The 144,179-nt window shown below is 33.1% G+C and overlaps 4 protein-coding genes across 9 annotated transcripts in view; 3 read left to right on the forward strand and 1 right to left on the reverse strand.

Moving 5' to 3' along the window:
- LOC145304533 (ras association domain-containing protein 1-like) overlaps window positions 1-11,572 on the reverse strand; it is a 16,408-nt gene extending 4,836 nt beyond the window's left edge. Inside the window, exons 1-13 of the mRNA XM_080146438.1 lie at window positions 11,452-11,572; window positions 10,808-10,888; window positions 10,012-10,099; window positions 9,729-9,781; window positions 8,662-8,725; window positions 6,683-6,796; window positions 6,325-6,371; window positions 2,881-3,002; window positions 2,254-2,320; window positions 1,886-1,967; window positions 1,244-1,312; window positions 638-717; window positions 144-200 (exon numbers count right to left, since the gene is read on the reverse strand). Of these exons, the coding sequence (XP_080002564.1) occupies window positions 144-200; window positions 638-717; window positions 1,244-1,312; window positions 1,886-1,967; window positions 2,254-2,320; window positions 2,881-3,002; window positions 6,325-6,371; window positions 6,683-6,796; window positions 8,662-8,725; window positions 9,729-9,781; window positions 10,012-10,099; window positions 10,808-10,857 (893 nt within the window). The 5' untranslated portion in view covers window positions 10,858-10,888; window positions 11,452-11,572. The remainder of the gene's footprint in view (window positions 1-143; window positions 201-637; window positions 718-1,243; window positions 1,313-1,885; window positions 1,968-2,253; window positions 2,321-2,880; window positions 3,003-6,324; window positions 6,372-6,682; window positions 6,797-8,661; window positions 8,726-9,728; window positions 9,782-10,011; window positions 10,100-10,807; window positions 10,889-11,451) is intronic.
- Window positions 11,573-30,481: 18,909 nt separating this feature from the next.
- On the forward strand, window positions 30,482-44,755 carry LOC145304531 (isocitrate dehydrogenase [NADP]-like). Of its 5 annotated transcripts, none has more exons than XM_080146430.1 (22): window positions 30,482-30,593; window positions 31,314-31,440; window positions 32,368-32,423; window positions 32,628-32,685; window positions 33,436-33,513; window positions 33,875-33,958; window positions 34,247-34,344; window positions 34,571-34,673; window positions 34,912-35,074; window positions 35,423-35,511; window positions 35,853-35,939; window positions 36,638-36,724; window positions 38,112-38,264; window positions 38,396-38,530; window positions 38,840-38,944; window positions 39,705-39,840; window positions 40,407-40,561; window positions 40,925-41,008; window positions 41,790-41,858; window positions 43,006-43,132; window positions 43,509-43,585; window positions 43,958-44,755. In XM_080146430.1, the coding sequence occupies exons 1-22, from the start codon at window positions 30,529-30,531 to the stop codon at window positions 44,111-44,113; spliced, it is 2,292 nt and encodes a 763-aa protein (XP_080002556.1). In that variant the 5' UTR covers window positions 30,482-30,528; the 3' UTR covers window positions 44,114-44,755. The 5 variants fall into 5 exon arrangements, with proteins under 5 accessions (XP_080002556.1, XP_080002559.1, XP_080002557.1 ...); XM_080146433.1 differs by lacking the exon at window positions 30,482-30,593 and adding an exon at window positions 30,794-30,816; XM_080146431.1 differs by lacking the exon at window positions 30,482-30,593 and adding an exon at window positions 30,852-30,951.
- Window positions 44,751-121,417, forward strand: LOC145304530 (NAD(P) transhydrogenase, mitochondrial-like). 2 transcript variants are annotated; one of them, XM_080146429.1, is made up of 33 exons: window positions 44,751-44,849; window positions 47,739-47,831; window positions 49,619-49,664; window positions 51,391-51,513; window positions 57,080-57,181; window positions 57,649-57,701; window positions 62,820-62,943; window positions 63,917-64,022; window positions 64,243-64,336; window positions 65,447-65,510; window positions 66,336-66,369; window positions 67,528-67,595; window positions 68,092-68,247; window positions 71,457-71,573; window positions 73,350-73,418; window positions 76,348-76,430; window positions 77,196-77,294; window positions 77,615-77,742; window positions 88,291-88,356; window positions 88,997-89,063; window positions 98,276-98,381; window positions 98,806-98,976; window positions 99,540-99,653; window positions 104,331-104,466; window positions 104,834-104,980; window positions 105,211-105,297; window positions 106,294-106,441; window positions 107,092-107,203; window positions 112,916-113,013; window positions 113,423-113,526; window positions 113,968-114,100; window positions 120,107-120,213; window positions 120,738-121,417. In XM_080146429.1, exons 2-33 carry the CDS (start codon window positions 47,773-47,775, stop codon window positions 120,797-120,799), a joined length of 3,183 nt encoding a protein of 1,060 aa, XP_080002555.1. In that variant the 5' UTR covers window positions 44,751-44,849; window positions 47,739-47,772; the 3' UTR covers window positions 120,800-121,417. The 2 variants fall into 2 exon arrangements, with proteins under 2 accessions (XP_080002555.1, XP_080002553.1); XM_080146427.1 differs by lacking the exon at window positions 66,336-66,369 and having other exon boundaries at window positions 67,494-67,595.
- Window positions 121,418-125,904: 4,487 nt separating this feature from the next.
- Window positions 125,905-142,948, forward strand: LOC145304422 (uncharacterized). Its single transcript, XM_080146302.1, has 3 exons — window positions 125,905-127,405; window positions 141,444-141,585; window positions 142,555-142,948. The coding sequence occupies exons 1-3, from the start codon at window positions 126,574-126,576 to the stop codon at window positions 142,946-142,948; spliced, it is 1,368 nt and encodes a 455-aa protein (XP_080002428.1). The 5' UTR covers window positions 125,905-126,573.
- The last annotated feature ends 1,231 nt before the right edge of the window (window positions 142,949-144,179 follow it).

Here is a 144,179-nt window from a genome sequence, read left to right on the forward strand (position 1 = left end):
TTATGCCAAGGCATTTCCCCTACTCTAACTATTAATGTCTAGTTATGTCGCGATGTTAAGCCGAGATTCGAACCTACCACCTCCCAGACAAGCGGATGCGCTACGTGTTGAGCCACGGTCGCGAGTTAACAAATTGCTTATACCTTGTACCAGAAATAACATTTATTGGCCGTTGTAGGTTCATCTCAACACGAATAAATCCTGGTTGTTAGAACAAATATAAGCTTTTTGACAAAAAAAAATATGACTAACACAAAAAATATTTTTTCAGATCATGGGAAGAAAACGAAGTAGCGGGTTTCGTTATTTTTCTCACATTAGATTTTCTCCTATTTCTAGACCCTGCGGGGCAGTCTTCAACATTTGCCTAACCTAACCCAAAATAACTTATTTAAAGCTACTGTGAAAATTACGACGAAACCCGCTACTTCGTTTTCTTTCCATGATGTTTTTTATCTGTTAATATGAAAGGAAGTAAAAAATTCGAGGTTATATTATATCATAAATGTTTTTTTTTAACGTTAACTATACGTAGATTAGATACAATTTTTTACTTTGTCCAAGATAATTTTCACAAAGATAGCAAGAATTTAAGAAATGTCTAAATCTAATAGAAAAAATTAAGCTTGTAATCGTCCCTTTGAATATATTTTCATCCTTGTCAAGGACGGTTTCTTGATTGGCAGGGAAGAATGAATTATATCTGTTCAATAAAGACTGAACAAACAAAAAACCATGCATTACTTTAGAGTTGTAAAACATTTAGGTAGGTAAAATCCGCGACTTATTTATTGAAAAATCTACGAGTAATTTTTCGAAAAATCCGCGAGCAGTTTAACATACCTATTATACATTTGTACATGAAACAATTTGTAATGCAAAATAAACTTAATATTTAAAATAGTCGTAAGTTGGTAATAAAATATTTTGGATCATTGAAAGAAAACGAAGAAGCGGATTTCGTGGTATTTTTACAGTAGCTTTTGATAGAAATGTTAATGATTGCTCCGCAAGGTTAGAGCCACCCGCAGGTCTAGAAATATGAGAAAAGTTACGGTGAAAATTCAACGAAAACCACTAGGTACTTTGTTTTCTTTCCATGAATGATACAATATTTATGTTCATATTCATCATCCTAAAAATTATTGACATTATTATTGCCATTGGAATCGTAGCAAATCTAAGATTAATCAATTATGTAGGTGTAGGTACAAACAAAATGTGATGAGTAATGCATGTTTGCCTGTATTTTATCCATAGGTAGAGAGAACAGGGGAAGCATAGGGGCCTCATCTTGTAAATCATCAATATCCTAGAAAAAAATAGGGAGAATATCTCGAAGTCTAAGAAAGCTAGATGTCTTAAATTTATTTTGAAGATTCCCATAACAATTGAGCATACAATTCAACCACATTTCTACATGGAGGAGTTACTTACTTAGCTGCTATTTCAGATTGACAGCTGAATTTTTTACATTCGACTTTATGAAAATTGAAAATGTTACTTTTTGTGTAATTTTTAAAATAGATAAAGAGTGAGAGAGAGGGGGGATATAGAGAGAGAAAGAGAGAGGGAGAGAGAGAGGGGGAGAGAGAGAGGGGGGGAGAGAGAGAGTGAGAGAGAAAGAGAGAGAGGACAATGGACTGTTAATTACACTAGTCCCCAAAGTTTTATAATAACGTTTTCTTATTCGTTAGCTTAGCATCTTTGGTGACTACTAATAAAATTTGAATGGTTGGTTGATTAAGTCGAGTGTTCAAATGTTTCAACAACAAATTGTAATCTACAGAAGGGGTAATTTTGTGTATCACCATAGGGAATTTACATTAATTAGTCGGCCATTGTCTTATCCCTTTAGATCCCTGATAACTAGGTGAGAGCTTACCTTCAAAGTGTGATATTCGTCCGTGTCCTCAATAACAGAATGAAACTCAGTTACCCCGTTCAACGTCAAGAATTTGTTATCTCTGCAGTTTTAATATTAAAATTCATAATCCATTGTTTCGGTATTGGTTAGGTAATCGAAGGTATAGTCCCCCTCGCAGGCGCTAGGTATAAAGAAAAATATGTTAGGTCTTTATTTCCATTATTACTTACTTATTTAGGTACTTGTCAAAGCAATATTGTTTCCTGTTAGGCTTTGTTCCTAATCGTTACGGGACTTTACCCCTCATGCATTTAGTAGAACCCAAGGCTAATGAAATAACAACGCAAGAGAAGCTGCGCTTCTAATAGTTTATGAATATTAATTTCCTTGTTGTTAGTGTTTCCGTTGATTCTTCAACAATACCCTCAGCCGCAGTTGTATACGTTGATATATCTTTAAATATATAATATTTATACCTAATTATTGTAGAATCACTCAAAACAAAGTTACTTTTGGGGGGAAGTTTCAGTTTACGTCTCTCATGTATTAAAGATAAATGTAAATAGATACAAGTCTTTAAAGGGTAATTTAAGATAGACAACAATTTATTTATATAAGTCTATCCAAACACAGCTCAATCATAATCAAAATACCAGAGAGAGGGGACAATGGGATGTTTATTACACTAGTCCCCAAGGTTTTATAACAACGTTTTCATATTTGTTGGCTTAACAACTTTGGAGGTTTGAGTTAATTTGAATTTGTTGATTTATTAAGTTGGTTGTTCAAACGTTTCAACCACTAATTTTAATCTACAGAAGGGGTAATTTTGTGTATCATCATTGGGGGCAGGGGCGTCCAAGCTTTTTTTATTTGGGGGGGGGGGGTTAATTTTTTTAAGTGTAATTTGCTTTTTTTTTTTGGGGGGGGGGGTAATTTAATAATGGGGTAATCACCCCTTACCCTCCCCCCCTTGGACGTCCTTGATTGGGGGTGTATAAATATTATTTTGCCTGCTAGAGTGTCGTCATCATCATCATCACTGTCACTTTCAATGATAATTGACTCATTAGTTGACAAAATAGACCCGTCAGCAAAATCTTGGGTTGAGGAACAGTCGAGTTTTACCATATCCCTAAAAAAAAAATAGTCAATACCTTGGTGGGATGGGTTTTGACAATATCTTAGTTAAAAAATAATATTTATGCATTTTTTTACCATGATTTGCGCCTTATTATTTGACAAAGCATACCACTACTCTTTCTATTCATGTTCAACATATGACATATAGGTAGCAGTTATGACATTGTAGCAGTAAATAAGATTCATTTTTAGTAGCGAAGCTACTCTATAATTCGAAATGTCCGTCTGAGACAGAAAGGGGGAAACGTGATTTTCTCGACTCCTATAAAAGATAGAGAGCTGAAATTATCAGGGATTAATTATGTTAACAGTCTTTAAATTTTCACCAAGTTTCATTAAGATTCGTCAATTGGTTGGGGTGCTAGATCGATTCCTACATTTATAAGTTTTCATGATTATCTCAACTCCTATTCAACATAGACAGCTTAAATTTTCAGGGATTTAATACTTTCACATTCTGCATACTTTTAGTAAGTTTTATCGAGATTTGCTTATTGGTTGGGGTGCTAGTTCGATTCCTAGATTTTTAGGTTTTCATGATTTTCTTTACTCCTATCTGAGATAGACGGCTGATATTTTCAAGGATTAAAAAAGTTAACAATTTATTTATCCCCACAAAGTTTCATTAAGATTTGCTAATTTGCTGAGGTGCTAGATCGGTTCCTAGATTTTCACGTTATAAATCGTACAAGGTTTCGTGATTTTTATGAAACTGCAATAAACTTTATTTTTTTCTGGATATCCATCCATAATTTTTGAGCTTCGCTACTTATGGATGTTGTCATCCTTGTTAAAATATCATTTCCATTTATTTTAACATACATTTTCAAGGAGTCTAGACCAATGCTTAGGGTTAATCTAGTTAAGTTCAACCAACTATTGATGATTTACGTAGTTGCAATTTCAAGTTCATTGCATTTCCAGGGCGACCACTCCAAAACAAAAAAAATATAGTATTTTTATAGTATATATTTTTTTCCCATATAGTATATATAGTATATTTTTTTTTACTTATATAGTATGATATAGTATTGGACTTTGAATTATTTAGTAATACATAGTATATATAATATATTATTAATAATAGCTCAAAGCCAAGTTGTATCAAATAAAATCAGTGGCGTGGATTATATATACCTATTTTAAAAAGGGCGTTTTAAGGGGGTGGGATTACTTGATTATGGGACTCTAATCCCTATCCCTTCATCCCCATCCCTTTCCCCCATCTATATCCCCCATCCATTTTCCAAACCCTGGAATGACTTGAAGCTAAAAGGCATCTTGAAAAAAAAATATGTAACCCCCCCCCCCCATGGAACTCAAATTTTTTTTATACAAAATATCAGCATGAAGGATGATTAACCCACCTTAGAAAATTAGGTGTGGGCGAGATAAAAATTCATTTTGGAAATAATTTAGAAAATCATATTTCCCCCATAGCATTAGAGACTAATAGACATAGTGAATTATAAAATTATAGCTAAAAAGTTATATCACCATCTCCCACCCTCTTCAAATGGAACTTTAAAAGTGGTGTTCGCAAGGATTTGCTAGGGAGGTGCACAAAGCACCCCTAAAAAATTTCACACCCCCTTTAAACTAAAATTAATTAAAGACATCAAGAAAAGAAATATTTTTTCAAGTCAGGAATATAGAGTGTTGTGTGCTTTAATAAGGGTTTTTAATGTTAATTGTCAGAAAAAAAATGTCTTTTAGTTAAGGGAATATGCACCAAAAAAATGATAAACTTATCCTTAACATCATATGATATACTAAAATGTCAAAGCAGTTTGAAAGAAGTTGTAAATTGGCGCGCGCAGCGCGCAAATTTTTTCACATAAAGTAACTTTATGTTTAAATATTTGATGCTTACAAATGTTTTTTTAGAAATATCAACAAAATATACCATGTGATAAAAAGCAGAAATAATTTGAATTTTTTTTCAAATATGCAGGGAGCGAGTGGACAATCTGCTATTATTTATACTAGTCCCCATAAAAACATTTTCTTATTCGTTTACTCAACAAATTTGGGGACTTTAATGGCATTTTGATTGGTTAATCAAATTGAGTTTCCATACTTTCCATCCACTAATTTTATTCTATATAAGGATTAATTTTGTGTATCATCATTGGGGATGTATATCAATTAAACAACTAATGTCTTATTCCTAGAGATCCCTGCAAATATGTGTTCTATTTGGTAAAGTTTTATTTTAAACAAGGTTGACAACATCCATAAGTAGCAAAGCACGAAAAAATCATGGATGATTATTTCATTTTAGATTTATTTGAGAAAAAAGCCCCAAACCCTATTTTATTTTGTATAATGAAATGACTGTTAGGCGAACAGTCAAAGTAAATTACATACTGGATACTCAGAACAAAGGAAAAAAATTATCTTGATACTGTTATCCAAAATAATTGGACCAAAAACACCAAAGATAAGAGGAAATGTGTGAAATATAAAAATAGCTAATAAACCTGCTATAAGACAGTCAGACCGCCATAAATGTATTTCAAAAGATGAAAATTTTAATTTTATATCCTTAACTTCAAAAATTTTGAAAATCGGACTTAAAAATACCAAACATATGGGGAAATATGTAAAAAAATATATAAAATAGCAAAAAACCTGCTAAAAAGCTGTCTGATTGCCATAGATGTTTTATAGTTGATTATGCTCCTTTAAGATAGGAATGTTGTCAAAAAGTTCCCTTCAATATTTTATAGGAGCCAATAAAATCACGTTTCCCCCCATCCCATGTCTAACGGAGAGACAGACATTTGGAATTATAGAGTAGCTTCGCCCAAAAAATTTGAAATACTTCCTATTGCCTGGTTTGTTATGTTAAGGTGCGTTTAATCATATCACAGTAGCTTTTGATAGGTTATAAAGGTTAATGATTGCCCTGCAGGGGCTAGAAATAAGAGAAAACCTGTGAAAATAAGACAAAACGCCTCTTGAGATGCATTGTCACAAAACTGACAATATCCGTTTTTTGTTATATAAATGTAATATTATATAGTATATATAGTAAATTTTGGTCAAATAAAGGTAAAATTATATAGTATATATAGTAAATTTTAGTCATATAGTATGATATAGTATCTAAATTCATCCTATATAGTATTTATAGTATATATAGTATGCAGTGGTCGCCCTGTGATACCTAGAAAACGTCAATTTTGGATAAAAAGTTAACAAAATTGTACAAAATGTTACTAGTTTTACAAACGTAGTTTTTAGAGCTATTCGAATACTGATGTTAAGAGGACATCAGTATAAAGTAGCTGCGCTACTAATAATATTACCTGCACTTAAGATGGACTGTGTAGGTACAATGACAACAAACCCAGGCTCCTGTTTATTTATAAATACAATCAACGTATTCATTTTTGTATAATAAGAATGGCCTGAATGATTATTATCCATTACAATAGAGATAGGGACGTACCGTACCGAAAATCTGGAATTAAGTTTTCAAATTAAACAATTTATATTCGCGGAAAGCCGTTTATAATACGATGCGAGAAATAACTATTATCACTTTTGTTTTTAGGAATGCATTTTCATTTCTTCACAAGGAAGTGAGAGATTTAATAAAAATAAAAAGTCCACAAAAATAGCAGTGATTAATTTAAGGACTGCATTATCTGTTTTATTGTATTTTCCTGTATCATAAAGGCCCCATATTAGCTCTCCACACAAATCACACCATGTTGGATTTGTACATCCTTCCTCCTGCCAGGAGTGTCCTTCTCCTTTACCAGTACCCTCCACTATCTAAATAGAATAAAGATGACACCATGTTGGATTTGTACATCCTTCCTCCTGCCAGGAGTGTCCTTCTCCTTTACCAGTACCCTCTGTTGTAGTCGAATTGACACTGAAAGTATCAATCCCCTTTTTTACCCTTTTTTTGTAGTTAAACATCTGACTGCATTATTTGCTCTTATTTGGCATATATGTGTTATTATATTATATGTTTTGTATGAACACTGTCATATTAATTCACCTTTTTCAAATAAGCTCAAACTAGATTTTGTGTTTAGATTCTGGTTTTTACAACCCTTTCTTTTTCAAAGTTTAAAAAGTACAAATTTTCTTGTTTCTTCAAACTTGTTTTGTTCCAACTCATCTGTACTTGACTACCCCCCCCCCCCTCTCTCTCTATTACATTGTAAAATTACTTTTCAATATTATTTCATTCAATTGTTCAGTTGTCTCTTAACAATTAATGTATCAACTTCAAATAATTCAGTGATTTTAGTTTAATTCTCTTTATTTAAGTTAATATTAATTTATTTATAAATAATTCAAAGTTTACTTTACTTTCATTTTGTTTCTTCTTTTAAAGTAAAAGCAAATATTTTCTTTTTATTTAAGAGTCAACTATGTGTTTCAGATCTTTGTTAGTTATGTTCTAGTTATGCTTTACTTGTGATCCTAAAGGACAAAGCTATGGTGACGTCCCCGGAGTATCAACCCTTTTTGATGGTCTTTCCTTTGGCTAATCTGGCCTCTTTCTGGTCTAATGCCATAACCTTCATGAGGAATTCGATACTTAAGATCCTATGCTTTGTGCCTTTCAACCCATGATGTCTGAAGTAAGAAACTTTTTATAAGAAACTTCTATAAGAGTTTTAGTAATCTAGTCAATTTAATTTTTAATTGTAAAATTTAAATGATTTTAGTTTTTTAAATTTAGTTCTTAAATTTTCATTTTTATATATAATTTACCTTTTACTAATTGTAATGTTTTTTAGGTAAATTATATTACCGTTCAAATAACGAGTAATGATTTTGCAGAAAAAGATGTCTTCCATTTTCTTCCCACAGATAGCTGTTTCAAGTCCCCCCCCCCCTTTATAGTTCAAAATACTGGCCCTATTGAATCTGGCCTAGTACACCCTCCACTATCTAAATAGAATAAAGATGACACCATGTTGGATTTGTACATCCTTCCTCTTACCAGGAATGTCCCTCTCCTTTACCTGTGCCCTCCACTATCTAAAAATATAAAAGATGACACAATGTTGGATTTGTACATCCTTCCTCCTGCCAGGAGTGTCCTTCTCCTTTACCTGTATCCACCACTATCTAAATACAGTTTCATTTTTCCCACATACTTATTTTTAACCCTTTCCCCTCTTTAACAGGGTATCACATGCAGAATATACAACCCTGGGTACAACCTAACTACTGAACTACCAATATGTAGATTTAGAACATCCTTCTATCTACAGTGTGTTTATTTAACAGGACAAAAGAATTGCCTAATTTAACCCACTTACCATTGATATTAATTAATAATCAATATCTCATTTTCTTCATTGACGTGGGGAATCTGTGTCAGAAAACATGCACGGTTTTCAAAAAATGATGCCTTAAGAGACTTTTCTGAAGTTCCTCATTTTATTATTTCTGACAATGGTAGGTGGGTGAGATTAAGCAATACTTTTGAACTATAAAAACCGCTGTATATAAAAGGATGTTCTATATACTGGCAGTTTAGTGTGTCAAGTTGTACCCAGGGGTGTATATTCTGCCTTTGGCATCTTGGGGCTAACAAACCTGGTTTAATCTTATAATTGTACATTTTTATTTCCGCGGAACACTGTTTATGATACGTTACAAAATAACTTTACCTGCACTGGCATAAGCTCAATATTTTCAATGGAACTGTTGGAAGAACTGGAATGGTTGGGTGATCTGAAAACAAAACAAGCCAAACTTAGAGAAGCTCAAATATATAATGAGTAAACACCGGTTACGAATGCAAACCTGGGGTAGCTGGAATATATCAATTATCTAATGTTATGACGTGCCGCTTAAACAAACAAAGTTATCACTAAGGAGTGTAATTATGCATTTTGGGAGGGGAAAAAAAGTAAAAAAACATTTTTTCCCCTCATTGGGGGAAAAAACTAGAAGAATATGTGGGAGGGGTAAAAACTAAATAAAACTTTTACATCCCCCCCCCCCCCCCCTCCTACTTGGGGAAAAACTAGGGGGGGAAATTAAGTATTTATCAGCTGGGGAAAAAATAAAAAAATGCAGAATATACACCTCCGGTGATCAAAAGGTACTATCTTATCCCTCATAGGTACATGAGAACACTAATAGACAATATTAATACAACAACAAAATTGTGCATTAAACTAACTTACCATTACAATTTTGTATTATTTTATCAAAAGAATAGAAACAGATGTTTAAAACATTCAAAATATTTGATGACATAACAATATGACTAATACCTAGACATTATACAATTGTAATAACTTTCTGTTTCATTTGCCTTATCAAATTAATCAGTTTCCTAACGCAAAATTTAAGAATTAAGACTTTTCCAGTATGGCTTCGGAACTGATTAATATCGGCTGGATTAGATCCGGTTCTGCCCTACTGAACAATGTAAAGCATCGAAATACAGACAATTTTCACGAATTTAAAAATAAGAATCATTAAATTGATACCAGTTTTGTCAGCCCGGCATTCGGCCCCTCAGGGCTAACAAAACGGGTTTGAATCTTATAATTTTTTATTTCAATATCCGCGGAAAGCTGTGTATAATACGCTGCGACAAACAACAATTAGAATTAAACAAATTAAAAGTTTCTTGATCTTTTCAACAAAGAATTTTAATTTCCAGAAGGGGTAATTTTGTTCATACTCATTGGACATTTAAGACCCCTGATTTGAAGGCACTAACCTGACAGATGGACTATGAGGAGCTTTCTTTCTCAGATTATCCAGAAAATTGACTCCTAAATCCCCACAAACATATCATAACAAATAAACAAGTATATTCCCCATATTAATAATTCAGCTAACAGATAAAAAAATACAGGCATAATAGAGAAATTCAACGAGAAAAATACGAAGAAACTGTATTATCCAGATTATAATACATCACAATCTTACATTAAAAAAATATCTGTGTAACGAAGCATAAAAAAAAAGTTTTAACAAATCTTTCAAATTTTATGATAATTTCCTGATGAGATAAAGTTGTGGAAGCTGAGTTGAAGCCCAAAGAGGGGTGAATGGGAGTGTTCAGGTCCCCCCTTCTTTTCTGCTGATCTAAAAATATTAGTGATGGCAATCCGTCGAATTTTTGGGCCGGATTCGGATTCCGGATTCTTAAAAGAATCCGTCAAAAAAAGTGGCGGATTCCTTGCGGATTCCGGATTCTAACAGTATTTTTAAAGGCTTTTTAAAAAATTAAAAAAATTAATTGCTACATATGTCCTAAAAATTATTGTTCTTGGTGTTCTCTATAATTCACTTCCGAGAATCGAACCAGATTTTGAAAAAAATTATATGTGATGGTGATAATCTTTGCCTTCAAAAAGCGATAGTCGAAAGAATAAACTCAAGACGCTAATTTTAGCATACCAATTAAGAATCCGGAATCCGCTAATAAAAAACGGATTCCGGATCCGGATTCAGATTTCAAAATTGGCCCAAAAATTGGGCGGATTCCGGATTGCCAACCCTAAAAAATATATAAAGAAGAATGAATTACTATTAGAATACCATTGGTCTGAGAGATCCTGGTAGGGTTTTGTACGGTTTGTATAACTTACCTTGGTCTGAGAGATCCTGGTAGGGTTTTGTACTTTTTGCCTGACTTACCTTGGTCTGAGATATCCTGGTAGGGTTTTGTACTGTTTGTCTGACTTACCTTTATCTGAGAGATCCTGGTAGCCGTAGGGTTTTGTACTGTATGTCTTACTTACCTTTGGCTGAGAGATCCTAGTAGGGTTTTGTACTACTTGCCTGACTTACCTTGGTCTGAGAGATCCTGGTAGGGTTTTGTACTGTTTGCCTGACGCCATTATTCAGGATTAGATGTATTCTCATGTTAACCTAAACATAAAAATAAAAATAATTGGACAGGAATGGGACAATGGAGGATAAATCTACTTATCAGTCTAAAAGAAACTATGGAAAAAAAACTGTAAGAAATGAATACCACTAAATTATCTTAAAACAAGGATGACAACATCCATAAAAGCGAAGCTGTGAATTAAACTGTAGTACAAACGAACATGACACTTAAATTAACTTACATTTAAAGGACTTAATTATAGTCTTATAGAAATGCTTTGCTTAAAACATGGTACTTTGTTGTCCTATGAATCAGTACTTCAAAAATCAGATGATTAGGAGAATTGAATCATTCAAAAAGTTGATGTCCAAAAAGTTAACAATCAGCATATTTTAAATGGACGTATAGAATTTCTGGTAATGAATATGGCGTTACCACAATTTTCTAAATCGTTACATAACTGTTATAAGAATCATCATGCAATGCAAAGTTTGAAACGATTGAACAATTCTAACATGCCTTCGTTAACGAAAAAGAGCTAACCGTGTTACTACCGGCCCTACTTATAGAAAACCTTAGCTTTTAATAAAAGTATAATTACCTGCAGCACTCAATACCATACACTCTACTGTAGACTAGAGTGTAAATATAGCGCCAAAAGCACTGTATAAAAAGATTAAAAAGAAAGACTAGAATTTAGTTTAAATAATACATTTTATTCTGAAAAAAAAATAGTAATTTGACACATCTTTTTGGGGCTTTTTACGCCAGGCTTGTCATATTAAGCTTTTATTTAAGGAAATACTACAGGTCCTGCAATAGTCTTAATAAAAAATATATTTTAAAATATAAAAAAAGGGGTAAAGTAAGATTTAATTTATACATTAAATATGCTAATTTTGTTCGAAATGGATGCAATTATCTTATAGTATGACCACAGTGAACTGAATTATCTTTTTTAAAAGAAAACTAAAATTGAACCTTTAGCAATTACAATATATACTCTATCTTAGAATAAACAAAATCGGTATTACAGACAGAAAACAAATAGGTATTTAGTTCTCGTGGAATATTTGTAACTTTTTTTAGTAAATATATTCTTTATTTGTATACATTTCAATAATATTTCCTTTTCATTTAAAATCAATAAAACAGAGAAAATCACGTACACAAAATTCTAGACAATATCCAACGATATACATAATAAATTCTAAATTTCCATCCCTAAAGCATTTCGTGTCGATGAAACCACATGTCTGTCGAAAAAGTCGACACATTGTGCAATAATCAAAGCTTTCAAAATAAACCGAAAAAGTGACACTTATACATTTTAAGGAAATACATAATTCATTAATAAATGTTGATTTTAATAACTAAATACTTAAATTTCATTCCAATATTTTACCGAAACATCACAAAAATAATGCAAAAAATCAAAACAATTGACAATTGAAGCTTTTTTGTGCTTCGACGTCTGAAAAGTTTTAAACTAAAAGTGTCCAAGGATATAAAACTATTTATAAAAAAGAATATTTATTTCATATAACCTTTTTATATTGTACCTTGATATATTTTAATATGAGTGACTAACGGACATTTGTATCAATTTATTTGAATTATAGAGAAGCTACGCTGATATATATTTTAAAAATATTTTTTCAAATTATTTTCTTGGCCACATGCTTTGCTTAAAGGGATTATGGGGGTGAGGGTAGTGTGAGGTGAGAAAAGAGAAGGGTAAACACAAATCAGCTGATTATTCCCACAGACATATAATCCGCAATTTTATTTTTCATAGATAAAATATTTCCCAGATTTTTTTGATTTCTTTGTTCTCGTTGATTTTTTTCTATAGAAAAAAATTTTCACGAAAAAGAAAATGTTATAACTGTTATCCAAATAGCTTAAATTATTGTTTTAATATTCGACAAATAGCCTTAAACAAGCTCTTGTTGTTAATAAAGATTAACAGAATAAAAATATTACAGACAGACACACAGAATCTAGCTACTTTCTTATTAATAATTTAGAATTTATTTATCAGTAGGGAAAATTTGTCAGGTGAATTTTGTTTACTACCTTAATTTTGTCTGCAAAACTGCGAAAACAATAACAAACATTTTGCATGCTAAATTGCAAATATTTTGCTTTCTTATGTGACAAATAAACATATGAAGATAAAAGACTTTTAGTGAGAAAAAAGAAAATTTAGCCATAAGGGAAAAAATTTCAAATAAGGTTATGTCCCATAGGTTACTAGCAGACGACTTTTCAAGTTGTGGCGCATTTTTTGTGACAATTGTGACAAATGGTTTGGAGCGAAGCTGCAGTATAGTTTAGTTTTGACAGTTCAGTAGTTATCGTATTTTTCGTGATTTTGCCGGTTTAAAAGATAATTTGTTTTATGTTTTCTTTTTTAAGTTGAATTGTACGTATCATTTTAGCCTGTTTTAATTATATATACAATATTTAATATTTATATTACCATTTATATATGCTTTTTCTTCTCTATCTTATATAAATGAAACTTATCAGTGAAATGTTACTTTAAATTCTAATTGTTAAAGTAAATTTTACTCAAGTGATGTTATACAAATATATCCTAAATACTGAAAACTATTAAATGCTTTACTAATATCTAATTAACAGAAAGTTTAATTATTTTGATTGGTTTAAGGCAGTTAAGCTGCTCTTTAAACCCAATGTTCGTGTCCGTAGGCTGATTTTTAAAAGCGACGCCTTTCTATAATTAGGGTCGGTACGTCCGTCCTTCTGAGACGGATAGCTTTTTTCGGTGATTTAGGCATGTTAGAACTGTTATATTGATTTCAAACATTGCATATATGGTGATTCCTGAAGTAGTGAGGTACGATTTAGCAAGCGTAGCAACTCTATAATCATTACAAGAATGTCCGTATGTCAATTTTAAACATGTTGATTTTTTACTTTTTAACAACACATTTGTGAACTAATTATCTGATTGTTCTGATTTTGCAGGTATACAGATTCCTGGGACAACAAAGTACAATATTATAAGTAAAGCAACTCTATAATCAAGTCCTAAAAATGTAAGTATGTCCATAAACTTTATCCTGTATCAAAAAGTTTTTCAACAAATTTACTCACAATTTTGCTTTGACTCTTATTCCTTTATATTGTGATTATTCATTTCCTACACTATACAAGTGTTAATGTTCGTTTGTCCTACCGTTTCATAGCTTCGCTTTTATGAATGTTGTCATCCTTGTTTGTCGAAGATTCTGCTGGCCAACTATACTATTCTACAAGCCAATTTACACGTCCGTTTGTCTATATATCTTTAAGTTCCTGAAGTACATATCTTCAAAATTACAGTTTATTTACTTTACAATTTGTCATATTAGTCTGTCTGTCTTGCTTAGCTTTTTCCTTCCATCTGATTGGCTATTTACTTTTGTGTTTTTAATTAGCTTCGCTTACTTGAAAATATAGCTTTTACCTCTACAAATTTTGTATGTTAAGGATTCTAGCTTTTAATATTAAATTTTTACTTAAAGAAAAGGCGTTGATATAAGATCTTATTCTAATTTCCAACACCACGACTTAAAAACTTTTCTCGTATTCATTCGAATCCGGTGGATAGGAACCGGTTCTCATCCATACGAAAAAACTATGTCTAGCATCGTATCATATCCAGTTTTCTACGAATATAGAAATGTACAATCATAAGATTAAAACTAGTTTTTTTTAGCCGGTGCCTTCGGCACCACGGGGCTAAAAAAACTAGTTTTAATCTTATAATTGTACATTCTATATCCGCGGAAAGCTGTTTATAATACGATACGAGAAATAACTATTCTTTAGTGTATGAGATTGCTAGCTGTAAAGTTCAAAATTAAGATCTTTAGATACATTATCGGGACTTGTATTCTAAAAAATAGTTTAAAAAATTCTACCAGTATTATATAAGGACGTACAGCGAGTGAAATGACCACTGAAGGTAGTTTTATCTACAATCCTTAAAAATAAAATATAGCAGACCAAAGATAGATCCTATTGTATAAAGTAATACCTAAGGTTTTATTTATCATTAGCTTCACATAGGCTCTTATTCTGCTCCCTATAATACCCCTTTAAAAACAGAGTCTCTTAATGCTAGGGGTGCAACTGCTAGTTAATATACAATTAAAAATGTCTTAAAGGCTAGAAATCAACCTTATTAGACAATTACTCAAAGCCCAAAAATAATGGACTTAAAAGTGTATTAAACTGTATATAAGACATTTGCGGATATATTGATTCCATTAATTTGCCTATTAGATAAAAAAAAGTATGTTTTTTTAATATTTTTCTCTTGCTACAAATCAAATTTCAAATTTGAGTCACCAAAAATGCTTAACTAATTTTTGCTCTAGAAGAATCATTTTTTGGAGTTAGAAAGTGCTTAATACCTCATTTTAATCGCCTGGCATTGCTTTATAATATACAGGTAATGACTAGGTTGTTTATAGAACAGCTGACTAAAAAACCGAGGTTTTGTGATAATCCCACTTTTGTTGTTGCTCCATAAATGATATTTTTTTTCTTAATTTTTTTGGCTGTAAAGAAGCTTTATATATTCATATAACATCCACCTAAATTTGACTTTTGATATATTATTTATAACATCACCAGAAGGAATTGAATTTTTGAAAAAAATATCAATTTATATTTTACACTGTTATGCATTGTTCTTGTTCTTGTTTCTAAAAAATATTTATATTATTAAAAAGATAATTATTTAACGCTTCTATAGGTATGTTTATCATTTTTCTAGGCTAAATATAACTATAATTACACCATTTTAAAGTTAAACATCATAACATATAAACTCACTTATTGAATCGGTCTGTATTATTAAGCTGCCAATCCTTAAAACAGCTGCATTTCATTATTCTATTATATAAAGTAGTAAGCTTTTTTGTCTGTAGCTTAAGATTTTGATAACTAATGTACCTATTGACTTCTCTGTTTTATGGAAGCTTCTTATAGGTCCCGGATAGTTTTAGAATATTGAAAAAAAATATCAATTTATATTTTACACTGCTATGCATTGTTCTTGTTCTTGTTTCTAAGAGATATTTTTATAATTAAAAAGAAAATTATTTAACGCTTCTATAGGTATGTTTATCATTTTTCTAGTCTAAATATAACTATAATTTTAGCATTTTTTAAACATCATCATATTCAAGTTATTGTAATTTTTTTTTAAATATCAATATCAAGAACTATTGGAACAATTTTTACCATGCAAAACAAGGTGTTAGAAAGTGTAGGATCCCTCACAATATCTATATGTCTGTCTATAATGCATTACACATGTAATGCTAATAGAGATCATAGACATACAAGCTTTTTTTTTTTGGGGGGGGGGGTAAAATTTTTCCCCCCCCCAAAATTTTTACCCTGGGGGTAAAATTTGTTTTTTGGGGGTAATTCCCCCTCCAGAAATCTGTTGGCAGGAGAAATTTACCCTTGGGGTAAAATTTTTGAGGGGGAGAAATTTAAATTTAATTAAATAATTAGTAAATGCGCAAAGCGCGCAAAATTTTTTTTATTTTGGGGAGGTATTTACCCCCCCAAAATTGTTTGGGGGGTTAAATATTAAATGAGGGGGGGGGGGGGTAAATGAAAAATTCGTTTGGGGTAAATCGCCACTTTACCCTCCCCCCTTGGACGTCTATGATAGAGTGGATGCTATATAATGTGAACTTCTTATAACTGAATGGGCTTCCAGAGACCATAAAGTGGCCTAGCCGGTTCGTCACTAATGGGTTAAATGTTGGATGATGATTTTTGTAGCAGTTAGGTACTTAGCAACTTTACAATCATTACTTCATGTAAAGGGACGTCCAGGTGGGAAGGGGGGGGGGGGGTTTAGGTGGTTAAGGGTTACTAATTAATTTGGGACAACACCATAATTTTTAAATTTATAATTTTAACCTCCGCCCCCCCCAAAAAAAAATATAAAAAGCTTAAACATCCTTGCCTCTATGATATAAAGATTACCCCACAAAATGAACATGGGGGTGCCCAAATTTATTATTTCCCCCAAATCAAAAAGCTTGTATGTCCTTGATTATGTAAGCTCATTTAAAACATACAGAAATCAATTTGTGTACAACGATTATCCTTTTCATCTGTTTTTTAGTAGCAAAGATGCTCTATAATTCAAAATATCCCTCCGTCCGTTGTCTGTCCATTCATCTGTATGTCTGTCCATTGGTATGTCTGTCTGTTCATCTGTTCGTCTGTTAGAAAGGGGGATAACGTGATTTTCTCATCATCTATAAAAGATAGAAGGCTGAAATTTTCATGGATTGAATATTCTCTCTCTCTCTATTGATACTCCATATTTTCATCAAGTTTCATTAGGATTTTTCAATAAACTGGGGTGGGCTATATCAATTCCTACATTTCAAGTTTTCATGATTTTCTCTACTCCTATCACGATAGATGGTTGAAATTTTCAGGGATTGAAAACTTTGATATTCTGCATAATTTTATCAAGTTTTATTGAGATTTACTTATTGGAGTCCTACCCCAAACGTAGGAGTCCCAAATGTTGGAGTGGACAAATGCAGGAGTCCCAAACATCGGAGTAAAACGTAGGAATGGGACAAACATCAGAGTGGACAAACGTCGAGGTGGACAAATGTTGGAGTGGACAAATGTTAGAGTGGACATTGCTTAAATAAAACCTAGGAGTGTCTGCTATTTTAATAATATGACAATTTTGAATCTTTTTATTCCCCTGTCTATAAAATAATGACTATGGCCACAGCGCTCGGCCACCTGGCCTAACCTAACCTAACTAAGAAAAGTAACTGGACGAAGGGGGGGGGGGGCTGGGTTTATATAAAAAAAAATCAAAATTGAAATGAGAATTCAAAATTTGAAAAATAGTTTGGGACTCCTGTGTTTGTCCACTCCAACATTTGTCCCAAAAATCCTGCGTTTGTCCACTCCAACGTTTGTCCCACTCCTACATTTGTTCCACTCTGAAGTTGGGGACTCATGCGTTTGTCCACTCCAATGTTTTTTCACTCCTACATTTGGGACTCCTACATTTGGCATTGAACCGATTATTGGTTGGGGTGCTAGTTTGATTCCTAGATTGTTAAGTTTTCCTGATTTTCTTTACTCCTATTCAAAAAATTTAAAGAGGCTGGGTTTATACCACCCATAATATATTAATGGGGGTGATTACCCCTATCCCCCCAAAAAATTACACTTTTACAGGAACCCCCCCCCCTGGATATCTCTGCACTCTCCCTTGTAGTGACTAGGCCAACTTCATGGTCTCTGGAAGCCCATTCAGTTATAAGAAGTTCACATTATAAAAGCACTCTTATAGCATCCACTCTATCATAGACGTCCAAGGGGGGAGGGTAAAGTTGCGATTACCCCCAAACGAATTTTTCATTTACCCCCCCCCTCATTTAATATTTACCCGTACCCCCAACCATTTAAGAGGGGGTATTTACCCCCCCCCCCCAAACAATTTTGGGGGGGTAAATACCTCCCCCAAAATAAAAATTTTTTTGCGCGCTTCGCGCATTTACTAATTATTTAATTAAATTTAAATTTCTCCCCCTCAAATATTTTACCCCAAGGGTAAATTTTGGGTGGGGTAAACAAAATTTCTCCTGCCAACAGATTTCTGGAGGGGGAATTACCCCCCAAAAGCAAATTTTACCCCCAGGGAAAAAAAAAAATTTTCGGGGGGGAAATTTGCAACATGCTTTGCGCGCCATTTTACCCCCCCCCCAAAACCGAATTACCCCCCCCTTGCAAAAATTTTACCCCCCCCCCCCAAAAAAAAAGCTTGTATGTCTATGATCTCTATTAGCATTACATGTGTAATGCATTATAGACAGACATATAGATATTGTGAGGGATCCTACACTTTCTAACACCTTGTTTTGCATGGTAAAAATTGTTCCAATAGTTCTTGATATTGATATTTTTAAAAAAACTACAATAACTTGAATATGATGATGATTAAAAAATGCTGAAATTATAGTTATATTTAGACTAGAAAAATGATAAACATACCTATAGAAGCGTTAAATAATTTTCTTTTTAATTATAAAAATATCTTTTAGAAACAAGAACAAGAACAATGCATAGCAGTGTAAAATATAAATTGATATTTTTTTTCAATATTCTAAAACTATCCGGGACCTATAAGAAGCTTCCATAAAACAGAGAAGTCAATAGGTACATTAGTTATCAAAATCTTAAGCTACAGACAAAAAAGCTTACTACTTTATATAATAGAATAATGAAATGCAGCTGTTTTAAGGATTGGCAGCTTAATAATACAGACCGATTCAATAAGTGAGTTTATATGTTATGATGTTTAACTTTAAAATGGTGTAATTATAGTTATATTTAGCCTAGAAAAATGATAAACATACCTATAGAAGCGTTAAATAATTATCTTTTTAATAATATAAATATTTTTTAGAAACAAGAACAAGAACAATGCATAACAGTGTAAAATATAAATTGATATTTTTTTCAAAAATTCAATTCCTTCTGGTGATGTTATAAATAATATATCAAAAGTCAAATTTAGGTGGATGTTATATGAATATATAAAGCTTCTTTACAGCCAAAAAAATTAAGAAAAAAAATATCATTTATGGAGCAACAACAAAAGTGGGATTATCACAAAACCTCGTTTTTTTAGTCAGCTGTTCTATAAACAACCAAGTCATTACCTGTATATTATAAAGCAATGCCAGGCGATTAAAATGAGGTATTAAGCACTTTCTAAGTCCAAAAAATGATTCTTCTAGAGCAAAAATTAGTTAAGCATTTTTGGTGGCTCAAATTTGAAATTTGATTTGTAGCAAGAGAAAAATATTAAAAAAACATACTTTTTTTTATCTAATAGGCAAATTAATGGTATCAATATATCCGCAAATGTCTTATATACAGTTTAATACACTTTTAAGTCCATTATTTTTGGGCTTTGAGTATTTGTCTAATAAGGTTGATTTCTAGCCTAAAATGTAATTTTTCTCAACTGCTATTTTTTAGATAGACAGACAGCTGCAATTTTTTTTCAAGATACCTATTATTTATGCGGATTTACTCAATACATTTTTTGTTCATCTTTCTGTCGGTCAAAATAAAAAGACAAAAACATAAATCCTTTCAGTTTAAAAAGGCATCAGTTTTCGTAAACTATTCTGTTCATGCCTTTTTTTCATTGTGAATTGTCTCTGTTTCTGCCTGCATTGACGCAAATGAATATGGGCCAGCAATAGTTTTTTTTTTACAAGTTAGCTGTAACTAGTAACATCAGAAATAAGAGAACAAGTATATGAACTTAGAAAGAAGTGAAGAAAGTTAGTATGGAAAATTATCTTAATTATTTACTTTTACATAAATGGCAAAAGTTTTAGTATATATTGAAAGTGCCCTAAAACCATATGGGTTATTTGGGAATTGTTTTTATGGCCCCATAAAACTTAACTATAAGATCTCACTTTAATTAGCCTCCTCGCCCCTCCCTTTAACCTACAAAGATTCAAAAGCCCTTAAAATTCTTGAAATCTTAAAGTTTTAATCCATTTACATATTCTTATATCCTATCCAGTCTAATATTTTTGAATAAATGCCAACAAAATTGTTGATGGGGGTAAGTTAAGTAAATATACTACATAAGTGTCATGTCATAGGTTAATAGCGCAGCTACTATTTATTTAAAGAATTACAGTGTAATAGGCGTAAGCTGCGGATATGATGGACGGACATTACTCGGTTTCAATTATGGTTGGGCCGGATACTTTTTTTTGGCCGGATAGCCAATACCAGATATCCAGCAAGATTTCTAATGCTGGATATCCGGCTGATTTCTAATGCGGGATATCCGGTATCTGGTAGGATATATGGCTGGTTCGATATCCGGCAAATTACCGGATATCCGGCATTAGGAATCAGCCAGATATCCGGCCTAATCCTAGTTTCAACTGTAGAGAAACTTTGCTTTTAAGCCCAATTACACGGAGATACTAATCACCAGTTTATTGGTAGAAATTTTTGACAAAACTAATATAAATATCTATAGAATTAGGTTGGGTTAAACGCGATAATAATAGATCCCTTTCCTTTATATATTTTGGGGGAGGAATCAATAATACAATAGGTATTACAAGTTAAAATTATGGTTTCCTAAAGTATACACATTTACTATACATTTATTATTAGAGGGAGCGCAGCTACTCTTACTATAGGCCTGTCAACTACAGTACGACCCTACCAAAGGTATTACCATAACTATTTAATAGTGTTATTTAAAATCCTCCCAAGATTTATTTTAAAATTACAAACCCCAAATTGTCTAAAATTAAATCTTTTAAAGAAAAATATTGTAGGCTTATTATTGTTATTAGTTAAAACTAAAAGCCATTTAGAATTAATTGGAAATTAAACTATTGAACTTATGAAAGATATTGTTTTTTGTTGACATAAGTAACCACAATTTATCATATTCAAGTTTAATTAGCAAGGCAAAATTATAATAATAAAAAAGCAAAACAAAACAGCTATTAAGTAATACTGCTTTAGATTAATGGTACTTCATCTTTTTTAATTTAATATTTTTTGGTAGATAAGTAAAAAATATTAAGTTCAGACCTATATAATTCATACCAGCTGAGATAAATAGACAGAAATCGGATGTTCTCTGAGTATCAAAGATGAACTGATGGACACAGATAGTTTTAAAGAATAAATTGTAATTTCATTGGCAGACATTAAAATATGAAAGAGTAGCTTCGCTTTTTAAAACTGTCTGTTCTGTGCCAGCTAGATAGAGAGAGGGGACAATGGGCTGTTTATTTCTCTAGTCCACTGAGTTTTACAGTAACGTTTCTTTATTCGTTGACTTATTAACTTTAGGAACTTTTACTGAATTTTGATTCGTTGGTTTATTAAGTTGTTTAAACATTCCAACCACTTTTTCTAAGATACAGTAGGGGTAATTTTGTGTGTTATCATTGGGGATGTACATCATTTGACTGCGATTGTCTTATCCCTCTAACTCTCTGGTTCTGTGCAGTGTGTCAGTGAACGTGAATTTTTGGAACGTTAATTCAATTCAACTAGTAACTATAAATACGCTTTAACCTCCTTCCACTTTTATATTTTACTCCCCGTAAAAATATTGTAGTAGGAAATTAGGAATACAATTTCAGATGTCCCACAAAACTAGGTACAAATTTTGAAAAATTCAGGTGTCTAGCCTCCAATTTCAATTTAAGTTTTTAAAAGAAAAATAATTTTTTTTTGAGGGGGAGTCAATTTTTATTGGGGGGGGGGGGGTGAAGATACTCTTCCCCAAAATAGATAAAAACCTTCCAAAGACCTATAAGAAGCTTAACTGTAAATGAAAAACATATCGGTTCAGCGGTTAACGAGATCCTTCACAACAGACAATATAGCTTAGGTACTACTTTATGATTATCAACCACCCTTCCATAGAAGCTTAAGATCAATAGCTATTGAACCAATTGAGTTTCCTGAATAGGTAAGCTTCACCACATAGATTATATAATGGTTTTAGGCTAATTTATTTTCAGATTTAAGTCTTGGGATGGTTTTAAGCTATTTTTATAGCTCATAGATATGTTATTTTATTTTCACCTCTTCAAATAAGAGCCCCTAGAGGCTAGAGGTTTTTGCTAGTACGATTATGTCCTGAACTGTAAATAACGAAAATAAGTTTTTCTTCAGATGAACTATCACATCCCCTGTCCCTGACATAAGTAAGTGCGTCTCCCCAGCCGTGCCCCCAATCATTGCCCGATGCACACACACGCAAAATTTAGCTGCTCGGTGGCCGTACAAACTAGTAAAACTGTTCAAAGAAAGAAAAAAATTAAAAAATTTAATTATGCCTCTCAAATTCTTCACGTTTTATAATATGACTAGTGATTGCATTTAGGGGCTATATATTCGAAGGGATATGGAATATCAGAAAATAGCCTTAAACCATCTTAGGACCTAAAAGGAGCTTCACTGTAAAGGAGAACCTGATCGGTTCAGCGAGATCCTTCTCTACAGACAGAAAAAGCTTACTACTTTATGTAATAGGATAAAGTGTACTGATTATACAATGATAAAATAGCTTAAAACCTGCTCAAATCCCCATACTAACCGATTTTTGAAATTTTATTGAATACATTCACCTAGATTTTAAGAATAAATGCATTTATATTAAAATTTCTCCATCATGTTTCAGATAAAAAAAAATCTTAGTGGATTCCTAAATTGTAGATTAACCTAAAACCCACCTAGACGCAATTATGAAGCTTCCCTGAAAATCTGAGATTTATTGGTCTGTCGCATATATAGATATCTTTCCAAACACGTAGATCTACTGTTATATAATCTCCTTTGGCATCTCGGAACTAAAAAAACTGGTATTAATCTTAAAATTGTACACTTTTTATATCCGTGGAAAGCTGTTCATATAAATTCCAAATATTCCAACATTTTTGAGCAAAACTGAACGCATCCCAAAATGTAAAATCTGCATGCGTGGAAGGAAAGAAAGCCGGTCTACATATTAGCCATTGATTATAGAAAAGTTTCCCACCCAAACATCCCAATTCAGTTTCAATATAATTTGCGCCATTTTTGCTGTTATTACAGTTTTAAAAATCCTCGAAAACGACTATTATATAGCAGCTTAAAAGCCGGGGTATGTGTCAATGAAGTTTTGGGGGAAGGATATTTCTTGTTTCGGTGCGCCTGTAACACAGCAGAATTTTACATAAGGTAATCAGCTAAAGATTTTCTTTAAACAGCATTTTTTAATGGTGGGAGGTGGATTTTTAACTAGATTTTAAAGCCGCTTTTCTTGCCCTTGTAAAACTTAGTATGCAATTTGATCATTCTAAGGCGCTGAAGAATAAACCCCTTTCCCTTGATGAATTAAGATCCCCCCTCCCTCCATTTAATTTGTAACAATCCTAAATTTTAATTATGATTATCTATGAAAATTTAAAATATTTTTGAGTGGTGGCTACTTTTTAAAATTATTATTTTGGTGGGAAAGATTGAAAAACTCTTGTTTCTAAGCCAGACGACGCATTTTTCTCTCTCTCTCTCCTCCTTTCCCCTACTATACAATAAAAGTGTTCCTTCTCTCCTTACAATATATACATACACATCAACTGAACTTATAGTAGAAGGAAGATTTAATACAGAGCCTTATTTTATATTTGTTGAACAAAATCAGGTTTTATTTCAACTATCTATCCATCACATTTGCTGAGTACACAATGAAGAAGAAAGTAAGTCAGTCAGTTAGTTTTAAGCCTTGTAATATAAATTTATCATATGTTTTGTTATCTTATTATAGTTAATTTAGTTTAATGCACGTTTAAGTGTATTATTGATAGTTGAAGAACTGTGATACTGTGACTTTAAAGCTACTCTTGATTAAAATATTTTAGTCTTTTTTTACTTTTTCAGGGATAGGACAATTAACAGAAAATTAAGGGTGGCGGGACATTTCAAATGAGATTCATGTTAAAACCACAAAAGTCACAAGTACGTGTTTAGTGACACTTAATATTGAGATTGAAACTAATTCATTGGCATGTAGGACGTAGGTTATCCATTAATTTACTGTATTTTTTTCAAATATAGGGGGATTAAAGTGATGTAGAAAACTTTTCTGACACTGTTATATTAACAAGAACGAACCATTCCCATCTCCTATTGAATCATTAAATTGATATATGATAGAAAAACCAAAATTTCAAAGTCTTATTAATTAAATATCACATTTAATGATGTTGACATCCTTGTTTATTGTCCAATTTTAAGATATTTTTAAGAAGCCATAAATAGCAAACTGTTGCATGAAACATGCAAGTTACATACATAATATATTTCATATATTTTGGTTGAGATGGTTTGGTACGCAATTTATCGATTTATTTTCCCTCTCTCTTTCAGGGATAAATGAATAACTTTGAAGATTTTTAAATTGTTTCCCCCTAAATTCTTAGGTTCAACATTCTGCCTTTAGAAGCTTAAAAGAAGAAAGTGTTGTAGATTTTTTAATAGCCATTGTCATCTCCCTCCCTGTGTGCTTCCCCCCTTTTCCTGTATGGTTTAGATTCAGTTCTGTTTTGATATTCTGTTGGAATTTTAACATTCTATAAAGCTGTACAAAAGTTAATATTTTCACAATTTAAAACAAGATTTAAGTAAGTTTTCAAGAATAGTTATTCATCGCAGCTTATTTATCGTATTCTAGGCAGCTTTCCGTGAATAGTAAAATGAAAAACTGTAAGATGAAAACCGAAGGCAATGCTAACAAAACTGGTGTAGGTTTTATGATGTTTATTTTGATATTCGTGGAAAATTGTCTGTAATACGATGTTATACATTTTTCGGTATGGCTGAGAACCGGTTGTAATCCACCGTATATGAATCGAAGCCATACTGTAAAAAAATCTTATTAACTTTTTCCACAATTTTAATTTGCTTTTATTTGATTAACTCATTTATGTGAACTATTACAGTTAATTATTTTGGATACAACTTTTTAGCTAGTCAAAAATAATCACATTCGGGTTACTTTGAAAATTTATTTTGCTTCAAAATCTAAATTATTGCACTATTTTTGACTGGCCTAAAAGGTAAAGGTATTTGTACATTTTGAATATACAATTTTAGTCAATTCATATCACTACAAAATGATATTAAACTGATGAAAAAATCTATGAGCATAAAAAGGATTTTGTGTTTCATCTTGAATTATCCAGTTTTGCACACAGTTTAACTAAAAGAAAAACTTGTGAGATTTTTTTGGTTTAAAAATTCATGATCTTTTTATTGCATTCGTTTATGTAGATTAAATAGTACAATTAGTAGCGAAGCAATTCTATGACGTTAACCCTCTGTCTGTCCGTCCTTCCGTCTTTAAGGCTAAAGGGAAAGGTGATTTTCTCAGCTTTTATTAAAGATATCGAGCTTTTGTGAAGATTTCTATGACCTCTGCTAACCCATTTTTATTTTGTTTTGTCCGTCAGTCTGTCCTACAGTAGTTTAATTTTATGTTTACAATTTTATGATAATATTTTATTCCTCTTAAATTTAGTTTTTGATAAGTTGAATTTATTGGCTAAGATTTATTTTATCTACTTTACTACATTTAGTATTTTTGTTATGTCATGCTGTTTAAGGAAAATCAATATTTATTATTATTTAATATTTTAACAGGTGAATTAAATAGTTATAATTTCTAATGGGAATTTTTATGTAATATTTGTATGGAAGACAATCCATAGCAAATTGCATTAAATTCATGGTTATTAAATAAGATGGATTTGCGTTGGCAATAAAACAGATGTTTAGCTCATGATATCGTACTAAATCATTTGAATTAGAACTTGGGTGTCAATTTAACTCAAATAAAATCAGACTTTACAGTAATTGTTATAGAGTTGCTACACTTTCAAATTATTCACCAATGTTGCATAAATCTTCATTAGATCAATAGGCCGATTTTAACATACCTTTTAAAATGAACCTTTATCATTCTTACTATAAAGGGGGTGTTTCTCCCCCGCCCCAGTATTTGAAAAAAATGGAACAAAAAAAATTGCAGGGAAAATTTTTTGGGGGGTCAATTTTTTAGAATTCGGGTGACTTTCGACCAGAAGGTGTATTACCTGAAAATAACTAATAAATAGGTTCATTGGTTGTCGAGATCTTAAGCTTCAGACTGACAGACTTATTTATATTATACCAATGTACATACATTATTATTGTTTATTATCAGTTTTGTTTATATGAACTTTTGACCCCCCTTTGAAGAGTTAATGTGTTCACTTTGTTATCCGATGAAAAGCCCAAGTTTTAAATATATTTTATCAAATGACATGTTGTAAGCAAAAAACAGTTATCTTTAACAATATTTCAAATGTATGTATGTCCTTCAAGATCTCGTAAACAATCGTTCAAGAATACTAAAAATATTTTTGGGACTTTTTGACATTATATTTTTTATAATATTTAATTATCCTATGAACTTCATTTTAACTACAGATACCTGATACGATAAGGGATAGCAATATCATCCTGCATTTGCGTAGTTTTCACAGCAAAATAACATAAACCATACTTGTAAATAAATTAAGCTTTTCTATGATAAGGGTCGGTCCGTTCGTCCGTCCGTAACGGATAACTTTTTTCGGTAATTTAGACATGTTGGAATTGTCCTATCGATTTCAAACTTTGCATTATGATTCCTATAAAAGTTCGTTACTATTTGGATAGCGTTGCAACTATTTAATAGTTCCAAAGCTTCACTTATGGATATTGTCTTTTTTTCCTTAATATTTTGATAGCTACATCATTGTTTTATATTATACCTATATCTTGTTACATATAGCTTCTCGGATACTGACGTTATTATCCTTGTTTGCTTTAGTTTTAAGGATAGCGAATTTGCTGCCCAAAAGTTGCAAAAAAAAATGGCAAAAATATTAATATTCAAAAGTACAGACTAAGAAAGGCACCGTACAAATCAGGGAGGGGGAAGACAATGGTTGAAAAATTACCTGCATCCAACATATTTTAGTAATCCTCTTTAAAACTACACTAGTGAGTACGCCCCTAGAAGCTTCTAGGGGCACTTGCATTTTAGCTAAAAATATTAAAGAAAAAATAAGTTGGAGGGGGTACTTTTTCTAGGGGTACCCTCCCCCAAAATAGTTATAAACCTACCCAGGATCTATGAGAAGCTACCCTGTAAAGGAGAACCTGATCGGTTTAGCGGTTAGCAAGATCCTTCGGTACAAACATTCAAACAAACAGACAGATACACATCCTATTACTTTATTATAAGGATATTGCAAGAATATGGGGGAGTAAAGTGTATCTCACATTGTCAAATCCCTTCATCCCTGAATCAGACATAGGACTGGTGTATGTTTTCTAAACGTGACTCTTGTTAAAATTTTGTCGTCAACATCAAGTTTTTAGATTATTTTAGGGGCCAGTAAGTACAAAAAGGTAATGCCCTAACAGATACCTTTTAGGACATGTTTATCTTTATATAAAAGTAAGAGGATTTCTGTCTGTCTGTAACGAAGGATCTCGCTAAAAGCTGAACTGATACGGTTCACATTTACAATCTAGCTTCTTATAGGTTCTGGGAAGGTTTATAGCTATTTTGGGAAAGGATACCACCCCCCCCCCCACTTCAGGTACCCCCAGAGGCATTAACAGTTTAACTTAACCTTTTAATGGATATAACTCTTTATTGAATTCAACCCCTTGCTGTCCCCAAAGTTTTATAATAATGTTTTCTTATTTGTTGTCCTAACAACTTTGGGAACTTTTATTTAATTTTAATTGGCTGGTTCATTGAGTTGAGTTTACGAACATTTCAACCACTAATTGTAATCCATAGAAGGGGTAATTTTGTGTTTCATCATTGGGGATGTACATCAATATATCGGCCATCGTCTTATCCCTTTAGATCCCTGGCTATAAACCTATAGGTGAATCAAGAACGTGAGCATAACATGTTAGCATAGTACTTAAAACTTTCAAACACCCCCTTCATGTCAATCTAACAGAATAATCATGTGTCCTAATGGTGTTATTACAATCAAACCAAATTTGATGGAAGCTAAATATTTTAAAATTTATGTTTATTTTTAAATAATAGTTCTATGAAGTGTTTTTTTATCCAAGTATTTTATTTAAAATATTTTTAGTAGATAGCAAAGCTACTCTATGTCTAATTCGAAATGTCCTTTTTTTTATATATGTCTACATCATTTTAGGGAAAACGCTATTTTCTCGGCTCCTATTTAAAATATATTAATGAAATGTTTGTGAATGAATATTATTTTAGCAATGAGTATAAAGTATACAATTTACTGTTGATCGTGCTTTATAAAACATTTTATGACCACTAAACATCTGCTCTATCACATACTTTTTCCTGTTTGTCCTTTTGTGATTTTTTTGTGCTTTGCTACTTATGGATGATGTCATCCTTGTACACAAAGATGTTCTTTCTAATCTATATATTTTATATTTATGTTTTATTCAATTTTCTTGAAAATAAAATCTGTTTTGAAGTCTAACATATGTTATAAAGCTTATCATATTTAGATTAAATCAATCGTTTTGTGTGGACGTTATGAATATTTGGTTGCGTCACACAAATCCATAATCACAAGCAGAGCTTGTCTCAAGCGGTCAACTCGGTCAGCCAGGCCAACCCTCCAGATCTTTCTTGATAACCCTTTTTTTCTCCTCCCCTTTATTCACCCCCTAAATCTCCTTCATGTGTCTCTTAATTCTCCCCCTTCCCCTCCCTCTCTCTTTCTCTTCATCAATCTGCGGTCGATGACAAATTAAATCCACGCTGTATCACGGGTTGGGGGCGTGATTGAAATGTGAAATTTACTCCTTTGATTAAACTCAATTTACGGGTTTTTATATAATTGCAACGTAGTTATAAGACTTTTGGTAGCAATAAATTGAGACGTTGGGTATCCCTCTAACTGAACCGATTTTTGATTAGTCAACGGTCTAAATTTGACTCGGCCAGGATATGATTAAAAGCCTAAATCGGCCAAGGAATAGCCGATTACAATATTTTTAAACTTAAAAATTAAAAATAAAGAGCTAAATGATTTATTGCGTCTTTCTCTTTTTATCGACAGACGCACTTGGATATATTATTTTCATAATTAATTATATGTATTTCCCATGTTAACGTCACCTTATGTGTAAATTTGGTGAGCTACGTTATTGAGTAGCGTTGTTAAGTTAGGATGGAAGAATTTTGTAATGAAAGCAAAAGTGGGGTAGAGGATAAGGGATGGGGTAAAACGGGTTATCATAATGTTTTATTTTCTTGACTTTAAGTTAAACTCTATCCAATCTGCGACTCTTTTGAAAGCTTTGACCAAAATCATGACATACTACTCCTCCCCCTTAATTTCACCCCTTAAATAATCCCCCTAATATAACTCCGTCTTACCCCTTTCACACAACCCCCCCCCTCTCCCCTAAAATGTGTGAAAATGTCTGATTTACGTTGACATTGACGTCCATATTTTTGAGGAATTTTGTGTGTTCGTATGAGTTGGCGTGAGTTAATGGTAATGTTAACATCAGTGTAATTTGGATTTTATTGTTAGTATTTAAATTTGTAAATCTTCCAAATGCGAATAAGAAAATCCGTCAAATAAAAATAAAAATCCACAAGAGTATACTTTGGTATATTTCTTATTTTATAGAATTCATTTAGCTTGTATCCATCAATTTTATATACAAATACATTATACAATGAATATCCTTTCTTAGAATAATTTAAACATATGTTTTTGTATATTTTGTAAAGTGTTTACTTTTAATCTTAAACTTGATATAAGGCCTGATAGGTCTAGTTTGCTTAACATTTTATAGTTATACATAACATTATATATACTAGCAGCTACACCCCTAGAACATTTTGCTAAAACATTAAACTTTACTACAGACTGTCAGACAGACATATATTATCCTGTTCCTTTTTTTGTAAGGATATATTTACTTTTTAGTGCAAATAATAACTTTTTGTTGTATCTTAACTTTTATTTTCAGAGGGATAAAAATGTTGGGATTACGTTTAGGGTTGGGAACACTCCAGGGATGTAGGGTTTCTTCAAATATGGCCAGGTTAGTAACTCTCCAGGGATGTAGGGTATCTTCAAATATGGCCAGGTTAGTATCTCTCCAGGGATGTAGGGTATCTTCAAATATGGCCAGGTTAGTTACTCTCCAGGGATGTAGGGTATCTTCAAATATGGCTAGGTTATTAACGTTCCAGGCATGAAGGGTATCTTCAAATATTACTAGGTTTGTAACTCCAGGGATGTAGGGTATCTTCAAATATGGCCAGGTTAGTAACTCTCCGGAGATGTAGGGTATCTTCAAATATGGCCAGGTTAGTAACTCTCCAGTGATGGAGGGTATCTTCAAATATGGCCAGGTTAGAAACTCTCCAGGGATGTAGGGTATCTTCAAATATGGCCAGGTTAGTATCTCCAGGAATGTAGGGTATCTTCAAATATGGCCAGGTTATTAACTCTCCAGGCATGTAGGGTATCTTCAAATATGGCCATGTTAGTAACTCTCCAGGGATGTAGGGTATCTTCAAATATAGCCAGGTTAGTAACTCTCCAGGGATGTAGGGTATCTTGAAATATGGCCAGGTTAGAAACTCTCCAGGGATGTAGGGTATCTTCAAATATGGCCTGGTTAGTAACTCTCCAGGGATGCAGGGTATTTTTCTTGTTTTCTAGTAGAGCAGCTACTTGATAATTGTGGTTATTAACATATACCTATAAGATATATTATTAAGATAGTCGATCTGTCTGTAATGAATCTTATTTGTAGATGGCTGAGCACCTCCAAAGTTGACTGGAGCAAAATTATCTACACAGAAACAGACGAAGCTCCTATGCTGGCCACCTACTCTCTTCTACCTGTCATTCAGAGATTTGCCAAGCCTTCTGGCATCGAGGTAGATATTAGATAGGATAGATAGTTGGATAGATAACACAGATAGAAGGATCGAAAGATACTAAATTCTGACAACCTACTCCCTTCTACCTGTCATCCAGAGATTTGCCAAGCCTTCTGGCATCGAGGTAGATATCTAGATAGATAGTTGGATAGATAACACAGATAGAAGGATAGATAACACAGATAGAAGGGTAGAAAGATACTAAATTCTGACAACCTACTCCCTTCTACCTGTCATCCAGAGATATGCCAAGCCTTCTGGTATCGAGATAGATATTTAGATAGATAATTGGATAGATAAGATAGATAGAAGGATGGAAAGATGCAACTATTTTTCTACTACCCGTATAACCTCTCGGGATAGACATGGATAGATAGAAAATTAGCTAGCTGTAAGCTTTTCTGTTGGTCAAATATAACTAGAACAACTAAATATTTCTGCATTTCACCTAGTAGTAGTAGGTATTCATATGCCAGGGATTGGATACTGGACGACAAATTAATTTAATGGACAAAAACCAGTTTGAAGAATTATTGGTTCAAAAGTTTGGACACTTTGTGCAAACCAATCAACTTTGAGCTCGAATGTAGAACATACTAAAACTTACAAATTACAGCCTTTAAATCCCTGGCATATTTAGTGACGCTTTGAAATTCTTTCATATTTGTATGTATATACCTAGAAATAGCTGTAAGATAAATCTGACTTTTTTTTGAAAGTTTCCCAAACTTCTTTTTAATGTACACGTGACCGTCAAGCAAGCGTTCACCCAGCTGTCAAATAGAAAGTTTACTCTAGTGATTAATTTTAATTTCTACACTTATTCCTTCATTTTAACTTGTATGGGGATAATATTTTAAAAACGCAGGTAGGATACAGAAATACCTATTTCATTTTTTTTTCTATAATTGTAATTGTTCGTAGGTTGAGAAACGTGACATTTCCGTTGCTGGCAGACTTATTGCACACTTCCCTGAAAGGTAAAAAAGTACCTTTTTAGTAGATTTTTAAATTAAGCAACATTATCTAACATATTTTTACAAGTCTTGACTATTTGTACAGTCATGTAAAAGGTTCAAAACCATGCAATAAATCTTTATTCTCGCCTTGTTTTGTATGTAAAAAATCCATATGTACAATAATGTGATAGTTTCGAAATCTAGCAAATTATATTTTTTGTGTAGACTAACACCAGAACAGAGAATTCCCGACGAACTCAGCGCCCTTGGAGAACTTGCTAAGGTGATATTTTTTTTGTTTTCACAAAAAATGGGGGTTATAAGTTTAATGCTTAGTGATCTCACAGTTTTGAAGATTAATTATTAGAGTTCTAAATGCATAGAGTTCAACGTTCGGACACAGACCAAACAAAAAATCTGAAAAATCCATTGTTTTGTAAGTTCAGCCACCCCCCCCCCCCCCCCCCATCTTATTCATTTGCTTATAGATTTTGTGCTTTAAGATAATTAATTGTGATTGTTCTTAAGGGTTAAAGCCCTGTGTAGGTTTTATAAAAAATATGGAGGTTTGATATTGGTCCAGGAATAAAAATCAGGATCATTCAAAAATGTTTCTTTTATACTCTCAAATCTCAATATCTGAAATATTTTAGTTTGCAATTCTTAGCTTTCTTTTTAGGAATTCTGAACTAAGAATATTTATGTAATTAGATTGAATAAATGTTTTCCATAGAGAGAGGGGACAATGAGCTGTTTATTACTCTAGTCTCCAAAGTTTTACATTAACATTTTCTTATTCGTTGACTTAACAACTTTGAGGACTTGAATGAATTTTGATTGGTTGATTCATTAAGTTGAGTGTTAAAAATTTAAATTACAGAAGTGGTAATTTTGTGTATCATCATTGGGGATGTACATCAATTTATCAGCCATTGTCTTATCCCTTTAGATCCCTGATTGTTCTCTGTGATAGAAGGATACATCTTTAAAAGATTAATTAATCTTCCCCCCAAAAAATAAAATTGTATTTCAGACCCCAGATGGCAATATCATCAAGCTGCCCAACATCTCCGCCTCCATCCCCCAGCTCTTGGAATGCATTGCTGAACTACAGGAAAATATTTTTAAATCATGGACAAACTACTCGCATTACTACTTAGGTCTAAACACAAATATTGTCTACACACAAACAAACTTTTTAAAAAGTTGTAACAAAATTATTTTAATAAGCCTTTGAATTTTGGTAGAACATAAAAAAGGTAACTGCAAGCAAAAACAATTCCTTAAGAATTGAAGGCATTTTTTTGCTGGTATGGTATATGAAGGAAATCTGAATGAAAAAATGTATATTTTTTTCTTCAAATTTACAGCATACAAACATTATTAGTAAAATAAGTTACTTATTGAAATTTTACTGTAATCAAAGCAAAAGATTTTTAAAACTTTGTCCATTTCTAAATGAATTATCTGAGCAGGCCAAGGGCTACAATGTGCCCGACTACCCCGCCAACCCCAAGAATGATGAAGAGGCCAAGATCAAGGAGACTTATGCCAAGGTGAGCATTTCATTTTATTATTTTTAGTAGCGAAGCTACTTTATAATTCACTTTGTCCGTCCGTCCGTTTTGTGATTTATTCTAGTTTAACTAATGTTTATTTTTCTTGACACTGTCGTACAGTTAACTTGTTTCAAGATGTCCATCCATAACTTTTAAGCTTCGCTATTAATAAAGGTTGTCAGTCATCCTTGTTTTTTTTTCCTTCCGAGTAAAGTTAGAAATTTTGTATTCCAAAGTTTTGTGCCTAACACTAAAGAATCTACCTAAACGTTTCTATTTTGCCAGGTTCTCGGATCTGCTGTGAACCCTGTTCTGCGTGAGGGTAACTCTGACCGTCGTGCTGCTCCCCCCGTCAAGGAAAACGCCAAGAAGATTGAGAAGAGGTAATCTTTGTTGCTGCGTTACTTACACAATTATTATTTTAGATATTTAATTCAGGAAGGGCTGTTTATTATACTAGTCCCCAAAGTATTATATTCTGTTGGTTGGTTCATGACGTTTCAACCACTAATTTTATTCTACAGACGGGGTAGTTTTGTGTATCATCACTAGGGACGAACATAAATTTATCACCCATTATAAATAAAAAGTAACGTCTTGTCTATTAAGATCCCCTGGCATGAAGCCCTGGAAGAACACCTCAAGGACCTGCGTTGCCTCCATGGCTGACGGAGACTTCTTCTCCTCTGAACAGAGCCACATCATGCCCAAGGTAATGAGAACATTTCATCAAATTTTTCTAATCCTTATGATAAAGTAACAGGATGCTTTTTTTGTGTGTGTAATGTGTATTGAAGGATCTCGCCAACTGCTGAACCTATATGGGTTTACTTTACAGGGTAGCTTCTGGGAAGGTTTTTAATTATTTTAGGGGAGGGAACCCCCAAAATTTCTTAAACAACAATTGAAATGGGGAGGCTGAGTTCTATTTATACCTCTATTTATTTCAGGCTGGCAACGTGAAGATCACCCTACACCAGGCTGACGGTACCACCAAGGTGTTGAAGGAGACTCTGGCGCTGCAGCAGGGCGAGGTCATTGACGCCACCAAGCTCAGCATCAAGGCCCTCAATGAGTTCTTCGAGAAGGAGATCCAAGACTGCTTCGATAAAGGTATTACTAAAATTTGCAGTTGCTAATCTGACGTTGATTTATTTATGACTTGCGGCTACGCCCCCAAGAGGCCTCTATTTTTCCTTTAGATTTAAAAAGCAAAGGTTTGAGAAGGTGGTGGAACCCTCCCCAAAAATAGTTAAAAACCTTCCAATGACCTTTAAGAAGCTACCCTTTAAAGGAGAACCATATAGGTTCAGCGGTTAGCGAAATATTAAGGTACAAACAGACAGACATCATGTTACTCTATTATAAGGATATTATGATGTAAGCTAAATCTATTCTTTTGTTCTTAAAATTACATTTATCCCTATACAGTATACATCAACAGAAATTTGTAAATTCTAGGCTTAATGATGTCCCTGCACATGAAGGCCACCATGATGAAGGTTTCTGACCCAATCATCTTCGGACACTGTGTCAAGGTCTACTTCAAGGTGAGCAACCACTTCCTTTTGAAAGTTGTGACTTGTTCTAATTTATATTGTATGACTGTACAGTGTACATAGGGATCTTAAGGGATAAGACAATGGTCGAAAAATGGATACACACCCCCAATAATGATAAACAAAATTACTTCTTCTGAAGATTGTAATAATAGGATATTTAATCTAATGAACCAAACAATCGAAATTTAACAAAAGTCCCCAAAGTAATTAAAAACTTTGGGGACTAGTGTAACATAAAGCCCATTGTCCCCTCCCTCCATAGACTGTACAATAATATACATTGATTTATCAATTTAAGATATAATTAGATTTAATTTTCAACTGTTCAGGATGTTTTTGCCAAGCACGGAGCTCTGTTTGCTGAACTTGGTGTCAACCCTAACAATGGTCTTGGTGATGTTTATGACAAAATTAAGGTAGCTTTAACTTTGATTTGTAAATAAATAAGAATGAACAATATTTTTAAACATTGCAATTAAGATTTTGAAGAATTTTTTAGTGATATTCTTGTTATCCTTATACTAAAGTAACAGGATGTCTGTGTGTCTGTGTGTCTGTCTGTGTGTACCGAAGGATCTCGCTAACCGCTGAACCGATCGGGTTCTCCTTAACAGGGTAGCTTCTCATAAGTCCCGGGAAGGTTTATAACTATTTTGGGGGAGGGTACCACCACCCTCCCAAGAGAAATGACAAAAAAATCGAAATTTTAAAAAAATTAGGGGAGACTTCAACGTCAAATAAAGAGGTATCGTCATAAAAATTAACTTTAACAAACAAAAACATTTAAAGTGCCACTAGAGGCCTCTAGGGGCGTAGCCGCTAGTTCTATGATATAAAGTAGTAAGGTTTTTTTTTGTCTGAAGCATAAGATCTCAACTACTGAACCGATTGGGTTCCCGATTGAAGGTTAGCTTCCCATAGGTCCTGTGATGGTTTTTGGCTATTTTATTTCAGGACATTTAATTTTCTTTCCCCTTTGTATACAAAGCCACTAGATGCTAGGGGCATAGCCGTTAGTTAATTATCTATTAAGTTATGAACAGACTTATTTGTGACTTTACATTCAAAATGGCGCTTAAAATATTTCATATTCTTACGATTAAAATTATTTTAGGGCCACCCGAAGCAGGCTGAGATTGAGGCTGATCTGATGGACACATACACCAAGAGACCTGGACTCGCAATGGTCGACTCCAACAATGTAAGTATCTACTGCTGCTTTGTCAGGCGTCTATGCATCAACGGGCCTATTTCATGCAAACAAATTTGATTCATTATCATAAGTAATGCGCTTTAAAGATATAAAAATTACTCCTCTTAGCAACAAAATTTTGATGTAATCAAAAAAATGTACATAAAAACGCAGAAATCAAATGCCCGTTTTTTTAAATTCCATTCTTTGCACCTTAATGGAAAAATGTCCTTCATATTGTATTTGACCGCATATCGTATACATTTTTTTGCTTTTCAATATTCTTACTTTTGCTTAGATTTAAAATGATTTTTAATTTTAAAATAATTTTGAAAGAAATAATTATCCTGTATGATCATGGTTGCAGGGAGAGGACAAAGAAAGACAAATCTTATGTATGAAAATAAAATAAGTTAAATCAATATACAATTTTTTAGCTTTGTTAGGTAGGTAATTGCCTACATCAGTTATTATTTTTGTAGGAACACCTTGTGCTTAGTTGCTAAGTGTGTCAGCAGCCTCTAAGCGTATATAGATTTAAAATAGCCTTAAAATTCTTGGGGAAGTAGGGGACTGTCCCCCTTCAAATGACGCAAATAGCCAAGTTTTATGCTTCAGCTTTCGTCTGTACAAATAATGTAGATTTTTTTGTGGCGTCTGCCAAGTTTAGGCTGCTAGGCTATCCCCAGGGATTAGGGTAAGTCAGAAATATTCATCTAGGGCTAGTAATTTAAGATTTTAAACTAAAAATGCCTTATTTTTATTAAAATATTACTACACTATTTGAAATTTAAGATTGATTTATTCCTATGCTTTTCCGCGTGTGTAGATAAACGTGACTTGTGTGTTTGTGCAGCTAGCCACAGCCAGGTCAACTTAACTCCTGCGCTTCCACACACCCAGACACACACACGCACTTGTGTGCGCCTCGACGATCAGCTGTTCCTGTAACCAGGAAAAAAATCCGCGTAATCTAAAAATCAGCTGATTGGCTCTTGCTGCACTTGGCAGACTTTTTTGAGGGAGAACGGGGGGTAGCCATTGCAAAATGAAAGCAAAGAAATAATTTAAGAACATTTTTATGCAAAGAATTTGTTTCAATTCTAATAATTCTAAAGAATATATATTTTAACAAACAAATATATTAAATACCTCTAGCTGTAAATGACGCAAGAATGAGGCAAGCGTAATACTTTTTTCGTAGGGCTAGACTATGGAATGTTGTAATGACCTACTCTTTTTATGCCCGATAAAACTAAAATAAAATTAAACTTAAAAATTAGATGAATTGCGTTTGCGTCATAATTTTAAAAATGCCCATCTTAGATTTTTTTTTCATCAAGATTTTTAAAAATAATTTTCTGTGCCACAAAAATAGAACTTTTTTATTATTAAGGGTATTACCAACTTGCACGTGCCCAGCGATGTTATCATCGACGCCAGTATGCCCAATGTTGTGAGAGACGGTGGCGCTATGTGGAACAAGGACGACAAGTTGGAGGAGGTCAAGTGTATCATCCCCGACAGAAGCTACTCCACCATCTACAAGGTAATTAGACACTTCAAATTGTCGTAGATTTATAAAGATTTTTTTACATGCTTGGCATTTCTGTTATTGTAGAGCAACTTTGCCACATTTTGACCAATTGTAGGTATCTTATTATCTTGTTTTATTTGTAGGCTATCATTGAGGACTGCATTGCCAACGGTCAGTTTGACTGGAAGAGCACTGGTCACGTGTCCAATGTTGGTCTTATGGCCCAGAAGGCTGAGGAGTACGGCAGCCACGACAAGACCTTCGAGATCCCCGCTAAGGTAATTGATAAAATATAGTATGGTAGTAATTTTAGATAAAATAAATTACTGTTTGGCTAGAAGATTTAATACTGATTGCATATAACTTTTCTTCTGGTTAACTTTTATAACTTAACTTGGATTAACAATTAGCGGCTGCTCCGCTATCATGTGGGGACCACGTATTCTAAGAGGTAGGGTAGATAGAAAAATAGCCTAAACCTTTTATTGACAAATTCTAATAAGCCACTTTCTACAGTTGTATCTTTCCCTTTACTACATGAAAACAGTACAGTCAACACAAAAATAATAATGGACTATTTATTGCAGGGCACCGTTGTTGTCACCGATGAATCCGGAGCCACCATCTTCCAGCACTCTGTCGAGGCTGGAGACATCTGGAGGATGTGCCAGACCAAGGATGCTCCCATCAAGGTAGATAGATATAGATAGATAGATAGTAGAGGCTGGAAACATCTGGAGAATGTGCCAGACCAAGGATGCTCCCATCAAGGTAGATAACAGTTGGATAGATAGTAGAGGATGGAGACATCTGGAGATTGATTGATAGATAATTGATATCCAGTAGGGATGGGAATCCGTCGAATTTTTGGGCCGGATTCGGATTCCGGATTCTGAAGGAATCCGTCAAAAAAAGTGACGGATTCTTGCGGATTCCGGATTCTTATTTTTGGTGGATTCCCGATTCGGATTCCGGATTCTAGCAGTATTTTAAAAGGCCGTCCGTCACAGAGGGATAGCTTTTTTCGTTAATTTATCACTATGTTACTTGGTTGAAGCCTTGATTTGTTTAAAGTGTTGACTTCCAGCATAACTAAAACATTTACATCACATTAGTAATTATTAAAATTTGTTATGTAGAAATTTTTTTTTGATCTTTGCCTTCAAACAGAGGAAGTTGTAAGAAAAAAGACGGTAATTTTAGCCTACCAATTTAGAATCCGGAATCCGCTATAAAAAACGGATTCCGGATCCGGATTCGGATTCCAAAATTTGCCGAAAATTGGGCGGATTCCGGATTCGGATTCCGGATCCGGATTCCCATCACTAATATCCAGAAAGAAGGTTTTTTTAAGGATTCTAGACATTTACATTACGAGATTGCTAAAAGTCCACCTCCTAATTTTGAATATTTTATTTAAAACAAATATCTCAAATTCATTGTTAACTTTAGGACTGGGTGAAGCTTGCCGTAAACAGAGCTAGAGCCTCCGGAGCCAAGGCCGTGTTCTGGCTGGATCCTGCCAGAGCTCACGATGCCAACCTCATCTCCCTGGCCAAGAAGTACCTGGCTGAACATGATACCACAGGTATAGATAGGATAGCCAGGATAGAGTAAAATTGAATAAAAGTTACTTTATATTCTAGCCCCTAGCATTTAGGTGCTGCTCTGTATTCAACAGTGCAAAAATGGGATAGAAAAAACTATCCTATTCCCAAGACTTAAAACTGAAAATAAAATAGCCTATTACCATCACAAGACCCGTGTAAAGCTTACCTAAAATGGAGAACCCAAATGGTCCAGTATTTATTGAGATCTTAAGCTTCAGGCAAAAAAAACCTTTACTAGGTACTTACTTTATATAAAGGATGATAATTTTAATGAGTATTGGGTTAAAACAGTTTCTCACTAATAACAATATTTCATGATTCATATTTTAATATTTCATTTTTGATTTATTCATTATACGTGGAAAAGTTGGATTTGAGAGTTTGAGTCTCATAATATTTCAATATCACTAGGATTAAAAAGTAAATTATGTATCGTATCGCATTATTCTTGATCCGTGCCTTAGCTACGAAAACTGGTTTTAATCTTATAATTGTACATTTTTATATCCCTCGAAAAGCTGTTTATTACCTATAAAATTTTAAGGTCTTGATATTGAGTTTGCCAAGCCTGAAGAAGCCATGAAGATTGCCTGTACTCGCGCGCGCGCCGGTCAGGACACAATCACCTGCACTGGCAACGTGCTCAGAGATTACCTCACTGACCTGTTCCCCATTCTTGAGCTCGGCACATCCGCTAAGGCAATCAATCAATTAATAACATTTAGCGCGTTTTTTTTTCAATAAAATATTTGTCGCATTTTTTTTTATAAAATAATAGGATTTTTATTGATCTGGTATAAAAAGTGCACTTAGTGATTTTATTTAATTTTCCTTTCAGTTTAATCAAGAAAATTGCATTTCCTCGTCAAGTAAAGATATTCCAGTCATGTGTTTTCTGTAATTTTTTTACATCTGCATCCTTAATGATTTTACCTTCTATTTTGATGCAATTTATTTTTTTCCTTTTGTAAAATGAAAAATGTTCGGTATAGAAATCACGAAACCTTTCGTTAACCTGAAATATTTATAATCGAATAATTGATTGATTGGTTGTTAAACTAGATGTTGTCTATTGTCCCTCTGCTGGCTGGAGGTGTCCTCCTGGAAACTGGAGCTGGTGGCAGCGCCCCCAAGCACGTTGAACAGGTATTTATTACAGGGAGGGAGAAGACATAGGCCTGTAAATTACACTGATACCCAAAGTTTTAATCTCTTTTTATTTGGTTCCAGGGGTGTATATTCTGCATGGGATCCCCGGCTCAGGGGGGGGGGGGGGGAAATAAAAAATAAGTGGTTAGAGGGAAAAAAAATGTAAAAATTAAGAAAACTGAAAACATTTTTTCCATTTCCCCCCCTCCTTAGTGAATAGAAAATAAAAAAATGTGTGTTAGGAGGGATAAAATAAATAAAATATAGAGTCCTTTAAATATTTTTCCATTTTTCCCCCTACTTGGTGAGAAAAAACTAGGGGGGGAAAAAAATAACAAATTTTGTAGCCGGGGAAAAAAAATAAATCTTGTGCAGAATATACACCCCTGTTTGGTTCCTAACTAGTTGTGTTTAATCTTTTCAACGAATAATTCTAATCTACAGTAGTAGCAATTTTGTTTATCATAATTGTGGATGTAGATCAATTTATCGTGCAGTGTCTTATCCCTCACGATCCATGAGTTTTGCTGACTTCTTTGTGTTTTTTTACTTGCTTTATAATCAGGGTGGGGAAAAACCTAGGGTTTTTTTAAAAAGCCAAACCCAACCCAAAAACCCTTAAAAACCCAGGGTTTTAATGGTTTTTATGGGGGTTTTATTGGTTTTTTTTTTTTTTAAACCCTGGGTGGGTTTTTTTGGGTGTTTTTTTTTGTATGCCCACCATGTTTATAATACTATTTCTGAATACGCCAGATAATCCTTATTAATTTTATTTTAGTTCTTGAAGGAGGGTCACTTGAGATGGGATTCACTGGGTGAATACCTCGCCACTGCTATTGGTTTCCAGGTAATTGACTATTAGTTTAACTGGTCTCCAAAGTTTGTAGGCTTAAAAAGTTTAGGTACTTCTATTAGATTTGTAATAGTTTTTTTTTCTTAAGTTGAGGTTCAAAACATTTCAACTAATAAATTTTATCTACAAAAGGGGTAATTTTGTATTTCATCATTAGGGATATATATCAATTTATCGCCCAGTCCTTATCCCTTTAGATCCCTGAAAATTTTTACATTTTGTTTTGATCTTTTATATGATTCAATATTGTTTTTAAATTAAAAGAACAATCTTCATTCTTTAAGAGGTGCATCTTTGTTAATGTCAATTTGTGTTTCTTCGACTTTACTGTAGCATTTGATAGCAAGCAATTAGGATGAATTCTTGTAATTGACGAAATCTTAACCTTTTTTTTGACATTTATAGTTGAAAATCTGAATTATTACATATTAAAGTGTACTTAAATAAAATGATGTCAATCTATTTACAAAAAATTCAAACTACAAAAAATTAAGTTCATTTAAGAAATCCTTTATTTATATGATAAGAAAAGATATTTTTTGATTTAAAATCTTTTAAACTAGGTAGGTAGGCAGAAAAAATGTAAAAAAAATGGTTGTTTTTTTGAAACATTCTAGACTAATACTAGGATATATTGAATTACAAGACAAATAGCAACAATTTGTTAGGTCTTTAATATATATTAAAGTTCACCTCATACAACCTTTTTATATTTAATTGTACCTATCTAGTTTTTTTTATATGAAAAATATACTTTTTCTAATGCGTTTTTATGGCTTTTAAGGATTTTAAGTTTAACAAAAATAATAATCTTGATCAATAAATGTATAAAGTGCTAATTTGAATAGCATTTTATGAAATTCCCAGAGAGAGAGATAGAGAGAAAATGGGCTGTTTGTTATACTAGTCCCCAAAGTTTATAATAGCGTTTCCTTATTCGTTGGCTTAACAACTTTGTTGACTTTTCCTAATGAATTTTGAAAAAGCAAAAGTTGAGTGTCCAAACGTTCCAACACTAAATGTAATCTATAGAAAGGGTAATTTTGTGCATCATAATTGGGAATGTACGTACAATATACATCAATTTATCGGCCTTTGTCTTATCCCTTAGATCCCTGACCAACCCTTTTCAATGTTTTAGGAGCTTGGTGAGCGTACCAAGAACCCCACCTCCACCCTGTTGGGCGACACCCTCATGAATGCTGTGGGCAAGTGGTTGGACAACAACAAGTCTCCCGGCAGGAAGGTCAAGCAGCTTGACAACAGAGGTAATTAAATAGCATAAAACTATCCCCAATATATAATATTATGTATATATATAGGTTTTCCAAAGGTATCTCAACATATCAAATGCTTTAATACATTTTTTATACTGCGCTTCTAGAATATAGAGGGCACTGTATCAAAAGGGGTAGATACGGGACAAAAAGTAGCCTAAAACCATCCCATGATGTATTTGAAGCTTCCCCAATCACATTAGTAGTTATTGAAATTTTAAGCTTTACACACAAAAAACTTAGTACCTACTTCATATAATAGGATAACCTCTAAAACCCTGTCAAGTGATTTAGGTTTCCTGAAATAAATAAACTTGATTATGTAGGTATTAAAAAGCTTAGAATTTCTAACTGATAATTATTTCAGGTTCCAACTTCTATGTTGCTCTGTATTGGGCCGAGGAATTGGCTGCTAAGGACGCCAAGTGGGCTCCTTTGGCTAAGGTAAGCTTGTTGGATAGCCAAATAGCAGGGGTATATATCCTGTACAAGGTTTATTGGTTTTTTTTCCCAAGGAGACAGAAAAAATACATATCTGTTTTTAGTAGGTACTCTTTATTTTATTCTTTTTTTACCCCTCCAACAAATTTTTTATTGTTTTTTCCCTCAAGGAGGGGAAGAAATTGAAAAAAAAAATTATAATTATAAGCTGTATATACAAAAGAAAGTTTACCTATATGTATAATAGTATATATATATTTACTAGAGTTGCCATTTTTGCCCTTGTAATTCGAGATTAAAGCGTAGTTTTAGAAATTAATAAAGAAAGGTTTCTTTCAGATTTTTAAGCCTAAATAACCAACTTAATTATTTTAGGCCCTGAAGGACAACGAAGAGACCATTGTGAAAGAACTGATTGAATGCCAGGGACCTCCTTGTGATGTTGGTGGCTACTACAAGGTTGACGAGGCCAAGGCCAACGCTGCCATGAGGCCATCCAAGATCTTCAACGAGCTTATGGACAAGTACTAAGTACAAAATCATCATCACCCCCCAACCCTGTATCATCTAATAGAGAAAACGCGCGGAAAATAAAAACAAAATGGCCGCCAAATTATTATTAAAACCAGCAAAAAATTGTAAAGATATGTCATGAATAAAAACTTTTATGTAGATCAATTCTGAACAAAAGCAAGCTTTCTGATGAAAACCTGTTTGATCATGACTCCAAACTGGTATTAACTAGTTTATGCACAGTAAACTAGTTTTAAACTGGCTCCAGTTAGCTTGCTTACTATCGTTTTCCAAATCAAAAATGACTAAATAAATGACATATCTTTCTGTATTACTCAATGACTGTTTATTATGTTGATTTTTCAACACCTTTCATTTTGACAAGCAAAAAAACGTAATCCCAAAAATTTTGTTCCAAAATGAAGTTCTAGATTAATTTTTTGTCATTTACTAAAAATGTTTTTTTTTTTTGTTAATTTTGTGTAAAATTGTTAAACTCTGTAAATAGTAATAACATTTAAACCAAATGTTGATATAATTTAAATATGGATGTTATTTGAATATTATATAAAATGTATTATTAAAATTTTCATCAAAATTGTTAAGCACTGAAAATGCATTTTTTAAAGAAAAAAATTGTCCGCATGTTTATTTTTCAGACCAATTGTTTGGTCCCTTGTTGTGGTGTCAGTGAAAAATCAGCTGTTCATTTCCTGCTGTACATCAAAAACCGGTTTTTAACACTTTCTATAAGGTAGGAAAGTGTGGTGTGCTAATATTAGAACTAATAATCTATGAAGTTACTAACATTTTGTTTATTTAAAAAATAAATATATATTTTCACTTGTATTAATTTTAAAAGATTTTGAATAGCTTAGGTGTTTAAAACTCCTGTTACATAATATGTAAACCTTCTCGTGCAGTTTTTTTCCTTCATTAATTTTACATTTCCCGGCGAATTAAACTTTTACGATGGGATTTTTTAAAGACTTTTTTTAGTTTAACTAGGAAGTATGTTAAAGGATTGATTTATTTCGCAATTAATAACTTGTCTGAAAGGGATACATTAAATCTGAAAAATAGGTCTTACATCCAAAGTTAAAGCATTGCTTAATATTTTATTTAAGCTCTTATAGAATTTCATACTAAAGTGCTATATATATTTAAAAGGGGGGGGGGGGGGGCGAAAGTGACACTTTTTGAAACCAAAACTAAAAGTCAAAGGAACTCAACTAAAAAAAAGTTACAGGTCTGACATTTTGCATGGCAGTTGCTTTATAGGGGTACAATATGGAACTGTGACGAAACGGCGTCGCAACCGCCGAAAACCGCCGAGAAAAGGCAAAAAAAAATCGGCGGGAAACGGCGGTTTTCGGCGGTTGCGCCGCCGTTTCTTCACAGTTCCATATTTTACCCCTATAAAGCAACTGCCATGCAAAATCTCAGACCTGTAACTCTTTTTTTAGTTGAGTTCCTTTGTTGACTTTTAGTTTTGGTTACAAAAAGTGTCACTTTCGCCCCCCCCCCCCCCCTTTTATTATCTAACATGGGAGCTAATTCAATTACAGAAATAACGAAATACATACAACATACATACATTGTACAATACCAAAATATTAGTATTATCATGCATTTTAGTAAAATAACTGCTACAGTGTTATTTTAGATGGCTCCCCTTTGTTGATACATTTCGGGTTTACATCGACTCACTCGTAAAAATATTTTAAATTAACAGAGATCATCCATAATTATTAAATACTAGCGGCTTCGCCCCTAGCCTCTAGGGGCTTTGACCCAAGAGGTTTAATCAAACCAATTTTTTGTATTTTAGATTTGAAAGAAAAATTAAAAAAAACATTTGGGGGGGGAATTTATTTTTTTGGGGGGGGGGGTAGTCGACCCCACTATTTTAATTTTAGTTTTAAAAAGAAAGAAAAATTTTTTGGGGGGGAGGGAGGAAAATAGCTTAAAACCATCACAGGACCAGTAGGTATAATCCCTGAAAAGTAGAGCCCAATTGGTTGAGCGGTTACTGAGATCTTAAGCTTCAGACGGACAGACATCGTTCTACTTTGTATTATAGATTATTAAATATTATAAATAAACAAGACTTTTTGCTGTTCTTTAAAACTGCTTGGGTCGTCTTAATTTGGAACTATAGAAAAAATATTTTGCAAGGCCAATACTTAAACCTAGCATTCTATTTTTTTTGTTGCTTAGGATTACAAAATGTTTAACTAGGTACTTGTAAAAGATTATCTAAAAAAACAACACATGCACAGGATCTTAGTTAGTTTTCAAAATTATGAATTAAAATTAGTTTTAACTAGGAGGAAGATTTAGATATCTTTATAAAAAAAACCTTCTAATATAGATTTAATATAGTTTAAATAACCTGAAAAACATGTGAACAAAGGAGTTGGGGTGTATTTTAGTGTACATACCAAATTTATCTCAATACCATCGAAGCTTTTAACTACTTTTTAATTCGCATTAATTACAATTATAACTCCCCCCCCCCCCCCCCCCATCCCCATCCATATATTTGAATAGGGAGGGGTTAGTTTTGTTAGAATATATTAAAGACTTTATCAACTCCTTACTTTTCCTTCTCCCAAAAATCCGCTTTTTTTTAGGAGATTATAAAAAATTCAAAGGGATAGTTCTATGAAGTGTATTTAAAGAGTTAAGGTACTTAGAGTAGTGAACTTTTATATGTCTTAGTAGAATATATTAAGCATTGGATAGATATGATTATATGTTAAAGAATTTTTAACATTGACTAGACCAAACTTTTTTTATTTGACAATATCGAAAAAAGTTAAAGTGATTTGCCACATAAATTACATGAGAATGGTCTATTGTTTTCCAAATATGTATAGCCAAAACAAACTATCAGAGAATCTTTTTCCGCATATTTTACAAGAGTTATAAAAAAATTGAACAGGGGTTCCCCTTGGGACAATTTACTTAAAAAACATAAAAAATAACGTCCGGTTCATTATAGGACAGGTTTTCTATAGATTCTTTTTTTTAAAATAAAGAAAACCATCCAGTTTACTTACAATATACACATTATCTCACGCGGAAATACCAACTAACCATACAACAAATGTTGCAAATCACTAACTTTTTTAGATATTGTCAAATAAAAAAAGTTTGGTCAGGTCAATGTTAAAATTCTTTATCACAATCATATCTATCCAATGCCTAATATATTCTACTAAGACATATAAAAAGATCACTACTCTAAGTACCATACTAAATATTTTATTGGTCATTCTTTGTTGTTATGTGTATTTTGTTGTATAAAAAGTTTGAAGTTCTATTAACTAGTAAATGCTATCTAAAGTTGTATTTATGACAAAAAAGTTTTTGCCATATATAACATGCAACGAAGTTGAACATAAAAATGAAAAACTCATTTTTTAACAAAAATCTCTGGTCAAATCTTTTAATTTTAATCAATAACTTTATATTATGTACCACTACGTTATTTAAAATAGAAAAAACTTACAGTTCACTATTTTTTTTTAAATGCACTTCGTGAAACTATCCCTTTTCTCTCTTAAAATGGTGGTTAGGTAATCCATATGTGAAAGAAAATTCTGATTGCACAAGCTTTAATGAAAACTGAATTTAGGAACTGCAGTAGCTGATTGGTCTGACTGATCGCAATGACCGTGCTAACTCGCATCCCACTTTGTAACCTCCAGCCATCCAAATACACCGCCAGGTATAACTAAGTATATCAATGCCTCCAGATAGAAATACATAAACCTGCAGGCATTACTAAATATAAGCCTCTAGGTATAAATATAGTATTCTAATGACCCTACTTACTAGAATAACAATTTGTAACCTCCAACCATCCAAATACACAGCTAGGTATAACTACAAAGGCCTCTAGGCATTTCTATATAAGCCTTCAGTTTAAGCTACATAAACCCAGGGAGTAAGGGAGGGGACAATGGGCAAGTAATTCAATATAAGAGTTATCAAAGAAAGGGCATGAAATCCAGTTTAATCCAATAAATTTGTAGGAAATTATAAAGGGATTGTTAACTGAATAATAGATTTCCATAGCGTCATGTAAAGTGAAATCACAACTTGTTTTTGATAAAACATATTGAGGTTTTTTGGTGTGATTTTTTTATTAAAAGATTATTGGACCCGGCCAGCTGCTAGCAAGAATATGACTGCCCCTTTTTATTCTGTTTATTTCCCTTGCCCCCACCTCCCTTCTCCTTTCTCCCCGTCTGCTACATTCCAAACTAACACAACGAGTGTTTATTTCCCTTCCCCCCACTTCCCTTATCCCTTCTCCCCGTCTGCAATATTCAAAACATACATAACGAGTAGCGGCATTCTATGCGCAAGTCCCCAAACTCAGTCAGAAACTGCTAAATTCTTGCACATTCCCTTTAAGCCAGTCCCCAAAGTCTGAGACTCCTAAAAATTGAATATTCGATCCATTGTCCCCTCCCTTACTCCCTGACATAAACCTCACCTATGAAAAAGGTATAGCCATCAAGCGAATTAAATCTAAAATAATATTTTGGGGGCAGATAAAAAGGTAATATGTGTTGGCCCCCAACGACAGCTGAAAATCAAGGGGGGGGGAAGTTTGTACAGTTATAGGAAATGAAAATTCAGTATCAAATTTTGGCCTGGCCGTTTGGGCTTGTTTTTATAGTTATCAACCTAATTCTTTTTGTAAGCTCTCTTATATGATTGGATCTACCTGTAAAACTTTGAAAATTGAATTTTGGGACTCTCCTTCTAGGGGTTAGTGGGGCAAAAGACCCCCCAAAACACTAAAATTTTAAGTTATGAGCTTATTATTAAAGATATCGAGCTGATTTTTTAAATGGAAGCTTTTATTGCATAAATGAGTTGATAAGCCATCCCATATTAAATTTTTGCACTTTACCTCTAGGGGCCTTTAAGCTCAAAACTTAAAAATTTTGTATTTGGGGGTGTGGTTTTACCCCAAAAGCCCCTAGAAGTAAAGTGCAAAAATGAAATATGGGGTGGCTAATCAACTCATCTATGTAATAAAAGGTTCCATTAAAAAAAGCAGCCTGATATCTTTAAAAATAAGCTCATAACTTAAAATTTTATTGTTTGGGGGGTCTTTTGCCCCACTAGCCCCTAGAGGGAAAGTCCCAAATTTCAATTTTCAACATTTTACAGGCAGATCCAATCATATAAGAGAGCATACAAAAAGAATTAGGTTGATAACTATAAAAACAGGCCCAAACGGCCAGGGCAAAATTTGGTACTGAATTTTCATTTCCTATAACTGTACAAACTTCCCCCCCCCCCCCCCTATAGGATTCGTGATTTTTTTTCGAATTAATTTTGTTGTTGGTATAAGCTGGATGCACCTAGAGGATAGGGGCGAATCCATTAGTTTCTATATAAGCCACCAGGTTTAAAACGACTAATGACCCTGTTGAATCGCATTGCCCACCTAGAATCTACATATTTTACATTTATTTATCCCTGCCAATATTTTAGAGGCTTGAGGACCTCTGTGAGAAGACTTAAAGATGCTACCCCCCAGGTCAGAAATATTCTGTTATTATATACATTAGGTACTTGCTTTTGCGGCCCTAGCATCTGCTTTGTTTTCAAAGGGTGAGGAACATTAAGATGAAGAATAATGACCTGAAACCTTACCATGGCTTAAATCCATCCAGTAGTTAATGAAATCTTGAACTTCAGACAAAAAACTACTGTATATAAACGGATAATCAAAGCTTCTTTAAAAGTCAACCTTTTTTTGTGGTTAATTTGTGAAACTTTTGATTATCTCTCTCTATTCAATGTTTCGTCATGCTTTTTACATCTTTTAGTTCTTAAGTAAAACTAAAATACAGTGTTTTTTTTATGAGAACTTTTTTGAAAGCAATTTTACCCCACTTATAGTTATCAGAATTTAATGATTAATGGCTTATTTTCTTCGTATTTTAATGCAATTAATAGAACAACAAAAAAATATTTCAGTTTTTATTTAAAAAGTAAAGTAAAATATAAAATTCAAAATTGAGGTGTCAACATCTAAAAATGGTTTTAGCGCATTTTTCTTATGCTCAAATATTCAACCCTTTGCAAGAATAACTGCTAAACACTTCAAAGTTGAGATATAGAGCTAAAAATGTATACAGATATTATTAGGGACATGTATTAATTTAGAACATATCAAAGTTTGAAGGTCATATCTCAACCAGGGAGGGAGTACTGGCCCCTCAAAGACGACTACAGAAAATCCAATTTTTTTTCTTGTAAAGGGTAGAAGATTTAGGTTAAGAAAAATGCGCTAAAACCATTTTTAGATGTTGACACCTAAGTTTTGAATTTTAGATTTTACTGTAAGGGGGGAGGCGGATGTGCCACTTTTTGCAACCAAAACTAAAAGTCAAAGGAACTCAACTAAAAAAAGAGTTACAGGTCTGAGATTTTGCATGGCAGTTGCTTTTTAGGGTTACAATATGGAACAGTGAAGAAACGGCGGCGTAACCGCCGAAAACTACCGAGAAATTGCAAAAAAATTTCGGCGGGAAACGGCGGTTTTCGGCGGTTGCGCCGCCGTTTCTTCACAGTTCCATATTGTACCCCTATAAAGCAACTGCCATGCAAAATCTCTGACCTGTAACTCTTTTTTTTTAGTTGAGTTCCTTTGTTGACTTTTAGTTTTGGTTTCAAAAAGTGGCACATCCGCCTCCCCCCTTTTTAAATAAAAACTGAAATATTTTTTTGGTGTTCTATTAATTGTATTAAAAAACGAAGAAAATAAGCCATTAATCATTAAATTCTGATAACTATAAGTGGGGTAAAATTGCTTTCAAAAAAGTTCTCATAAAAAAAACACACTGTACATTCTTAACTCTTTTTTTAAAATTTAGTACTTCCCTGGGACTATAGTTGTATAACCTCTTTTAATTTAATCAGGGTTGGCATATCGGGCACTTTTTTCGATAATGGGCCGCCCGATTGCCCAAAAGGGGTTTTTAGCACCCTTTTGGGCAAATGTCGAGAAAAGCATATAAAAAGGATATAAAATAGCCTAAAACCATACCGAGACTTATTAGAAATAAAATAGCCTAAAACCATCTCAAACAGGGGGTGACAAATCTGCCCAAAAGAACCGATAAAGGGCGGCCCAAAACCGCCCGCCTGATATGCCAACCCTGAATTTAATTTCTATGTTTATTGAAAGTTAGGCATACAACAGTTGAAGGAGTTGTGTTAAAGAGAACAGCATCTTATTGTTAAAATGATATATTTAGGAGATTAAGGGAACTCCCTATAACAAGTTGACCATCGGTATCCCCAAAGAATCATGGACAAACGAGAAAAGAGTCGCCCTAACACCCGCTGCCACTGCTATGCTCACCAAGAAGGGATTCAATGTAAGTTGTTGTACTTAGATTGACGGACAAATTAGGTTTTGAGCTTGGTATAGAGACATTTAACAAGAAGATTCAACCCTACACTTTAATTTTTTAGGGTGGCTTATCTTGGGAGGGTGGTGGATTAGTTATAATTTTTCTCTTGTCCTATTATCGTTTCAGCGGTTAGTGAAATCTTAATCCACACATACATAGATTATTAGATATCCTCTTACTTCAAAATAATGATTCATTTTTTTCTTCTCTTAATTCTAGGGGGGGGGGATTATATTCTTCCCTCCCCTCACACTAAATTTTTGTAATTATTAAGAGTAAAATTATAATCTTGGGACAATATCTTCCCCACAGTAAAAGAGAAAGAAATAATGACTATCATATCTATTTAATATAAATTAAAATCAAAGGGGTGGTTGCAAGAAATGCATTTAAACTTGAATTTAGTGAACTGCATATTTTTTCCTGTATAATGGATTAAACTACATCTAAAGGGCATACTGAAAGTATTCTAATTTTCAACCATGTAGTTTTAAAAATAAAAAAGTCTTGAAAATCGTATTATCATTATTTAGACACACTTATAGTTGTTTTTTTTTCACAATAACAGCATGACTACTATTTTAGTGATGTCTGATTGTTTGTTACTTATTTTAATATGTTGACTTAAAATACTCAGTTGACTTAAAATACTTGAACTGAGCGGACGTGTCGTAAATGTCTCGCTTTTAATACATAGTTCAAGCCAGAAGGGACTAAATTTGTTTTAAAAAATGTCGGACAAAAACCGTTTTGCAAATCTTCCTATTGAGTTGACAAGTGAGGATATCTCCAAAGATATCATGGAGGCTATTACTAAGCTTACGGAAAAACAATCCTCCGACCACAAGCAAGTGATGGATAAGCTCAACAGCCTGGATGATTTAATACAAAGGGTCCATGTCCTTGAGGAAAATTACAAGAAGGTTCTACCCCTTATTCAAAAATTTCCACAAATTGAAAAGGATATTAGCGCCATAAAGGTTGTTAACACAAATTTGAAGACAGAGATGGAGAGCTACAAATCTGAAATCAAATTGCTAAAAATCAAGCTGGATGAACGAGAACAACACAGCAGAAACGAGTGTGTAAGAATCAATGGTGTACAAGTTGATAAAGATCTGGAAAAGTCCCTTGGCCACAATCAAGCAGCCATGAAAGCAGTTGAAGAGGTCCTCAAACCTCTGCTAGAGGCGAACAAAAACCGTCTCAAAATGCCCACTGAACCAGGTCAATTCATCAAAAATGCCCATATTCTGCCTATACCGAAAGACAAGAATGGATCATACAAAGTTCCACCTATAATTGTAAGGTTCCATAGTCGCCCATTGAAAGATTTTATCCTCTCAAACAAAAAAAATCTGCCTATAAGAGAAATTGACGTCAAAAATGGTGTAGAGAGATACTCGATAAGCGCTGACCTCACCAAAATGAGGTATGATGTAATGCAAAAACTGATCAGAAGTAAACAATTCTCTAAATGCTGGCACCTGGATGGTAGAGTGATCAAATATATTAAGAACGAAGGAGACAGGATACAATCTGTGAAGTTTTTTGATAAATCATGCAATGAACTAATGAACAATTAAATAGTGCTCAAAGTTAGTATATATAATAGTAATTATGACCTAATCTTAACCTTCTAAATTAAACTAGTAATTGAATTTTATTCAAAATAGTATTTCTCGCTATTTTTTTCCCCTCAATTTTTAAATATGTCCTTTCATACACCCTAAATATCTTATTTCAACAGGAAGTTAAAATATTCTCACCCCCTCTCTCCTTCCCTTCCTTAATAAAATTTCTTAAGTTTTCCCACGCAAAAATTTTACAACATTTTTTATGTGCTATTTTTTCTTTAAATTTTGACATTTATTAATTATCTAAATGAATGTTTTGCTGATAAATTAAATAGTGCAAATCAAAACGATATTGAAAGCCCGTACCTCAGTATAGATTTAAAATGTTCCTATTTTGACAACACACAACTCATTAATAAATTTAAGAATTGCAGGAAGATAAAATTCTTAAGCTGGAATCTTGGTTCCTTACCCTCGAAATTTGATGAATTTAAAGAATATATCAATTTTCTTCTACAAAACAACATTTATTTTGACATAATTTGTATTCAAGAAATATTTTCAATTATTGATCAAGATCTATATAAACTTGAAAATTATAATTTTGTATTCTCATCTAGAAAAAAGGGGAAGGGAGGGGGAGTTGGAATCTATATTCATAAAAAACATAGATTTACTGTAATTGATGATTTATCATATTTTGAAGAAAATCTTTTTGAATCTTTAACATTGAAAGTTATTACTGAACAGAAAAAAAGCAATATAATTAGTTGTGTCTATCGTCCAAATTCTCCAGTACAAGGCATGAGTTCTAATGATCAGATGGAATATTTCATTGATAAAATATCAAATTTACAAGCAGCAATGTCATCTTATAAAGGTGACTCTTACATCATGTCTGACTTGAATTTAGATCTCCTTAAATTTGAATCTCATTTAAAAACAAATGATTTTATAGAGAACACTTTATCTAACGGGTTTTTGCCTTTAATTACTAAACCAACTAGAGTTACACATGCTTCATGTACATTGATTGATAATATTTTATCTAATTCTTGCAATAATACATTGGAATCTGGCGTTATTCTGAACTCAATTTCTGATCATTTCCCTATTTTTCATGTTAGTTCTCAAACACAAAAAACAGAAAAGCCTAAAACATTTATCAGCAGGGATATAACAAGTGAAAAAATTATTCAATTTAATGCAATGTTAAACACGAACAACTGGGGTAATGTTCTTAATGAATTAAACCCACAAATTAGTTTTGAAAACTTTCATGAAGTATTTGATTGTGCTTTTAATTTACATTTTCCCATCAAAGAAGTTAAATTTAATAAAAATATTCATAAAATAGAGGGATTTATGACGGGAGGGCTTATGATTTCTAGACGAAAAAAACTTGAGCTAGGGACAATTTATTCAAAAAATAAAACACCAGAAAATAACATTGCATATACAACATATAGGGACATTTACAATAAGGCAATAAAAGATGCAAAGAAAATTTTTTACAGGGAACAACTTAATCAAAATAAAGAAAATCTAAGAAAAACCTGGCAAACTTTAAGACAAGTAATCTCAAAATCAAATGACAAGACATCGTGTATAGATGAAATAATTGTCAATGATACATCTTACAGTAATAATCATGATATTTCTAACAAATTTAATACTTATTTTACTTCAATTGCTGATGAAATTGCCAGCCAAATTAACCCTTCCCCACTTAATCCGTGCGACTTTATTCCTGATACAGACAGTGTATTTAAGCTAAGAGAAATAAATATTCATGTTCTTTTTAATTTAGTGAAAAAAATGGAAAATAAAAAGAGCTCTGACATGTTTGGATTATCAAATTGTTTATTAAAACAAATTATAAATAGTATTGCCGTACCTCTTGTTCACATTATTAACCAATCTATTAAAACAGGTCAAATTCCTTCACAATTAAAAATTGCTAAAGTTTTGCCAATTTTTAAATATAGTAACAGCTCTAAAATGGATAAATGTAACCCTGGCAATTATCGTCCAATAAGTTTGCTACCTATTTTTTCAAAATTGTTAGAAAAAATTGTATCTGAACAACTCACAAGATATCTTGAATTTAATCAAATTATCTATGAACATCAATATGGATTTCAAGCAAAAAAATCTACACTACATCCTATGATCCACCTTTTGAATTATCTAGGACAAGCAAAAAATGAAAATTTAATTACTATAGGGGTATTCTGTGATCTTGCTAAATGTTTTGATACAATTTCGCATACAATTTTATTAAAAAAACTTAAAAAAATTGGTATACATGGATTAGAATTAGAATGGTTTAAAAACTATTTAAGTAATAGAAATCAGTTTGTTTATACAAATGGCGAAAAAAGTGATTTATTAGGAATCAGCAAGGGTGTCCCACAGGGAAGTATTTTGGGTCCAATTTTGTTTCTAGTTTATATCAATGATATTAAAAATTGTACTAGCTTAATGACACTACTCTTTGCAGATGACAGTAATTTTTTGATATCAGGAAAAGATTTGAATGAGATAATTGAAATACTCAACATTGAACTTAAAAATATCTGTGATTGGTTTCGTTGCAATGAAATGTCTCTTAATCCAACTAAAACTAAATTTATGATCTTTAATAAAAGGGAGGATTCCATAACTTGGGAACAAATTAAAATTAAATTAGATTTTAATAATGAAAATGAGAATGATACAGATAAAATTAGATATTTGGGTTATATCAACCAACAGAGTGAAATTCCTGCAATTAAATTTTTGGGTGTGTTTATTGATTCTCAACTTAACTTTAAATACCATATTGAATATTTAAGGAAAAAAATATCTAGAAGTTTGTTTTTAATCAATAGAGTTAAGCATATATTATGTGAAAAATCCTTAGTAACACTATTCCACTCTTTTATAAATAGCCATTTATTGTATTGCTTGCCAGCATGGAGCTGTGGCTTAGAATCATCTATTAAGCCTTTAGTAGTTCTACAAAAAAAAGCTATTAGAATTATACACAAATCCGCTTATAACAGCCATACGCCACCTTTGTTTAGGAAAATTAATGTTTTGCCTATTAAGGAGCTATCTATTTATACAAAACTACTATTTTTTTATGATTTTATTCGCTGGAGGCTACCAAATTCTTTTGATGGTGTATGGATTAGAAATAATCTAAGAAATCAGAGACAACTAAGAAATTCTAGTGAGTTTTATATTCCAATAGCCAAATTTAAAAAAATTGAAAGGTTTCCATTATTTTCATTTCAAAGACTATGGAATAATTTTTGTCATGAAAAAGATCTTTTAAATGAGAATATTCCTAAAAAAACATTTGCATTAAATCTTAAAGATGAACTTTTTAAATCTATATGTAATATTGAAGAATGTAATGAATGTACTTAAAATATATTGATTTGCCTGGATTTATTAAAAACCTTACATTATTAATTACAGAAATGGTTTTAAAATTTAAGAAAAACTAGCCTTAAAATTTGTTGTAACCCTTCTTTCCTTCTCTTTTTCCCCTGTCCATTTAATTTTACCTACATTTATTTTGACATTATTATTTCTTATTTTTCTGATTATTTTAATGCCAACCTAAAAAAGGCAATGCAAACATCTCGGATACGCATATTCCTACTTTTAGGGAAGCCTAATCAGTGCCACACATAACATCTAGTGTTAGTCATGCAATTTAAATTTATAAATATTATGAAAAATTGTAAAGTACACCTGGTACTAAGCAGTAGCTTGGTGTACTATTGTATGTACTGCTTCGTAAGACGGGGCGTAATCTGTCACTGAATAAATGTTTTTTATGTTTTATGTTTTTATATGTTAGATGGTTTACTTGTAACTTATGCTTGAAATCATTTTCTGAAATGCACTTTATGCAACAATCCCTTTTCCATCTATCTATCTATTATGTTGTTTTTAAGGTTGAAATTGAAGAGAACGCTGGTGTCCTTTCTCAATTCCGCAATGATGATTACGCTGCCAGTGGAGCCAAGATTGTCAGCAAGAAGGATGCTTTCTCTAGGGTACGATTTTAGACTTTAATAAAGCGTTTGACTAAACATCTCTTCATTATTATTCATAATCTTTAAAAAAAAGCCGATGGGGCGGTATTACTCCTTATTTTGAAATAGAAAATAAGGACAACCCGGGTCCCGTATATTTCGTAAAATTGTGAGCAAGCTTTCAGTGAAATGCCCTTATTAAGTTCTTAATGTTAACCAAACGCATAGAGCCGGTAGCTGTTAGTACTAGAAATTTTAAAAATGGTTATTGCTATCATTTAACATGAATTAAACCATAAACATGTTTTAAAAAGTTGATTCCTACGTAATTAATGATGAATTTGCCCTGATAATAGGCAAAAACGGCTAAACGGCTGAGCCGCAAGCCGTTACTTTTAATTCGAATTTTAAGTGCCATTTACTCATTGATTACGAGATGGTTGAATTAACCCTTATTGTACGTACATTCTCAATTATTATCTTTTCAGGATATTGTGTTGAAACTGCGTCAGCCTTCTCTTCAAGAGACAGCGCTTTTCAGGTAAGCTTCTAGCATTCTTTAATTGGGGGAGGGTTAGAAAGTGGGTATTCAAAGGTATCAGTAAGCATAAAGCCAGGTAGGAATGGGGCATTAGGCTTTTTTACACTAATCTCAAAAGTTTTATAATAACGCTTTTTTATTTGTTTGCTCAACAACTTTAAGGACTTATATTAAATTGTGATTGTTTAGTTCATTAAGTTGAGTGTCCAATCTTTTCAACCACTAATTGTAACCTAAAGGGATAATTTAGTGCATCAATGGGGATATACATCGGCCATTGACTTATCTCTTTAGATCCCTTGCATAAAGCCAAAGTTACAGTTGTAAGGGAATCTTTAATTCTGCTTGTACTTATTATTAAAACCGCAAATATTAAACAGGTATCCAGGGCTCGGCAGCTGCGCTTCAGCCGCGTGTAAGCCTTATCTAGTGAATAGTCATAGATATTGTAACTTTAAAATTCACCTGGATGTCTAAACCTGTTCCCTAACAGACAATCCATATTTTCAAGAACATTGTTACACCAGTGGGTTTAAATTTGAGGCTTATGCGCGGCTGCCGAGCCCTGACAGTAGAATATAAGCAACACACGTGGGTGCCAAAAGATGAACTTTAAGCAAAGAGGATTAGACTGTAATACTATATTTTTATTGTTATTATTTGATGACTTGATAACATAACATATATATATTCAACTTTAGAATGGTTAAATACATAAAATAAAAATTATAATTATCAATTGTAAGAAATCACAAAGTCAACTAGGACAGTACAAATACGTAATCCCTATAAGCTAAAAATGGGGGAAAATAAAGACTCTCCACATATTCTATGATTAAATATCAAAATTTTTCCAATCCTTAATAGTTATTTCTTGCATCATATTATAAACAGCTTTCCGCGGATGTAAAATGTACGCCTAGGTGCCGAAGTCACGGGCTAAAAAAAACTGGTTTTAATCTTATGATTGTACATTTTTATATTTGTAAAAAAAACTGGATATAATACGATGCTAGACATAGTTTTTCCGTGTGGATGAGAACAGGTTCTAATCCACCTGATATTAATCGGTGTCAATTGAATACGAGAAAGTTAATTTGATTTTTAAAAATAGGTTTCAAATGCTGAAGGATTATGTTTGCCCTATGCAAAGACAGTAAAGCTTTTTAAATTAAATACAAGCTTAAATACAAATTCTTAATCAAATCTATGAATAAAAAAAATACTTTAATTTTAACTGTTTAATCATACCTAACATATTTGTTCTAAATTAAATATGTTATCATAAAAAATCAAGATTAGAAAAAGCATCAAGTATTTGACATCAAAATTCAATTGTATTCCCTTTTGAATTAAATATTTTGCTTTTCTTTAACATAACATCATAATATGAACAGTAACGCGATGGAGTTATATTTTGATGTTCATCTGAGTTGATTCCCAAAACTGTTAATATCTCAGGCTTGTAAAGAAGTTTCCTGAATATTCCAAGATTTCTCAATTCTTTCTCGCAACTCAGGACCTCATCTCTTGTTTGGAAATTTTCCGTATAAATTTGAATGCTGTATTGTTTTGAATCTTCCCAAAAGGCAGAAACTTTTGCCCTCAATACATTTGCACCTAATTGCTTATTCCATATAGCCATTGCTATTTTCATCCATGAACTATTTACACAACTATAATGATTGGAAGGAATAAGAAGAATCCACTTCCCTTCTAAGATATCAGTTCCTTTGGCAATTTCAGTAATTGTCTGGAATGTTTTCTCTGTTGCTTGTTCCCAAAGATGTCTTGCCTGTTCAACATTGTCAGATTTATCTTTAAGTTCACACACATTCCAATCCATTGAAATCCATCCAACATCCTGGTAACATGGCTTTGTAGGTTGGTGGTTCTCCAGCCATTCGCGTAGTTCAGATTCGGTTGTAGTTTGAGTGCATGTAAAAGATATCCACTTCTTCATATCCATATCATGGGTTGATACTGTGAATTTATTATTGGTGGACAACTTACTTTCAAGTGTTTCATCAACAGATATTACACAGGTTTTTAACTGCATAGTTATTGATGTTACAGGATTTTGCTCCAGTATCCCGGTGTCATTATCTTGTATTTCTTTGACAACTGGTTGTGGTATTTTAACTTTATAATCATTTTCATTTGAATCATGGCCATCTATTGATTCTCCATTAGTATCCTGAGCAGAATTCTTCTTTATATAATTAGTGTCTGTGTTGTTAAGTTAAGCAGGATTACTGACAGCAAACTCAATGTAACATTAACTCAAGATAACAACTAAAGAAAGTATATTAAAGAGGTTGATTTAAGTTAACTGCCAAAAGATTGAAAATATATTATCAATTATTGTGGTTAATTATGGAAATCATTAGATCAAACACAAAAGATAGATTTAATGTTCTGTGGCAAAAGAGTTGAACTTTATTTGCTTGTTCATTTTTTAAAAAACTGTTTTAAAGATAGGAATAATGATGTTAAAAGATGATGTAAAGAGATAGATGCCAGTTTAAATTTTGCATTAATATCTAAAATTGATAAATATTTATAGTTTTTAAATTCCTCATATGACTTAAAAGCAGGTGGGAGCTTCTCACACAGGATGGAAATTACTTTTGGAAATCAATAAATGTAAACCACATAAATATGCATAAAAACTAAAGTGATTATGTCTTACTAATTTGTTATGTGGTTTTTACAAAGCTTCGTCTCTCTTACTCTGCAACAATATAATTGTGTAAGATAGATATTTCTCTGTTGAACATTAAACTTGTTCAATTTTCTCCATCTACTGTTATTGTAAGGATTTAATAACCTATTAAAGGAGAAGTTTTCCTAAGATTAAATAGGTTGTTTTTAAATTATTCTAAATTAATGTATTGATGACAAGCAACCACAAATAATGCAGGCAATATCTCATAGCTGTGATTGCTTCTTTAACCTCATTATACCCACAATTTTTAAAATCATGTCAAAGACTAGCTTATTACCTTGCCTGCCTAGCTGCAGCACTCGGCCCCCTAGCCTGCCAAGTCACAGTGCTAAGCCCACTAGCCTGCCTAGCTGCAGCGCTCGGTCCCCTAGCCTGCCTAGCCATGGGTGCTCGGCCCCCTAGCCTATAACTTAACCTAACATAATTTTAAAATAATTTGCGTTCTCTGCTAAAGATTTTGTTCCTTTATGTTTAGATTAAGTATCAAAAAGTCGCACGTTCTACCTTGTTGTAGCTACTACAAATAGTTTGATTTCTTTTCATTTTATCTTTGCATGTTTTGATGTTGGCGTATTTGTTGTTCTATATACAAGTATAGAAGCAAGTGTGGTTGGCATGTGATCAATGTTTATAATTTATACCTTTTGTGGGTTTAATGAGACATGGATAAGAGAGTTTTATGCTTCAGATATATGATTATGGCCTCTTGTACAGCACATATGCTGGTATATACCAGGGATCTAAAGGATTTTACAATGGCTGATAATTTGATGTACATGCCCAATGATGCTATACAAAATTACCTCTTCTGTAGATTAAAATTAGTGGTTGAAACGTCTGAACTCTCAACTTGTTGAAGCAACCAATCAAAATTCTAAAAAAGTCCCCTAGGTTCATAAGCCATAAGTTCATAAGAAAATGTTAATATAAGGCTTTTTGGACTAGTGTAATAAACAGCTCATTGTCCCATCCTTCCCTGGGTATATGTATACAGTCTGTAAGATTAAATGTATTGTTATTTTTCTACTATTTGAAGTACAATGGATTGATCTTAATATGATATTTGATAACAATCATTCAAGTTTTTGTAACTTTCACACTTTGAAAACCTTAACCCAATTTTATGGTATTTTAGTATTATATTCTTACTCTTAATATTGTGGGCTTCTTAAAGGTCAAAGTAAGGTATTTCCTAGCCGTCTTATATAAAATATAATGTTTTATGTCTAAAGCATGACCTTTAATTGTCTTTCAAACTTAAGGACTAATTGATTTTATATTCTTTACTTTTGTGATTTAAACAATAAGATCAGATCTCTTCATTTTAAACATATTTACCCATATTTTTTTGGAATAAATTACTTTAAGGGGGGGGGGGGGTGTTAGTTTTTTTGTTTGTTCATTTCTTTATTTATTTTGGTGTTGTTGGGCTAGGGCTACCCCCAGGAGTAAGGATGCAAAAAAGAACAAATATTAGTAAATAACCAGTATTCCTCCATAATATAAAAAATAAAAAAATATTTTTTGTATATTTGGGTATCACTCTAGTATTACTCTATAATGTTAAGAATGAAATGAACCATAATAAATATGTTTTGTGTATTCAACAGAATGCTTTACTCTGGAATATATGGTTCTTAAAATTGGCCTTGTCCAGAGAGATTTTTTTAATGTTATGTCAAATAACACTTATAGGAAATGAAATTCAGTATCAAATTTTGCGTAGTAGTTTGGGCTTGTTGATATAGGTATCAACCTAAATCTTTTTGTAAAATCTCTTTTATTATTACAGTTTGACCTAATAGGAGCCTTTGACTTAACACTAACACACAACTTTACAGGAATTACTCGAAAAAAATGACCCTATGCAGAATAAGGAGAGTGAAAGGGGGGAAAGGTATAGAAATAACCCAAAACAAAATTAAATCTGGTTATGTTTTCATGTAAACTTAAGTTTCCTCTAATCCCTGTCTGGATTAATCTTATTTAATCATTTTCTCACAATATACACAAATAAATAATAAACTAGAATGGTTTTATTCAGTGTTCATACAATATTGAATATTCACTAATAACAAACAAGAACATTTTCTGGTGATTACTTTTCTTATTAGAAATTCAACCCCACAACCCCCCCCCCCTCACATGAAAAAGGGCGACTATTGTGTTACAATAATGGTGTTATTATTTATCATACAACGAAGTTCTTAGGGGTGAATTTTTATTCTTTCGTAATTTCCTTTACAAAAGATTTGTACTCTTTTTTTTTTTTTTTTTTTTTTTTTTTTTTTTTTTTTTTTTTTTTTAGGGATGAGTCCAACTTGTACTCTTCCTGTACCCCGGTCAGAACCCAGACCTCATCAAGGCTTTTATTTTGTACTCTATTTTAGGGATGAGGGTACCCTGTACTCTTTCCTGTACCCCGGCCAGAATCCAGACCTCATCAAGGCTTTAGCCGCCAAGAAGCTGACTGCTTTTGGTATGGACTGCGTTCCAAGAATCTCAAGAGCTCAGGTAAAATCCAGGGAGGGAGTTCTGGTACCCAGGTTTTATGATTATTACCAATGTAAGGGGGGGGGGGGAGTTTTAATGCAACCATCTCGTAATCAATGTATAAATGGCACTTAGAATTCGAATTTCGATCTGAAATTTTGCATGAGTAATCCTTGGTACTCATGGTACTGCCAGCCGTTACTTTTCCAACTTTTTGTTCGATTTAGGGAAAATAGACCTACCAAGGATTACTCATGCAAAATTTCAGATCGAAATTCGAATTCTAAGTGCAATTTATACATTGATTACGAGATGGTTGCATTAACCGCCCCCCCCCCCTTTTGTTACTTTATAACTAATAATTTTTATATATGAGGGGTTATTTTGTTTATTTTGATTTAAGATGGTTTTCAATTTATAGTCTATTGTCCTATTCTTTAAGATCCTATTCTTTAAGGGTGAAAACAGTTTCAACTTAAAGATAAAGATTTTAGTAAAAAAGTAAATCATAATTTATATTTAAAATTCTCCTATTACCTAATACATGAATTTAAATCTTTTAAAAACTTTTTATGCTATCCCTTTAGAGATTCTGTTCTATGCAACAATTTTACTCAAATATTAGGTATATATCTTAAATCAAATTATGGTTATCAAATGCGTTGCCAAGGTCATAACAGTGTATGGAGTTCTTATTAATGATATTATTTCTGTAAATAGACATTACAACAATCATGATTATAATTGTTAGGTAGCTTTGTATGGATTAGTATTTCGAGAAGGATACTTTCCCTGAAGAATAACCTATTCTGTTGATTAAAATTAGTGGTTGAAACGTTTGAACACTCAACTTAATAAACCAACCAATTAGAATTCAGGAAAAAGTCCCTTTATTTGTTAGGTCAACTACTAAGAAAACGTTTTTACAAAACTTTAAGAAATAAACAGTCCATTGTCCACTCTCTCAAGCAACTAGTAATGTATGTTTTATCAGGTATTTGATGCTCTGTCCTCTATGGCTAACATCAGTGGTTATCGTGCTGTGGTTGAGGCCTCCAATCATTTTGGAAGATTTTTCACTGGTCAAATCACAGCTGCTGGTAAGTTATTCAGTGATAAAATAGGGACAAGGGACCAAACTTAATTATTGTCTGTAAACCTTTACGTTTCATTTGTATTAGGCCAGATCTTTTACACTAGCATTAATAAAAGGTCTGTATCCCAATGCAGCTTTTTATTAATATTTGTGTAAATACGACGAAACCCCCTGCTTCGTTTTGTTTCCATGATCCAAATTATTATAAAACCTAAATTTTCTAGGTAAGGTGCCCCCAGCAAAGGTTCTAGTCATTGGTGGCGGTGTTGCTGGTCTGGCGGCTGTCGGTCAAGCCAAGAACATGGGTGCTATTGTCAGGTAATAGATAGATAGATTGATAGTTAGGCAAGCAAAATTATAAAAAAAAAACTTTTTGCGTCTTTGATATGTTTAAAAGAGGGAAGTCATTTTCTAGTAAATCCCGTAAAGGTGTGTGTTATAAGGCCTAAAATTAGTAGTAGAACGATAAGGTGCTCTATATATTTGTATTCCCTATTGAATAGAACAATAGGGAAATTTTTTTTTTTTTTGATAACCGTACCTGGAATATCTTTAAAAAATACGAAATTTCTATCAAACGCTTTGTTTGGCTCAAACTGACAAAAATTAAAAAGAAATATAATTATAATAATAATGTTTTCTATAGGTACAAGGTAAAGGTTAAGAACAATCTATACCATTAAACAAAGGAAGAAGCCATTCTTTACAGGTTGTACGAGCAGTGAACATTAAAATGAAACTTTAACAAATCATTAATACAATGACTTAGTGAAACAAACCAACACAACAAGTTACATACAGACAATTTTGAAAACATTCAGATATACAATCTATATAAGAAGGTAGTTGTTCGCTGTAGTGAAATTGAAATAAAACAATGCACATTGAAACCTTCTACTTCAAAGCAAACAAACATGAAATTCCACAAACATAAAACTAATTTTTGTCACCTTGAATAAATCAACCTGTAAAGAATGGCTTCTTCCTTTGTTTAATGGTATAGATTGTTCTTAACCTTTACCTTGTACCTATAGAAAACATTATTAATATAATTATATTTTTTTTTAATTTTTGTCAGTTTGAGCCAAACAAAGCGTTTGATAGAAATTTCGTATTTTTTAAAGATATTCCAGGTACGGTTATCAAAAAAAAAAAATTTCCCTATTGTTCTATTCAATAGGGAATACAAATATATAGAGCACCTTATCGTTCTACTACTATTTTTTGGCCTTATAACACACACCTTTACGGGATTTACTAGAAAATGACTTACCTCTTGTTTAAATGAAAAGAGAATATGTCTAGTATTGAATTGGTGCTTTAAACCAACCGACTTAATTTTAGAATTATCTTAAAAACTTAAGAGCTATAGATACTTAACTAAAAGAAGGCAAATTTTGAGGCAGAAATACCTACTTACTTATTTAGAGCTTTTGATGTGAGACCTGCCGTCAAGGAACAAGTTGAATCTATGGGAGCTGAATTTTTGGAGGTTAGTCATTATTAAAGAATTTTAGATAAAATATATCGTTGTATACCTATTACCTATTCGTTAATTTAATGACAGTTGATTTTATAATGTTATAAAGTTTAGTATGTTTTTTTCTTTGATTTTTTTTCTTATTGGGTATTTTTTTCTAAGCCTTTTTTCTTTGAGCTAAATTAAGTTAAAATTTCCCTTTAAAACTAATAATTAATCTTTACTTGGCTTGTCAGCCATCAACTAGATTTGATTTCGATTGCCTGTTTGGTATGGCCTAAGAACCTACAAGGGTTTTTGCACTTTTTCTTTGTTTTGTATGTCAAATTGTAAGTTTTAAAAATAACTTCTACGAGATTTCTATGTCTGTAAGTGTACAATTAAGCACATTTTAAACATTCATCGGTTTTTATGAAAACTAGCCTTGCTTATTTGTTATCTAATAATAATAGGAACTGGAAATTAAAGGGATAGTTGCATAAAGTGCATTTGAAAAGTTTGATATCGAGCATAAGTCACAAGAATACCATCTAACATATATAATTTTGTATTACAATAAATAGTAATCAATTAGGCACCGCCAAAATAGTCATCATGCTGTTTTTTTGTGAAAACAGGACAACCATTTATGTTGCATATTTCCAAAAAGAAAATTATATTTTTAAAACTATTTGGTAGAAAATTTATATTCCTTCAAAAATATGTCCTAAAGATGTAGTTTAAACTATTGAACAGAAAAAAATAAGCAGTTCACTAAGTTCAAGTTTAAATGCACTTCGTGCAACTACCCCTTTAAAAACATATTGATTAAGATTTTTGTCTATCTTATCTGTATAGGTTGACATTGTGGAGGATGGCTCCACCGAAGGAGGTTATGCCAAGGAGATGTCCAAGTTGTTTATCTATCTATCTGTATAGGTTGACATTGTGGAGGATGGCTCCACCGAGGGAGGTTATGCCAAGGAGATGTCCAAGGAATTCATCTATCTATCTATCTGTATAGGTTGACATTGTGGAGGATGGCTCCACCGAGGGAGGTTATGCCAAGGAGATGTCCAAGGTGTTTATCTATCTATCTATCTGTATAGGTTGACATTATGGAGGATGGCTCCACCGAGGGAGGTTATGCCAAGGAGATGTCCAAGGAGTTTATCATCTAACTGTATAGGTTGACATTATGGAGGATGGCTCCACCGAGGGAGGTTATGCCAAGGAGATGTCCAAGGAGTTTATCTATCTATCTATCTGTATAGGTTGACATTATGGAGGATGGCTCCACCGAGGGAAGTTATGCCAAGGAGATGTCCAAGGAGTTTATCATCTAACTGTATAGGTTGACATTATGGAGGATGGCTCCACCGAGGGAGGTTATGCCAAGGAGATGTCCAAGGAGTTTATCTATCTATCTATCTGTATAGGTTGACATTGTGGACTCGGAGGATGGCTCCACCGAGGGAGGTTATGCCAAGGAGTTGTCCAAGGAGTTTATCTATCTATCTGTATAGGTTGATATTGTGGAGGATGGCTCCACAGAGGGAGGTTATGCCAAGGAGATGTCCAAGTAGTTTATCTATCTATCTATCTGTATAGGTTGACATTATGGAGGATGGCTCCACCGAGGGAGGCTATGCCAAGGAGATGTCCAAGGAGTTTATCTATCTATCTATCTGTATAGGTTGATATTATGGAGGATGGCTCCACCAAAGGAGGTTATGCCAAGGAGATGTCCAAGGAATTCATCTATCTGTATAGGTTGATATTATTGAGGATGGCTCCGCAGAGGGAGGTTATGCCAAGGAGATGTCCAAGTAGTTTATCTATCTATCTATATATAGGTTGATATTATGGAGGATGGCTCCACCGAGGGAGGTTATGCCAAGGAGATGTCCAAGGAGTTTATCTATATATAGGTTGACATCATGGAGGATGGCTCCACCGAGGGAGGTTATGCCAAGGAGATGTCCAAGGAGTTTATCTATCTATCTATCTGTATAGGTTGACATTATGGAGGATGGCTCCACCGAGGGAGGTTATGCCAAGGAGATGTCCAAGGAGTTTATCGAGGCTGAAATGAAACTGTTCCACGACCAATGCAAGGTAAATTAGAACGCTTATAACCATGAGTCTTTCTAACCTTCATTACAGGACAAACAGACAAAGTGAATTATAGAGAAGATATCTTTAATGTCTTTTTATGCATGACCGACAGACTGATGGACAAAGTAAATTATACAATTCATGCTCTTTGATTTACAGAGAATCTTAACTAAAAATTTCAGCTGCTTATCTTCAATAGAAGTTGAGAAAATCGCATTTCCCCTATAGCGTTACGGACGGACTGACGGATAGGGTAAGTGAATTTTAGAGTAGCTTCTCTAATAATAAAATCTAGCAGTGTTTTTATTTTATAGTAAATCCTGTATTAAAATTCCAAATATAAAAAAAGATTATTGGTCAACTTTTTTGGAGATCTGAATTGTACATAGTAACAATCCAAGACGGTTCTCATTGGAGACTTAAATCATATTCTTTATTTTCTTTTGTTAATGTGTTCTACCATTTTAAGTTTTTTTTTATTAAAACCCATTTTTAGGATGTTGACATTGTCATCACAACCGCCCTGATCCCCGGCAGAAAGGCCCCCATCCTGATCAAGAAGTACATGGTTGACGACATGAAGCCCGGCAGCGTTGTTGTCGACTTGGCGGCTGAGGCTGGCGGCAACATTGAGACCATCACTCCCGGAGAGGTAGGCTTTTATTATTATTTTTTGTCCTCTACTTCCAACAATTTAAAAATTCTATACTTTGACTTTCTCGTCATTTCTATGGCCTTGGAGACATAGGGATGTTACAGTCTCTTTGCAATGTCTTTCATGAGGTCAATCATCTTTTTTTTAATTTATAAAAGGCACCAGTTTTCATGAAATCTAATCTTATCTGATGACCTTTAACTGCACAAACAGCAAACCAAGGTCTTGTTTTTGTGTAAAACTAAATCATGCCTTGGTAAAAAAAAAGTATGATTATGTTACTTAACTTACTACAGACAACCAACTTTTTGATTTTACGACTTAATTAAAGTCCAATTAACTGTGCATGGAAATAAATTGCGCCTTTTTGGAGCCAAGGAATCCCTCTTATTTTTTTGTCATCAGAAAAACTGATATAGCAGCAGTAGGAGGAATTTTTTTCAAATATCGCTTCGAAACCGATCAAATCGTTTCTCAGCCATACTTGAAAATTATGTATAGCATTGTATCATATCCAGTTTTCTATGAATATAAAAATGTACAACCATAAGAATAAAAGGATATAATTCAAAATTTTTATATCCGCGGAAAGCTGTTTATAATACGATGCAACAAATAGCTAGCTTAGGCCGCTTAAATTTGAACCCACCTATCCGACAACAAGTAAGTGGATGTACTAGGTGGAATAATAACTAAGCCTAATCTTTACAGCTGACATCAACCTAAATGATAAATTGCTTAAACTTTTCTAATAAAACAGTTACAAAGTCTTTCCCCCATGGGTAAAGATTTCTGGTAGAAGAAACAATTACAGCAGCAATAATGAATAGATATGTATAGATGAACATATAACCCAGACAATCTGTTTTCAGTGGTGGGGACTTTTTTTGTCTGCTAGCAAATTGCTTTGTAGTGACTTGGCTGTAAAATATTTCTCACGCTATTGGGTGATACTCAACGACCTAATTGAAAATAGTCAGTGTCATACAGTTATTTAACCTCTGCCCCCTCTATTCTTTTACTTTATTGTAGCCATGTTAAGATTTATTAATCTTAAGGTTGGGCAATCATCTCCGCATTTTACCATAAGATTTCATGATCTAAAAGAGACCCAAAAGAAAATAAATAAGTAGAAATTTGATAATACAAATATTATATATTTATAAAATGTTTATATTATATATATTGACTGATTTAATCAGATATATTTGTTAACTTTATTTGATCAGTATAATAAAACTCCAGCCCAAGCAAATTTTCACATTTTACATTCACTAATCCCTAATTTATTAAAAATGTTAACTATTAAATAGACAAATTAAATGGTTTTATGTATCAGTGCAATTTTTGAATGAAAAGTCCAAAATGCTCACCAAAGAATGAAAATTCTAGCTCTCAAATGTTTTTTTATAACATATACAAAATGGATGTAATACAGAAGGACTTTGATCAAACTATTGTGCCTAATTGCTCCAGGAATTATAAGTTTTGAAAAAAATCTTTATAATAAAAAAATAGGAAAGGTTTAAAAGGTGTCTTAACTTGTTAAAATTAACGATCAGAGCTATAATTTACAGACGGATAGAAAAAAATCATTGGACAGTTTGGCTTTTACATGCAAATATTACACCTAGATCTCGGCCAATTTACTTTTCTGTATTTTGTAACTAAAGGTGGTATCTCATTTGTATGCATTATATGCTCCATACTCCTTAGTATAAGAATATTATTCTTAGACAAACGTTTCTTCAAAACAGTTGAGAATGATCGATTGAATTTTTGTCTTCCTGTAAAGAGATTAAATACATCATTTTTATGCATTTAATTCAGATAAGATTATTATTATTTCTACATATAAAATTATAAATGTATAAGAATAGGTGTATATTATACACTGCATAATCCAGATAACTACCTGAGCGAAGTAGCAGACTCTTTTCGTCTGCTAGCAATGTGCTTTTTGTTCTTTTGTATAGGAAACTGCTGTGTTACTGACGCTACAGTATACGTTAAGAAAAATGACCGGTCTTTAAAATAGTTTAGCCCCTCCCGTAATGAAGTTGTAACCCTATTTTTTGGAATGTGTGATCTTTATATACATGTATCAAAGAACATTTTCCGACATTCAGCAGGCTATAAAAGAAGAAATTCAAAATGAAAAAATTCAGACCCTTATTTTTTAAAGTAAATTTTACTTAGGCCGAAAAATCACATAGTAAAATTTAATTAAGCATAGGGGTTGTGTCAAGTTTTATCTTCAGCATAAAATTCTGCTTCCATAGACACTTTACCCGACTTCCTAGCTCTCATAAAAGTCATTTGAGCCCAAAAAGTATGTATCAAGACCTCAAAATCTATGATTTTTCGGCTTAACCAAAATTCACTTAAAATACATTAGGGTCTGAATTTTTTCATTTTGAATATTTTCTTTCAAAGCCTGCTGAATGTCGGAAAATGTTCCTTGATCTAATTTACCGCAACAAACACCATTATACATGTATATAAAGATCACACATACAAAAAAATAGGGTTACAACTTCGTTACAGGGGGGGCTAGACCATTTTAAAAACCGGTCATTTTTCGTAACGTATATTGTAATACCTGATTTCAATGGCTCCATACAAAATTGGGACATGGTCCTTCTTGTCCTGTGGGGAGGGCTACATATAACTCCTGTCCCCTGTTTTCTTTCACTTAAATTATGAAATAACAATTAATCTAAAACCGGTTTTTTCATGAAACTTTTTAGGTCAAAGGACATTAAGAATACATAAGGGCAAATCTCTCCCTCTTAAAAAAATTATATTATATGAGAGTAAAGTTTTTTTTTTATTTTCATAAGCTTTTCTGTATGAATATATCTAAGACAAGAAAATAAGATATTTTTAGACAGGTCAAAGGGAATGGTCATGTTTTTGCCTTATTTGATACAAGCAGTTTCTTTTATTCATTTTGGGCAGGCAAAATAAGAATTTGGATTAAGCCCCCCCCCCCCCTTTATCCTTACACACACCCCTAAAACATTCAAAGGGGTGTCAATTCAAAAATACTCGCACGCCCCCCTTTAATTTATGGGTAGTGTCTTAAATCATAAGGGGATAAAAATTTATTGGTGAACCTCCTAGTAAAACTAATTTTAAAAAGTCTGAAGTATTTCTGAATAAAAAGCAATCAGATCAACCATTTCAGTTATTTAATGTTTTAGGTTTCTGTGTATAACAATGTGACCCACATTGGTTTGACTGACCTGCCCTCTCGCCTGCCCACACAAGCCTCTACTCTGTATGCCAACAACATCTCCAAGCTGATGCTGTCTATGCAGGTTTGTTTACATAATTATAGTATAGAGAGAACCAAATTGAGAGCAGCATTACAAACAGAAAGGATAGATAGATATACTACTCCGTAAGGCAACAACATCTCCAAGCTTTTGCTGTCTATGCAGGTTTGTTTAAATATTTATATTATAGAGACAACCAATTAGAGAGCAGCGTTACAAACAGAAAGGATAGATAGATTAACTACTCTGTATGCCAACAATATCTCAAAGCTGCTCCTGTCTATGCAGGTTTGTTTACATAATTATAGTATAGAGAGAACCAAATAGAGCAGCATTTCAGATAGAGAGGTTAGATAAATAAACTACTGTGAAAGACTGACTTTTTTAACCGCTGGACCGATCACGGATTTTTACGTTAGATCCGTCAGGATTTTGTTATTGGGGAGGTCGTTTAACCCCTTTACTAGTAAAGCCCTGTGAAATTCACTCTACAAAGAAAGAAAAAATATAATATTCCTAAAAGTGAGCCGTTATTCTGAAATCCATGTAGACAATACTATAGACATTTTTTTAGATGATTTTTGTTGTAAATGAATATTCAATGTTTGTTAAAACTTAAAAAAAAACTTCAGACTATAAAAATATGTATACCCAAAATGTGTAAAACGATGTAAATAAAAAAAGTTATCATAATGTTTTTATCTTATACACACGAGCGATTTAAACTTAATATTAACATTAGATGTCTCTATGAAGCAGCAAATTATTCTAATTTCTTTGACTATGAATATTTTCTTGATATGTTTACCCTCTAATCAGTTTTAGATTAAAAACATCTAAATTACCCGAAATGTTCTTTTTTTAATTCTTCAAATTTTAGAAAACCCAATGTTTTGCCTATGAAATTATCATTTGTTATTGGTATAACTATATATATATACAGAAAACTACATCCCCCCTTTTTCAAAGACCTTTTTGGTCTGCTAGCAAATTGTTTTCTGCTGCTTGGCTGTTGGTTGATTTTTTCAATTGAGAGTCGGCACAAGGTCCTTGGGATGGGGACATACAGTTATTTAACCCCTTTCATCTCTAGTGTTCTACTCTAATGGTATAACATAATTTCATCTTGTGACCTTAACCCATACTGTTAATCTCCCCAAATATATTATTTGTATTGTATGCACCTCTGAACATTATTATGATTGTATAAAGTTTGAACATTAGGCTAAATAGGTATCATTTAGAGTGACACTTATCTTAATCTACAAACTTTTACCTTCATTATAATAAATTAGCAGCGGCGTAGCAACTAGTCTCCAGGAACGTTAATAATCGTGATTATAAGAGGAAAAATGGTTAAAATTCACCTTATATTTGTTTTTTAACCTCAACAAAATTTTTCCTTTAGTTTTGTATTTTGAGTCTCAAAAAGCGTCTTTTGTTTTTGGATGGTGGGTGGGGTAGAACTCCCTTCCTTCCAAATAAACAAAATTACCACTATATTCAAGAAGGTTTCCTGTTACGAGGATACAAATCGGTTGACTAGGTCTACCTTCTACACAACCTTCTCACTTCATTTAATTATTTTAAGCGCTTTAAAGGGCACTTTAAAAAAAGTAAAGGGGGCTGGGGGTAGCGTTAATTTTAGTTTTATTATGTAATAAGGAAAATTTAATAGTTTTGAGAATTTTTTTCTGGGGACAATTTTTTGATGTTTTTACGGTATGACAGTAGCGAATTGGCATTTTATCCAATTATCTAGTTTTATCCATACAAAAGGTATGTCTAACAATTCTAAAGGAAAAAAAATATTTTCAGGGAACCAAGGACCATTACTTCCTGGACATGGGAGATGACGTTGTACGTGGCTCAATTGTTCTCAACAAGGTAAATTAGTTTTGAGTAAATGTTTTTTTTTTGTATTTTGACTAAACAGTAGCGTTTGATAGTATTCCAACTAAAGGTACAAACTGTACACTAAAGAAGTTTGATAAATCAGGCTTAAAATATAAAGATATCTAATTAAAAAAAATCTTAAGCAAGAATGGTAATTTGTCAGAATTTCTCACTTGACACAAAAGGATTAAAGCTGAGTGAAAGGAAGATAATATTATCGTCCATTGTCATTTCCCTGATAACGTGACTAAAACCTAGTCTATTTTATTTTATCAAGTAACTCCAAAGTTGATTCTTAAAAAATATAAGAAATGAAAAAACAGCTACGATCTTCAATAGTAACTTATATTCTTAAAAATCGGATAATACTTTCTATAATAGCCATTCTATGAACTTTTAGAACACTACTTGAATGTGAAAAATGAGTCGTACAAAAATTTATTTTTGAGCTGCCAATTCTTCTATTTTATAGGGCCCATCTCAGGATTACGCGTGGATTTAAAACCAAACAAATAGGATTTTCTTACTTTACATTTAGGCAGCAAGGTTAATATATATATTTAGAGTTTGTCCTTACGTGTTCGGTAGTTGCAAGGAAGAGAGCGGACGTTGGACTGTAAATTACACTGGTACCTAAAGATTTATATCCACGATATCTTGTTCGTTGGCTTAATACTTTGGGTACCTACTTTGGCTAAATTTTGGTTGGTTCTAAACTAGTAGCGTCCAAACTTTTTAACCAATAATTCAATTCTACAGTAGGGGTAATTTTGTTTATCGTCTTTCTTTGGGAATGTACTTCCATATTTTTGTTCCTTAAGATCCCTTCGTTATTGATGGATTTACAAATTTAAAGTATTAAAGGTTTAAAGAGTATTTAAAATTTAGAGAAGAAGAGTTTTTATTTATTAAAAAGATAGAATACAAAAAAATAGTACTTTTTGTAAACTTATTGTTCTCTCTTTTCTTATAAAGAAATGCATTAGTATTGTTAAAAACTTTATTAGGGATGGATCTTTTATAGTATGTATAGACTTTTTTTTTATCTTTGATATAATAAAAATATCTGTTTAGCTACCTATTAATTGGATATGGCTTTTATTAACTAAATACAATTATATTAAAAGAAAATATACTTTTCAAGTCTGCATTCCAACAAAAAAAATATTTTTTCCATGCCACGAAGTATTTTAAATCAGATAAAACATTTGTTTTATCATAAACTAGTTGGCTTGCCCCTCTACGGGACAAAGGGGAAGTTCAGGAAAGTAGCCTAAAACCAAAATACATTTACAAAGTTTCCCTAAACTTGCAGGCCATTCAGATAATAAACCTTTACTACTTTATATTCTAGGATAGATTTTTTTTTGTCTCTTGTTAGGTATTATACTAAAAGTTTCGCTTCAAAATGCATAAAATTTCTGTTTATTTTTATCTCAAAATTATATTTGGTCCAACCCAACAATCCAGTGTTAGAATAAAGTTGAATTGAAATTGGCACACAAACATGTTTACATTACTTCTTAGGTTCAGGGAGGGAGGGGACATAGGGCTGTTTATTACACTAGTCTCTAAAGTTTTATAATAATATTTTCTTATTTATTGGCTTCACAACTGGAGACTTATAATGAATTTTATGTTTGGTTCATCAAGTTGAGTGCCCAATCACTAATTGTAATCTACAGAAGGGATAATTTTGTTTGTCATGATTAGGAATGTACATCAATTTATCGGCCATTGTCTTATCCCTTTAGATCCCTGTCTTTGTTTACATTTCTTTACTTCAGTGCCAATTTTAGATTACAATTTAAATAAAAAACACCACTGACTATGTTGTTGTTTCTTATCATCGACAGAATAAAGGAATAAATGTTTTATTTGTAAAACATTAAAACTGTATTATTTATTGGTTTAAAGTCATCAACTCTTTAACCCAATAATTCCTGAAAAGCAAAAACCAGTTGTTGCTTTGTTTCAGATATATGTTACTGAAAAAAAATTATTATTGTCTTAATATGTTTTTGTAACAGTGGCCATTGAAATCTCATGAATTCTCAAATTTATATTGAAAAAAAAATTCGTCTAGGGGTTAAAAGAAGTTTTTGCTTACAAAGTTAGAAACCCCTTCATTTTATTCCTTTCAAGATTTTTAAGAATACATTAGAATACTCCTCTAAAACCTTTGAAAAACCCTATTTTACCCCTTTTAAAATAAAAAATCTAATCACATTAGTAATTTTGACCAAAATTACTTGAGGGATCTAAAGGGAAAAGACAATGACCTATAAATTGATGTACATCCCCAATAATACACAAAATTACCCCTTAAGTAGATTAAAATTAAAGGTTAAACAAACACTCAACAATCAAAATTCACTCAATTCCCAAAAGTAGTAAGTAAACGAATGAGAAAACGTTATTATAAAACTTAGGGTACTTGTGTAAATAAAAGCCCATTGTCTCCTCACTAAAAAATCTCTACATCTTTTGAATGCATTATTTTTTTATCCCATATCCTTTAATTTTGTGAACCAAGATGTTTTTGTGTATATTTCACTTACTTGGTATCGAGTAGTATCTGGGGATAAATTGAAAAATACTTTGCAAGTGTAAACAGATACCGCGGGTTCTAAACAAAATTCTACACTTTTGTAATTTTTATAAGCGGTACTTATTATAATTTACACTTGTCGCTACACCCCCCCAGAGGCCTCTAGTGGCACTTTAGGGGAGGAGAGGGTATTCAAAGCGATATGGAATAGGAAATACCCTAAAACCAAACTTAGATCTAAAAATAAATAGCCTAAAACTATTCTGGGACCAAGATGAGGATTCAATCGAAATCTTAAGATATTGACAAAAAATCTTATTACTGTATAATATGTATAAAAGGACAAAGGTTATCCATCTATCTATTTAGGGTGCCACCACATGGCCACCAAATCCTCCAATTTCTGTTGCCGCGGTCGGAGCTGCTAGCGGAGCTGGCGCAGCTGTTAAGAAAGGAATGGTTTTGTCACAGTCATCTTACATTTGTTGCACGAAAGGGGACTATGCACGAATAAAAGCAAGTGATTTTAAGCATTAAACCTGAGTACAAAACATTTGATGATATTTCATAAAAAATTGCTTGAAGTTTTTTCATATAAATATATTTAACAAAGACCTGGAATATACACTAAAAAACTTCTCAGGTTCAATGCTAGAAGGTACCTAAAAGCACTTGCTAACGTTCGTGCAAAGTCCCCCTTTAGGCAGTTTTTTTTTGTGGTTGAAAAAAATTAAAATCTTAGTTTATTTCCTCTTTTTTGTCTCAATTTCAAATAATGTAATCCAAACATTGGTTTCATTTACTATTATAAAGTTTTAGTATTTCCCTCCGCTGCCACTTTCATTAAATTTATTGTTTGGTAGGTACTATTTTTTTTCTCAACAATTAAAATTATAGAAAGGGATTTCACTTCTTTACAGGCATCTCATTTGAGCTAATATATTGTATTTTTCTGTTTAACCTTTCTTATTTTCACGTAGTAGGGTGTAGGGAATGTGATTTAGACAAACAACTCTAAGTCAAAGTTTCCCTTATTTTTTCCTCCTCCCCCCCCCTTTTTACCCACTTCCCTTCAGCTACATAAAAAAACAAGTTTTACGCCAACAAAATATTTAATTTTTGTTAATTTCAAATGTAATTAATTGGCTGATTGGCAGCCCCTGACTTTCACGTTTAATATTTCTGCTGGAAAATTGACAAAATCATTGACCCCCTGCAGAACCCCCTCCACCCCCCAACCCCTTCAACACGACCATGAAGACTGCCCTGAGCTACACAGCTGGTATGGGAACCATCAATGCCCTTGGTGTTGGCAGGTAAGGTCCATTTTTTTCTATTGGATCACCAAGCGGATTTTAATGTCTTCCCTCTTTAAGTATATTTGAAATAATTTCAATTTTCTACCATGTTGTTTTTAAAATATCAGGACTAGAAAATTGTATTGAAATTCGTATTTTAAATGCTCTAAATATGACCAAATGTATATATATGTTCATAATTAAGAACAGTTTGACTTAATTAGAGCATTTGACTAAAAGGTTACACCTAACTTTACAGAAAATATTAAAAAATAATCCCTTTAGGATTTAAAACAGATATCATTTAAATGAAATATTTATTTCATTTTTATTTTCAGCCCCAACGCCGCTTTCACCAACATGTCCACCACCTTCGGTCTTGGCTGCATTGTTGGCTACCACACTGTCTGGTCTGTTGTACCTGCCCTCCACTCTCCCCTCATGTCCGTCACTAATGCCATCTCAGGTAAGTGTATGCAAGTAGGACACCTGCCATACTTGGCTGCATTGTTGGCTACCACACTGTCTAGACTGTTGTACCTGCCCTACACTCTCCCCTTATGTCTGTCACTAATGCCATCTCTGGTAAGTGTATGCAAGTAGGACACCTGCCATACTTGGCTGCAGTGTTGGCTACCACACTGTCTGGTCTGTTGTACCTGCCCTCCACTCTCCCCTCATGTCTGTCACGAATGCCATCTCAGGTAAGTGTATAAATGTAGGACACCTGCCATATCTAGCTGCCGTATTATCTCAGGTAAGTGTATGTATGTAGGACACCTTGCCATACTAGACTGCATTGTTGGCTACCACACTGTCTAGACTGTTGTACCTGCCCTCCACTCTCCCCTCATGTCCGTCACTAATGCCATCTCAGGTAAGCGTATGCAAGTAGGACACCTGCCATACTTGGCTGCAGTATTATCTCAGGTAAGTATATGTATGTAGGACACATGCCATACTTGGCTGCATTGTTGGCTACCACACTGTCTGGACTGTTGTACCTGCCCTCCACTCTCCCCTCATGTCTGTTATGTAGGGCTCCTGCCATACTTAGCTGCATTGTCCAATAGATAACTAGCCATTACGCTCCTAGCCTCTAGGAGCTCCTTATTTTAAGGGGTAGAGAGAGCCTAAAAACTAGCTTAAAACCATCTTTAGACTTAAATCTGTAAATGAAATAGACTAAAAACATCACTGGATCTATGTGAAGCATACCTAAATAGAAAACCAATCATTAGTTACTAGTTATTGGGATCTTAAGCTTCAGACAAGAAAACCTTACTATTGTATATAATAGGATAATAGAAAATCTTGATGTAGGTTAAAAAGTAGAACAATAATATTATGACATCTCTTATATCCCATTTTTTGTTGAAAAACCTCAGAACAAAAATAAAAAAATTCTCGGTAAAATAAATGCACTAAAAGTCCTTCGCAGTAGGGTTTGCAATTGGCAGCATTGGCAGGAAATAGTGCACATTTAGTTCCCACACTCTTTGGATTTGAAGGAACTGCTGTATTCTTAAGCGGATAATATCTAAAAGTATCAATTTTAAACAATGAAAAAAAATATCGAAGCGGATATCATATAAGTTTTTTTTGTAGTTGATATTTTTATGGTTTGAATAATGGCCAAACAGCTGATCTTAACCTGCATTTTATGATTTGTGATTAAAGTATCTAAAATGGCTCATTATTAATGTACATTGAAAATCCGTTCAGGGAGGGAGGGGGCATTGGGCTGTTAATTTTACTAGTCCCCAAAGATTTATAATATAATTTTCTTACTCGTAAGATCAAGAACTTTGATTGGTTGGTTCATTAGGCTGAGTGTTCAAATGTTTCATACACTAATGGTAAAGATAAAGAGGGGTAATGTTGTGAAACATTATTGAGGACGAATTTCAATTTATAGGCCATTTTCCCAAAATACAAATCTCACAATTAAACACTAGTCCACACAAATGCCACTCAGTTTAAAGTTTTACTCTTCTTTATTATTGATTTCCATAACTTGTTGGTTTTTGGCTAGGGGCCTGGATTCAGCAATATAATTCAACTTTGAATTGCTTAAGAATGAGTTAACTTTGAATATAACTAATTTTGAAATGTAACCGAAGGGAAGTGGGTTTGAAGGTTACAAATAAAGGAAGTGGGTAAGGATGTTTTTACTTATTATTGCTTGTCAGAATCCTGGACCCTTTTTCATGGATTTATTAAGGTTTGAGATATGGGTCAAATATAAGATTTGCTTATTTAAAACCTTCTATAAGATAATTTAAAGTTCTTTAAAGGATTAGGTCAAATATGGATAATTTTATCCAAAATGTCTCAACCGATGTAGGGCGAAGTATAGAGAAGCTCAACAGTATAATATTTATAAAGCTGTACATTTATATCCTCATAATAAAGTAACAGGATGTCTATCTGTTGTTTGTTTGTTCCAAGGGATCTGTCTAACCGCTGAACTGATCGGGTTCTCCCTAACAGGGTAGCTTCTCATAGATCCCGGGAAGGTTTATATTTATTTTGGAGGAGGGCACCACCACCCCCCAAAAGAAATCACCCCTAGAAAAATATTTCTCTAAAAAAATTCGGGTTATCGAATTCAACTCCCCCCTCCTCAAGTGTCCTTAAGGGCCTTTAGGGGCGTATCCGTAAGTAAAATATCTTATACAATAATACATGTTGTTGTTGTTGTATTGGCTGCTCATAGTCCATATTCGTGTCCAGGTTGTCATCAGTAGGTGGGGGAGGGGAGGCTTATGGAGGGGGCTCTGGAGGGGGGCGTTGAAGAGGAGGGAGGCTGGTGAAACTGGGGTGTGATGATAGGAAGGCAGCTACGAGGGTGGGATTTTGCCAGAGGTCAATGGGATTTAGGTTGGTGGGGTTATTAGGGCAGGAAAAGAGGTGTTGGACTGTTTCAGGGGTAGGATTGTTGGGGCAGGATGGGCAGTTGGGTGAAAGAGAAGCGTTGATGGAATGCAGGTAACTTTGGAGCTTAGGACAATAATTGGATCTTAATTGGGAGAGGATGGTTCTGTAGTGCCTAGGAAGTTGGATCTCAGAGGGGTTGATGTTGGGAGGGGCATGATTAAGGACAGGATTAGGGGGGTAGGAGTTGATGGCTTGGGTAACTGCAGAGGTGTGGAGTCGGGAGATGGTGGATTTGTAATTTGCAGGGAGGAGAGTGTTGTCAGGGGTGAGAAAAGGTTGGAGATTCGGGAGGAACATGGATTGGAGGGTGGATTTCTTGGATCTAGGACCAGGAGGGGTTGTGACATTGGGGAAGGATGGGTGGGAAGGACGGAGGGAGGAGGCCAGGTACTGGGAGCATAAAAGGGAGAGGTGGTTCCGTACTGGTAGGATTTTAGTTTCTTGGTGGAGGTGGCTGATGGGGGATTTTTTGGTGGAACCAGTACAGATGCGGAGGGCTTGGTTTTGGAGGACTTGGAGTTTGTCAATGTTGTTTTTGGAGGTGTTAGGAAACCAGACAGGACAGGCATAGGTGGTGATGGGGCGGAGGAGGGTGTTGTAAGTGGTGAGGAGGGTCTCCTTCTGGTGGCCCCATTTGGTGCCAGCCAGACATTTAAGGATTCTGAGGCGGGAGGAAATTTTAGAGGAAATGGTGGAGACATGGGAACTGAAATTGAAAAAGGTGTCAAAGGTAACTCCAAGGATCTTAGGGGTTTTCTCAAGGGGGAGGATGGAGCCGTTAATTTGGACTTGAGGATGGAGGTTGGATTGGTGCTTACGGTCAGGAGTGAAAAGGGTGACAGTGGATTTGTTGGGGGCGATGGAGAGGCCATTGGTGGAGGCCCAGTCAGCGATTGAGGAGAGGTGGGAGTTGATGGATTCAACTGACTGGGGGATGTCAGGAGAGGAGTGGAAGGAGTTGAGGTCGTCGGCATAGGAGGAGGTGGTGGCAGGGGGGATGTGGGGGGCATCTGCTATGTAGAAGTTGAAAAGGACGGGGGAAATAACAGAGCCTTGGGGGACACCAGTGTGGACAATTCTGGGGGAGGAGTTGGTATTTTGGTAGGAGCAGAAGGCCATTCTGCCACGCAGGTAGCAGGACAGCCATCTGATGATGTTTGGATGGAGGTTTGAAGAGGAGATTTTTTGGAGAAGGAGATGGATTGGGATGCAGTCGAAGGCTTTGGAAAGGTCAATGGAGGCTACGGTTGTGCGGCTGGGGGGGAGGTTTTGGTTGAAACCGTTAGCAATGGAGGTGGAAAGATTAAGGAGTGAGGATGTGGTGGAGTGGAGGGGTTTGAAGCCATGTTGAGAGGGGTGGGTGGAGAGGGATTGTTTAAGGTATGGGAGAAGGAGGCGTTCAAGGACTTTAGCTGCAGGACAGAGGAGGGAGATTGGGCGGTAGGAGGTGGAAAGGTCAGGGGGTTTACCAGGTTTGAGGAGGGCAATAATTTTGGAGAGCTTCCAAATGGCAGGGATATTAGCAGCGGAAATGGAGAGGTTGAAGAGTTTGGTAAGGTAGGAGATGCCATTTGGACCAAGGTGTTTGAGGTGGAGGATGTTGAGGTGATCAGGGCCAAGTGCAGATGAATTTGAGGAATTTTTAATAGCTTCAAGGACAAGGGCAGGTGTGAAAGGTTGGAAATCTCTGTTGAGGCGGTGGCGGTGTCTAATTTTGCGGATAATTTTTCTGGAGGAAGGGTTGGAGGTGTGGCGGGAGACAGAGGTGAATTGTTTGATGAAGGATTCAGCAATGTGGGCGTGGGAGGTGTGAACTTTGTTGTTGAAGGAAATGGGTTGGTTGGAAGGAGGGGAATTGTTTTTGCCAGAAAGGGATTTGAGGAGGGACCAGAATTTGGAAGGGTTGGTTCTATGGTCGGATTTGGAAAGGGTTTCTTGCCATTTTTTGTTGGAGTGTTGGTTTACTATTGAGGAAATTTGTTCATTGAGGATTTGGATTTGAGGATCATGGGGGTTAATTTCTCTTAAGGAGTCTCTTTGCTGGATAAGGGGCTTAGCAGACTGGGGGAGGGAGGGATTGGAGTTTTTGATGAAGCCAGCAGGGACTGTGTGTTTGGAGGCAGTTTGGAGGATTTGGCGGAAGGTGGCTTCACCTTGGGAGCAGGAGGAGGGTTCAGGAAGATCTTCAAAGAGGGTTTCAGTTTCAAGGGTGAAGGTGTCCCAATCTGCTTTACGGAAGTTGTGGAAAGTTTTGACAGGGCGGGGGTTTCTGTTGATTTCAGGAAGGGAGAGGAGGATGGGGAGATGATCAGAACGGAGGGTGGTGAGGGTGTGCCAGGAAAAGTCAAGGGCAAGGTGGGCAGAGCAAAGGGAAAGGTCGGGGGAGGTGGGTTGGCCGTTGGGGGGGAGGCGGGTGGGGGAGTCCTCGTTGAGGAGGCAGAGGCTGCTCTCATTGAGAGCTTCCAGCAGAGCCTCCCCACGATTCATGGCAGATTGGTCAAGGGTGATGGAGTTCCAGGCAGGGTTGTGGGCATTGAAATCACCGACTAGGATAAGGTCATTTGGGTTGTCAAAGAGGAGGTTAAAGTCAGGGGTGTATTGGGGGGGACAGGAAGAATGTGGAGGAAGGTAAAGGTTGATGATTTGTGTAGGAGAGCCATTGCGGGAAATTTGGATACCATCGATCTCAAGGGGGCCATTGGAAAGGTGATTGAGGTCAAGGTGGGTGAAGGGGATGTCATCGGCAATAAGGAAGGCTATTCCTCCACCAGGTCGGTCTTGACGATCCTTCCTGAGAAAGTTATAGCCAGGGAGGGGTTTGGGATTGGATTTGCTGGAGAGTTTGGTTTCTTGGAGGCAGGTGATGGGGATGTTATGGGTAGAAATAAGGTTGTGGAGTTCATCTTGGGTGGTAAGGAGGCCATTACAATTGAATTGAAGGACAAAAGGTTTACCAGGAGGTTTTCGGGGGGCAGGGGTGGGTGGAGGAGGGGGCGGGGGTGAAGGAGGAGCTGCAGGGGAAGGAGGGGTAGACGGGGAGCTAGGTGATGGGAGGGGTGTAGGGGGAGATAAGTTAGGAGAGGGAGGGGGTGAGGTTGGGGGGGAGCAGGAAGGGCAAAGCCAGAAAGGGGAGTAGTGGGTGGCAGATGGGAGGAGGGAGCATTTAGGGTGGATCCATTGGAGGCAGGAGTTACATTGGAAGGAGCCAGTGGATTTTGTAACACCTAAGGAACAGACTGTACATGGGAATTTAGGACCGCGGGGTTTGGATGGGGGTGTTGGTGGTTGGGGGGAGATAGGTGAAAAGGGAGTTGTTGAGGTAGAAATGCAGGGTGGGCAGGACCAGTTGGAATTGTAATCGGATTTGGATGGAAGGAGGGAACATTTAGGATGAACCCAAAGTTGGCAGGAGTTGCAGAGGAAGGCACCAGTGGAGCGGGTAATATTGCGGGAGCAGGTAGAACAGGGGTATTTGGGGCCAGGATTCGGGTGGATGTCGCCAGAGAGGATGAGGGGAGGAGGGGGAGGGATGTTGGATGTGGTTATGGAGGGTTGGAGTTGAAAGGCCTCCAAGGCCTCCAGAGCTGACAGGGGCTGACTTAAAAGCCTATTAGGCCAGCCCCTTGGTGGAAACCCGGACAGGGTGAATGGTCAAGCAGGTGTGTTTGATGCAGGTTTGCCCGGGGACTTCTTCTCCATCTCCCCGGATAGGACCACTCCGGAAAAGCTTGCATCCTCGGTCCTTCAATAATACAATAATACATCACACATAGAAGTAATTTTCTGAGAAAGTTTGTCTAGAAATTTTCTTTGACAAATTTGACAGCTTAGTTTCTAAGTTATTGCAGTTACATATTAAAAATTTTATTTAGTTAATTGGTTATTTTTAAAAATTACGCTTTTCTATAATTAGGGTTGGTCCGTCCGTCCGTAATGGTTAGCTCTTTTCGTTAATTTTAACATGTAAAATATGTCCTATCGATTTATATTTTGCATGATGATTCCTGTATCAGTTAGGTACAACTAAGAAAGCGCATCAACTCTATAATCGTTACCATAAAGTCCGTATGTCCATTTAAAAGATTCTGATTTTGGTATATTGATTCCTATTGCAATGTTATAAGCGAGGCATCTCTATAATCAAGTCCTAAATATGTCAGTAGGTTAAATTGATCTGAAATCCCTAATAGAACTTATTGACTGAGGAGTGTTAAAATATTAATTTAGTTAAGTATTTCTATACAGATTAGGTCAGGTTAAGATATTAATGTACAACTATGCCCCCCGCAGGGGTTAGACATTTAAAAAACCTATAATATGGTCTAAAATAGGTTAGGTAAGGTTAAGTATCCGCTCCAAAGTTTTCCACTCTGACGTTTGGGACTCCTGCGTTTGTCCTAGGACCCTAAAACACAAATGAATCAAATTAAAATGGGTAAAATGGGTAATGATCGTGTGAACCTAATTCTTTAATGTGGAAATGTACAGAGAACAAGGACATAAGCTGCTTTTGGTTACATTAAGAAATAAGAGCTCTACACCCTAAAAGATACTTTTTCGTGGGTCTTACTTAAGATAAGGTTCCCAGGCGCATATGATTTTTCCCATGTGATAAAAATATTTTATTTTATTTCTTGGTATGCTAGGGGTGAAGCAACAATATTTTTCAAGAAGTTTTTATTAGAATATTTTGATAATAAAAAGTTTTTTGAATAAGAGTACATATTTACATACTTATAATACAATAATGGTGTGCTATAACTTCAGCTAAAAAAACATTTCAATGGAACTTCTGAAATCAAAAAAGCTAGAATCAACATAGCAAAGAATATTGGAAACGCTAAACTCAAGTAGTAGATAATTTTATTTTTAATAACCTGAACAGTATTTCAATTGCATGATTTTGATAGTAAAGATTTAGCCAAAAACTGTTGCAAAATTCAAATATCTAAATTTACCTGGTTGAAGATTTTGTTTTTGTCTATTTTAAAATGGTTTTGCCTTAACGAGAGTACTTTATTTATAAAGTTGTTTTAGAAATATTAATTTGACATTGAGATGGCTTCGCTCTAAAACTTGGATATTCAGAAATTTAACTTAAGAAAAACCTACTTTGTTTAAGTCAGGCACATTCAAATTTTGCTGTTGATATTCCTGCAGAAATGTTGGCACACCATTGATAATACAAGAATTGGGAAAGTAACATATGTCAAAAGAATTGGGCTTCTCAAACTTTCTCTAGATATATGCACGGATAAATGGAAAAATATATTTCTAGTATGGCTTCGAAACCGATTAATATCTGCTGGATTATAACCGGTTCTAAGCAATACTAAAAAAATCATGTATTGTAATGTATCCAGTTTTCTACGAATATAAAAATGTACAAACATAATATTAAAACCAGTTTTATTAGCCCATGTGTTTAGCATCTTGGGTCTAACAAAACTGTAAGCTAAGATATTATTTTTATGTTATGTATCCTACCTATTTTTTGGTTAAGTTTTTGTGGTGTTTCGTCATATTTTTACAGTTTCTTTTGACAGGTTATTTAAGTTAGGTTAAGTAAATGTTAATGATTGTCCCACAGAGTTAGGCATTTGGCCCCGCAGGGACTAGAAAAAGAAGAAAAGCTACTGTTAAAATACGACAAAACGCCCCATAAGAGGCGATGCCACGAAACCGACAATACCCGATTTTTTTTAAAATACATTTTAAGTTACCTCCTCTAGTTTATATTAAACATTGATAAACAAAACCAAATTTTTCTATAAAATAAAGTGGTTAAAAATACACTAAGTCACACTTTCCTTTAATATAGAAGATTTAAAACTTGAACTTTTTCTAATGTGTTTTACTACATCAATTATTTTCTTCTTAATTTTCTCTTAATTTCTGGGGAAATATGATAAAATACAGTTGCCCGTTTCTTTTATAACTTCTCAGACTTTTTTGTCCTACTTTTGCATAGCATTAAAAAAAATTTTCTTTTTTACATTTAACTTTAAATAAGACTCTATATTTTAGGGCTTTGTGTTGGAAGATTTTCTGTATACTGTAATATTTAATTTTTTTCTTGATGTATCTTTAGGGCGGAGGTCCAAGAACACTCTATTGTCAATTTAAATAGACTCTTCAGCAGCGTGGCGGAGCCGTTTCATTTTTATGCGGCTTCGGCTCCGCGGAGCCGTATCTGGAAATACGGCTTTGGCTCCGACCTAAAATCAAGAAAAACTCTACATATTTTTTTCCACATAAAAAATATTTTTTATTTTGAAGGTTTTAAAAGTTAAATTTTTGATAAAAATGAACTTGAAAAACTTAAAAAGGGCATTTGCATATGACAAAACAGAGTTACCAAATTATAATTTATAAAAAAAATCTCTTTATTTATCTAGTCTGGAGCCGGAGCCGTTTTTTAACGAAAATTACGGCTTTGGCTCCAGCAAAATATGGCGGCTCCGGCTCCGCAATGCTGCTCTTTAGATGTCCATATTATTGATTAGATTACATGCTCTTAAACACTTTTGTAGTACCATAAGACTTTATTAGGCTAAAAAGATGCAATGTCAATAAAAGTATTAACCACAATGACTCAAATAATACCTACCATAGTTGTAAGTTGGTTATAGAGCAGTTACAAGTAATTGTGTAAGCATTTTTGTGTGCATATTAAATTAAATATTTTACATAATGAAAGAAAGTTTTATTTTGTTAATTTTGTTCATGGAGATGCTTTATTTATACAATAAGGATACACAAAAATTACCACTCCTGTTGATTACAATTAGTGGTTGAAATGTTTGGACACTCAACTTAATGATCCAACTAATCATAATTTTATAAAAGTTCCCAAATTTGTTAAGTAAACGAATAAGAAAACGGTATTATAAAAATTTGGGGACTAGCTTAATTAACAGCCCAATATTCCCTTCCTCCCTACTTTTTAATCTCTTTTTTTTTACAGTGTAGTCTAAGAGCTTTTGAATTACAGAAAACCCATAAAAACAAATGGATATAGGTCTTTGAAAATAAGATCTATTTTGCCTTTGTGTCTAGTGATTCAATTTGGTTTTTGGCTTTTCAATTTCGAATTCTATTTATAGATAAAGAAAAGAAAGTAAATTCTTCTTAGTAGCAAAGCTTCTAAAAAATTCACTTTATTCTCCATTTATATCTTCTTTGTAGAGGTTAGACCACGCACAATGATTCTCCATTTATAACTTCTGTGTAGAGCTTAGGCCACGCACAATGGTTCTCCATTTATATCTTCTTTGTGGAGCTTAGACCATGCACAATGATTCTCCATTTAAATCTTCTTTGTAGAGCTTAGGCCATGCACAATGGTTCTCCATTTAAATCTTATTTGTGGAGCTTAGACCATGCACAATGGTTTTCCATTTATATCTTCTTTGTAGAGTGTAGGCCATGCAAAATAGCTTCTTTGGATACAGCATGACTTGAAACACCTGAAAAATAACAATACCTTCTTTTGTTATAAATCAAAAACTTTTTGATAAATTGGGTATTTTTAAACAACAAAACTCGCAAAAAACACTTTGGATGCACAAAGTAATTCCTTATTTATTTGTTTTTCTTCTTTTCAAGTTGCATTTATAATGTTTACTCTTTTCTTCTCATTTTTCAATTGGTATTTTATGTATGTTTGACTTTTGTAAAGCTTTAGATACAATGAAATAAGCCAATCCTGACACGTAGTACACCCGCTCGTTGTCGGCGAATGTCAGGTGATTGTCAGATTTGTGTCTCGGCCTGACCACCGCATCAGAACTAAAGACGTTAAAACTTGTTACTGCTACTGTTATTTCAGGTATGCGACATTACTAGTAGGGGAAATGCATTAGCCCAACAATGCAATACGTAACTCATACATAGTTTCATACTTTTAAGACAAAGGTTGTGTAATCAAAGGGTTGGTCTTCTGGAGAATGATTGGCCACATAATCCTGCACCTTTATTTAGAGATACAACAAAATAAGATCAACGCTGTATCCCGTCCTCTTTAATGATTATGTTTTACGGCTTCTTTGTTTATAATTTTTTTTTATTTTAGGTATTACCGCTGTCGGTGGTCTGCTGTTGATGGGTGGTGGTTACTATCCTACTAACACTGTTGAAGGTACGTACATACGAGTTATATTAGTAGAGTAGCTACACTTCTCTTGATTGTGTTGTGAGACTTGTAACTGTTCTTAAATGTAAATGTTGATGATATTTTCTTGAATCGAAAATTTTCGTTATTTTGGACAAAAACTTTTTTAAAAAGGCGTTTGAATGTTTTTAATAAGTACTAGCGTCTGCGTTCCTAGTAACAAGGGGCTCTGTATTTGAAGTGATGTACATTATATTATCAAAACATTAGAACAGAAATAAAACTATAGAAATAGCATAAATTACACTTTCCCCCTTTTGCCCTTTCTAATATTATTGCTATTGTGCGTCTTTTTACGAATTTGTCGGTTGTGATTGTACAAAGAGACAAATAAGACGATGACTGATAAATTATTTTACATCCCCAATGATTATGCACAAAATTACCTATTTTGTAGATTACAATTATTGGTTAAAACGTTTGGACACTCAACATAATGTATTAAACAATCAAAATACATAAAAAGTTGTTACGCCAACCAATAAGAAAACGTTATTAAAAACTTTGGAGACTAGTGTAATTAACTGCCCATTGTCCCCTTCCATCCTGTATTGCATTGCATACCATTTAAATAAAACATAATGACCTAATTATTATTATTATTTAGGTTTGGCTGCGGCTGCTGCATTTATTTCATTCATCAACGTTTTTGGTGGCTTCATTGTTACTGCAAGGTAAGATAGTAAAAAAATGTTGCAATCGTCCAAATATTATCACGAAACCTAGGCTTCTTTATTTATTTTATTCTAATCTGTCATATCGTATTAAAAATCGTAAATCGAGCGCAAGGATGTTTCTGTCCATAACACAAATACTGTAACTATAAATAAAACATAGTTGCAATACATACATTTGTCCTACCTTCTTGATAAGGATTTCCTTTAGGGTAAAGCGGGGCGAACTCTGTGTTTTTTTCGGTTTTTTGAACCTGCAAATCGTAAAAATTATTTTCTTTAAATGGGACCAAGACCAGTAGAAAGATCTCGGAAAAGTCGATCAGGTCCTAAAAGGACGTAAACCTAGGACTTTGGGAAATTTGTCAAAATTGATCTCTAAAACGGCACCGACTTCGCCCCGCCTTAAGGCGAAGTCGGTAGGGGATTTTCAAGCTTCGAAAAATCGATGATGTATTGATTTTATTACAGCATGCCCAAAAGGTAAAAGTTGCTAAATGTAATAAAGAGTATGCACAAAAAATTTTATTAGGATAGGTCAATTTTTTCTACCAAAAAAAATAATTTTTCCGAAGTACGCGAAATTTGACTTTTTTTTCTCGAAATTTTTTTTGATAAAAAACATAAAAATACTACTAGAAAAAATAACTTTTTATGACTTTAAAGGCCTGATCCTTAAAATTCAGGCAATTTTGAATAGATTTGGCCAAAAAAAAATTAGTTCTATTAGCAAAATTTCTTTAAAAAATCAAGTTGAAAAAAAGAGAAAAGTTTGGCAAAATCTGTGGTCGATTTTCCAGCTTCAAAAAACCTATGACATATTGATTTAATTACAGCATGCCCTAAAGGTTAAAGTTGCTAAATGTAATAAAGAGCATTCACAAAAAAAATTATGAAGATCGGACATTTTTTTCTACAAAAAAAAATAAATTTTTTCTAAGTACGAGAAATTTGACTTTTTTCTCTCGAAAATTTCACTTTTTTATATAAAATAGAAAAAGTTAGTATAAAAAGTGAAAAAACCGAATTCGCCCCGCTTCACTTTTAGTCGATTCAAGAAAAAACTATACAAGCTTTTTTAAAGTTTTAAACGGAAATGGATAGCCCATTAGATTCTTAATAAGTCCCCTGAAGACGTCTAAGCTCTAGCTCTTACCAGTTTTTGTCCAACTTACAGTTTTTCCGACCGAAGCAAAAAAAATCGAAAATTTTTTTTTTGTCGTCCGACTTTAAGACCCAATAAGTACCCTAAAAATTCATCTCACAAAAATTTCATTTTATACTTTTTTGTAGGCAATTTAATAAGGAACAAATTTGATTTTATGTTTTTTTCTGTCAGTCGATTAGAACATGGAGAAAAATGCCATTTAATGAAGGTGGTCAAAAAAATACCGACTTCACCTCAAAACCGAGATCGCCCCGCTTTACCCTACCTTTTCCTAGAATCATGATTCCATTTCAAATTTGAAATCCAATGATTAAGAGGTGGAAAAGATAGTACACTTATGGGAAATGAAAAATATTATGGTATTGACTTTATTTTCCTAGAGGATTCTAGGGGCACTTTAGGATGGGGTGGGGTGAAGTCAACCTCGACTTTCAATTTTAGTTAAAAGGGGTGATTTCTCTTTGGAGGATGGGTTTGTAGTAAAATAATAATAAACCTACCCACTAAGAAGGAGAACCATTTTGGTCCAGCGGTTAGCAAGATCTTTTGCTACAGACAAACAAACATCATGTTTCTTCAATATAAGAATTGTCTTTTCCTTGGAATTTGACCAATAGTATAAAACCAATGAAACCTATTTTGAAAATTGAAATTTATTCTCGATATTGAAAATTTGCCAATGTAGAATAAAATGTTTTCCTTTTCCACACGTTTTCTTTTTTACTGTTACAAGTTTTAACATAATGGTTGCCGTTTCATTTCTTTTTACAATCGAAGTTTTTTAAATTTATTGTTGAAGCCCTTTCAAACACAGTTGAAAACCATCCATATACAGACTGGCCAGAGTGTACGTTTTGTACGTTACGCATCGAATCTGTGTACGTTCTGGACGTTATTTTGATATGTGTACGTAACGTATTTTGAAATTTGTATTTTTGTACGTTTTACGTTTTTTTTTAAATAATAAGAATCAAATATTAGCAGAAAAGTAATTTGTATGTTTTGTACGAAAATTTTTGCAAAAACAATAGGTGTATTATTTAAATAAATTCAATAATATCTTCAATTTTCATAGAACAAAAATATGTATGTAAATTATGCATATATGTTATTAGAACTTACAGTTTAAATTTATGGATTTGAAATATATGTCCTATAGATATAGTTTAAACTATTGAACAGAAAGAGATATGCAGTTGACTAAATTCAAGTTTAAATGCATTTCATGCCACTACCCCTTTAATAGATTTTACGATAATTTTTTTCAAATTCTTTATATACTTGGGGTAAATTTTCTGAGATATCATATGGTGCACAGTGTAGGATTAAGAAGTCTTATTTTTTTGGTATCTTCAGTTTTTAAAGAATAAGAATTAAATATAAGTATAAAAGTATTTGTATATTTATTTGTATTTGTACAAAAAGTATTACAAAAATAGTATATTATCTATAATGCAAAGTAGAATGATGTCTGTCCGTCTGCTTGTCCGTCTGTATATCAGAAGCTTAATATCTCAGTAACTACTGAACCTATTGTGCTCTACTCTTCATGGAATATACCTAATAGTCCTGTGATGGTTTTTGCTATTTTCTTTGGGGGAGGGACACGTAAAGCTTTTTACTTTCTACTAGGATTAGAGGCTTCGTATCCCTCTTTTATAGAATCGTTTGTTGGAAATTTGTCAAAAAAAAATATAAAAAAATATTGTGATTATTTTTTTCATTTAGGCTTCGCCCCAGGGTGCGTTGGGGGTTCCCCCACCCCGCTGATTTGCATTAGTTTACAAAAATAAATTGAGGGGTGGTTGATTTTTTCATTCTTAATACTTCCACTAAATTTCATTGAGATTTGCTTATTGGTTGGGGGGCTGAATTTATTCCTAGATTTTCACGTTATCATATATTTTTAAAAGGTTTTGTGATTTATTTAAATAAGTTAAATGCTTATTTTTTACGACACTACTCTATAGTTTATATAGTTCCCAGATTTCCATCCATAACTTTTGAGCTTCGCTACTTAAGGATGTTGTCATCCTTGTTTTTTACTTTTTATTTTTAAATAAAAAAATGGGTTTTTGAATTCAACTTCCCCCCCCCCCCCTAATCAAGTTCCTCTAGAGGCCTCTAAGGGCGTAGTCGCTGGTCCTTATAATAGGATATACTTTGTACATAATAACAGAATGTCTGTTTGTTTGAACCAAAGAATCTCGCTAACCACGGAACCGATATGGTTCTCCTTAACAGGATAGCTTCTCATAGGTTTTTGGAAGTTTTATAACTATTTTGGGGAAGAGTATCACCATCCACCCTCCCAAGAGAAATTGACTTTAGAAAAAAAACTACCTCCTCCCCCCAAAAATGAATTTAAATTGCTATTTTAAGTTAATTTTTTTCCAGATGTCTATAAATAACTTTTGAGCTTCGCTACTTATGTATGTTGTCATCCATGTTTTTTTTATTAAATTCAACTCTCCCCTCCTCAAGTGCCCCTAGAGGCCTTTAGGAGCGTAGACGCTAGTTCTTTTGAATAGAGTATAAGGATATCTTGTGTCTGTCAGTTCGCTATGGTTCTCCTTTACAGGTAGCTGCTAGTAGACTTAAATGTATTGATAACAGGTAACTAGGAAATTATTTAACTTATTTTTATTAGGAATGTACGTTTTTGTACGTTTTTTTTACTTTTTTATGTACGTAACGTATTTTTTTGTGTACGTTATGTACGTTTTTTATTTTCAAAATTGGCTGGCCAGTCTGCATATATGTACATTATAGAAGTTTCACTGTAAAGAAGAACCCAATCGGTTCAGTGTTTAGCAAGATCTTTCGGTACAAACATACATACTATCGCTTTTGTAATATAACTAGCAACTACGCCCTTCGAGGCCATAAATGACTCTTGAAGTGCACGTAGTAGGGTCATAATTTGTAAGGCCTATTTTTCTGGGTTAAGAGAACCTTATCGTTTCAGCAGTTAGCAAGATCCTTTGGTACACACAAAGACAGATAGACATCATGTTACTTTTATAAAAGGATTATTTCAAAGTAGCTTTGTTCTTTGATTAAAAATAAGAAATTAAAAGGGATAAGACAATGGCCGATAAATTAATGTACATTCCCAATGATGATACACAAAATCACTCTTTCTGAAGTGTTAGATTTCGTGGTTGAAACGTTTGAAAACTTAACTTTATGAATCAACCAATTAAAATTAACTAAAGCTCCCAAAGTTGTTTAGCTAACGAATAAAACCTCATTATAAAAATTTGTGGACTAGTTTAATAAACAGCCCATTGTCCCCTCTCTTTCTCTGATATTTGTAAACCCTGACCTCCCTGTGAATACATAAATCCTGCAAGTAAGAAAACCTAGAGAGAAACCTGCCACTTTTCTCAAATAAATAGTTTCAAAGACGTCCATGCATTATAGTATAACTAGCGGCTTCGCCCCTAGCCTATAGGGGCTTTGCCCCAAGAGGTTTGATCAAACCAATTTTTCGTATTTTAGATTTAAAATAAAAAAGAAAAAAAAATTTTTTGGGGGGGAATTTTTTTTTGGGGGGGAATTTTTTTTTGGGGGGGGGGGTTAGTCGACCCCACTATCCTTATAATAAAGTAACAGGATGTTTGTGTGTCTGTGTGTTTGTATCGAAGGATCTCGCTAACCGCTGAACCGATCGGGTTCTCCTTAACAGGGTAGATTCTTATATGTCCCGGGAAGGTTTATAACTATTTTGGGGGAGGGTACCACCACCCTCCCTAGAGAAAATAATTTTTTTTTTAAATTTCTCAATTTTAGAAAGAGTTCAACGAAAAACAAACATCAAACGTAAATTTTTTTACTTTTTCTTTTAAAATCTAAAATAAGAAATTGAATTATTAAAATCGACTCTCTCCTCCTCAAGTGCCCCTAGAGGCCTCTAGGGGCGTAGCCGCTAGTTTTAAATATAGTTTTAAAAAAAAAAATTTGGGGGGTTTGGTATTTTTTATTTTAGGGGGGGTTGGGGGTGTCCCACCCCCCGAGAAAACAGTTATAAACCTTCCCGGGACCTATGAGAAGCTACCCTGTAAAGGAGAACCCGATCGGTTCAGCGGTTAGCGAGATCCTTCGCTACAAACAAACAGACAGACATCGTTCTACTTTGTATTATAGATTATCAGAAGGGCAAAAATACCAAGCTAGTCAAATGTTAGAGAAAAAAAAATTATTTTAAAGCATTATGTAGTTAAAACTTACAATAAAACATCTACTAAGGCACATGACATTAATACACGTTATTTCCTAAATGTCTTAGTTGAGTTTCTCTGTTGAAAACCTAGTTCATATTTTAGAAAGATTATAGGAAAGAGTCGATATGAAGGTCAGAAATACATCATAGAAAGTTGTTAGTTTAAATATAGCCTTTAATATGCACAATTGGAATAAAATGATCTGATTCTTTTTTTAATAAATTCCAAAATTATAACCTTTTGTTTATAAGATATTGAAAAATCAAAGAACAATAAATAATCTTTATGGTTGAAAGTTCATTTTACTTCTTCTTTGTCTTATTTTACCAGTTAGTTTACAGAAACTCTATTTCTACTCACGACATCTCTATTTCTGTCTGTACAGGCTTACACATCAGAGAGAGAGGGGACAATGGGCTGTTTATTACACTAGTCCCCAAAGTTTTTTAATAACGCTTTTTAAACTTTGGAGACTTTAGTTGATCCTGATTGATTGGGTTATAAAGTTGAGTGTTCAAACGTTTAAACCACTAATTTTTATCAACAGAAGGTGAATTTTGTGTAACATCATTGGGGCGGTACATCAATTTATTGGCCATTGTCTTATCCCTGTAAATCCCTGCTTACACATACAAATTTGCATATTTTTAGTATAAATAATAATTGGTACCTATGGTTCCTTGTTACCTACACTTGCTTTATTTCAGAAAGAAAAACTGAAATTGCGTTCATTTTCCAGAAGAGTATTAAAGGTGTGCAGCACAATGGAATAGACTTGAAATAAAGTATTACCACACTTTACCAATAAACTGTAAACAAATATGATAAATATACAAGCAAAATAACAAGTTAAACCTTTTCCAAAAGTTTGTTTTATAAAACTATTTTATTTTCCATTGATTTTATTGATTATATAGTTTAGAAATATCAACAATAAAAATTTAAAGGCTATATATATGTCTTTTCAAAGAATAGATTATATAAAAAACGAAATTAAACATATTCAGGCTATCAAAAAGCCAAAAAAATATTCTTTTTTCCCATTAAATCGCAAATTTTTAAAATCCTTCCCTAGATTTTAATCTTATTTTGCTTAGAAACACACTTTTTCAGTTATTTTTTCTCAACAATGGATCTTAAATGATTATTACTGAAAACTTTTATGAAAATGTTATTAACCAGAACTTCAAATAAAGGAAATAAATTGCTGTTTGCCAGAATGTGTGCAAAAAGTTGCCAATATCTCGTTAGAAGGGACTTAATTTTAATTATTACTGCTTACGACTTAGTGGACTATAAACTATTAGAAAAGTATCACTAAAGTTGAAATTTTGAGGATCAACTTTTTTTCTTTTAAAATTCGCAGTGGCAGGAAGAAATCTTGCAAAAAAAGCCATAGTTGATTTTGAAAGAATAACGGGTTTTAATTTTAGCCTCTTATTGTACAATTACTTGCAATGGGAACTTTACAAGCAAATATTCTGACTGTTTTTTTTACTGGTAGATATATATAAATATTTTGTGATTACTGACTTACAAGGATCCTATATATTATATATTCCAAAAAGAATTAATTATTTTTTTTAAAAACTGGCAAATTAAATTGTAAGTGGAATTGAAATCCTCTTTTCTTTAGTGGGAACTTTTAAAATAAAACTGTAATATTTTAATTAAGATCCTCTTGAAGGAACGATTATTTTTTTTCATTTTGATCTTTAAGTAAAGAATTGAAAAAAACTAATGCAAGAAATTAAATATTTAAAAAGTAAAATCGTGCAACATTTATGCACATAGCCAAGTAAAGTCCCACGTGTATACAATAGTTTACAACAAACAACTTATTTCAAAGCATTTCCAAACTTTGATAAATATTTTTTTTAGCCAAAACTTAGTATTACGTGGTTTGACATAAAGATAAATAAAAAATTTTTAGTTTCAATTAAAAAAATTCTGGCCCCTACACCAATCATTTGTTATCCTAACCTAACCTAAAATAAGTATGAAAAGCTACTGTCTGCCACATTTTAAAAAGATTTTTTTTTAAGTGCTACAAAAGTAAAAAATTAACAATCCGTAATTTAAATAACTGATTCAGAATTTAAGTCTAAAAATTGGGCGAATTTCGGATTAGGATTGCAAACCCTAATAAAAGTTCTATGTAAATTGTTTTTACCGCCATAAGCTCTAGTTTTTGAAAATATACAAACCATTTTTGTGCTGTTATTGGTTTTATAAATTTACATTGTAAAATGTCAGGAAAGTTGGAAAATGAAACTTTCAAGTAAATATAAAACAAGTAAATATACAAGCCTAAGTAAATCCGTGTAATTTGAATTTGAAAAAGATTTTACTCGAACTTAAGATTCCTTATACCTCTCCTTGAGTAGGTAAATTACTTTTATCCTCAACTTATTCTTGCATCCAAATTCCCTAAACGTAGACAAACTTTTAAATAAAAAAAGGATAACACAAACCAAACATTTAAAAAACAATTATCCTGCTAAAATATTCCAATACTAAAATGTTTTTTTTTTCTGTGTCTGGAGCTGAAATAATCTTTAATTTGGGTTTGTGTGTGTTTGTATTCTTGAAAGATCACTTAAATAACTGGACTATTTATGACACAATTTTCAGGGAGGTTTGCTAATGGTCATAGAATGTTTTTAGGCTATTAGAAAGTTTTGTGTAAAACTCACCCACTTTATGATAGCGATAAGCAAGGGGAGAAAACACTAGCATCGATAAATCTGAAATATTAATGACTTTAGTCAATGTGTTACTTATGACAATCAAAAAAACATAATTGTATTGAAAAAATAAGTCAAAAGTAGTTATCACCAAGCTTTACATCTCATAAATATAACTTTTAAAGCTTCAATAAATTGTTGTGGATAACTTTTAAGTAAAATGCACATTTTAAAGATAGTCTTGAAAGTAAGTAATGGGATGAGTGGTTGTTTGATTGTTTTATGACCCTAAATTCAGCATTGCTCCAATCTTTGCTGGTTGTCAAAATGGATTCTTTATTTGTTAAATCTACATTTTTACATTCAATATTTCTAATAGCAAAAAGCTTTTTTTCTAATGAAGTAAAAATTGATGTTTTCAGACTAAACTGCGAACCAAAAAAAAAGGCAAGTCTGAATTTTCAGAATATCAGCTTTATTATTCATTTAGGATGATTTTACTGTAAATATGAAATGTAGATGCATCTTTTGGTTACAAGTTTCCACTGTTAATTTCTTATTGATCAGCACCAATGAAGCACAAAATCTCAAAAACAGCATTTGGTGGTGAACCAAAAAGATATGCAAATATAAAAGAAAATTAATGGGAAAACTGTTTTTTTTTTGCACTTTTCCTCACTTTTTTGGTGAGCCAAATGTTATCTAAGTACATGCCCATTACAACAACTTATCTAATAACCTATGTACCATTTTTTGTAGTCATAGCAATCTCCAATGGAGCCTACCGACAAACAATAAAACCATCTTCTAAAAACTACAGAATTTACTTTATAAATTGGAGTAAATAAAATTGAAATTTTTTCTTTTTTTAATACTGCTTGGCTCGAGGCTGCTATGAATACAAAAATACAAAATGCGGTTTTTGAGATCTTGTGATTCATTGGTGCTGATTAATAAAAAAATAACAGTGGAAACTTGTAACCAAAAGATGCATCTACATTTCCTAATTACAGTAAAATCATCCTTAATGAATAATAAAGCTGATATTCTGAAAATTCAGACTTGCCTATTTTTTTGGTTCGCAGTTTAAAATAAAGTGTTTGATCGTTGTCATTTTGTTATTTATTTTAGAATGTTGGACATGTTCAAGCGTCCCACCGACCCCCCAGAATACAACTACCTGTATGGCATTCCTGCTTCTGCTTTCCTCGCCTCCTATGGATGGGCTGTGTCCCAGGTATGCAGAAAATTTGTCGCAATTTTTTTTGTTTACTAAATGTCGTCTTGAATACATTAAGGTAGTTGTTGTCTTTGATTTTACCCTGATCTTAGAAGAGGTACACTACATACTACTCATAGTCTTATTTCGATTAAATTAGCAACTGGTTAAGCGACATATTTATATTTTAAATGTATATATAGATAAATACACCCCTCCTCCCCTTTTTAAAGACCTTTTTTGTAATAGCAAATTGTTTTCTGCTATTAGGCTGTGTTAATATTCCCGACGCTATTCCTATTGAAAGCTGGCACAGGGTCTTTGGGAAGGAGATATACAGTATTTAAACCTCTACCCCCTCTAGTGTTTTACTCTAATGGTCAAGCATCCTATAGACAATCAACGCTACCTTTCTTTTAACTTAATTTTGAATTGTTTCAAGGGTTACCCTGAGGTGCACCAGATGGCCTACCTGACCTCCTCCCTGTGCTGCATTGGTGCCCTTGGCGGTCTCTCTGCCCAGCCCACCGCTAGGCTCGGCAATGCTCTCGGTATGATTGGTGTGAGCAGCGGTATCGCTGCCACCCTCGGTCTTCTCCAGCCTTCCCCTGAAGTAAGTATATTTAAATACTTGGGTATGTTCGTCACTTTTATGATAGGTTTTGGCAATCCTATGATTGAAAGAAGTAAGATATTTTTGTCGGTAGCTTAATATTTCGATAACTACTTAATAAATTTAGTTCTCTGGGATGGTTTTAGGCTATTTTCTTTTTTGTCCCTACCACTTCAAATACAAAGCTCCTAGAAGCTAGTAAAGTTACAATATCATATTTAAATGATTTTACTTCATTAGTAATGAAAAATTCACTGCTAAAAATCTGGATTGTTTTTTTTATATTTCTCAAATATTAAAATAAGATTGCAAAGATGATAATGGGCTGATATTACACCATTCCCCGAAGTTTTACATTGACTATTCTTATTCGTTAGCCTAGCTAACAACTTTGAAGACTTTTACTGAATATTGAGTGGTTGGTTTAGTTAGTTGACTGTTCAAACCTTTCAACCACTAATCTTTAACTACTTTAACTTTTTGTTTTATCATTGGTGATTTATCGGCCATTGTCTTATCCATTTAGATCCCTGGATTTTAATATAATATATTATTTTTCTTAGGTATTGGCCCAGATGATCGGAACCGCTGGTGCCGGTGGTCTGCTCGGCTCCGTCATTGCCAAGAGGATTGAGATCACCGACCTGCCCCAGCTTGTCGCTGCTTTCCACTCTCTGGTAAGCTCCTTTGCATTGGTTTTGTTCTTGTTTATGTATTTCCAAAAATAGCGCAGTAGTAAAAAGCTAACTATACGGCCTTAATGAAGCAGGAGTTCTGACCTAAACACTACATTGTATGTAGCCTTTTTCGAAATTGGGAAGAGTTGCACTTTTTCGTCCTTGTTTACCCATTAGACTGGCCCAAAAAAAACATGAATTTTTAAATCTTTACCATATCAATTTGCGCATACCTTGAAGTTGTTACCGGCTCAAATGTAGACCTTTTAGTGAAAACTAGACCTCTCTACAATGAAAATTGATCTCGAAATTTCAATCTTAAGCTTTTTATCAAAAAACGGAATATTTTCATGATTTTAACAAGAAATAATTAAAGAACTGCCAACCTAAAATAATGTAACAAAAGTTTAAATATGAAGCAATTATAAAAAGTAGGCAGAACCGCCATTCCTGCCGAATAATTCCGAAAAACGTCTAAAAACATTGTTTTATTTAAATTGATAATTTGTGTAAGAAATTGAACGAAAACAGTAGCTATTAGTCTTATGAGAAGAGAAATTATGAAAAACTCTAAAAAAATACATTTTAAAGACATAAGATAGGAAAAAGTGTTGTTAATAAATTTCGTGGCTCAACAGACATTGTCGCCAATAAAGAGACAATTTATTTAAATAAAAAATTAAATGAAGGTAAAAAAACATGTAATATACGTATTCTCATATTCAACTTTAAAAAAAAGCATACTAATAAAAAAATTAATATTGCAAAAAATAATTTGATTGTTTTTTTATTAAACCAGGAATAAAGAGTAAGGCTTATCTTTAATTATTTTTCTTACATGATTTTGCAGTATGAATTAGCTTTCCCAAATTATTGTAATTGTACATAAATAAATTTTTATACTTTTTTTCTTCATATGTTTATTCCTGGTGATTTTAATATTTTATTTCAATGTTTGTAAACAAACAGACAGAAAATTTGATGTTTTGCTTTATATCTGGTTTAGGCTATATTAATTGGGGAAGAAAGAATGAAAATAAAAATGCATTTGACGAGATAGCGATAGATTTTTTCTTAAAATCAATTATAGGGCTAAAATCTACAAACAATACATAACCTATTTTTACATTGCGCACATTGAAAAGCGATTTAGACCTTCATTTGGGCCACACTATTACCCATTACTTTATTTTACAATTTTTATCATCGTTTAAAAAAAGATAAATCTTAGGTATGAAAACTTTTATTATTTGTTACAGATTACATATCAAAAAGTTGCCCAACCTTAAAAATGTTGCTGTTTTTTATCTCATTTTTTGGCTAGTATTATCAATTTAAGACTTTTGTGGGGATAGTCTTTATATGAAGGTGCATTCAGCTTTTATCAACATTTTCTATTTATAAATTTTTGTAAAATAGCATCTCTAAAATGCTATCAATAAATCTTAAATATATTTCATTGTTGCAAAAGAAAGAGAAAAAATAATAGAAAGTGTTTATTTATCAGTAATAAAAAGTATGTACCGTTCGAGATATTTTTTTTCAACTTTGCTCTAAATTCGATTAATTTCCGCTGATAGAAGACTGGTTCTGAGCTAAACTACAGAAATACGTATCGCACGTACTTTTCTTTTCCTATCCGCGGACAACAGTCTATTATTCAATGAAATCTAAATAACTTCGGTTAATCTTAATATCTAGATAGCCTATTGAAATCGAGAGTTTTGCATTCGCTAATTCTTAACATTGAAAACTGATTTAAAATCTAATTGTTTGTATTTCACGTTTTGGTATATCAACGCTAATCTTATAAATGCGGCTACAGATGGGCATTGGATTGTTGAGTTATTGGCGGATAGTGCTGCGGATTGGAAGAGCGCTTATGTTTTGATACAGCTGCGATTGCGGCTTTCAGGCCATTTAATAAACAAAATAATGTTTTAATCTAAATCAAAGATATTTTTTATTTTAAAATGACTTTACTTCCTGGGTGTTATATAGTGTGTTCCATCTTTTCAGTCTTGTGTATCATATTTTCAATTTAATAATTTACTTTGTCTGCCTGTGTCAAGTGAAAGTATAGGGGAAATTTTAAAAAAAAATTCTCAGATTGAAAATTGTCTATTATGGCGAGAAAAGGCAAAAAAAATTTCGGCGGGAAATGGCGGTTATCTGTGGTTCCGCCGCAATTTCTTCACAGTTCCATATTGTTCTCCACTAAAGCAATTGCTGTGCTGAATTTTATAGCTGTAACTCTTTTATGGGCTGAGATCATGCGCGTTTTACTTTAGGTTTCAAAAAGTGGCACATTCGCCTCCCCCCTTTGAAGTACTTGAAAAAAACAAGAAGAAAACATTGTTTTAAAACTTGGGGGATTTTTGTAATAAACAGCTAATTGTCCCCTCTCTCTCTCTGTGAATTTTGGCATCCCTATTGCAAATATGAAGTACTTGACAATATGCGGTAGTGATGACATACCATTATATACTTTTATAGTTTCGTGTTAGATATGTCATAGACAGATTTAGTTGAAATATTGCCATCTCTTACTGTTCTATATTAGTAACAAGGATGCCAATATATAAAAAAGCGTCGCAAGGACAAACGTTATTAAAAATAGTCTAGTCAAAATGAAGGGCTATGAATGTATGTTAAATTTTTTCAGTAATGCTGAAAGTAAACATTTAAAATGGGGGTGCATGGACATATTTGCTACGCCTTAAAACAAGCCCTATTGTTCAAGGACTCGTGCAAGGTTTTAAACTTACATGACCATTCTATCAAAATTCTACGGACAGAACTAAAGACCCTAAATTAAGTATAGCTTCTCTTTTAATAAATAAAAAAACAATATTTTTGTTGGAGAAGGGGATTTACTAAAGTTGTTTACAACTGTCAAATATTATTAGTAAAGAAAATTTTTTTATTTAGGTAAAGGTTTAACATCATAAAAAGAGTTAATTTAATTTCTTTTAAGTCCCTTTTCGTAAACTCTTTTGTCTCTTTCTCGATTTTTTATATTATTATATAACACTAACATTATACTGTTTCTTTTAGATCCAAAATAGCCTTATCCTTTTCTTATCTTGAAACATCCCAGGGATCTAAAGGGATAAAACAATTGCCAATAAATTGATAAACATCTACATTGATGATACATAAATTACCCTTTCTGCAGATTACTATTTGTGATAGAAACTTTTGCCCCCAAAGTTGTTAAGCCAACGAATAAGAAAACGTTATAAAACTTTTGGGGAATAGTGTAATTAACAGCCCAATGTCCCCTCCCTCCCCGAAACAATCCCCATTTATGGAATCATGATTAAATGCCCTAGTTTCTTATTGCGAATATGCAACTTATTGCCAATAAATGCAATAAATGTTGCGAATCCACAACAATTAGTTTTTTGCTTTTCACTTTAGAACTGCTTCTCTTAAGGCTTCATTGCCAATTAAACTAGCCATCCTTGTTTATTTCATAAGATATATTTTGTTACAGTTCCACAAAGATAGAAATTGCAGAACATTGAATCAAAAACTATCTGTCTTTGTCAAAATAAAGTGCATTGCTGAAGTTTAACTTTTTTTTGCAGATTTTTATTGATTTATTCTGAGGATAATATTGTATTTATTGTAGATATAGGAAGATGATTTTGATTTAGTATACCTTTTGCATTACATAAAAATGTATCATGGATGGTCACTTTAAAAATTGTAAACTGTCATAAACCGGTCTTATAAAAATGGGGTTTTGGATCTCAGCTGCTTCGAAGGCGATTTTAAAATTAAGATTTGCTATTATTATCTACTCTAATTAGAGCATAGGGAATTCAAGAAATGTGACTTTTCTATGTACGTATTATATAGTATCCTTATAATAAAGTAACAGGATGTTTGTGTGTCTGTGTATTTGTGTTTTTGTATGTTTGTACCGAAGGATCTCGCTAACCGCTGAACCGATCGGGTTCTCCTTAACAGGGTAGCTTCTCATAGGTCCCGGGAAGGTTTATAACTATTTTCTAGGGGGGTGGGACACCCCCAACCCCCCCAAAAAATGAAAAATCCCCCCCTTCAAAAAAAAAGATTTTTTTTTCGTCCCTACCCCCCCCCAAAATTTTTTTTTACTTTTTCTTTTTAAATCGAAAATAAGACATTGAATTATTAAATTCGACTCTCTCCTCCTCAAGTGCCCCTAGAGGCCTCTAGGGGCGTAGCCGCTAGTATACTTAAAAGTAAAACAACATTTTATCTTTAAATTTTTATTTTATTTACTCAGAGTTTCATGCTTCTGCAATCATCAGAAAGATACTATTTTTTTTTCATTAAAAATAAATTCGTGAATTTTTTACAAATTTTTAAGAGGATTTAAAAAAAATTGTATTACAATATATAAAAAAAACTATGTCAAACAGCTACAGTATTGCCAAAAGATGATTTCTTCTCTGAAAACATTTAGAGAAAATTTCATGCCGCTTGTTGATAGATGAGTTTTTGTCAGAATTAAGAATTGTAACTTTATCCATTAAGCAAAGCTGACACTTGTTAGACCCAAGATCAAAAGAAGGTTGCAAAGAAACAATATCCCATTTAATATTGTGAGGTTTTTGTTCTTTTTTCAAATTCCAAATAAAACCATATAAAGTATAATATATATATATATTATACATATCTGTTTAGGTTGGTATGGCCGCTGTGCTGACCTGCTTCTCTACCTATATTGACCACTACCCCACCTTCGCTACCGACCCTGCCGCTACCATGATCAAGACCTCTCTCTTCCTCGGCACCTTCATTGGAGGCGTCACTTTCACAGGTTCACTCATTTGTAAATTAGCCAGAGTTATTCAAATTTTCTAGACTTCTCTTTCGCTCATGCATAACAGTATTCATTCAAATGTATTAACAGTCATCTTTGATTGTAATAGATAATATAAAACATTTTCAGGATTTTATATTTTAAATGTGTTTTCATATGTGAGGGGGGGGGGGGGGTTGTATACCTGTGGGGCTATCCAATACTCAATATACTTAGCCTAACCTGAACCGTCCTAAAGAAGTAAACAACAAAAAACATAAAATTGCCCCTTTATTTATTTTCATTTCATTTCAAAAGAATTGCTAGAATTCTAAGCGTAAACTTGTTAATTTAAAAACTTTATATATACCTTTTTTAATTTTAGGTTCTTTGATTGCTTACGGCAAGCTGCAGGGAGTTCTGGACTCCGCCCCCCTGATGCTGCCTGGCCGCCACGCCATGAATGCCTCCCTGCTGGCCGCTAATGCTGGTGCCATGGGTTACTACCTCATGAGCCCTGGATTCGATGCTGGTAAGTTTGTTATGTAGTTGTTGTTTTATTGAAAATGTTTCTCTATGCACTGGGATGAGATTCGATCATAGATTGCCATTGTATACTTATGGAATGAGCTCCATATCCTTACACATTAGATTATTGGTGGAAAAGTTTGGGCAGTAATTTTATGTGTAAAATCCTATCAAGATTAAGTCTCTCCTTGATTTTACTTTCATAGATGGTTTCATGAAAAAATGTTTGTTTAGGTATGAGTATGCTCGGAACAACTGCTGCATTGTCCGGAGTTATGGGAGTTACTCTCACTATGGCCATTGGTGGTGCTGATATGCCCGGTAAGTTTAATTTTGCCGCCTAATCGCTGCCATTTTTTTTTATATCCTACATAAGGAAGGAAAAGCAGCATCACGCCCACTTTCGGTAAATTTAATCCAAAGCAGTCACTGATTTCGTTAATGAAGAAAACTTTAAATTTTTACTTCATTTGTTCTATCTCTTTTCAATATTTAAAACATTTAAATCACTTCAGATTATTTCTTTTTTAATGAATACCTACTATCTATTCTGTTAAAAGTCTGTGTCAAACTTAAAAGATATTTCCCGTTTCTATGCAATTTTAAACAATCATAGCACGTTCTAATAAATTAATAAGATAGATCAATGGTTTTTTTAATCGTTTTTCTCATAGAACTTGTCTTTAAGCCCCTGTGGGGGACCCTAACTCAACTAGAACATATCCGTATGGGTTATCATCCCGAGGGGCCTCTTCCAGGGATCGGAAGCCTCACGTAAGCCGCGTGTAAGCCTCAGTGAAATCGTGATTTTATCACTATAAAATTCAGCTGGATGTATAAAACGGCTCTTTAGTAGACAATCCTTCTTTCTTAATTTTTTTTTCTGCTCACAAGCAGGTTTAAAACTGAGGCTTATGCGCGGCTTACGTGAGGCTTCCGATCCCTGGCCTCTTCTAACCTTTGCTCAACCTAACAATACCTTCAATAAGTATTTTCTTCAAATAGTTCGATTTTGGTTCAAATTGGACATTAGGAAAACTGCCTTAAATCATTTAATTTATTGAAACCTGTCTTTCCTAGTTGTTATCACTGTGTTGAACCCTACTCCGGCTGGGCTCTGTGCGCCGAGGGCTTCAAGTTGAACAACAAATTGATGACCGTTTATTATGTTAGGTTAAGTCAGGTTATATAAGGTTATAGTAAGTTTTTTTGCAGCCCTGCAGGGGTTAGGTATAGGGGAAAAGTTTGTGTTGTCAATATTATACATGTGGGATACTGCCATAAATCATTTAATTTATTGAAACCTGTCTTTCCTAGTTGTTATCACTGTGTTGAACTCCTACTCCGGCTGGGCTTTGTGCGCCGAGGGCTTCATGTTGAACAACAACCTGATGACCGTTGTCGGATCTCTGATTGGTGCCTCCGGTGCTATCCTCTCCTACATCATGTGTGTCGCTATGAACAGGTAAACAATTTTCCAGTGTAGCTTCTAAACCGATTAATATCCCCTGGATTAGAACCGGTTCTTAGCCATACAGAAAAATCATGTATCGTATCGTATTTAATCTAGTTTTCTACGAATTTAAAAATGTATAATCATAATATTGAAATATTATAAATATTTATTGGAGCTAACAAAAATAGTTTAATCTTATAATTGTACATTTATATCCGCGGAAAGCTGTTTATAATGCGATGCGAGAAATAACTATTCTGCGGTGCCTATAGACAAAAAAGTTATGCAATAGTTTTAAAAAACTATTGATACATCTCAACCCAAGGCTACTTAATCAAACTAACATCTTTGTACAGGCTAAATTTATATTTAAAAAACTATGGGTTTTATTCCTAATCGTCCTGCAAAGGAAAAAACACAAATCGGTAAATACTAAACTCAATTTTTGAAAAACCTGAATTAAATATTTAACGTTTTTTTGGTTTCTGAGTTTATAATATTTCCAAAACTATTTAACCTATTGAGTTTTCTATTTAAGAGAAGCTTCGCATGGGTTTTGAGATAGGTTTAGTACTATTTTTCTACTTCAAATACAAAATCCTATATACCAGATGCGCAGCTGCTATTAAAAATTAAATACTAAAGTTGAACATTTTCAGATCTCTGCCTAACGTTATCCTTGGAGGTTTCGGAACATCCTCAACCGCTGGAGGCAAGCCCATGGAAATTACCGGTACCGCCACTGAATGGAACATTGACCAGACTGTCGCCGTAAGTGTTTTTTTACATTTTTCTTAGGAGAGTGACAAGTGTTAGGCTTTGTTAATTTGTTAGCTTATTTTAATAACACCTAACTAGTTCTGGTTTCAACACTGATCAAAACCGGTTTGTAACCAGCGAAAAATAATCGAAGCTGTGATGGAATTGTAATTATCACGACCTGAATTGAAATTACAATTAGATATTGTTAATTCAGATGGTGTAACTTCCTGTATGATCAAGGATCAAAAGGGATAAGACAATGGCAGATAAATTGAAGTACATCCCCAATAATAATACACAAAACTACCCCTTTTGTAGATTAAATTTAGTTGTTGAAACGTTTGAACACTCATCTTGATAACCCAACCAATCAAAATTTCACCAAAGTCCCCAAAGTTGTTAAGCCAACGAGAAAGAAAACATATAGCACTTTGAGGACTAGTGTAATAAACAGCCCATTGACCCCTCTCTTCCTGTATTCTTATCTTTACAAGAACATTTATTGACATAAGTATCAAACTACCATCAAGATAAATACATAGTAGATAGTAGATTATATATGTAACATTGTTTAAAAAAGTGGTGATTTCCCTTGTGCCTTGTTGAACACAGAACCCTCCCTATCTCTTAAATACATTGGGAAAAAAAGAAAGGGGTAGTCTGATATTTGTTCAGAAATTCAGGTTAGATCAGCGCCGAAAAGGGTCTCTAAAATTTGGTATTGCAACATAGTTTGATTTTCATTTATTTATGTTCTAACTGAAAAAATCACGTATTTAATGATCAATGATAATAGTCTTTTTCAAATTAGTCTTTTGAGTACTGGACATACGGACATTTGTAAGTTTAGAGTGGCTGCGATACTAACAATCTAAACTTAAACATTTCAATATGAACTAGCTCAGAATTTCAAGTAGGAACTTTAAAACTTTTTCCTCCTTACCTCTATTTATTCCAAACTTGGATGGCTATAGATAAAGAGAAAGGTAGCTTGCTTGAATAATCCCTAATTCAAATTAGTCTTGAAGAGTGAAGGACATACGGACATTTGTAAGTTTAGAGTGGCTGCTTTTCTAACAATCTAAACTGAAACATTTCAATATAAACTAGCTCAGAATTTCAAGTAGAAACTTTAAAACTTTTTCCTCCTTACCTCTATATATTCCAAACTTGGATGGCTATAGATAAAGAAAAAGGTAGCTTGCGGCTGCGGCCCGTAGGGGTATATGAAGGGGTAGGCAAAGACAAAAAAATAGGCTTTATCTATCAAAAGCCTCAAAATAAAAATTAAAGCCTGAAACCATCCCAGGGTATATTTGAAGGTTCACCAAAATGAAGAACTTAATCAATTTAAGGTTTTCGAAATCATAAGCTAAAGACAAAATAAAAACTCTCTAACTTTCAACAAATTGTGGATAGATTGATCTAGCCGTTTAAGAGATCTTACTCTTAACAAATGATTTATTATTATTTAGATCTTACACCAGATTTTCAAGTGAAATACGCATCAGGCTAAATGAAGATTTCCCACTTCCACCCTTTTACCCCATCACCTCCCCTCCTACTGAATGAACGAACTGACCAATAAATGAGATTCACGTTGGCAAACTAAATTGTCGACAATTTTCCCACGTATATTGTACATCCATTCTTTTAATACTTACACATGAACATTAACTTACTTCTCAGAAAAGAAAAGTTGATTACAGGGTAGTGAGTAGAAATAAAGGTTTTGAAAAGAAATTTCTTTTGATATGTTTTTGTGCCACATTTCTTGTTATCTTCTTTATACTCTTCAAGAGGTGTTTCTATTCAGGGATCTAAAGGGATAAGGTAATGGCAGAAAAATTGATGTACATCCCTAATAATTATACACAAAATTTCTCCTACTTTCGATTTTAATTAGTGGTTAAAACTTTTGAACACCCATCTTAATGAACCGACCAATCAAAATAAAATTTCCTAAAGTTGTTAAACCAACGAATAAGAAAACGTTATCATAAAACTTTTGGGATTACTGTAACAAACATTCCAATATCAACCTCCTCCCTGGTTTCTATTTGAATAATGTGTAAGGGATGACGAACCCCAATCTGTCCTACTTTGAGAAAGACGATTCCAGTGACGTCATATACGTTTAGGGAAGGGGGGAAGAAAATCTCTTCCCTTTTCTCCTATCTCTTTTGAAAAAAATTTCCCCCCTTCTCTTTTTCTTTCCCGAAACGTATATGACGTCACTGGAATCGTCTTTCTCAAAGTAGGACAGATTTGGGTTCGTCGTAAGGGATATTTCATAGAAAGAAAATCTGGTGGGCCCTAATTTTTTACTTAATCTCGAGTTGAAAAATTTTCATATTTATCTTTATTCTGTTTCATTACATCGAAAGCTTTGTTATATTCTAAGTAACACAAATTACTGATCAAGTATTTGTTAACAAAATTAATTTCCTGTATATAAATATTGGATTGAGTGGAAGTATGGATTAGCTTGTAGTTTGTAGTTTTTCTTACCTTCCATCCGTTCCCTCAATCAATTTTAAGCTACCAAAAACAGAATATTTTAATTTTCTTTAATAAATAGTTAGAAACAAAAAAAGTAGGGTGGGAAAGGTTGTGCTATGCCCCCCCCCCTGAAAATAGCTTATAACAACAGGATATATTTCATGAAAAGCACAACCTTGTCGATCTTAAGCTGCAGACGGACATTCATAGACGTCCTACTACTTTAAAGTGAAGATTTACCTTTATTACGTGTTACTTGATCTAGATTAACGTCTGGTTGTGTTATCTTTCATCTTTCTAATCTAGTTAAGTATTACTACCATACAAAAAGATATTGATGTTATACTCAAAAAATGGAAATTTTTTACCAGGGATGCTGAATTACATATTTATTACACTTGGTAATTAAATATAATTAGCTTAATGTAATGTACCTATATACAATTTGTTATATATAATTAGTGGAATTAATAAATAATTCATGTTTAACATCAATATAGAGGTTTAGGATTATTATATTTTTTTTTAAAAACCTTATATTGCGGCTTTTTGTTTTTTATAAGTAAAACATTTACTTCTCAGGATTCCTAATTTAAAATACTATTTCTTTTGTTAAAGGGGGGGGGGGGGGTTTAATGCAACCATCTCGTAATCAATGTATAAATGGCACTTAAAATTCGAATTTTGATCTGAAATTTTGCTTGAGTAATCCTTGGTAGGCTCAGCCGTTTAGCCGTTTTATGGCTATTTTCAGGGCAAATCTGTCATAAATAACGTAGAAATCAACTTTTTAAAACATATTTTTGCTTTAAATCATGTGAAATGATACAAAAAAAACATTTTTTAGATTTCTAACGTTTTGGATCGGAAAAGAGCATTATGTGGAGAGAGGTTTCGTGATGGATTTCGCTTGAAAATACCCAACAAATGGCTAAACGGATGAGCCGCCAGCCGTTAGCTGCTACTTTTCAAACTTTTTGTTCGAATTAGGGAAAATATACCTACCAAGGATTACTCATGCAAAATTTCAGATCAAAATTCGAATTCTAAGTGCCATTTATACATTGATTACGAGATGGTTGCATTAAAAACCCCGTCTTTTGTATAACTAGAAAAACAAATAATTAAGTCTAGTCAAAACAAAGATAGATGGCTAGATAAAAGATGTAATTTATAGCGAAGCTTTCTATTATATGGACTTTTTCGTTCGTACAGCGCATTCAATCAACTATTGGAAAATACCTATACTTGTAAAGGTTAATTCTAAATATTTAAAACTTTATTGGTGTAGTTTAGTTTGTTAAGACATTATTCGAAGTAGATTGAATATTTTTTTAATAAGTCGTTGGTGTATAAATTAAATTTTCTTCTTAAGTTTGATTTTTCTACATTGTCATTCTTGTTGTATTTAAAAATTGACAGAATTTGTAACTTGAAAAGGCGAAGTCAGGATTAGGGGTAGTTGTCAGAGAGAGAGGGGTCGATGGATTGTTTATTACACTGGTCCCCAAAGTTTTATAATAACGTTTTTTTATTCGTTGGCCTAACAACTTTGGGGACTTTCAAATTAAAGGTTGAAACAACCAATCACAATTCACTAATGTATAGTTTTCAAGAAAAGTTTTCAGTAGGTATTTACATGTTTACCCCACTCCATCTCAAATGTTAGGCACGCCCTTAGTACCTAGACTAAGCAAACATTTGTATTTGTTCAAGGGAGTATTTTTGTCCAATCTTACTTAACATGGCTCTCAACTTTCAAGTTTTTTTTCTCATTTTTTCGGGAATTTTATTAACCATAACTTATTCTGTTTAAAGTACATATGTCTAAGCTTTTCCACCAATAGAACATATGGGATAATTTTGTTAATAATAATTGGGGGATACATTTTTGTTCCTTTCCAACAGATTTGGTATATAGAATCAAATGAAAATAAAACTTTCTTGTCTCAAAATATCCTTTCTTCCTAAGTAATATACTTTCTTTTTAAATGAAAAAAATGTGTTGCTCTTAAAATCTGTTAAACGGCAACCTGGTGGTAGTAAAAGAAATTGGTTGGTTTTGTTAAACCAAATTGTCATTCGCCAAATACATTAAACTCAGGAATACAGGGAGAAGATACAGAGATAGGAAAAAAAACCAGGGTTTTTATTTTTAAAAGAACAAACCAGTTTTTTTTTTTTTTGGTTTAAACCGGTTTTTTTTATAAAAACCAGTTTTTTGTGTGTTTTTTTAATAATATCCAAATTATAGGCCTGCCTCCTCACTCTTTTTTTTACCCCCTCCCCCTTTTTCTCACCCCCCAAATCTGCCCAAAAGGACCCGAAAAAAGGCAGCCCAAAACCGCCCGCCCAAAAGCGCCCGCCCGATTTGACAACCCTGGTGATACGGTAATTTAGGTTTTTGACAGTTATTTATTACTGTATTATTTACGTTATGAAAAGGTATAACTGGAAAGATAGGCCTTTGTATAAATATTTAAAAAAAAAAACATCCCCACCTTGTTTTTTTAAGCTTGTTTTTTTTGGTAAACCAAGTGGTTTTTTTATACCATCTCTGAGAAGATAATGGAAAATAGATTAATCCCCCCCCCCCCCTAAATTATATTAACTTCTTTAGTGTATTTAAATTAATCAATATTATCTGTAAAGTTGTGTGTTAACGTTTAGTCAAATGCGCTTTTAAGTTTAATTTTGACCAAATGTATTTATATGAATTAGTCCAATTAAGAACAGTTTGACTAAACGCCAAAACACAACATTAAGTATAATACTTGAGATTCTTGTATTTTCTGCTTTATAACTCGCAAATTGATTTAAATTCCTTACTCGTACATTTGGTTTTGTTGTAATAAAATTGGCACTCCTTGAATTCATCAAAATTTTTGGCTCATAGATTTTTGGTTTTGATGTAAAACTGTGCCAAATTAAAATTGATGTTTTTGCACATTTTGAATTCCATTTTTGCACAGTTTTAGTTATAAGATATTATCTATCTATCTATTGCTTGATTGATTAGCCAGTTTCTTTGGGCTTGGACCTATGAAGTAGGCTGAGACACTTTTGTATAGCAACTAGGGCCAACTCAAGCTCAACGTTCAAGCACATTATGACTTGACCCTATATCCCAGAAGAACTCCTATCTATCTATCTATGCTTATGGTTGATGCTAAGAATATCATTTTACCTGGATACCTAATTATTTATCTATCTATCTAGGCTATGGTTGATGCTAAGAATATTATTATTGTACCTGGATATGGCTTGGCTGTTGCTAAGGGTCAGTACCCCGTCGCTGAGATGGTCAACATTCTCAAGTAAGTAATAATATTATCAGTAATATTTTATCAGTCCGGCTACATCAGTCTGCCATGTGGTCAAGATAATATATTTTATTAAGAAAAGTAAAATATACCTAGAGGGTAAAATTGTATCACAAAGGCCAAGGGCAGAAATTCTGGAGTGGGGGGGGGGGATGTGGGGTGATCGATTATAAAGAAAATAATGGTTTAGTGCTTTAAAATCGCATGTAGCAACATTTGTTTACTCCATATCATATATGCTTGATTCTGTCTATCTCTGTTCTATTCATTAGGTATATAAATTTTCTATCTGATTCTAGAAAAAAGGGCAAGAATGTAAGATTTGGTATCCACCCTGTAGCCGGTAGAATGCCTGGACAGTTGTCTTATCCCTTTAGATCCCTGATAATTTTATAATTTGTAGGAAGAAGGGTAAGAATGTTAGATTTGGTATCCACCCTGTTGCTGGCAGAATGCCTGGACAGTTGAACGTCCTGCTGGCTGAGGCTGGTGTACCTTATGATGTTGGTAAGTTATTTATAGAATAGATAGCCTGGTTGCCTCTAGGGTCAATCCCAGAAATTAGTTATACACCTATCCTGGACCTATTCAAAGCTTCACTTTAAAGGAAACTAAATTAAGACAACAGTTATCGAGACCTTTAGCTGTTAAGTTATGATTCAAGATTACTTTATTAACCCAAGTTATTTAATCACAAAACAATATCTTAAATTAAGTCAAGATGATAATTTTTCAAACAAAATTGTTATTATTATTCCAGTATGGCGAAACCGATTAATATCCGATGGATTCGAACCGGTTATTGGCCAAACTTGAAAATCATTGCATCGTTTTCCACGAATGTTAAAATATAAAAAAAAACATAAAATTAATACCTACCAGTTTCGTTATTCTGGGCCTTAAGCCCGTCGGGGCTAACAAAAGTGTTTTCAATCAATAAATTTCTAGTACTGGAGATGGATGAAATCAATGATGACTTCCCCGAGACTGACCTTGTACTTGTTATTGGTGCCAACGATACCGTCAACAGTGCCGCTGAGGATGATCCTAACTCCATTATTGCTGGCATGCCCGTTCTCAGGTAGATAGATAGATAGACAGACAGATAGATAGATACTGTCAACAGTGCTGCTGAGGATGATCCCAACTCCATTTTTGCTGGCATGCCCGTTCTCAGGTAGATAGATAGATACAGACGGCTGACGCGCGGCCCCCGAGTCTTAATAAAAGATAGCAAAAAAGATTAAATGCACACCACGTTTAAATTGAGCAAAAAGACGCTTTTAGGACTTCTGAGTGTATTGATTAGGTATGTAAAGTTAGAACATCAAGGGGGTATATCCAACTAACTTACAATAAAATAAAACACCCCCTATGTTGTCTGCATTGTACACCTAGCAGTTCTTCGCTTCGCAAACCCCACTGGCAAGACCCTGTGCACGCCGTTTTATACAAAGAAAATAAAGATTGAAAAAATCTTTGGTGATAATCTAAAATAAAGAAAGATGCATGATTAGAAATGAAAGATGCAAAGAAAGGATAAATAGATGGAATAATCTTTATTCAGCAAAATTGCTAAAAGTAATTTTATTAAATCCCCTGGTTGCAAAATAATAGCATCAACATAAAATATACACTGACCAAATATATTTGCGAGCATTGATTCTTGTAGACAGTGTTGTGGATCTGGAAAAAATTTTAATCTTAATTAAACTTAATGTTTAAAGGGGGGGGGGGGGCGAAAGTGACACTTTTTGAAACCTAAACTAAAAGTCAACAAAGGAACTCAACTAAAAAAAAGAGTTACAGGTCTGAGATTTTGCATGGCAGTTGCTTTATAGGGGTACAATATGGAACTGTGAAAAAACGGCGGCGCAACCGCCGAAAACCGCCGTTTCCCGCCGAATTTTTTTTGCCTTTTCTCGGCGGTTTTCGGCGGTTGCGCCGCCGTTTCTTCACAGTTCCACATTGTACCCCTATAATGCAACTGCCATGCAAAATGTCAGACCTGTAACTCTTTTTTTAGTTGAGTTCCTTTGACTTTTAGTTTTGGTTTCAAAAAGTGTCACTTTCGCCCCCCCTCTTTTATAATTTGTAAACCCTTTTAAGCAATTCAAGTCCATTTTTCTTGAGAAAAATGTTTCTTTTTAATTTTAGTTAGGAGCCGGAGTTGGAGCCGTTATTTTCAGAGGCGGCTCCGTGGAGCCGGAGTCGGATTCGCAACAAAATCAAACGGCTCCACAACACTGCTTTTAGATCCTTCTAAATTCCATTTTCTAATATCTTATCCCTTTTCCTTTTTTGTCAGAAACAAAAGGAAATAATTATAAACTAAACTGTGTCCTTTCCCTCAAAATACTCTAAAACTTCCTACCTATTTTGAAATAAATTAAAATAAGGGGGATGGTTAATTATTTTTATATGTCAGGAGCCCTTTACTGCGGGGCATATTCCTTTGGTGTCCAACCTAACTGGTCTGTTACTACACAAAAAAAACGCTTTCTACCTCCTCAATTACCTCCTAAGGGCGGAGATGCTGTCACTCAAACGCCTTGGTTTATCAATCCAGTATAACTAAGGGAAGCCAAATGTCTACCTTTCTGTTCAAACACCCGTTGTATTAGGTTAATTGACACCCATCAGACAACAGACTCCTATTTGATTGCACGATTTTTGTCTAAGAAGTCCTAACTGTAACTCCCCTCTCCCTAATCACTCTTCTCAATTTTTTTAAAAGATATGAGAAGAGATGGGGGGGGGGGCTCGTTGCTTAATAGACACTTTGAGGAAACATAATAGGGAATCTTAAAATATAACTATGTATAAAATTAAAACTTAAATACATCTTTCTAAACTATTGAACAAGGATAACAGAATTATTTAACAAAAAACTGACGGAAAGTCTATAAAAATTTCACTGTGCTTCTTACCTTTTCTGAGAGTATAATGCAAATGCTCTATCACACAATACCTCTTTGTTGGCACCTAGCATGGGATACAAAATTAACAAAAGCAATTTGTCGTTATATATAGCTCATGCCCTCTATTTTTTTACTTTAATCAAAGACACAGAACAGACTAAATATTTTAAACACTCAACAAATTAAGTTCAAGTGGCAAGTGCAAATAGATGAGAAATCAAAGCAGTTTGTCTCAAATGATTTAAAATTGTCTAATTTTGCAAGAGAAAAATAACACTAATTAAGGTAACACAAAATGGACTTGTACTTCATGTTTTATTATGATGTCAATTATATAGTCCTGATATTAGGTTTTTCCCTTCTCATTTTTGTTATAAAACTACTTTAAAAAAAATATTAAATAGAAAGATTATCATAAACAGTATTTTATGTTATCATCGGAGGATTTTTTTCTCACTGTTTTCAGTTTGAAGATTTTTTAAAAATGATTTCTTAAATTCTTACTCTTGGGTTTAACTTTATCATTGGTTTTGTTGGTAGTGGAACATTTTGTTACCTTTTTGTTGTTGGATATTACATAGCACCAACTCTTTGTTAAAGAATAAAAAGTGGACAGAATTGATATTAAATTATGTGAGGCATTTTTGCACAAAAGTTCACCTCCACTCTCAATATACAATACACATTCAATATAATATTCCTTTCTTGCAAATATCTACTTCATAGCAAAAGAATTATCTTTAAAAAGATTGTCTTTACAAAGTAAGAATATATATAAAATAATTAAGAAATTAAGGGACTTCATTAAACTTAGTAATGTATGAAACAATGAAACATTAAATTTAAAAAAAAAAAAGTTTATTTAGGTATATTGTCTTTAATTTTTTGCATTGTTCTGTGGAGAATTTGAAATAGAAGTATAAACCCCCCTTAAAATTAGCAAATCATCTCTATAATCAAGTCCTAAAAATGTAGGTATGTCCTTAAACAGTATTCTGTATTTAATCAGTTTTGCACTTAAAATTTTGTTAAGATTTATACATTCAATTCTACTTATTTAATTATGACAAGAGGCTGGCATAAATGTTCAGTGCGCCTCGGGCATATTCCTTGATAATCTTGCAAATGCACATCCATGATCATATTTCAATAGCAACAATAATAACTTATCTTTTCTTATGTGATCCATATGTTTATTTCCAGAGAGATATGGGTTGATAGGCTGTTTATTACACCAGTCCCCAAAGTTTTATTATAACGTAGTCTTATTAGTTGATTAACACATTTGAGATATACATCTATTTATTGGGTATTGTTTTATCCCTTATAACCCCCCACCCCCATAAATCAGATTATGAAATTTCCATGTGTTGTGTGTTAATATTTCCTTATGTATAAATGTATGCCATCTCCAGGGATCTAAAGGATAAGTCATTGGCCGATAAATTGATGTACATTCCCCATGATGATACATAAAATTACCCCATCTGTAGATTACAGTTATTGGTTGACACTCAACTTAATGAAACAACCATTCAAAATTTACTAAAATCCCCAAAGTTGTTAAGCCAACAAATAATAAAAATGTATTATAAAACTTTGGGTACTAGTGTAATAAATAGCACATTGTCCCCTCTTTCTTGTATAAATATGTGCCATCTCTGACATTCTTTTCTCGCAAATCTTTTAAATAATATTTTTATGCCCTATTCACCTGGCCTTCTTTGTCTCGGTGGTGTGGCAATTCAACAGTATCAAATCAAATGCTTATACTTTAGTTTCTATTTCTTAGAATACTAACCCTTGTAGTGGCCCTAATCCTGCAGGGATACCCTCAACCAATCCTTTACCTACCTAGAATATCCCATATGCAACTATAATGGGTTCTTTATTAAACGTCTGTTTGAATAAAAAAAAAACTAGTGTGCTTCTTGAATGGGCTCTGTATTCAAGAGGATAAGAAGTTGGTAGAAAGGTATTAAAATAGGCTTAAATCTATAAATGAAATAGACTTAAACCATCCCAGAACTCATGGAAAGCTTTTTTTAGTAGGAGAACTTAATCATTTTAGTAGACATTAAAATCTTAAGCTTCTAATGAAAACAAGATTTTTCAAAACTGTTAAAATGCACACCCCAAATTTTGTTGATTTAGATTGTGTGTGTGTGTGTAAAGGAAATGGGAACATCATTGGAATGTCTTACTTTCACATTCTTTGTATAACCTCATCTGTCTTCTACATAGAATATTATAGAACATTCTTTGTATTACATCATCTGTCTTCTACATAGAATATTATAGAACATTCTTTGTATAACCTCATCTGTCTTCTACATAGAATATTATAGAACATTCTTTGTATAACCTCATCTGTCTTCTACAAAGAATATTATAGAACATTCTTTGTATTATCTCATCTGTCTTCTACATAGAATATTATAGAACATTCTTTGTATAACCTCATCTGTCTTCTACATAGAATATTATAGAATATTCTTTGTATAACCTCATCTGTCTTCTACATAGAATATTATAGAACATTCTTTGTATAACCTCATCTGTCTTCTACAAAGAATATTATAGAACATTCTTTGTATTATCTCATCTGTCTTCTACATAGAATATTATAGAACATTCTTTGTATAACCTCATCTGTCTTCTACATAGAATATTATAGAACATTCTTTGTATAACCTCATCTGTCTTCTACAGAGAATATTATAGAACATTCTTTGTATAACCTCATCTGTCCCCAAACTTTTAGAATAACGTTTTTTATTCATGCTTTCACAATTTTGGGGACTTTTTTAAAATTTTATTGGTTGTTCCATTAAGCTGAGTGTTTCAACTACAATTGTAATGTAAAAAAAGGGCTAATTTTGTGTAATATCATTGGAGATGTCTTATCCCTTTAGATTCCTGGATTAATCACACAAAACAAGGGACGAAATTAGGTGATGAATTTATTTTTCACGCAAAGATTGTTTTAAGATTCAAGAGGGCTAGGGTTTGATATCCTAACCCCACCCTCCCTCTAAACAGCTTTAAACCTTCTATAGACATATATGAGACTTCCCTATAAATTTTGCAACTATCGGCCCAGCGGACGTACATGCGGACATCCTGTTCCTTTTTTATATGCTGGCGTCTGATACAGTTTTAAAAAGAGAATTTTTTTGGGGGAGGGGCAATTTTTTTAATAGTAATTTCTCTTGAGATTTAAGTGGTACCCTCCCCCAAAATAGTTTAAAACCTTCCCAGTGAGAAACTACATCGTAAATAAGTGATATTGATATTAGTTAAGCGGTTAGCATGATCCTTTGTTATAAACAGACAAACTGTGTATTAGCTACCCAACATTTCTTCTATTACCATCTGAATTTATGTTCTTCTCTTTAACATGTTGTCTTTCTAAAAATAGAATGGAAATTTCGTGTAAATTGGACCAACCTTTCCTCTTACATAATCTACAGGTTTCTCATTCAATAAAATTGCATATTTTATAAAACACCAGCGGCTGCGTCACTTTTATTTAGATAGGGGGGGGGGGGGCTGAAAAATGGCCTATAACTAACCTTAGATATAAATTAAATAAAAAAAACCTATGTTTTCCAAAAAAGGAGAACTTAATCGAATAAGTAATGTTCTAGATCTCCAAGAACAAACAAAAATACTTTCCACTTTTAAATAAAATAGCAGATGCGTCCCTAGCATCTAGGGAAGAGCGGGGTATGTTAGGGAAATAGCCTAAAACTTACCCTAGACATTTATATAAACCTTCACTGAAAAGTAAACCAATTCGAACCTAATATTTTCCGAGATCTTTACCTTCAGACAAAAAAATATTAGTACTTTATATTGAAGGATATATGCTTTCACATTTAGAATTTGGGGTATAGTCCCTTTCGTGACAACGCCTTTTAAGGGGCAGTTCGTCGTATTTTAACAGTAGATTTCTAGCCCCTGCGGGGGGTACTAACCCTGCGGGGCAATCATCTAAAATAAACTAAAATAATTTATCAAAAGCTACTTTGAAAATACAACGAAACGCCCCATAAGCGGCGTTGTCATGAACGGGACTATACCCAGAATTTGTATCAATATTTCAATTGTTGAAACTTCTACTTGAAAAAACTATGATTTAATTACAATACCCTCTTTTTCAGAGTATGGAAGGCTGCCCAGTCTGTTGTGATGAAGAGATCTCTGGGTGTTGGCTACGCTGCTGTTGACAACCCCATCTTCTTCAATGAGAACAATGCTATGTTGCTTGGTATGTTAAACTATTTTCATGATTTGGGTACTTTACCTCAAAGATTATAGCGAGCACGAACACTCTTTTTTCTTTATTTCTTACACCTTCAGGAAGACATACCCATGCAGGGCTACATTGTGCATATACTTAACCTAACCTAGCCTAAGGTATCAATAAGCATTAGAAAAAAATTATTTCCTTATTATTAAATTATTAAGGGTAGGAGGGACGGCATTTTTGTTCTCGTCTAGGCACTTTGGGAGCAGTCGACATTATTGTTAGCTTTTTTACATCTTTTACTTTTTCGTATGATTAACGAAAGATCTTTAATACAAATATCTCCGAATATTAAGTGAATAATTTGATATAAATAACCCTTTTTAAATCTGTACAGAAAAGTTTGATAGTAATGTGAATTAATTTAGGTAAAGGTTAATTGAATATATTTACGTTTCACCAAACCAAATCAATTTCAAGCTACACTAAAACAAAAAATCTATTAATTGAAAATTAGGCTTAATTTATCATTTTGATTATTTCAGGTGACGCTAAGAAGTCTTGCGATGGTCTGCTTCAAGGTCTCAAACAACACTACAACCTTTAAATAACACCTCAACAAAAATCCGGGAACGCTGTTTTACAAAAATCCTTCAATTGACATCATAGTTATGTAATTTTCAAAAACATCTCAATTGTTTGGAATTTGTTTTGTTTTTCCCATCTTAAAAACAAAAATAAAATCTAGTTTTTACTGAAAAACGTCAGCAATAATGAAATGAGAAAAAAGGTCAAATGTTTTAGCGCAAAATTGTGAAGATAATTGTTATGATAATGAAATGTTTTTTTTTATGCATGATTCTATATTTACAAACTTGTTATAAGGAGATATGTATTTTTATATTTAAAATCATCTAATAAAAGCTTTGTATTATATTTTTTAAAATACAGGCTTTCTAAAAGTGCCAAATGGACATTTGAGCTTAGTTTTAAAAATAAGGGGCTTATTAATTTTTTTAAAAATTTAATATAATTTAATGGGCACACAATAAATAGTTAGAACGAAGATATGATATTGTAATCAAATTTGAATAGATTTAAATTTATACAATTTTGTGTCTTTTATATTTAGGTCTCTGCTTTTTAGTTTAATTAATAAATCTGTTGTTTTGCTTTGGTTAAAAAATAATAAATGTTATTAAAAAATAAAATATTAAAAACCAAATTTTTCTATATTTGTATTTTCAAAGATATTATAGAAATTCTGTTGTCCGTCCTTCTTCCATTACAGTAAAACATTAGAGGAGGAAGGGGTTAAATGACTTTATGTCCCCATCCCAAGGACTTTGTGCCGACTCTCAATTGGGTTTTAAATAATCAACCAATACTGTCTGGAATATTTACACAGCCAAGTAGTAGAAAACAATTTGCTAGCAGACAAAAAAGTTCCTTGGAGAAGGTGGGCAGGTATTTATCTGTATATACATCTAAACTATAGGTCAGAGGTGGATTCTTAAAAAAAATTTGCCCCACTAATTTTGGAGGAATTTTCACGAAAACAATTTTGCCCCACTAAGCGATTAGTGGGGGCAAACTTTTTTTTAAGAACCTACCTCTGTTCGTCTTTAAGCCTGTGATTTATTCTGCTGGTATTGAAGATAACTGACCTAATTTTTGTGTAAAGATTCCCGTGACCATCACGAATCTACTCATAAGTCCGTTGGACCGAGTTATTTGCTTGGGGAATATTAAATTTTAACACATGAAATCTTATGCTTTTCAAATGTATGTATAAGGGGGGGTTTATTAATGCAACCATCTCGTAATCAGTGAGCAAATGGCACTTAGAATTCGAATTTCGATCTGAACTTTTGCTTTAGTAATCCTTGGTAGGTCTATTTTCCCTAAATCGAACAAAAAGTTGGAAAAGTAACGTCTAGCGGCTCAGCCGTTTAGCCGTTTTTTTGCCTATTTTCAGGGTAAACCCATCATCAATTACGTAGGAATCAACTTTTTAAAACATATTTTTGGTTTAATTCATATTAAATGATAGCAATAACCATTTTTAAAACTTCTAGTACCAACAGCTACCGTCTAGAACCGTTTGATAGCGTTTTAGAGTTGCAAAAAGTATTATGTGGAGATAGGTTTCGTGACTAATTTCCATTATATAGATACAAAAATTGACAAAACGGCTGAGCCGCCAGCCGTTAGCCGTAACTTTTCCAACTTTTTGTTCGATTTAGGGAAAATAGACCTACCAAGGATTACTCATACACAATTTCAGATGGAAATTCGAATTCTAAGTGCCATTTGCTCACTGATTACGAGATGGTTGCATTAAACCCCCCCCCCCCCCCCCTTACTTAAACCAGATATTCCTACTTGACAAACGGCCCGACAAACATATGGTAAATTTAAAAAAAGATACTTGTCATTTCATCTACAGATACAAAAACACTTATTTTGTTAACAAAGAAAATTTGCCCATTGCGTACGGACTGACGGAGAGGTATAGTGAATAATAGAGTAGCGTCGCTACTAAAAAGAAATTTTACTATCAGGGATAGAGGGGGAAGGGGTCCTGATAGTTAAATAAATCTACAACCCCTATCCCCCTTCGCCTTTAAAATAAGGGGCTATATTTTAAAAGTAAATATTTTGAAAGGAATATTGTTCATTGCCCTATCCATCTATGTCCCTGGGCTGTATTATAAAACCTGTTTATATTAACTCATCTTATACATGTGTGTATCATTCTTATCTTAGCTAGCCATAGAAAGATAGTGTGAATCATTTGGAATTTGAACTCAAGAGTTTTTTGGAGGAAGGCTTCTCTGTAATTAAAGATGTTCTATCCTCCATCTGATTGCTGAATTTTTGTGATAATTTTACTGAACAATAAGAATCTTTATCTCACTTGGCCCGTCCGTATGTCTGTACTGCTAGCATCAAGAAATATGTTGTTGTTTTTTATCTTTCTATGTCCGTCTGTCTATCATTTATGCTGTTTTTTAAGATTGAAATTCTGTTGGAAAAATAGATTTTTCAATTCATGAATTTTTCCTTCCACCTGCTTGACTAAGCATCTAATTTATATATCTAAGAACTTCACTACTTATGAATGTTTGTTATCCTTGTTAAATGTGACTTTGAACATGTTTACAATAACTCTTTTTCATGTGTGTGTGTGTATCTTAGTTAAAAACTAACTTTTCATTTAGATACAGTGCAGTGAAACAATTTAACTTAAATTTTGAATAAATTCGTCAAGATATAAAAAAATATGAGGGTTTTGAAAGCTGCTTTGTGAATTTAAATTATTGTAAAATCAAATAGTGTAAAGCAGCTTGTAACATATACAAGGATGACAACATCCATAAGTAGCGAAGCACAAAAAATCGTGGATGGAAATAAGTAAAAGTAGATTTAAAGTGTATTTATTAAAAACAAGAATAGATTTATTGGAGAAAATAAACACAAAACCTTGTTTTATTTTTAATGATGATGACGGTCAAAGTAGATTACATAAAAGATTCTCATAACAATGGGAAAAATTATTTTGATACTGATATCCCAAAAAAGTTTGAAAATTGGACCAAAAACACCAAATATATGGGGAAATGTGTAAAACATATAAAATAGCCAAAAACCTGATAAAAGGCAGTCCGACCGCCATGGTTGTTTTCTTTAAACGACGGGAAATTTAATTTTGATATCTATAACTGAAAAAATTTTGAAAATCGGACCATAAACACTGAAGATATGGAGAATAATGTGAAAAAATACAAAAATAGCCTAAAACCTGCAAACAGGCAGTCTGGCTGTCATGGTTGTTTTCTTTAAATGACGGGAAATTTAATTCTTATATCTATAACTGAAAAAATTTTGAAAATTGGACCATAAACACTGAAGATATGGTGGAAATGTGAAAAATACAAAAATAGCCTAAAACCTGGAAAATGGCAGTTTGGCCGTCATGATTGTTTACTGTAAACGACAGGAAATTTAATTTTGATATCAATAACTGAAAAAAATTTTAAAATCGGACAATAAACACTGAAGATATGGAGAAAAATGTGAAAAATACAAAAATAGCCTAAAACCTGCCAAAAAGCGGTCCGACCGCCCTTGATGTTATATAGTTAATTGTGCTCCTTAATAATGGGAATGTTGTCAAAAAATTTCAGCTGTCTATCTTTAATATGAGCCGAGAAAATCACGTTTCCCCTATTCTGTCTCAGACGGACGGACGGACAGACGGACGGACATTGTGAATTATAGAGTAGCTTTGCTACTAATAAATATATAATACATGAGTCATAAATTACTTAGAAAACAAACAAGAATGACAACATCCATAAGTAGCAAAGCTCAAAAATTATGGATAGACATCCAGAAAAAAACAAACTATTGAGCAGTGTTATAAAAAAAAACACTAAACAAATTTAAGTAGTTTCATTTAGGGCGCGTGCTTTTTAGGGAAGTTTTAGTGCTATTTGCTTGCAAGACCGCATTGTCTTGACAATATGGCTGCATTAAATTTGGGAATTTTTATCTTTGTTTAGTATAATTCTATATTTTTTCTCCTTCTGGCTTTGTTGTGTGACTTATTACTTGTGCACCAGAGAGAGAGGGGACAATGGGCTGTTTATTTTACTAGTTCCCAAAGTCTATAATAATGCTTTCTTATTGGTTAACTTAACAACTTTGGGGACTTTTTGATTGGTTAAGAGTTCAAATATTGCCACAACTAATTGTAATCAGAAGGGGTAATTTTGTGTTTCATCAATGGGGTATACAGTGGGTACAACACAGGGGCCAGTGTCTTATCCTTTTAGATCCCTGCTTGTTTACATATATAAACATTTTTTTTAGATTATGCTCAACATGGAGACTATGGAAGCCAAACCAACTAATGATGGATCAAACCTTACTCCTCTTGACATAGAAAAGGAGAAGAGACCTCAAGTTTCTTCAACTACAAACTTGTGTAGCTGTACACACAATCTTGGGTTACATCAACTTAGAGATGCTGATATCTCAAATGCTGAAGAATTTCAGAGAAGATATAATCTTTCAGTACAAGCAGTCAATTTTATTAGTGCTGCTAACAATCATGAAAACACTACAATACAAGAAAAAATCAATGAAATAAAAGAAAGATTAGCGGAATACTCCTTTGACAAAACTAGAATTATAACAATACCTAATCAAGTTCCTTTACCAAAGCAGCCAGCCCTCTTGAATGTACACTTAGACAAAATAGATAGAACAAGCTTCTTAGGATATCATGTGGAAGATGTACTGCACAATCAAATTATAAATGCCTTACATGATATTAGTAAAGATACAGATGCTTTTGTTGTGAAAGGATTTAAATCTGGGTATTGTTTAGAAGAAAAGAAAACTGAGGCTGAAGCATTAAGGAAGAAACTACAGAAGGGTGACAAGAAAGAAAAGCTGAAGCCAGATAAAATTCCTCCACTTAACCAACATGAAGAAGAAATTTTGGAAATACTTACTGGTGAGGGAGAAAATATCCAAAGTACAGTTGATAAATTAATTGAAATACATGATTTGTTCAAACAGAATGAGATGATATTGGAAATTCTTAAACAAAAAGAAAAACTTGATACCCTAGTTATGAATACAGCAGATTACTTGAAAGAGAATCAAATTTATTTTGATCTTGAATTGGTTGCATTTGTTGTAAAGGGAAGATACAATTTGTAATGTTTAATGTTAATATTGTAATGTTTATAATTATCCTTTTTTCTCTTTACCAATCTATAAAAAATTCATTTGACATTTACATTTCTTTTATTATGTACTGTTGTAGATCTGAATATTATGTTCATTTTTCTATATTTAACACAAAAACAAAGTCATTACTGAAATGTGCTAGGGTCACTTGCTTTTGTTTCTGCATGAACATAATCCCCTTTGAGATTAAAAGTAAAACAAATAATTGACCTATTGTATTTTCTGACATAGATTGTAAAAGTAGATGGCATTAAAGTGCTTAATACTCCAGAAGAAAAGAAAGAAATTTTCTACAGGCGGAAATTGTACTTTTCCAAATTAGATGATTTACAAGAAGAGTGGGACCTGCTTGTTGTGTTAAAAGAAACTAAAACTATCATCAATATTGAAGCAAAGAAGGGTGAAAATAAACTGGAAAGACTTGTTGATGCTTCAAAACAAACTAAAAAACGATTGGATATCTTCAAAAAGATTTTTGGTTACCTCTTATCCCCTGAATGGAAATATGTGAAAGCTGTCTGTCTGCCAAATTTGAGAGATTATGATGTTAATGATAGACTAGCACCGTGTGGTTATTGTAGAGAGTTTTTCATTGGCTATGACCAGTTAGAGGACATGAAGCCTTGGATAGAAAACTTTATGCAAAATAAATCCGATTCTGTAGCAAATGAATATGATAATTTGATAGCAGGATTAATTGGGTACATGTCTCTTAGGAGAGCTGCTGATATGTCCACTCTTATTATGGATCCAATTGTTTATAATAAGAAAACAGCAGAACTTCTTGTGGCTGATGAAAAAGATTTAACTGGAGAAAATGATAAAGTAAGAAAAGCTAAGCAGATAGAAGTGAAACTAAGGTCTCAATATCCAAAATATTCTAATGAACAAATCATGACTGAGCTGGCAAAGCAACTAAATAAGGAAAAGCACCTGAGCTACATGCTAAATCCAAGACAACTTGATGCCGTAATGAAAACTTCACGCTATATGATTATTGATGGGGATTTTGGTACGGGTAAAACCTTTGTCCTCAAGGAAAGAGCAAAACGTTGTGCTGAATCAAACAAAGATAAAAAGATTGCTTTTATCAATCTTACCAGTCTGCCCGATAAAGATTACAAAATTCACCACCTTGAAAATATTTCTGTAATGGATATAATGGCTAAATCTGATTTTGATCAACATGAAAACATCAAAGTAATTAGTTGTTATGACCTTGCACAATATTACAAACATGCTCAGGACATAGAAAAATCTGGTATATATATTAATATCTTGGCTCTCCTTGAAAGCTATTTGAGACATTACAAATATGACTTTATTTTTATTGATGAACTGAGCAATTATGTGAATGAAGGTGTGGGAAATGACTTTTTTCAACATTGTGGCTCTGTATGTATAGCTCTGAAAGTTACACGCTATTCTACGGCACAGGGAAACCCAGGTAAACATAATATTTTATTACTTTTTCTTTTTAAAACTCATATTAGAAATGGGGAAGGATCAACTTTTACCCCTCCCACCTTAAGTGCCCCTGAGGCTTATAGGGAGAGTAACTGCTTGTTCGTTTAAAAATAAAGTTTTAATAAAATAAATTAAATTAGATTATTTGACTTATTTATCCTGGACATATATTTATTATTAAAATATCAATTTATTCAAGGACTTTTGTCCTTAAAAATAAAAACAGGCATTTCTAGTTTTGCTCTTCCTTGTTTCACTCACTATATAAAGAAATCAAAGAAATTCAATGGAAAAAGTTTTATTTTGCAATTTTCTCCTCCTTAAAAGATTAATCCTGATAAAATAACATTTTTTTAAAGGAATTTATGCATTAATTATTATGAAAAACAGTATAAGGTAGAAATTAATGATTTTTATAAATAAGAACTATTTGAAAAAAAGAAATTCGATTCTTATCACTTAAGAGGACAGCTGCTGAACCCCAGTTTTTTGGATGAAGCTAAATACATGTTAAAGATATAAATTACCCTCAAAAGTGTACAAAAATGTTTTTTGATGTGTTAAAAAAATCCATTTTAAAATCTTGATTTTGAGGATGATGGCCTTTAAGGTGCTACTACTGGTGGTGTTGGTGAGCCAAATGTTATCAGAGTGCATGCCCATAATGACAACTTATATATTGAACTATGGTCCAATTTTTGTAGTCATAGCAGCCTCAAGCCAATCAGTATTAAAATAGAAAAAAATACAATTTAAATTACTCTTATTCATAAGGTAAATATTGTAGTTTTCAGATGATGGTTATATTTTGTGTCGGGAGGCTACACTGGATGCTGCTATGACTACAAAAAATGGTACATAGGTTAATAGACAAGTTGTTGTAATGGTCATGTACTTAGATAACATTTGGCTCACCATCACCATCACCAGGAGCATCTGAAAGGTCAAAGGTAAAATCAAGATTTTAAAGTTAATTTTATTAATACATAAAAAAAAACATTTTTGCATGCTTTTGAGGGTAATTTTTATCTTTAACATGTATTTAGCTACATCCTTTAGACTGGAGGTCAGAAGTTGTCCTCTATGGTGATAACATAAAAAAACATAAAAACATTTATTCAGTGACAGATTACGCCCCGTCTTACAAAGCAGTACATACAATAGTACACCAAGCTACTGCTTAGTACCAGGTGTACTTTACAATTTTTCATAATATTTATAAAAATTTAATTGCATGACTAACACTAGATGTTATGTGTGGCACTGATTAGGCTTCCCTAAAAGTAGGAATATGGGTATCCGAGATGTTTGCATTGCCTTTTTGAGGTTGGCATTAAGTTAACAAGAAAAATAAAAAATAATAATGTCAAAATAAATGTAGGTAAAATTTAATGGACAGGGGAAAAAAAGAAGGAAAGAAGAGTTTCAAATTTCAATGCTAGTTTTTCTTTAATTTTGAACCATTTCTGTAATTAATAATGTAAGGTTTTTAAGAAATCCAGGCAAATCAATATATTTTAAGTACATTCATTACATTCTTCAATATTACATATAGATTTAAAAAGTTCATCTTTAAGATTTAATGCAAATGTTTTTTTAGGAATATTCTCATTTAAAAGATCTTTTTCATGACAAAAATTATTCCATAGTCTTTGAAATGAAAATAATGGAAACCTTTCAATTTTTTTTAATTTGGCTATTGGAATATAAAACTCATTAGAATTTCTTAGTTGTCTCTGATTTCTTAGATTATTTCTAATCCATACACCATCAAAAGAATTTGGTAGCCTCCAGCGAATAAAAGAAAAAAAATAGTAGTTTTGTATAAATAGATAGCTCCTTAATAGGCAAAACATTAATTTTCCTAAACAAAAGTGGCGTATGGCTGTTATAAGCGGATTTGTGGATAATTCTGATAGCTTTTTTTTTTGTAGAACTGCTAAAGGCTTAAACTGTTTTTAACCTATTTTTAAAACATATATCAAAAATATACTATGACAACAGTAGAATCAAACTACAGAGCCTAAATTTGAATTAAGTCCCCAATAAACTTTCTTGGGGGGATTTAAAAATTAATTTTTACTGTTGCTGTGGTCCTTTTTGATCAGAGCAAAAGGTCTTTATTTATTTGGGTAAAATTCGTAGCTTTTAGAGTGTTTTGCTTCATAAATATTGTATTCTGGTATAGAGTAAAATTAGGCCTTTTGATTTCATCTAAATTAATTCATTAAAAAGTTAATTCTTTACAATATATCAATGAATTAACATTATCATGTTTGTTTTCTATCACTTATTTAAACCACATAAAAATTGGCTGTAAAGGGTTAAATAATTTTAGATGACAACAAATGTTTATGCAATACAACAAATTTATTTTTGTCACATATACAAATATGATATAATATAAGATTTTTCAAACTTATTTTTTTAAATATTTTTAAAAAGTATGTACCTTTTATGTGTATGGTTTTCATTCTTTTTATTTTTATTAAATAAAACTTATTTAACTACATTGGAAATAAGTCACTTTGTGAAAACACTCTTTTTTTTTGAAATGAAGAGAACTGAAATGAAAGAGGACTTCTGATTGGTTTAGACTTCAGAATTATATGTTTTATTGTATATGTTAGATTTTTCAATGAAATTAATTTTTTTAGAAAAAAAAATATTTTCATTGAACAGAGTAATGTTTTTTTTATTGTATTAGTATAAAGTAAATTATATAAATTGTTCTCTAAGCCACAATATTACCCCGAGTAAAAAAGACCTTTTGCTCTGGTCAAAATGACAAGAGCAACATAAAAAATTAATTTTTAAATCCCCCCAAAAAAAGTTTATGTATGTATATTTCAAATTCAATTATTATACATATGACAACGTTTATGTAAGTTTATAGAAGAAAAAACAATTACAATTAATCATAAAAGTTTATTGGGGACTTAATTCAAATTTGGGCTCTGCAGTCTGATTCTATAGGTGTCCTAATATATTTTTGACCCCCCATTCAAAAATAGGTTAAAAACAGTTTAATAGATGATTCTAAGCCACAGCTCCATACTGGCAAGCAATACAATAAATGGCTATTTATAAAAGAGTGGAATAGTGTTACTTAGGATTTTTCACATAATATATGCTTAACTCTATTGATTAAAAACAAACTTCTAGATATTTTTTTCCTTAAATATTCAATATGGTATTTAAAGTTAAGTTGAGAATCAATAAACACATCCAAAAATTTAATTGCAGGAATTTCACTCTGTTGGTTGATATAACCCAAATATCTAATTTTATCTGTATCATTCTCATTTTCATTATTAAAATCGAATTTAATTTTAATTTGTTCCCAAGTTATGGAATCCTCCCTTTTATTAAAGATCATAAATTTAGTTTTAGTTGGATTAAGAGACATTTCGTTGCAACGAAACCAATTACAGATATTTTTAAGTTCAATGTTGAGTATTTCAATTATCTCATTCAAATCATTTCCTGATATCAAAAAATTACTGTCATCTGCAAAGAGTAGTGTCATTAAGCTGGTAAAATTTTTAATATCATTGATCACGGCGAGTTAAATCACTACTAATTGGATTTCTGCTATGTAAGAAATTTATCCAATAAAAATCAGGGTTGCCACATTTTGTCGATATATTTTCCCAAAGTTTATAGTGATTTTTTACATGTAATAAAACAATTTTTGAAGTTAAATTATAGCTTAAGATAAAGAAAACTAGTTTATTTATTTATATTAATTCTTAAATTAACTGCTTTTTACATAAAATTTCTCAAAAATGACGACTAAAGTTTAAGAATTTTAAAGTCTGATAATCTTTAAAATAGAGCTTTTACACTCATTATTTTGAAAATATTTAAAAGAAAATACATTTTTAAATATACCCTAGCAATTTCTTTTCATTCTGATAACTAAAACCAACTATCTTAACACTTTTTAAAAATGGGGTCATTTATGTAATTATTTTCCATAAGGTATGTGTTCTTCAAGACTTTAAAACATGAATAGAACACTAAAACTTGGCATGGAAGTTGCTCTAATATGGTAAAATGTTGAACTGTGAAGAAATTTTATTGAAACCACCCCTTATATCAAATTTTCATATCGAAATTTGCCAGGGGATAGATATACCTTCCTACACCCTGTTTTGTACACTTTCGTTTTTGACCCCAACTCCCTACAAAAAGTATTGAAATTGTGAAGAAATGGCTGCAAAACTGCTGTTGCCGCCGAAAACTGTTTATCCCCCAAAAAAATTTTGCTTGTTCTTACTTAATCAGACAATTTTGTAAAACTTTAAGGCTAAACAAGTAAAATCAATGTCCTAGTTGGACCCAAGTATAACTGAGATAAGCAAGCCTAAAGTAGAAACCAATCCATTGCTTTGAGCTAAGAAGGAAGGCTGAAATTACGGGTAAGACGGTACTAACCACTACCGCACGTAGTATAGCTTGATATCTTATGGTCAGACATGGATTTACACAGTCATATTTAAAGTTTTAATTTGTGCTTTAGAAATAAGTTAAAGTGCTCTTAAAACAGAGTAATACATGGACATCCAAGCTTTTTCATTTTTTTATGGGGGGGGGGAGGGGGTGGAAATTGTAAATTAAAACTTTGGGGGTAATCTTTATAACATAGAGGCAATGACGTCCAAGCTATTTTTTATTTGTAATTTTATTTTTATATTATTTTTTTAAATTTATCTTCATTTGAATATTATAAAGAAGGAATCTGTAACATTAGGATTTAAAAAAACATTTAAATATTTTTTTTTTTTGGGGGGGGGGTGAATTTAAAAAATATATATATATTCCAAAGTCTAAGAAAGGAGGACGAAACCACATGTAAAAAAATATTGAAAAATTTATGAAAATATTCAAAAGTTTCAAAGTGGCAACTCTGTTTTGACAATATTCTTACGCGGCATTCACGCGTATTCCCAGTACATTTAAATGTGTACAGTTAACAACACGATTACAATTAATTCATATACAAATGTTCTGTGATAATTTGACACTAAGTGACTTTAGAACTCTATAGCATTTGTGTGATGTTTGATTTTTCATTTGAGAAAAGGTAACAGTCTAAGTTACGGTGTGATATAAACTAAAAATAAAATTGGACCAAAAATACTTCCCTGTGGGACACCCTTGCTGATTCCTAATAAATCACTTTTTTCGCCATTTGTATAAACAAACTGATTTCTATTACTTAAATAGTTTTTAAACCATTCTTATTCTAATCCATGTATACCAATTTTTTAAAGTTTTTTAATAAAATTGTATGCGAAATTGTATCAAAACATTTAGCAAGATCACAGAATACCCCTATAGAAATTAAATTTTCATTTTTGCTTGTCCTAGATAATTCAAAAGGTGAATCATAGGATGTAGTGTAGATTTTTATGCTTGAAATCCATATTGATGTTCATAGATAATTTGATTAAATTCAAGATATCTTGTGAGTTGTTCAGATACATTTTTTTCTAACAATTTTGAAAAAATAGGTAGCAAACTTATTGGACGATAATTGCCAGGGTTACATTTATCCATTTTAGAGCTGTTACTATATTTAAAAATTGGCAAAACTTTAGCATTTTTAATTGTGAAGGAATTTGACCTGTTTTAATAGATTGGTTAATAATGTGAACAAGAGGTATGGCAATACTATTTATAATTTGTTTTGATAAACAATTTGATAATCCAAACATGTCAGAGCTCTTTTTATTTTCCATTTTTTTCACTAAATTAAAAAGAACATGAATATTTATTTCTCTTAGCTTAAATACAATGTCTGTATCAGGAATAAAGTCGCACGGATTAAGTGGGGAAGGGTTAATTTGGCTGGCAATTTCATCAGCAATTGAAGTACAATAAGTATTAAATTTGTTGACATATCATGATTATTACTGTAAGATGTATCATTGACAATTATTTCATCTATACACGATGTCTTGTCATTTGATTTTGAGATTACTTGTCTTAAAGTTTGCCAGGTTTTTCTTAGATTTTCTTTATTTTGATTGACTGGTTCCCTGTAAAAAATTTTCTTTGCATCTTTTATTGCCTTATTGTAAATGTCCCTATATGTTGTATATGCAATGTTATTTTCTGGTGTTTTATTTTTGAATAAATTGTCCCCAGCTCAAGTTTTTTTCTTCTATAAATCATAAGCCCCCCCGTCATAAATCCCTCTATTTTATGAATATTTTTATTAAATTTAACTTCTTTGATGGGAAAATGTAAATTAAAAGCACAATCAAATACTTCATGAAAGTTTTCATAACTAACTTGTGGGTTTAATTCATTAAAGGGAGTGTGAACGTAAAAATTTCTCATCTGATTATTAAATCTTAACATTTACTAAGCACATTTCACTACACTGATCAACCAAAAATGTCCTATTCACAAAAATATCCAGAAATAATGCCTTGATTTTATGGTATTTTGAAAGGGAAAAAGGAAAAAAACAGGGAAAATCTGAACTTTTTTGTTTCTTATAATGTTTGTAGGGATATTTAACTTGTCATATATAGTTGAAACAATTTACTTACTGTTAAGGATTTATTTCATGCTATAAAATTGCCAATTTTTTTTTTTATAACGTAGTAATTAGGTAATAAAGATATATTTTAAATTCTTATTATTGACAAAAAAATACCTCACTGTCTACAAAGGGTTGAATCTCATAGGTTATATAAAATAATAATATCCTTTTTTATTGTGTTGAACAATAAATAACCCATTTTGGAGAATTAATTTACACTTTTATCAGACTGTTTATAAAGAAATATTGCGTCTTTATTATTTAAAAATTTGTAATTAAAGGTGGGCGAGAGATGGGCCATTTAAAGTTAATTGGATACTAATAAAAAACCTGTTTCTGGCTTTGTTATTGTATTTGGTTTTCAATAAAAAAATATTGCTTATTTTATCAATTTCTAAGTAGCTATACATTGGATTAAAGCAAGGATTATGTTAAAAGTCAGCTTAACTGTTAGGAAAAATCTAGAACTATGTGAAAAAATTTAATTTTAGCTATAATGGGAGAAAAAGGCAATTTAATGCACATTTTATATAATACGGAAAATTTCTTCCTTTCCCCGTACCTTGTAAAAATCGTCGGAAAAAGCCGTTTTTTAAGCAAACAAAAGCGCGTTTTGCTCTATCTGTGAGATATTATGAATGAGATAATGTTAAGATTTGATATTAAGATGAGAAAAATTTACGTTCACAGTCCCTTTAAGAACATTACCCCAGTTGTTCGTGTTTAACATTGCATTAAATTGATTATTTTTTTCACTTGTTATATCCCTGCTGAGAAATGTTTTATGCTTTTCTGTTTTTTTTTGTGTTTGAAAACTAACATGAAAAATAGGAAAATGATCGGAAATTGAGTTCAGGATAACGCCAGATTCCAGAGAATTTCTTTTTTTCTAATATTTCTTATTTAGAAAATTCATTAATTTCTACCTTATACTGTTTTTCATAATAATCAATGCATAAATTCCTTAAATTTTTTTTATTTTATCAGGATCAATCTATAAAGGAGGAGAAAATTGCAAAATAAATGTTTTTCCATTGATTTTCTTTGGATTTGCACAATGAAGTGGACCAGTAAAAAATCAAAAATATAGTTTTTGATTGATACATAAGCATTTTACTTTAAACAGAATCTTTTTTCTTTTATCATATGTGCTGCTTTAACAAATCACGCCAGGCTACAATTGAATCAAGACAAAAGTAAGTGCCGAGCTCTGGGACCTATTTATGGTGAAATTAGACATAAAACCATGATGATTCCAGGTAAAACCAAAATATTTCAGTGAGATCTTTATGAGAAAATTAGATTTGAAAATTTCAAGTTCAATTTTCACCCGCTAGGAGTTACCACATAGTCATGACAAGAAAAGCAAAGATTATTTATTTTAAATTTTGAACAACTTTGCTTTTATAAAGTTCTTCATAAAACCACTCCTGAAGGGAGTTAATTAATGGCCACTTTTATCAGTTGCTTTGCTAAGGTCACGGAAATTCAGCCTTAAATAAATCATATAGAGAGAGGTTTTATGAAAGACTTCATAAAAGCAAAGTTGTTCAAAATTTTAAATACATAATCTTTGCTTTTCTTGTCATGATTATGCAGTAACTCCTAGCGGATGAAAATTGAACTTGAAATTTTCAAATCTAATTTTCTCAAAAAGATCCTGCTGAAATATTTTGGTTTTACCTGGACTAATCATGGTTTTATGTCTAATTTAACCCTACATAGGTCCCAGATCTCGGCACTTACTTTTGTCTTGATTCAATTGCAGCCTGGCGTGAAATAGAAACAATGTACAGTAAATCTGTATACTTATGGACTACTATAGACAAAATATCCAGGAAAATGTAGATTGCATAATGAAGTGGTTCAGGGTTTAGATCAAATAATCTAAATTTTTCTTAAACTGTTTTTAACTTATTTTTGAAAGGTATATAAAAAATATACTCTGACACCTGTAGAATCAAAATGCAGAGCTAAAAATGAGGATAATAGCCCACATTGATTTTTATTAGGATTTTAAAGTTTTTTTTTACTATGGATTAAGTATATTTTACTGAACTGTGAACTGTCTTTTCTTTTTGGGTAAAATTCTTGCTTCAAAGCATTTTTCTTCATAATATGATAAAAAGATAATGATAGTAAAAAAAATAGCTCTTTTTATTTTATATTTATAATTATTCATTAAAAGTGAAAGATGTAGGGTATATCTTTGAATTAACATAAAACTATGAGGATTCAGCATTAACCAATGACAAAGCTAGTGTGGTAGACAGACAGACCATCATTCCGTAGAGTAGACTTGCTGCAAGCTAAAATTAGATATGCTATCAACAAACCCTCTGCTCTAATCCATCCCTCTCATATAAAGGGGCCATTGTTCTCCTGGCATGTATTTCAGCGGCGGATTAACTGTGCGGTCACGCTGGACAGGCCATTCTTATCAATAGTTGAGGGGGTAAGGGATTAACCTCTCCCCTCTCTACTGGCGGAAACTACCCCTTTTCCGCCTCCACAAGCCTGCCCCTTCATTCGCCTACCCTTCTGCCCTCACCTGTACAGCACACCACCTTTCATCTGCGCCCCTTGCGCTTCCTACCCCATTTATCTATCTATCATTGTAATTAACTATTGTTGTTGTTTAAATCAGTATCCAAATTCCCGTGTTTCCCGGCAGTTGCCCTCCGCTGTGAATGTAGGACTTGTGTTTCCCTGCAGCCACCCTCTGCTGTTTTGCCTTTCAGACGTGTGTTTCCCTTAGTAGCCCTCCACTTTGCCTGTAGCCACCCTCTGCTGTTTTGCCTGCCGGACGTGTGTTTCCTGGCAGCCGCCTTCCATTGTGCCTGCGGGACATGCGTTTCCCGGCAGCCACCCCCCTGTTGTGTCACCTGCAGGACGTGCGTTTGCCTGCAGCCGCCCCCCTCCAGCCCAGCAAATAGCTGGAGACCTGTGTCACCTTTGTGAAGGTACCGTGGGGGCAGCCTACCCTATTCCGCAGTTCCACCTGATGCCGGCGGAGAATGAACACCCTCTATCCAACGGGCAGGACCTCCACTTTCCCTGTCACACCCGGAACCCTGAAGAGCATCTCCAGGTGGATGCCATGGCAGACTCGGGCAACCGTGTGCCCGGGTCTGCCGTTATCTCTGAAGCCTTCCTTCATGCTATGGGCATACAAGACCTGCTGATTCCTGCCAACACCCATATCAAGATGGCGAACAAGGAAGGCCAACCCCTCCAAGTCATTGGCAAGTTGCAACACCTCTACATGACCGTTAGCCACACCCTGATCCTGCATCTACATCACATAATGGTGGTGCGCGACCTGTCACACCCCCTTATTTTTTCAGTATTCCTTCTGGTTGTTTCTGAAAATCGAAAAACTCAGTTTTTTCTGACTCACCCTGTATATGAACCCATATTTTTTTATGCCTGTGAAATGATATCATTAAGTTCAAAGTTTTTATTCTTGTGAGTTTTAAAAAATCGATTTTTTTTAATAATTACCTCACAGAATTCAAAAAGTAAGGTGTCAAATTAAAGATCTTACTATTTTTGTTCACAATGGCCATTTTCTTCCTGTAATTGTTTTTTCTTCTATAAACCACTTACATAAACGTTGTCATATGTATAATAATTGAATTTGAAATATACATACATACATTACAATGAAAAGTATGAAAACTATACACATTAAAGATACATCATCATCATCGCCATTTATCTATTCTTTACAGAGCATAGGCCATGCACAATGGTTCTCCATTTATCTTTGAATTGGGCCTCAGTAAAGGCTTCACTGAAAGATGAAAAATTCTTCTTTCTCAGTTCCTCAAGGAATTCCCTCCTCCAGGTTGTTTTTGGTCTGCCTGGTTTCCTTTTTCCTGTGAAGGGGTCCCAAGTCAAGGCTTGATTGGTTAAATTATCATGCCCTTTCCTTAGAGTGTGCCCCAACCATCTCCATTTTCTCTGTTTTATTGTCAGTTTGATGTCTGACATATCACTGCGCTCTAAAAGCTCAGCATTTGTGATCTTGTTAGGCCAAAAGATCTTGTGGATTATCCTAAGACATTTGTTGACATATGTCTGTAGCTTGGAGACCACTGCTGTGTTTAGGAACCAAGTTTTGGCCCCATACAGCAAAACAGAGAGAACATTTGACTTGAAAAGTCTTAACTTGGTCTTTATAGAGATGTTGTTAGAATTCCAAATTTTGTTCAAGCTTGCAAAGCCTGTTCTAGATTTGTTAATTCTAGCTTTAACGTCTGTCAAAGTGCCTCCAGCTTCATCAATTTTACTTCCAAGATACTCAAAGCAGTTAACATCCTCAAGAATGTGGTTTCCAATAATTATTGGTTCTTGGGAGTTTGCATGTAATCTGAGTATTTTAGTTTTTGGAACATTTATTTCAAGTCCAACTTTCTTAGAAGTTTAGCTATCATGTTAACAAAGCAATATCATCAGCAAAGTCCAGATCTCCCAAATATTTAGGATTGCCAAATAACTGCCAGCGTATGCCATCATTGCTTTCACAGTTCTTCATGATCCAGTCAATGGCAAGGAGGAAAAGGAAGGGAGAGAGAAGGCATCCTTGTCTGACACCTGTTACAATCTCAAAAAAGGTTGATAGTTTACCTTTATACATAACATTTCCACCTCCTTTATGATAGATAGATTTAATGATATTGATTATCTTTTCTGGAATGCCATAGTGTCGGCAGATTTTCCAAAGAGATTTCCTGTCTAAAGCATCAAATGCTTTTTTGTAGTCAATAAAGTATACAAAAAGCTCAGAGTTCCATTCCTTGGATTGCTCTATGATGATTCTTAGAGAGGTTATCTGATCAATAGTGGAAAGGTTTGGTCTAAATCCAGCCTGATTAAGTCTTAGCTTTTCATTAACCTTCTTCTTTATTCTATTAAGAAGAATCTTACTAAGGATACGGCCAGGTACTGAAAGAAGCATTATCCCTCTGAAGTTTTCACATTGGGTCAAGTCTCCTTTTTTGGCCAGTATTGAGATATGTCCATTTTTCCAGTCCTCTGGGCATAACTCATCATTCTATATCTTAGTGATCAAAGGTAGGAATGCCTCAGCAGATGTGTCTAGGTCTGCTTTCATGACCTCAGCTGGGATGTTATCAGGTCCAGCGGCCTTGTTATTTTTCAAACTTTTAATGGCCTCTTTGATTTCCAATAGATTTGGCGCTCGACAGTCAATGTCAAGTGCATCTGAGGGTGGAATCTCAGTTTCTTCCTCTGGAACTGGAAGATTCAGCAGTTCAGTGAAATGCTCTGCCCATCTATTTAGAATATCCTCATCAGTTTTAAGGAGTGAACCATCCTTGTCCCCGATGTGTGATCCTGATTTGTGTACTTTACCTGCAATGCTCTTAGTAGACATCTTTCATTCTATTTTGATTAGCAGCATTTTCTGCTTGCAAGACAAGGTTTTCTAAGTGTTTTTTTTTTGTCAATTCTGACACTTTTTTGGATTTTCCTGCTGAGCCTCTTATTCAGGTCTTTTATCTTCTGGGGAGTTTCTAGAGAGAGTCTTTTGTCTTACCTCTCTTCTTTGATCCATGAGATCAATGGATCTTTGAGTGATCCACGGCTTTTGGTTAGCCTTTTTGAAACCAAATTTTTCTTGGCTTGTATCATTATAAACTTTTTTGATACCTTGCCAAATATCTTCCACTCCATCTTCCTCTTGAAGAGTCAGTAACTCAAATCTATTCTTTAGAGTGAGCTTAAACTCTTGTAACTTTTCAGAGTTTTGGAGGGTTGTTAAATTATATTTCTTCCTGGGGTTAGGCTTTGTGTCCTGCTTTTTAAATCTAAGCCGAACTTTAAAAGATAGAAGATAATGGTCTGAATTAACATCAGGTCCTCTTTCAACCCTGACATCGAGGAGAGAACCTTTAAAGCGTCTAGATATACAAATGTGGTCTATCTGGTTAAAGGTTCTTTGATCTGGTGATCTCCAGGTGGCAGTATGAATCTTTTTGTGTTTAAAGATGGTTCCACCAATGACAAGTTTGTTTTCAGTACAAAAACTTACAAGTCTATCACCATTGTCATTTTCCTTGCCATTACTTAAGCCTAGGCCATATCTGCCCATGACTTCTTCTAAATTCTCATTATTACTCCCCACTTGAGCATTGAAATCTCCTAGGAGCATGGTCAGATCCTTTTCTTTATGACCATTTTTAAATACAGAGTCAAGCTGGTCATAAAATTCGTTTTTGACCTCTGTATTTGCTTGTTCTGTAGGAGCATATGCTACTATAATTCTCAGTTTGATGTTTTTAACTGAGGATTTGAAATAAGCCTCCATAATTCTAGGACCATTGGGTTGCCAACTGATCATGGCCTGCTCTGCTTGCTTGGTCAGCATAAGAGCCACCCCTTGATTATGGCCTAGATCCTCATTCATATGACCTGAGTATAGTATTTTCAAGCCAGAATGGTGTTTAAACTCTCCATTGTTTGTCCACCTTGATTCGGTGATAGCCAGGATGTCAACCTTGGCTTTTAGCATTTCTCGGCAAATGTTTTCTGTCTGGCCTGACTGAAACATTGTCCGAACATTCCAGGTGCAAATTTTTGCTGGTCTGCGGGAATTCAACATCATCCGCCTGACTGGTCCGTTAGCGGTTTCCCAGCCAAACATCATATTGTTGTTTTCAACCTCTACTTCGTTCCAAAGCCCAAAGTTAAATTGGTCATTACTTTGTGCAGGTTGAACATAAGCAGGTTTTTCTAGGGAAGGATTGTTAGCCCCACCCAAACCCCCTAGACTGGGGGAAGTGACCAGAATTCAGTCTGGCATATACCCTGGGACCTTTCCAGCACAGTAGGACTCTTCTGGTGTAGCTCCCAGGGTCATTGATGCACGGTGCAGGATGGACGGCGTGCACATACCTGGTCTCCCATCCATACTTTTTAAAAATTATTTTAAAAAATAAGTTTTAATAATCTTATTTTATATCATCTTTGTAAATGTGATAAAGATAGATTTGTTGTATTGCATAAACATTTATTTTCGTTTTTAAAGATTTAGCCCTCTACAGCCGACTTTTATGTTTTTTAATGTATAATAGTCATGAAACATTTTTATGTTAATTCACTGATATATTGTAAAGAATAAAGTTTTAATTAGTTTTGATAGATAAAATCAAAAGACCTAACTTAACTGTATACCTACTAGCATACAATATTTATGAAGCAAGACACTCTAAAAGCTGAGTATTTTACCCACAAAGGAAAGAAACATCACGATTCAGTAAAATTTATTTAATCCATAGTAAACATAAAACTTTAAAATTAATAAAAATCAATTTGGGCAATTGTTCTCATTTTTGGCTTTGCAGTATAATTCTACAGGTGTCAGAGAATATTTTTGTTATACCTTTCAAAAATAGGTTAAAAATAGTTTAATATAATTTTATATTTCTTCTAGATTATAAGAAATGGTTAATAGATATGAAGAAGATTTATAAAGTTGATGAAATGAATCTTGAGTACAATATGAGGAATACTGAAAATATTGCAAGAGTTTCTAGTTTTGTGGGTGGCCCAGCTGATTTTTTCTCATATGACCAGTAAGATTTTTTTAGACTGCAATGTAAAAATGCACATTATAAGAACAAAAAAAATCATAAATGAAAAGTACTTTGTCTTTCATCCTTATAATTTTATATGATGTTTAAACTTCTCTATTTATGATAGAAACTAGCGGTAATTTTTATCTTATCTTAAAGGAAGCCTGCAAGAAATGCCACGCTTTAACTGCTGAAAGACTGCCACAAGTAGACCCAATACCCCAAATTTGAAGCCTTCAGCTTCTATAACAAAAAAGTTCTAGGCATTTTAAAATGACATTTTATGTACAATGAAAATTTTGAAAGAATTGCAATGCTCATGTTGAAAACTTTGAAATTAAACTACGTGGCCTAGAAACAAAATTATAAGCTTATTTTTGTCATAAATTTAGGTTTCCAGTAACTAATTATATTTTTACAATAAAAATACCCATTTTCATAGTCAAAATCATTAAAAAAAATTAGGCTTTACTTGTGTTGTACCGAATGTACTGTAGCCAATCAGAAGGCTGAATCAGCTTAACAACCAATCACAGCTAAGCTTGTATTAGTTTACCCCTTTGTTTCCGCTATGATTTTCGTTTAAAAATGCAATTTAAATCGAATTTTTTTCATATATTTTGACTGTGAAATGTGTTGTTTTTATTGTAAAAATGTAATCAGTTACAGGCAATCTAAGTTTCTGACAAAGATAAGGTTATAATTTTGTGTCTAGGCGACGTAATTTAATATTGTTTTTTCTTTTATGAGCATTGGAAATCTTTCTAAAATTCCATTGTACATAAAATGCTATTTTGAAATGCCTAGAACTTTTTTGTTATTGAAGCCAAAGGCTTTAAATTTGGGGTATTGGGTCTTCTTGTGGCAGTCTTTCAGCAGTTAAAGCGTGTTATTTCTTGCAGGCGTCCTTTAACTTGATTTGAAACTTATTTTCCTCAACAGATTTATTGAATTTTATAAACCATTTAGTTCAGGCCAGGGAGGAGACAAGGACTTCCATTGCATCATTCCCAAAAAGACTGTGGCTGGCCGTGATATTTTATACTATTCAAATAAGAAAAACAACGAGTTTGACAAAGTAAGTTTGATTGAGGCAGCCATAACAAAATACTTTTCCAGAACAGCAACCTATGAACCTGTCGTCATTTTAACAGATTCACGTGCCTATGTTGATGTTCTATACAGACATCTAAAACAGTTCTTATCAAAGTCAGGTAGGAAAATTGTCTATCTTCCCAATCATCAATGCAGAGATCATCTAGAGCGTGATTTCTTGGATTATGTCAGTGAAGTTGAAGAGTATCTGAAGAATCCAAAAGGGTTTCTGATTACAGACATTACCTCTTTTAATGGTGCACAGTAGATCTTTTCATGAAAATACACTTTTTCGAATTTTAGTCTTCTGCTAACCTAAAAAGTTACTTTAGGAGCCTAGAAATACATGTACAAAATTTCAGCTCTCTATCTCTACTGGCGACCTAGCGCCAGGCATGTAAAATATCAACAGATAACGGTATCACGGCGGTTTTAACAATATCTCAGCAATGTGTAGGTTTTAAGCTCTTCTGCATATTTCAATTTAAACACATAAGGACAAAGGTATATTATCCCAAAAATCTTTTGTCAAAGTCTACTCTACACCTAGCGCCAGTCAGTTTTCTAAAATCATGCATTTTATACCTGTGAAAATAGAAATCGCCAGCGCTAGGTGTAGAGTAGACTTTGACAAAAGATTTTTGGGATATTATATCTTTGGCCTTATGAGTTTAAATTAAAATATGCAGAACACCCAAATCCATCTTCCAAGCCATTCTCTAAGCATTTTATTTTTTTTTATGAAATAACGGGATTTCAAAACTGCCCTTTGAAAAGGCCTAAAAAATATCTTTTTTTGTCACTTTTTTCACTGCTTATAGTTACAACTTATTAAGATATTATGCTCAGTTAAAAAAAATCGGCGCCTCCAGCACCAAAACCGGCAAAAACTGGCAGTTAAACTTCTGTGCCCCTACTTGCCCCCCTCTTTGGCCAACAGTAGTTATCTCAAGAAGTAAAAGAGATATCACACAGACAGAAAACTTTTTAAATAAAACTTAACAAAGTAACCATTACAGATTTCATTTTGGGACTTTCCTTCTAGGGTCTTGTGGAGCAAAAGACCCCCCAAAACACTAAAAATATGAGTTCTGAGCTTATTTTTAAAGAGATCAACCTGATTTTTTTTTGAAAACTTTGTTAACATAATGGAACTCAGTAACATTTACAGATTTCATTTAGGGACTTTCCTTCTAGGGGCTTGTTTGGCAAAAGACCCCCAAAAACTAAAAATATGAGTTCTGGACTTATTTTTAAAGATTTCAACCTAATTTTTTTGAGAAAACTTTTTTCACATAACCAAACTCAGCAACCTATACATTTTGGGACTTTCCTTCCAGGAGCTAGTGGAGCAAAAGACCCCCCAAAACACAAAAAAAATATGAGTTCAGAGCTTATTTTTAAAGATAGCAACCTGATTTTTTTAAAGAAAACTTTTTAAATAAAACTGAACTCAGTAATGTTTACAAATTTCATTTTGGGACTTTGCTTTGAGGGGC

Source organism: Acartia tonsa, chromosome 13 (assembly GCF_053477335.1).
Source record: "Acartia tonsa isolate MP-2025a chromosome 13, ASM5347733v1, whole genome shotgun sequence".
Lineage (NCBI taxonomy): Eukaryota > Metazoa > Arthropoda > Copepoda > Calanoida > Acartiidae > Acartia > Acartia tonsa.

Bases quoted from the DNA above. Each gene is read 5' to 3' on its own strand.
- LOC145304531 (XM_080146430.1), top strand. From the start codon at position 30,529: ATGTTGGGATTACGTTTAGGGTTGGGAACACTCCAGGGATGTAGGGTT. The intron at 35,512-35,852 runs GTGAGCAACCAC...TCAACTGTTCAG, and splicing joins GTGTCAAGGTCTACTTCAAG to GATGTTTTTGCCAAGCACGG. The intron at 39,841-40,406 runs GTATAGATAGGA...TAAAATTTTAAG, and splicing joins GGCTGAACATGATACCACAG to GTCTTGATATTGAGTTTGCC.
- LOC145304530 (XM_080146429.1), top strand. From the start codon at position 47,773: ATGACCGTGCTAACTCGCATCCCACTTTGTAACCTCCAGCCATCCAAA. The intron at 68,248-71,456 runs GTAGGCTTTTAT...TTAATGTTTTAG, and splicing joins AGACCATCACTCCCGGAGAG to GTTTCTGTGTATAACAATGT. The intron at 77,743-88,290 runs GTAAGTGTATGC...TTTTTATTTTAG, and splicing joins CGTCACTAATGCCATCTCAG to GTATTACCGCTGTCGGTGGT.
- LOC145304422 (XM_080146302.1), top strand. From the start codon at position 126,574: ATGAAGCCTTGGATAGAAAACTTTATGCAAAATAAATCCGATTCTGTA. The intron at 127,406-141,443 runs GTAAACATAATA...TATTTCTTCTAG, and splicing joins TACGGCACAGGGAAACCCAG to ATTATAAGAAATGGTTAATA. The intron at 141,586-142,554 runs GTAAGATTTTTT...TAAACCATTTAG, and splicing joins GATTTTTTCTCATATGACCA to TTCAGGCCAGGGAGGAGACA.